The sequence below is a fragment of the Callospermophilus lateralis genome, chromosome 5, assembly GCF_048772815.1.
Source record: "Callospermophilus lateralis isolate mCalLat2 chromosome 5, mCalLat2.hap1, whole genome shotgun sequence".
In the NCBI taxonomy this organism is placed as follows: domain Eukaryota; kingdom Metazoa; phylum Chordata; class Mammalia; order Rodentia; family Sciuridae; genus Callospermophilus; species Callospermophilus lateralis.
Genome location: NC_135309.1, coordinates 43,934,642 through 44,078,820, shown reverse-complemented (window position 1 = coordinate 44,078,820; position 144,179 = coordinate 43,934,642). Strand labels below are relative to the sequence as shown.

Here is a 144,179-nt window from a genome sequence, read left to right as displayed (position 1 = left end):
TAAGGAAACTGAGGAAATAAAATATGATTTGAGGGCTCCTTGGCAGAAACCGAGGCATTTCCTTTACTTTCCCTTCAGAAGGCAGAAACACACACACACACACACACACACACACACACACACAGGACCTATGGCAGAGCCTCCATAGCTGTATACAGACTGGTTATCTCTTCCTCCTGGGCTACCAGCTAGACTACGTTTCCCAGCCTCCCCTGCAGGTAGGTGCAGCCATATGAATGAATTCTCGACAATGGAATGCATAAATGGTGGAAGCAAATTCCAGCTTGATTTCTCTCATGTACAACCCCCGATCCCCTTTTCAAATCTACTGGGAAAGTTCTCCAAGGCCTTATTGGAAAGTGGGGGCTGTAAAATAAAAGGAGCCTGAGTTCCTTTGACATCATGTGGAGGAGAGCCATGTAGGGGAGTCACCTGACCAGGAAAACCTATGATGGAACATTGAACAAGCAAGAAATAAACTTTACTGAAGAAAGTATTTAAGTTCATAGCTTACTTGTTACAACAAGAACCTTTTTGAAAAAGGCAAATCCTATTCCCCAAATCACCCCCCGCCTTCTCAATTTAGAGGCAGCCCCAAAGCATATTCAACAATCTGAGAAGTCATGGTGGCCTCTAGCCTATTACTTATTGACTCTTAAATCAGAAACTGCTCTAACAAGAACAATTCACCAGCTTCCCAGGGCATTAGGGCAGTGGATAAAGGGGAAAAGACTCATTTCTCATTATAATATGTGAGAGTCAGCAGCCTCCCTTCTTTTTAAAAATTATTCTGTCTCCTTCCTTGTTAACAAAAAGCTCAGGACAGCAGTATTCTGAACCCATTTAGTACAGAGGCTATCAGTTCTATACCACCAGAGGGCAATAAGAGAATCATCACAAAAGGAAGAAATGGAGTGAACATTTGTGGAAAGGAACCGGAGACAGCCACCAGAATTGTGGAAAAGGACTGTGGTAATGGGAGTGGGTCAGTGAGGGGAGCTCCTTTGACATCTGCCTCTCAGCTCCAGCTCCCTCACAGGCTAACTCTGCCTGTATTTTTTCTGCATATATGAAAACTCTGGCTGAAAGATCCAACTGCACAAGGCAAAGAAAAACTGTACCGGAAATACCTCCCACCAAGATGTCTAAATATGTAGCTCTGTTAGCAAACACCATGAGAAAAAAATAGAAACAAAAGGAGAGGTGGCAGGGCAGAACCCACCTTATTCTCTGTTGGGCCTGGGGCCTCTAAGAACACAGTTTCTCCAGCATTATCTTGTGGTTTCCTACTAAAACCAAGGTTGTGTGTTCTGTTTCCTGGAATGGAGAGATAGCTTTATTTTTTTTTTCCCCACACCAAGTCCCTAGCTGAAAATAACTAGAAAGGAAGGACAAAAATGTACCATTTAACCTTATGACAGCATCAAAGAGCAAGGAGTGGTAAAAGAAAGCTCTAGGAGAGAAGGGGAATCCAGAAATCTGAGTCCAGTAGCTGGCAGTCTTTTTGCCTTGAGATATTTATCAATTCAATTTTTTAATTGAAACATTGATCAAAAGCAGCAGCTGAGAGGTTGAGCAGAAGTTTTGACAATCTTTCACACGGTTAATCTTCAATATTCCCCAATCAGGATAGGATTTAATAAGCAAAGTAGGTTTTCCATTGAGATCCTTAGTATCTAGAGCTCAAATATTAGAAAATTTTAACCCAGGTACCTTAGAAGACTTTTAAGGGAAAAGTTGGTGTCATGGGACCAGGAAATATAATTTCAGCGAAGCTGGGGTGAAAGACAAAAGAGAGCAGAGCAGAGAGGGGAGGCTGCACACAAGGAATATATCAGTGAGCTTTTAACCAAGCACAGCTGATTGACCAGTTTCATGTGTCTCTACTAGCTACTGTGTCTCTGAACAGTCCTTCCAAGTTGTGTAAGTTGGGAATTCACCTGCCAGGAATTCCCATCTCTTGACTCCTGTGATTAAAGTTCATTCCAAAAAGTAAGCTCCCACATGTCTAGATTGTCCCCAAATCCTTCCAGTAGTTCCAAGGCAGACACATCTCACACCCTTTACATCACCCAGACATAGAAGTGGTAGAAGAAACCAGACATTTATGCGTCAGAATAATGCTGAGTTGAATGCCTTGAGCAGCATTCTTATGGATGAAGGGGACCAATAGCCCTAGAGAAGGTGGACTTATAGGATCAGAGAAAGAACACAAGAGATATCTCATACAATAAGTGGACCAAAAACAGACCAACACTAGGAAAGACTAGCTCCCAATATTGAACATTTCAGCCTCTGATGAGATTATGAAGAGCTGTGCCTGGAAGGGCAAAGACTAAGGTGAAGTCTGGTAAGGGACTTCCTTTAGGCACAAAATTGAAGGAGGTGCCAAAAAAAAAAAAAAAACCAGTAGTAATTAAGATAAATGATATAAAAGTGAAACATTTTTAAAAATTCAAATTAATGAAAATTACCCATGAGAGACCTATCAAAATTTGGGGAAAATGGTGGTTTTGATTGGAAACTATAAGACTGCCCAGAGACACGGTGCTTGACTCAGTAAAGTTGTTCCTCACAGAAAAATGGGGTAACAGTTCTGTTGCTCTTACACCTGGGTAATGGGGTTGACCATGTAAGTATGGAATGGGTGAGAAATGGCAGAAGCCAGGTAATTCAATGTTGGAAGGAGAGTTACAGAGAAGCAAGGTTGAAGGCTGGAGTGAACCATGTGGTTTTAGATTAGTGTTAAGATATTAGTATGAATTCATGCTTAGCTTACTCTAGATACAGATGGAAAGATTCAGAAATAATTATAGAGCTGAATATTTGGGTCATTATATACAATTTCTAGTTCTGTGTATTGAGAGACTATCAGCAATTATGGTCCAGTATTTTGGTCCACTTTCAATGTAAACTCCCAGTGCCCAGATCTTGGTGTCTACTAAAAGTAATCAAGGATCCTGGGAGAACTGGCTGGTTCTGGAGCTGGGGCAGGGGCAACACAAGATGAGCCTGCAGTTTGGATCAGTATTGGTTCTTCACTTGTCACAGCATGCCACACTGATGGGAACTGTTAACAACACAGGAAATTGAGTACAAGATATAAATTGGGAACTCTCTTTGCAACTTCTCTGCAAATACAAAAATATTCTAACAATGTTTTTTATTTTAAAAACTATAAGCAAGTAGGCCAATTCAAATGAATTTTTACCATTGAAAACAAAAGTAATTAATGTCCTCAAAAATTATGAACATGTATTTAATACTATTTATAGTTAAATGATATGCAAAATAATAAATATAAACACAATAATGTTGTATTACACATAATTAAAATATACAACAATAATAGCATTAAGAAAGGGGGTAAAGGAATTAAGATTTTTAAAAAAATCCTTGCATCATCTGAAAAATTGCAAAAATGTTCACTTACATCAGATTTTTTCTTGAATCAGGAATGTATGTTCTGATCTCTAGGTTCATCACCAACAGAATGGTAATGGATTGTGGAATTAACAACATATAGAGAAGAAAAATCGAATAGTAAAAGTATCACAAAAGAGAGTAAGAAAGGAAACGTAGCATAAAAGAGACAAGGAAGATAGGGAAAAAAAAACAATAAGTCATAATGCTTAAACCTAAATATCAATTATAACATTAAATCTAAATGGCAAAAAAAAAAAAATGAACTTGGGTGTAGCTCAGTGGCCATTTGCCAAGCATGCTAGAGATCCTGGATTTAATCCCCCAGTATTAAAAAATAAATAAATAAATAACAAATGCATCAATTAAAATCTAAGTTAGACTAGATTTAGAAATAACAATAGCAACAACCAAATACAACCTTAAATACATTAAATATAAGGATACATAGTAAATAATGGGATGGGAAAACATTCAATTCAAACATTAATTAAAGCAAAGCTGGCATTTCTAAGGGGACTTCAAAGTATTACTAAAGATAAAGACCAATAATATATGTTAAAAAGATCAATCAACCACAAACACATAAAATTCCAAATTCATGTGCACTTTATAACAGAAGCTCTAAGCATTAAAAGCAAAATTTGACAGAACTAAAAAGGAAAGAGATGAGTCCACATCTATCATAGGAAGTTCTAATACCCTTCTCTCATTAACTGAAACACAAGCAGAGAAAAAAAACAATAAGGGTTTAGAAGATTTGAAGAATACGATAAAAAAGTTGATCTAATTAACATACATGGAGTTCCACCTCCCAAAAGTGACAGAATGGGTATACATTCTTTTCAAGTGTACATGAACATTTGCCAAAATTGAACATATGTTGATGCAAAAAGGGAATTTTAACAAGTTTCAAAGAACTGAAATCATAAGGAAGATAATCTCAATCCATAATGGGATTAAACCAGAAATTCAAAAATAGTAAGATTACTGGAAAAATCTCAAATATTTGGAAATTAAGCAATATACTTTTAGGTAAATTATGGGTCAAATAAGAGATCATAATAGAAAGGAAAACTAACTAAATGATATAAAAAAATATACTAAGTCCTGTGGGATGCAGTAAACCTGAACTTGGAGAGAAATGGATACCCTGGAGCTCTTACAGGGAGGAAAAGGAAAGAGCTTATAGAAGTCAGAATTGTAGCATGAAATTCAACTCAGAGAATTCCACTTCTAGGTAGAAGAAGTTGTTTGTGGCAAGGCAATGCTCTTGCTAAAATAATTCAGAAACATCAGACAACTTACCAAAAGCGTCTATTCAAAAGTATCAAAGAACTGCAGAGGCATCAGAAGTTACAGGAAGTAAGATTCCATTGAGAGGGCAACCTTTCAGGGACAAGCTGAATACCTGCATCCATTCTCAGGGTAGTCATAAATACTGGACGTAGGCCACAGTTTAAAAGTCTGGGCTAGGTCCTTGCAGACATGGCTTCCAGGAGCAGAGAACCCTGTGGACTGTTAGCAAATCACATGAAGTGACATAATTGGAGATTTGAGGGGCCTCAAACACATGGATGGTTTGATTCCTAAGACCTGAGATGAACTCTCAAACTGTAGAGTTAAGCAAGCTACTTACTCTAAACCCTTGGAAAAGCTGAGCATAACTTTCTGCAGTCCTAACATGTTCACAGACAGAAACCTACTTGGGAAGTGAGAAATGAGGAGTTAAAAGTTAAACCCCCCTGGGAGTGACAGGAATTGACACTGACAATCTCCCACCCCTTTCCTGGGAAGACTAGCAATCTGCACATACCTAGAAGCCAGAAGCCAGACGTGGCCTTGGCAGAAGGCTGCTGCTATGGGACTGAGAAAGCAGCCTATGGGTATTTGGAGAACCTCAAATACATCTATGTTCTCCCTTTCACAACTATTGCAAAACACTGAAAGCACACAGGGTGAGAGGCTAAAAATTTAAGCAAAACACCTCTCAAAAAAGCAAACACAAAAGTTCCAATAGTCACTGGGTAATGAAAAGAAAAAAAGACATACTAATGTCTTAATTGACAATTCTGAAGGGCCACAACCTAGGAACAGGGGTAACCCAGAGGTAAAGTGTACTGAACTTAATGTGTGCTGTCGCTATACCTGAGTGGTACAGGGGGTGGACTATAGCAAGTGCTATCAGTGCCCTGCTCAGACTCCTTTGGGCTACATCATTATAGTGCACAGTGACCTGATATTCAGCAGTTGGATGACTTTGCTTACCCTGCCCATGTATACAATAGGCCAAAAGGGACAAAGAATTCTGGTCTCCTGGAAATGGTGCTCAATCAATGATTGATGTGAGTTAGTGAATAAATACTTTGCTCCCTCATTCCTCAGTTGAGCCACCTCATAGAATGTTTTCTACAATGGTTCCCAGACAGAGTACTCACAGTGGTAACTTGTTTGACAGGGTACACTTTATGACAGTCTTTGCTTCTCTCTCTCAGTTCCCCACTCCATTACGGATGTCTTCTGAGATCACATTATAAGTAAATGAAATGCTCTGAAATCCTATTTCAGGGTACACTTCTGGAGGGACCCTCAGTAAGAAAACAGAAGATAGGATCAGTAAACTGTAAGACAGGTTAATAGAAAGTATCCAAGCTGAATCACAGAAAGATAAAGAGTGGTGGGGGGTGGGGGTGGGTGCAACAAGGATCAAGTACAAGAACACAGAAGAGTTCAAAGAGGGCGATGCACATGTACAGAGGGGAGAGGCAGACAGAGGGGGAAGAATTTTGAAAGAAATAATGACTAAGAATTTTACAAGCATTGCAAAAGCATCAAACCACAGACTCAAGAAACTCAGGCAAGATAAATACAAAATGACAAAAGCAAAAACAACAAAAGCCATCTAGGCACATTCTCATAAAACCATAGAAAGCAAAAGACAAAGAGAAATCATCAAAGATGTAGAAAATATACACATTCCCCTACACCAGTAAGAATGAGAGAGGAATTATTAACAGAAATAAAAACCAATGGAATTTCATCTTTGATGTGCTAAAAGAAAGTAATTGCCAACCAAGAATACTATTCTGCATGAAAATATTCTTCAAAAATAAATATGAAGGGTCTTGGTTTCTAGTCAAACTAACCCCCTTGCAGATAACAATCTCTTAAGCCCAAACTTTAAAAAGAATTATCTGAAGGCACTGGAAAATGAATAAACCAAGCAGAAACTAGAGGGGAGTCTACCCTTGAAAGATGAGCTATAGTGAGGTTACTCAACCTATAGATGGTTGCACATAGCAAAAAGCCATAGCTCTACTGCCTTGCATTGTTAGAGAACTGGAGTAGCCAATTGTATTAGTCCATTTATCCATTGCTATAACAAAATACCTAAGATTGGATAATGCATAAAGAAAAGAGTGCTATTAAGCTCACAGTTTTGGAGGTTCAAGAACATGGTGCTAGCATTGGCTCCATTTGGATAAGGACCTCAGTGCCAATAGTTTCACAAAGGCAGGGGTGAATGCAGAGGGAAAGGTATTACAGAAAGCAGACAATCTTTAAATAACTATTATAGACAAATTTAATAATGTGAAGAAGATGATCGACATATGAATGGAGAATCTCACTGGAGAAAAAATATTTAAAAAGGCCAAATAAATATTTTAGGTCAATAACTTACACACACAAAAATCATTGGATAATGTGTAGATAGCAGAAATGATGATCAGCAAAATTCAAGATACAGTAACAGAATTTGTCCAATCTAACAGAGAGAAATAAAATTAAGAAAATGAACAAAAGTTCAGAGATATGATTGTAGAATATCAAGTACTCTTGTGGTTTAATGTACATATGAGATGAAACTGGAGTCCCCTCAAAAGACATTTTTAATTGCTTACATTAAAAGGGGGAAAATAATTAGGCAAGGAGGTGCGTGTCTGTAATGCCAGCTACTTTGGAGGCAGAGGCATGAAGGCCAGCCTGGGAATTTAGAAAGTCCCTGTATCAAAGCAAAAGAATAAAAAAGTTCCAGGGTTTAGCTTAGTTGTAGAGCACTTGCCTAGCATGTGCCTGGCCCTGGGTGCAATACTCAGTACCACACACAGAAAAAAGGAAAGAAGGGAGGAATGGAGGGAGGGAGGGAGAACTTATAGTAAATGACTTGGAAGAAAGAAAACACTCAAAATAGAAAGAAGGAGGTAATAACATTTAGAATAAGAGATCATTAGAACAAGTGGAGAAAATTAACAAAGCCAAAAGTTGAATCTTTGAAAAGTTTTATAACATGTATAAAAATTTTTAATGAGATAGATGAAGAAATAAAGAGATGAGAAAGCAGAATGACCAATACCAAGAAGAAGAGAGGAAATATTACTACAGTTCCTATAGACATTCAAAGGGAAATAAAGGGAATGCTATGATTAACTTTATGCAAATAAATTTGATAACTTAGATGAAATGAACACATTTAAAAGGAAAAAAATACCTTATATCCAAACATCTGTAGAGAGATAGGAAGTGCCTGGTGGTTCCCCAGGCTGGAGGGAGAGGGGAGTCGGAAGCTATTGTTTAACAGGCATAGAATTTCCATCTGGAGATGAGTAGTGGGGGTGGCTACAACAGTGTATATGTACTTGTTGCCCCTAAAATGTACACTAAAACTATTAAAATGATAATGTTTTCTACAGATGAAAAAAATGGTTAAAAAAATCGACACAGGCAAAGTTAAAAAATCTTATTACTCTGTATCTGTCAAAAAGATTGAACAGGTTATCAAAGCCCTGTACACACACACAAACTTACCTATAGATTGAGATGATTTCATTGGTGAATTCTATCAAAATTTAAGGAGAATGAAATGCAAATCCTATGTAAACTCTTTCAGAAAGTGGAGAAAGAAGGAGCACTTCCTCACTCATCTCTGAGGCAAAAATAATCTTTGATAACAAGACCAGACCAAAATATTATTAAAAAATAAAATACAACTGTAAACCAATGTCTCTCTAACAATTGATGTTTCAAAAAACCCTTTGCAGAGGCATTTGCCAGTAAATAGATGGAACTGGAGAATATCATGCTAAGTGAAATAAGCCAGACTCAGAAAGTCAGAGGACAAATGTTTTCTCTCATATGCAAAAGCTGGAGCAAAGTAAGGGAAAATAGAGATGGAGTTGGATGTCATACTGATAGAGGGAAGATCAGTGGAGCAGAAGGAGATTGTGGGGTAGAGAAGGGGGATCGGAAAGGGGAGGAAATGTAGAATGAATTTGACAAAATTACACTATGTGTGTATATAAATATACCACAGTGAAGTACACCTTTATGTATACTTCTAAAGGACCAGTAGACTAGAGGAAGGAGGGAAGAGGGAGGGAAAGAGGAGGCACTAAGGACTGAAATGGAGCAAATTAAATTCCATGCATGTGTCAAAATGAACCCAACTACCTTGTGTAACTATAATGCACTAATAAAAGCATTTACAAAGTCCTTAGCATAATATTGATAAATCAAGCCTGGTAATGTACATATAAAGGATAATACACCATAACAAAGTAGGACTTCTAGGAATACAAGGGTGATTTCACATTCAACAGCACCTAATGAATTCCACCAGACTAACAGAATAAATGAGTAAAATCATTTGATGATATCAATAAATACAGAAAAAGCTTTTGACTAACTGAGACCTGCTGTTATATAAAAATTCTCAGAAAATGTGGAATACAAAGAGCTTTAAAAAAAAAAGCCTAAGCTAGCATCACATTAGATTTTTCCCTCTATAATCAGGAAAAGGTAATGACTCTTCTCACCAGTTTTATTCAATGTTATCTTAGAGGACCTAGATGGTAATTAGGTAAGCAAAAGAAAGTATATTCCCAGTAGAAAGAAAGAAAACTGTCCCTATTCTCAGATGACACTATTTTTTTACTTTTAAGAATTAAGAAATGTTGGGCTGGGATTGTGGCTCAGCCATAGAGTACTCGCCTAGCACGTGTGAGGCCCTGGGTTCTATCCTTAGCACCACATAAAAATAAATAAACAAAATAAAGGTATGTGTCCACCTACAACTAAAAAATAAATATTTAAAAAATAATTAAGAAATGTTAACTACAAAACTACTAAATGTGTTTAACAAGGTTTGGTATTAAAAAATTAGTACCTGGGCTGTAGTTGTAGTTCAAGGATAGAGTGCTTGCCTAGCATGTGTGAGGCACTGGGTTCAGTGTTCAGCACTGCACATAAATAAATAAAATAAAGGTCCATTGACAACTAAAAAATATTTTAAAAAGTTAACATCCAAAATTCAATTGTATTTTATGTAGTAGCGAAAAATGTTGCAAAATTAAAACTGATTATATTAAAATGATATAAAAGAAACCTAAAATATATACAAATATATTTAATAAAAGATGTACAAAACCTTTTCTGAAAACCATGAAACACTTCATTGAGAAATAAAGACCTAGATAATATGTTATGATGTGTTAATGGATTGATCAATTCAATCTTATTGATTTTCCTCAAATAGATCTTCAGTGCAATCCCAATAGCAGGCTGTTTTAAAAATAGAAAGAATAGCTTATCCTAAAATGTACATATAATGCAAAGAATCTAGAATAGCCAAAACAGTCTTGGAAAAAAAAATTTTTTTAAAGCTTAAGGGCTTGTATTACTTGACTTTAAGACTTAGTAAAAAGTTATAACTGAAATGGAGAAAATTAAATTCCATGGGCACAAAGTTTAATGTTGGTAAAAAGAGAGACAAATAGAGCAGAAAGCCCCAGGATAGAATTACATTTAAATGGTTGGTTCATTTTCCATAAAAGTACCAAATCAAGCCAAAGGGGAAAGAGAAGTCTTTTCATCCAATTGTGCTAGAACAACAGAATATCCATATAGGAGGACATGAAGACTGATTCTCCTGCTTCACTTTGCACAAAAGATTTGATTTGTGATGGATCATAGATACAAATGTAAAAGTTATAAGTGTAAATATATTGAAAAAACATAGAAAAATATTATTATGACCTGGCACTAGGCAAAGATTTCTTAAACAAGAAGGATATAACAAGAAATCAAATCATTGATAAAATAAAATTTATCAAAATTAAAAATTTATGGTCATCAAAAGACACTTAAAGAAGCAGGCAAACCACAGACTGGAAGAAATATTTGCAAGATACAAAACTAAGAAAGAACTAGTACACAGAATGCATAAAAAAATCCTACAACTATATAATAATTTGTCAGTTTTTTGTTTTATTTCAATTTAAACAGTAGAAATAGATTGTTAGTCCACAGATTTATTAAAGTACAAATTACAGTCAATAAGTTCCCTCTCATATCTCTTGATTGATTGATGATAGAGACAGAGACAGAGATAGAGAGATATCCAAAGAATACACCCAACTCCAAAAGACAAACCTTAAATATATCTAAAATGAACAAATAAAAAAATAAAACGTGAATTTTGGGAAACAAGAACCCAAAAACTTTTAACACAAAGGACTGACAAAATAAACAAAGCCTAAAAGAGAGCTGAAGTAAAAATACAAATATTGGACCAAGTAGATTTTGAGAGACATTGTCAAAAATAAAAAAGGAAAATTTTATAACTATATAGATCAATTCACCAGGATAATGTCACAGTCTTAATATTTATATGGTTAATAATGTATATATACACATATATCTCCAACATTTATAAAGCCAAAATTTACATAACTAAAAGAGAACTAGACAAATTTATAGTCATAGTGGATTATAAATAGTCAACATTCTTTTTTTTCCTCAAAACATATTCATTTTATTTTATTTTATTTAAGGAGAGAGAGAGAGAGAATTTTTAATATTTATTTTTTAGTTTTTGGCGGACACAATATCTTTGTTTGTATGTGGTGCTGAGGATCGATCCCAGGCCGCATGCATGCCAGGCGAGCGCACTACCGCTTGAGCCACATCCCCAGCCCTATTTTTTGTATTTTTGACATTTATTTATTCATTCATTTATTTGAGACTGGGGAATGGATCCAGAGGCCCTTTACTACTGAGCTACATTCCCAGTCTTTTTTATTCTTATTTTTTTCAACATTCTTAATACCTGATAGAATAATTAGATTAAGAAATCAGTAAGGCACTGAAAATCTGAAAAATACAATTGATAAACTCATCCTAATTGACATATATAATATACTGTGCCCAAGGATGATAGAATTCATATTATTTTCAAGTGCCAAACAAATTTTAAGCAAAATAGGCCATAAGTTGAATCATAAAGAATTTTAACAAATTTAAAGTGTTTGCAATCATTTACACTATATTCTCTGAGTACAACAGAATTAGTTAGAAATAAACAACAAAACTCCCAAGTACCTAACAATCAAACACATACTTCAAAAATTATGAGTTACAAATGAAACTACAACTGAAATGACAAAACATTATGAACTGAACAATAAGAAAAATGTCATGTGCCAAAATTTATACAACTAAGCCAGAGGAAAATTTATATTTCTAAATGCTTATTAGAAAACAGGAAAAGTTTCAAATTGGTCATCGAAAAGCTTCCATTTTAATAAATTCTAAAAAGAACAGTAAGTTAAATCTGATGAAAGTTGAAAAAAGGAAAGAATAAAGACAAGAACTGATCAAATAGATAACAAAATAAAAAAGGGAAAATTATAAAAGCCCAAAATAGGGTCCATGAAAAACTGATAAACCCTAGATATACCAATTGGGAAGAGAAAACCCCCAAAATATCAATATCATGAATGAGAAAGGATATGTCACATGAATGCTGTGTCAAAGGACAAAGATATTTTGAACAACTTTGTATTGACAAATTTAACAATTTAGAAAAAATGGATAAATTATTGAAAAACATATGATTTATCCAACACTGACAGAAGACCAGAGATAATCAAGTCTGTCAAAGAATTTACTGTATCACTAAGAATCTTCCTGCAAAGAAAATGCAAAACCTACTGTCATCACAAGAAATACATTTAAAAAACATGGGAAAAAAATTAGCCATCTAATCTCTGACAGTGCACAGAACAGAGGAAAGACTTTCCAACTCTTCTTATGAGGTCAACATATAATCTTCATTGAATATCACACAGAAACATTACAACAAAAACACAGACCAGTCTTTTTCATGAATACACAAACAAAATACAATAAATTAAATCTACCAGATCATAATAAGGTGGAATTTATTGCTTTTGGGTAACTCAATTTGTTTATAGTAGTAGGGATTGTATCCAGAGACACTTTACCACCAAGCTACATCCCCAGCCCTTTTTATTTTTTATTTTGAGACAGGGTCTTACTAAGTTGCTTAGGGCCTCATACAATTGCTGAGGCTGGCTTTGAACTTGTGATCCTTCTGCCTCAGCCTCCCAAGTTGCTGGAATTACAGCCACAGCATCTGGGACCTGACTTTACAATAGTGGTTTAACATTAAGAAATTAATCAATGAAATTTGCTACATTAAAGAAAAAAGAGAAAATATGTGACCATCTCAATTCAATACATGCAGAAAAACCAATAAACTATTCAACAGATAGTCTTCTGACTTTACTTTAATTATATATGTCATTTATTTATTTTTGTGGTGCTGGGGATCCAACACAGGGCTGTGTTTATTCTAGGCAAATGCTCTGCCATTGAGCCACACCCCAGCCCACATCACCTACTCTTGATTAAAAGGAAAAAAACCCTGCATATTAAGAATAGAATAGATCTTCTTTAATAAGGAGTATTTGTAAAACACAGTGAACATCATAGTTAATAGTGAAATATTGAAAGTTTTCTTAAATAAGATTAAGAGCAAGATAAAGATGTCCACTATCATCATTTAACACAGTTTGGAAGATTTTAGCCAGAACAAGTAAGTCAATTAAAATTAAATATTTCTAAGCAAAATTAAAATGCACATAGAGAAATGGGATGGGGGAAAGCTATAAAATGTCACGAGACATCCATGGGCGTTTTGTATGAGCTATGCATGTCTCGTAACCATATGAGGGGACATCTCTGGCATCGAATGCTGGTTGGGCTGCGCAATGCAAGTGCGCCTCTCTCTCTCTGTCTGTGATCCCACACAGCACCTGAGATAGGTTTGACTTGCTAAGGTGTCAATCGATCTGCTACCACAAGACATCACTAAGCAAGACTCCACCTTTGAAACCTTATCCCCTGCCTTATTTGGTGAAGAACGTTCTATTGAAACTCCTTTATTGGTCTCCCTATAAAAATAAAGAGATTCTGGATGCACGCTCTCTTGCCTTCCAGTGTGGAAGCTGACCCTTAAGGTCATAGAGCCATTGTATCCTCCGATATAAAAATTACTTCTGTGTCCTGTGCTTCCTCACCATTTTCTTAGTTTAATGTTGCAGCCTCTTTTGAACGGAGTTCATCTCAACGGCATGGGTTGCAGGCAAAAATAGAAATTTCATAGATCATAAAGCTCAAGTGTCCTAAAGATGTCCATCTATTTGGGAGATGAATAGATCTAATTCTAGCCAAGAGTAGCCAAGGCAATCATGAAGAAGAAAATCAAAATGGAAAAACTTTCACTACCAAATATCAGGACCCATTATAAAGAACATTACTAAGAACATGTATTACTGGCAAAAGAATAGAGAAATAAAACTATGGAATACAGAGATACTATGGAAAGAATTGTGTTTCTCCAAAATTCATATGTTGAAACTCTAAACTTTAGTGTGGTAGAACTTGAAGATGGAGCCTTTAGGAGGTAATAAGGTTTAGATGAGGTTATGAAGGGATAGCCCTCACCAGAGATCAGTGCTCTTATAAGAAGTGATGGCACAGAGCTTGTTCTCTCTCTCCATGTGAGGCTACAGTGGGAAAGTGGCTGTCTATAAACTATAAAGAGTCCTGCCCAGAGATCTGATTGGCTAATACCTTGACCTTGAGCTTCTGAGGGTCCAGGAGTGTGAAAAAAAAAAAATCCCTGTTGTAGTATTTTGTTATGACAGGCCAAGCAAACCAGGACAAGTAGAGTCTAGAAACAAACCCACAGATATGCAGGCACTTGACTGGGGCTAAGGTAACAGTGCAATAGGAAAAGAATAGCTTTTTAATTAACTGGTGCCAGAACAGTTAAGAAAAATTATTTCTTATCTTTATGTTATATCATATTTTTGTATTTCAGATGTGTAACAAATTTAAATGTGAAAAATAAATTTCTTTTATTACTTTGTTCAAAATTGGTTTCCTTTTTTAATTGAGGTCTAACTTACATACAAAACTGCACAAATCTTAGAAGATTGATGACATTTTCTACATATCCAGAAGGGTCCTTCATGATCCCTTCCAGTTACCCCAAAGTAATCAATATTCTGACTGTCAAACCAGGTAAGTTTGTCTGTTTTTTTCATTGCAGTCTAGAGACTCTCTGACCCCTTGACCCTGAAAGACCATGAGAGATTCACTTCAGCTCTTTGAAGGTACTGAACTTAATTTGTTATTCTCCCACTTCATTCAGCTGCAAAATCTGGCAAACATCTTAAAACTTTTTGAGACTGGATGTTTTTTTGAGACAGAATGTCCTCTTTTAACAGTCCTGAGTATTTTGTTTTTCCTTTTAAAAACCCTCTGCCTAACACACAACCTCAGAACTTAGCAAGCATTCCATGGGAAATCCAGACACAAAAGTCTCCAATCTATCCAACGAATCTATCCAACGAGTCCTGTGCAGCCACCAGAACCCTTGCTGGATTCTTATTCCCCAGTAGAGTCCCTCTGCATGTGTTAGGTTCAAAGTTCAATCTGAGTTCCAATCAACAAAAGCCTCTAGGAAAGAAAACTGCTAGTAATCATCAGCTAACACTCTCTACAACTGAAGTTTATATAGTACTTGTTGCTTAGAGAACTCTTTGATGTTGTTAGGTTGAGTATTGGGTTGCATCTCATTAGCTTGGGAGGCTGAGGCAGGAGGATTTAAAATTCAAAGCCAGCTTCAGCAACTTAGCAAGACCCTAAGCTACTCAGTGAGACCCTATCTCTAAATTAAATACAAGAAAATGGCTGTGGATGTGGCTCAGTGGTTAAGCACCCCTGGTTCAATCCCCAGTACAAAAAAAAAAAAAAAAAGAGTAAAAATAGTATTGGGTTGCTATGACCTTCTTACCCTATCCAAAGATTGATGACTGATCAAGCTTTTAGGAGAAAGCAAAGAACCTTAGGGCAGGCAAAATTTTTAAAAATAGGACAAAGAACACGCTAATCATAGAGGAATTAGATGAATAAATTGGATACATAAAATTAGGAATTTCCATTTACCAACAGATACAATCAACCAATAAAAGAAATAAAAATAAATTTTAATAAATTAAGTAAATGGGTGACAAACTGTGTTAATCAGTTTTCTGTTACTATAACAAATACCTGCCACAATCAACATACAAAGACAGAAGGTTTATTTTGGCTCACTGTTTTATAGACATCAGTCTATGGTGATTTGGCCCCATTGCTTTTGGGCCTGTGGTGAGGCAGTACATCATGGTGGGAAGCACAAAGCAGAGAAAAGCTATTTACTTCATGGATGGGATGAGAAAGAGTAAGATTATCCCCTTCAAAGGCATACCCCCAATACCCAGGAGACCTCCTACTAGGCCCCACCTCTCAAAGTCTCTACCACCTCCCAATAGCACCACCTGGGAACTAAGCCTTCAGTGTGAGTGCCTTTGGGGGACAGTCCAGTTTCAAACTAGAGTACACACCTTGCTCATAGACTGAAACACTCAACATTGTAAAGATGTCCATTTCCCCCAAGCTGATTTATATGTTTAAAGCAAAAATTCCAGAAAAGATTTCTGCACATTTAGCACAAGTTTATTCTGACATTTATATGGAAAGTCATAGGACTAAAAATAGCTAACACAATCTTTACAAGAACCAAGCAGGAGAAACTACTCTGCTGATATTAAGGCTTAATATATAGCTCCAGCAATCAAGACGCTGATATTGGCAGAAAGATAGACACATGAATCAATAAAATGGGGTATAAAATGCATAAGTAGATTCACATCAATATGCCTGATTTCTAACAAATGTGCCAAACCAATACAATGGAAGAAGGAGAGCCTTTTCAACAAATGGCACTCAGGCCACTGGATATACATTGGGAGAGAGAGAAAAGAAAAAGAAGAAGAAAAATTTTGAGCTAAACCTCACATTTCATTAAAAAAAAATAGCTTAATGGATCACAGACTTATAGGTATAACATTAAAATTAAAAACTTGTTTAAAAGTTTTTAATCTTTAGGATATAAGACTAGGAAAAGAGCTCTTACTGTACTCAAAAGCACAATCCATAAAAGGAAAAATTGATAAATCACACTTCTTCCATATGAATGAGATAAAAAGAGAAGCTACATACTCAGAGAAAATATTGGCAAACCACAAATCTGACAAAAAAAAAAACCAACAACCTGGTATTTAGAATATGGAAAAAGTCCTCAGAATTCATCAATAAAAAACAATTTGATTAGAAAATAGACAAAACACATGAACAGATATTTCACTGGAGAGGATACACAGATGGCAATATGCACATGACAGCTATTTAACATTATTGGCCATTAGGACAATGGTAATGAAAACCACAGTGACATATTGCTACACCTGTCAAAATGACTAAAATGAAAAATAGGGACAACACCAAGTAGTGATGAGGATGCAGAGAAACGATTGCTGTTGCATTGCTGGTTGGAACATAAAAAAGTATGGCCACTCCAGAAAACAGTTTAGCAGTTTCTTATAAAACGAAATATGTTGCTACCATACCACCCAGCACTTGCAGTCTTGGTCACTAATCCCAGAGAATAAAAACATGTGCACACAAAAACTTGGAGGAGAATGTTCATAGCAGCTTCATAATACATAAAAACTAGAATAACCTCAGATATCCTTTACCAGGTGAATAGTTGTGCAACACATACTCCATACATACCTTGAAGTACTACTCCACAATTAAAAGGAACAAACGATCGATGTTGACATTGATTGGATGAGTCTTTACGTAATTATGCCAAGTGAAAAAAGCCAGTCCCAAGACGTTACATTCTGTATGTTTCTGTTTATGAGACACTTTAAATGTCAAAATTTTAGAAACAGAGGATAGATTAGGGATTTTCAGGGATTATTGTTGAAAGGTGGGAGGAAAGTGGCTGTAGTTGCAAAGGGACATGAGACGTTCTTGCATTGATGGACCTGTTAGGTACCTCGACTATAGTGGTAGAAACAGGAACCCACACAGGAGACATCATTGATATAAATTAACATACAAATGAACAGAATTAAATAGGGAAATCAGAATAACTGTTTTATACTGATATTGTACTATATTAATGGTCCCTATATAACATCAATGATACTATATTGACACATAAATATATAGGAATATATATATGGGAATCTAACCCAGGGGTGATCTTCTACTGAGCCTTCTACATTCCCAGGCCTTTTTATATTTTTTTATTTTAGAGACAGGGTCTCGCCAAGTTACTGAGGGTCTCATTAAATTGCTGAGGCTGGCCTCAAACTTGTGATCCTCTAGTCTCAGTCTCCTGACTAGCTGGGATTACAGATGTGTGCTATCACAGCTGGCTTGACATTGATTATTATGTTATTATGCCATAGTTTTACAAAATGTTACCATTATAGGGAAATGGGGAAAGTTACAAGGGATATTTCTTCACTCATTCTTATGATTGCATGTAATCTATGATCATCTAAATAAAAATTTCAAATAAAAAATCAGACACATACACACACAAAGAAACAGAAGAGGCAAAGGCCAGTCAAAGGGTGGGAGAAGATACCAGCAATATCTACAAAGAGACTGTATCTAGAATACATTACTTTTTCAAAACAACAAGCAGAAGAAAAACCACCCAACCAAAAATACAGCAACAGTCTTGAAAAGGAATTCATAAAAGAGAATGTTCAAATGACCAAAAAATATGTGAAAAAGTACTCAACCTCAATTTTATTGCTTCAAGAAGATAGAAATTAAAGCCACAATATGACAGTCTATATGCACCCCACCACAATGGTTAAAATGGAAAAGAGACAATATCAAATTTTGTGGATGATGCAAAGTGTACTGCCAGTGGGATCAGGAAATGGCAAGACCACTTTGCAACATTGGCAGAAACTCCTAAAGCTAAACATGTACGTGTTCTATGTATGCTGTGTGCTGTCCAGTTAGGTTCTGCAGCACACTGTGCAACCTCAGAGGTATATAACAATAAATTTTTTTTCCTGCAAATGTATGGGTCATCTGGCCTTTCTTCTGGTCTTGACTGGGTATACACGCCCTCTTCCTGCCTTAGTCAACTAAGACTCAGCCAAGCAATGTTACTTATCTTGTTTGGATACTCAGATTTCTAGGGCCTCTGCTGAGATTGCACCTCGTGGAATCCCATCCTCCAACAGGCCAGCCTAGGTTTTGTGTCAGGCTAGTGAGGCATGTTTTTATGGTAATAACAAAGAAATTGGAGCAAGAGAGAGAGAACAGAAATGCAAATTCTCTTGAGGCCTGTACTCAGAACTGGCACGCCACACCTTCTATCATATTCCAGCAGCCAAAGCAGATCACAACTCCCAGATCCCAGCCCAAATTTCAGGAGATGGGAATAGACTCTCCCTCTTGATGAAATGAACTGCTAAATTATGTTGCAAGGACATTGGATAAAGTGTTGAAGAACTAAAGCCATTTTTGTGATCAACCAATAATATACTGTGACCCAGAAATTTCATTCCAACCAACATGTATATCCATACATTCTCAAAAGACATGTGCAAGAATGTCCATAGCAGTGATCTTTATAACAACCTCAAATTGGAAACTATCCAATGCCCACTAACAGAAAAAATACTAGGTTAATAAATTATGATTATATAGATATTTACATATAACAAAAGAATACAATGGAATAAAGTTTTGAATAAACTAGCATCATATCATATGTCATACCACGAATGAATCTCAGATATCAGGTAAGCCAAAGAGGCCAGACACAAAGGAGCATATATTGTATGGTTCCGTTTAAGAAAAGTTCAAAACAGTTGAAATGAATCTATGGCGTTGGAAGTCAGAATAATGTCTACTCTTAGGGACTAGAAACTGAAATGAGGCACAGAGGGGAGATTAAGGGATGCTGATAATGTTCTGTCTCTTGATCTAAGTGCAGTTTACACAGGTATATTCAACTTATGAACAATTCACATAGCTACTCAATTATGTCTTGTGCACTATTGGGCAAATGTGTGATACTTCAATAAAAAGTTGAAAGTTAGATTCCTCCCAGAAGAAGAAAGTGAATCATAAAGAAATTAACAGAAATTAGTGAATTAAGAAACAATAATGAAAGATGATCAACAAAGTTGGTTCTTGCTGGTAACACAAATGGTCAAGAAAAAATAGAAAATACATAAACTAAAATATCAGAAATAAGCTAGGTGTGTGGTGCATACCTGCAATCCCAGCAACTCTGGAGGCCGAATCAGTGGAGTCACAAGTTCATGTCCGGCCTCAGCAACTTAATGAAACTCTGTTTCAAAATAAAAAAGGCTGGGGATGTAGCTCAGTGGTAGAGCACCCCTGAGTTCAATCCCCAGAACTGGAAAAAAAATCAGGAATATAAGAATGAGGCATATTGAAAAAAATTCTATGGACATTGAAGATGAAAATCATGTAGTATTAGTAATTAAATGTCAACAACTTTGAAAAATCAGTTGAAATAATGAATTCCTAGGAAAACACTAAGCAAACTTTACACATGAGAAGAAACATGAATAGCATTTTCCTAAGAAATAGAATCAGAAATTAAAAATATTCCCACCAAGCAAAACTCTAGATGGTTCTTCTAGCAATTTCTATCAAGTTTACAAGAAATTAATAACAATCCAACACAAATTCTTTTGGGAAATTTAAAATGTGGGGGGCGAGTAAAAGTAATCCAAATTAAAATCACAGCAAGTTATTTCAATCAACAAATTGATTCTAAAGTTAATAAAGAGTAGCAAAAGTCCCAGAATGGCCAATACAATATGGAAGGAGAAAGGAGAACCAGGTTGAAGTGCTGGTACAATCCAGCTTCAAATCTTATTAGAAAGCTTTGTAATACAGTTGGTATTAGTGAAAGAATAGACAAGCAGATGAATGGAAGGGAATAGAGATGTCAGAAACAGGTCCACATAAATATAGTCAAATGCTCTTAGACAAAGGGACTAAAGCAATAAATGGAGAAAAGAAGGTATTCATCAAATGGACCTGGAACAACTGGATGTTCAACCCCAAATAATAATACTCTAGACACAGACCTTGTACCCCTTGTACCCTTCATAACAATTAAACCAAAATGAGACACAGACCTAAACATAAAACAAAACTAGAAAACTCCTAAAAGATAACAAGTAGAAAATCTAGATGACCTTGGGTTTAGTGATGACTTTTTAGAAACAGTACTAGAGTCACTATCCATGGGAGAAATAATTTATAAGCCAAACTTCATATTATGCTAAGTGAAATAAGCCAGACCCAGACAGTCAAGGGTTGCATGCTTTCTCTGATATGCGGAAGCTAGTCTAAAATAAGGAAGAAAAAAAAAAAAAGAAAAAGAACTCAAGGGAGGGGAGTTTCCATCAAGACAGAAGAAAGATCAGAGTAGAGGAAGGGGATTGATAGGGAGAGATGAGGAACAGGATAAGTGAAGTGAATCTGACCTGAATTTCCTATGTACAATGAACTTCACCATTATATATATCCACAAGACACTACTAAAAAATGCTGTGGGTAAATAGCAGAAAGGTCAGAAGAGTAAAGGGAAGGGAACAGGGGGAGGGAGCAAGAGAGGGAAGGGGAAGTACTGGGGACTGAATTGGAGCACATTATATTTCATGCTTTTATGTCAAAATGAATCGTAATGTTATGTATAACTAAAAAGAACAAATAAAAAACAAAAATAAAATCACTTTATATTTTCCTAAGAAAAAACAATTTTTAATTAAAGATTTCTTTTCTGCAAAAGACATTATCAAGAGAATAAAATAAGCCATAGACCAGGAGAAAATATTTGCAAAAGAGGTTTCTAATAAAGGATTACAATCCAAAATAAACAAAAATTCCACAACTCAGCAATAAGAAACAAACAATTGGACTTAAAACATATACACCCACAAATATATATTTATATTATATATGTAATACATATGTTTTTTAAAATATTTATTTTTTAGTTGTAGGTGGACACAATACCTTTATTGTATTTTATGCGGTGCTGATGATCGAACCCAGTGCCACATGCATGCTAAGTGAGCGCTCTACCACTGAGCCACAACCCTAGCCCCCATATATGTTTTATACTCTCTCTCTCTCTCTCTCTCTCTCTCTCTCTCTCTCTCTCTGTCACACACACACACACACACACACACACACACACACACACCTTAACAGACACCCTACTTAATAAGATATTCAGCTCACAAATAAGCATATGAAAAGATGTTTCATTGTCATTTATGCAAACGCAAACTAAAACCAAAAGACACTACTACAAACCTATTAAAATAACCAAAATCCAAAACACTGACATTTGCCAGTGTCAAGAATGTGCATCAACAGGAAGTCTCATTCATTGCTAGTAAGAATGCAAAACAGTACAGCTGCTTTAGAAGAAAATTTGACAGTTTATTACAAATTAGACTTACCCTTACCATATAATCCAGCAATTCTGCTCCTTGGTATTTCCCCCAAAGAACTGAAAACTTACATCCACACAAAAACTTGTAAACAGATGTTTGCTTGTTTGTTTATTTGCAGTACTGGGGATTGAACCCAAGGACACTCTACCACTGAGCTACATCCCCAGCCCTTTTCATATTTTATTTTTTAATTAAAAATTTTTGTAGTTATAGACGGACAGAGTGCCTTTATTTTATTTGTTTTTATATGATGCTAAGGATCCAACCCAGTGCCTCACATATGCTAGGCAAGCGCTCTGCCACTGAACTACAGTCCCAGCCCTTTTCATATTTTGAGATAGGATCAGACTAAGTTGCCCAGGCTAGTCTTGAAACTGCAATCTCTTGCCTCAGCTTCCTTAATTGCTGTGATTACAAGAGCCCTGATTTCTTTTAGTGGGTGATAGTATTTAAAACCAAGATCAGGAGCTAGTTATATTTATTGCTACAAGTGTATTTCTCTTTTTTTGGCCCTTTCAGCAAACAGAGTTAAGAAACTGTACATGTGTATACAATCATGTGTGTACATTTATATGTGTGTATGTGTATGCTTGCATGTATATATAACCACATATCCACATACACACGTAGATGTTTATATATATATACCTATTGTAGAAATCATGAGTCTACACCATTACCTTTAAAATTCATATCTAGATGGTACTTGCTGGCCTTCCTCCATTCTATATTTTCAGGTCCCTTCTTCCACAGTAATAAAACTGGTTCCCAATAATGGCAATGCCCTTACTCATTTGCTGAAATCTGTAATACATCTAAAATTATTCAAAATTGATTAATCCATACTGCTACAAAAAAACCCAAATCAATAAAAATCATTTAAGATTTGTTGGTAATTCTTCTCTGACCTTCATTCCTGTTACAGGTTGAAAGTACCAAATGCTGGATTGATAAATTGCTTGGATTTTTCTTCTCTCCTCTTCAATGGAATTATGATATTTATTTGAAAGACAACTAGGTTCATTGGTTTTTAGTTCACTTTTCAATTTGGGAACTTTCTCCCCACCCTGTTATAGATGCAGTTTTAGTTACTGAATATGGGAAACATGAATGTACCTCCCAATATAAAAAGTATGCAAAAACTATACTCAGGGGTATGTCACTTTCACTTGTGTTTTTCTGATTCTCATTCCTTTCCAGGAACTATTATCTTCAATGTTTTATGGTTTGTTCCTCTTGTATTTTAAGCAGGTGTGTATATGTTTTCTTACCTTTCTTTCTTACACAAAACGTGACATACCATATAAGTTCATTTGTTCTTTGTTCTTTTCACTTATCAATATCTCTGATGTGGGATTCACTCCACATCAGTTCTTAGCAATCTCTATCATCCCCACAGCACATAGTATTCCTTTTGTCTATGCATCATAGTTTATCCAACCAATTTCCTATTTTGTGTATTTAAATAGTTGCCAATATTTTGAAAATATTGAAAAAATTCAATATTTTACAATTATGAATAATGAGACATTGAATAATCTCATGCATATGTATCTTCAGGATAAATTCTAGAAGCTTATTTACTTGATTTAGGGTAAATGCAAAGAAAGTTTTATTAAATGTTGTCAAGTTTCTCTCCACAGAGTTAAAGAAGTTCATATTCTTACCAATAATGTATGAAAGACAAAGAGTGCCTGTTTCTTACACATTTGCCAATAGGTGTAGTTTCAAGCTTTTGAACTTTCACCATTCTGGTAACTGAGAAATGGTTTCTAGGTGTGGTTTATTTGCATTTCTCCTATGAGTGAAGTTCAACAGCTTTTCATATTTTAAGTTCCATATTATGTCTCTTCCTGTTAATTGTTCTTGTGTTTTGTGAATCTTTCAATAACATTTTAAAATCTTTTCCTCTCAGTTTTCAAAAACCTTTTTTTCACCAAATGTTACAGACTTCTTTGAACTGAATTCTGTCTCCCCAATATTAATTGTTGAAACTCTAACTCCCAATGTGATTATATTTGGAAATGGGGCCTTTATGAGGAAATTAAGTTTAAATGAAATAATGAGGGTGGGGCCCTAATAGGTAGGATTAGTGTCCTTGCAAGAATAGACAGCAGAGGGCACTCTTGCTCCCCTCACTTGCACACCAGTGGAGGACAAAGCAGCAGTTTACAAACCCAGAAGAGAGTCCAGGCCAGGAACTGAATCCTGTGGGACCTGATCTTGGGCTGTCCAGCTTCCAAACTGTGAGAAAATTAATTTCTATTGTTTCTATGCACAGGTTATGATATTTTGTTATGATAGCCAAGGCAGAATAAGACAGGGACAAAATTTTTATCTGAGGTATATTTTGCCCGTATTTTTTCCAGTTTATCATTTTGATTTTTGATTTTCCTTTTCCATGTAAAAATTTTGTTTTTGTTTTTAATGTAGTCAGTGGAGGAGTATTATAATAATCTTTTCAGATAATTGGAAATATCGTTCTGATTCCATACCAAAGCCTGCAAGTGCCCAGTTCTTAAAGGTTAGCAGTTTTGTAGAATCTAAAAACAGGTCATTAAATTTTCATACTCTGTAACATTAAATCCATTGGTATAGCCGGGAGTGGTTGGCACACATCTGTAATCCTAATTACTTTAGAGGCAGGAGAATCATAAATTCAAGGCCAGCCTGGCCAACTTCGTGACACCTTGATTGAAAATAAAATAAAATAAAAGGGGTGGGGATATGGCTCAGTGGCAGAATACTTGCCTAGTGTTGCTCAAGACTGTGGGTTCAGTCCACAGTACCAAAAAGAAGGGGAAAAAAATCCATTGGTCTATCTTGCACTTTGAGTGATCTTTTACCTTTGCCTGATTTTGTGAAAACACATTCATCATATGGAAGTTATGTAGAACGTCCAAATGTTGACAGACTTAAATAACGCCAAAAATCATCTTAGTTAATATCATCACCTGTCTCATCAGAAATATTTTTAGGTATTGGGAACTGGTTAAGTTCATGATGGAAGACACAAGCTTTAACATTTTAAAATGTTGTTTCATTAAGAACACTCTTAATTCTTAAGTGAAGCTGAGTGTATGTATATGGGGGGGAGGGATGGAAAAATCTTGACTGCTAATACACAGTTTGGGGATACTTCCTTGATTCTGCTAAGGTGCCAGCAGTTTACCTCTAGTGCTTTTGTATCATCAGTACAAACACCAACACAGTGAAAAAGGCAAATACTGCTTTCATATTATTATGAAAGTGGTTTCATAATAATAAGAAAGTGCTCTGTGGACCAGTGAGTAGCACTGCTTTAAGGGTAGCCAGAGTCCTTTAACCCGAGCTCTAACCTCAGGGGGAAAAACATTTCAGTCTATCGAGGTCTTTACACATGAATAGAGGTGACAGAGCCCCTCCCCTCCTTCCCACCTGCACTCTGCAGGCCCCTTTGTTATTTCTCCTCAAGGCTAAGTAGTCACTTGCACTTCTTTTAAAACAGGGCATTCAACTGCTTAACAAACATAGGAGAGGGTGGAGACTGCAGAAAATCAGTGACAGTGTCAGATGTTGCCGCCAGTTGCAGATCAAAGAAAAAGAAACTATCTCTGAAGTCATCTGGGAAGGAATAGAGGGATTTGCTGCCAGAGAAGCCAAACATATCTGTTCTGTGGAATGGAGCAGTTTGTTAAGGGGACAGAGCCTGGTGAGAGAGAAATCCTAGAGGTTTCCCCGCAGCTTTTCTCCAGTGACCCTTCATTCTCCCTACACACAGGCAGGCACACATGCTCGCACCCGCATGTGTTCTCCTCTTGGTTTGATAAGCACTCGTCGAAAGTTTAGCAACTCACTGGGATTCCCTGCCTTCCACACATAAGGTCAAGAGAAACCAAGGAAATGGGTGACATCTCCATGGTTTAACTCGCAAATCATGGAAGGTCTGAATACTCAGGGTTGGGCAGGAGATGGCGGGGAAACCAGGAAAGTTTAGCCCTGCCCATGCGCCCAAATCATCCTGACATCATGGAGGGCCATTTGATCACCAGTGTCAGAGCCTTTTAATGGCAATCTCTGATCCAGTAATCCTCCTAAGAACTTATCCTTAAGAGCCAGCCAGATGTGCACAGAATGTGTCCCTGAGGATGTTCATCAAGTCTTTATAATAGATTCGGAAACAGTCTGGGAGGAGGAGAGAAGGTAGGCAGAAGGAAGAGGCAATAAGAAGTTGTTTAAATAAATGGTGATCCAGCTCTGGGGATGTTGCTTGCAAACCAGGAGTGGTTTCCAAAACATGGTCTGTAGACCCCCAGACGTCACTGAAACCCTTTCCTGGGGTTTGTGAAGTCAAATTATTCTCGTAAGACCACCAAGACATTATTTGACTTTTCACCATTGGTCTTTATTTGCATGAATGATGCAAAAGCAACAGAGTAAAATGCTGGTGACTTGGCACAAGTCAGCATTATCATCAGACTGTATTAATAAATAGTACTTTATTTTCAAGCACTCAGGGGAAAAAAACAGTTTCAAAATGTTCTTGATGAAGCAATAAAAAGTATTAATTTAAAAAAATCTTTGACGCTTCAGGACCCATTTAAAAATATTTTATGTGACCAAGTGGGAAACACTTCTGCAATCCAACTAGGACAGGTGACCTGAGGAAAAGCACTGCTATCACTGAGTTGTGAGCTGCCTTTCACAGAACACATTTTCTTTTCTTACTCTTCTTTTTTCTATCCAAGGGATTGAATCCAAGGGCACTTTACCACTGAGCTACATCCCCAATCCTTTTTATTTTAAATTTGAGACAAAGTCTAGCTAAATTGATGAGGCTGGCCTCAAACTTTTGATCCTCCTGCCTCAACCTCCAGAGTTGTTGGGATTACAGGTAAAACAGAACACCATTACTACCTGATACAAAGACTGACAGTAGGGCAAAACACTGCTTTTGTGAGCCCATAAGTACTTTTGCCTTCATGGACTCCATCCTCTATAAGAAGATGGAATATTATATTTTATGACTGTATTGGTTTAAAGACAAATATATTAATTATATATAAAATATTTTCTTCAGTTAAAAAGAAGTAACCGTCATTTTCTTCTAATTTTAAAAGAAATCAAGGCTTTTCCATGGTCTCATAAAATCCTGTGGACCTCTGCATTATTCCTAAGGGAAAAGTTGGGCCTGGTTGACAAACTATGGTTGTTCAGACTTGAGGTGTGTCTGAACTTCAGGGCTTCATTCTCCACAAGGCACATTTTTAATATGTGATATTAATATTAATGTATTTGTATTTATGCTAATGCAGGTTTAAAAAAAAATAAAGGAGACTGTGGAGGCAAAATTGCTTGCAGCCCACGAAAGTCTTCATGAAGTCCTGGGTACCTGTAAACATTTTCTTGAAAATGAATGAGTCTCTCACTTGAAGAAAAATCTCTGTGACATTGTTGCCAAAAACAAATTTAAGCTTTTGAGCAAAAATTGTAATTTTGGGAAGCTTGTGTCTGCCACCGAATTTGAAAACTTCCCAAGACTTAAAAACCTTCAGATGAGAGCAGCAACAATATTAATGAATGTGGCTTTCCAATCTTGTCCAATGAACCGTGTTCATGTTTGGAAGGCTCACAAAACTCAATAAACCTATATTTTCCAAATGACCTATGCATGACATTTCTAAATCATGCATAGTTAAATGGTCCATTCATGACATAAGAAAGATCAATGGATTCGAATGTAATCGAGTTTAAGAAATTCACTGATTGGTTTCACTCTCTAAATTGTGATTAACCTTTGAGAAACTATTCTTGAATTTTGGTGTAGCACCTTGCAGAACTGAGGGTGACTGCCTAAGGAGTCTTGGCTCTGTCCTTTCCCTGGCACCATTTTCTTGGGGGAATCCTCACATATCCTTGATGCTTGTTTTCAAGCATCATCATTTCTCCAGCTTCATCTGTTCTTTTCTCTTCCCTCCTTCCATTCCAACCTCACACCCTCTGTGCCTTAATGATTTTGGACATGCTCCTGCCTCGGGTCTTTGCGCTTGCTGTTCTAGTGCTTGGAACCCTTCTTTCTGAGATAACCACATGGCTTGCACCACGAAAGGATTGCGATTCTTTCAGGTTTTTTGCTGGAATGTTATCTTCTCAGGAAAGTTGTCTCTTAAACTTAAAATCTGGGTCCTATTCCACACTCCCTATCACCCTTCCCTGCCTTGTTTTTCTCCACAGTATTGACGCCATATGACACGTCATCTCCTTTTCTATTGCCTTTCTTCTTCCGCTAGACTGCAACTTCAGGAGGGCAGGGATTTTTGCCTGTTCAGCCCACTCTTTCATTTCCAGCATCCAAACTCGTGCATGGCACAAAGTATGCCCTGAGTATTTAATTGAATGCATGAATGGTATATATCGCACACTGGTTTGCAAACTAGTAAAGCTTCAGAATGAGAGCAAGAGTTTACAACCGCTGCTATTCCAGTGAATCCTGAGGGCTGGGTCGAGCCTTCAATTACCTCCATAATCCCCAGAAACAGCACATCAAACTTCACAGCAACTCTTTAGATTGCTATTCTTATTTATATTTAGTTCGAAGCAGGGTAGAGAGGTGGCTTCCCTCTCCATATTTTGGAGGGAGATAAATCTAAGGAAGGCCCCTATTGAAGCACCAGGCATGGGACACTAATGCATTGAGGGGCAAAATCTAATTTAGGTATAGGTGGAAGCTCTCTGCGCGATCCCTCCTCTTTCTGCTAGTCTACAGTTTTTTTAAAAAATGCGTGTGATAAAGATTCACTGTTCATATTAATGAATCCCAACTTGGAACCAATAGCCAAAGTTGGCTGAGTTGAAGTAGCTAACCCCTTCCACCCGAGTAAGTGAGCTTGACTTTGAAGAATCCTAGAGGAGCTGGGAGGCAGGTGTAGTAGTTATTTTGGGGTAGACCGACTAGGGTTTGAGGATGGCTTATATCTTAAGGCAGTGGAGGTTTGAGATCCGGGAAATTTGAATTGATTGGGGAAGAAAAAGTGATCGCTGATAACAACTGCGCCCCTCCGCCCCTGTCCCGGGTTGATGGGAAGGTTACTAGGTAGAGGCGGCGAAAGACTCGGGATGGGGGCCAGGCACATAATAGGCGCTTACTCCAGATGCAGAGGTTGAAATATGCTCCGGAGAAGCGCCTCTCTGGGGGCCTGACCCTTTCCAAGTCCTTACAAGGGCTTAGCTCCTCGAGCTCACCGTCCGAACCTTGCGTCCCTCGTGTGGAGAGGACGCCTGGGGGCAGAGTCAGCCGCCGCGACCTGGGTGCAGCAGGGGACAGACCCGCTGACGTCCAGGGAGCCGAGCGCTGGACTGGGGTCAAGGCCGGGGCGCCGGGTGGCGCGGGGAGGGGTGGCCGGACGCGCGGGGACGGGATGGGATGTGACGAGAGGCGCGCTGTGCATTGTGGGAATCCCGGGGCCGCGGCGACTGGTTCCAGTTCACTCGGCGGCGGAGCCGGGCGGAGGGGGCGAGCGCGGGGCGCGCGGGCGGGAAGCGAGGAGGCGAGCGAGCGAGCGAGCGAGCGGGCGGGCCAGCGAGGAGTGCGGAGAGAAAAGGCGCGAGCGGCCGAGAGGGCTCAGGCCGGACACCCAGCTGCTGCCGCCGCCGCCGCCGAGCCGCCCCGTAAGTGCCGCGCGGGCCCCTCGCCACGCGCCGGGTCCCCACCGCTCGGGTCGGGAAGCCGCGCACCTTTCAGCCGGGGTGCTTAGGAGCGGCCCGGCCTGGCGCGCAGCGGGGCGGCGCTCGGCTGGGCTTGGCTGCTGGGCTCCGTGCGGCCCACGCCAGGCCTCGCGCCGCCAGTCGCCCGCCCAGGCCCTGCCCGGGCCGCGCGGGAGTCCAGTCCCTTTGGTTTTGTTAAGAAAGGAAACCCGGAAACCAACTTCTCTTCGAAAGGCGTCCTCTCTCTGTTCCTGGGCGCTTTTGTGGGAAGGAAGACAGTTGATGCCCCTCCCTTGGCGACCCTGTCTGGGCTCCGCGCGGGCTGGGCCCGAGGACGCAGGAGGCCTGGTGCCGCTGGCTGGCTGGTCAGCCTGGGCCCGGGCGCCCGGGAGCTGTTGTGTGAGGAGTTGTACTTGGTCTGGCGCCCGCCGGCCCGCGAGTTGCCCGCCCAGGCACAATAAGTCGGGATCGAGCCCCAGGGGGCCTGGTGTAGCGGGCTGGCTCTGTATCTTTCTGCTTGGAGGCTGCAGCGGGGGTTGGGGGATACTCGCGGGAATGAAGCCAAGCCTGGGGCAGGGGTAGGGGGCTGTCCAGGGATGCGTTGGAGAGGGGCCACGGGAACCCCCGCTGCTCGGAATGGACCTTTTGTTTGCTTTGTGGTCGGGAGGTTTTTTGTTTTTGTTTTAAAGGTAATTCGGGGAAGGCTGTAGACTGCCCGAGCGGAGAAGACCAGCAGGGAAGAGACTCTGGGGGTGGGGTGGAGAGTGAGTGCGCAAGATGCTGCTGGCTTGCTGCTGGCTGTATCACCTGACAACAGGTGTGAGAGATGGTGCGCCCCACCCCCGCTCCTGCAGGGACCACGGATCACTCAAATTGCTGGTCAGGAGATGACTTGAAATGCTCTTTTAGACAAGATGTTAGGGAAGATGATGCCGAATTTGAAACCGAACGACTTCTGTACAAACATCTGAGACAGACCTTGAATTCAACAATTACGATTACCACGGAGTCCTTGTAAGATTTTAATGATCCAATAAACAGCACAGAAGACTAGACAATTAGAAGTGCCCTCTTGCTGACTTCCCTCTTTCCTAACACCTTTGTGGTTTGAGGTTTTTTCCATTGTGGGGAAGTGTTTTGTTCTGGGGCTCCTGGCTCCAGAGAGTAGGAGTTTTAAACAATTTTAGGTTTGAGTGGAAGACTCAAGTGGTAAATTAGGTAGAACCCACCTGTCACCTATCGTAGACCATATTTAGGGTCCTGGTCTGCTGCCAGATTCATTATCACTTGAAATGGAAGTCTCATGCTCCCAACTGGAATTTATAAGCCTTGTATACAGTTGACCAAAGTTGGGCAGCAGCATCTCAGTTTTGTACAAGACACTCTGATAGGGGGATGACTATGTTTTAAACCTTTTTTTCCCCTTAAAAATAGCAAGAAAATTCTTAAGACTTAAAATTATTGACCCTTTTAATTTTACAAGGGGAAATTAGAGCCCTCCTGGTCTCTGTCCCTTTGGGTCACTTTGTTGTTCTTGTTAGTGCTCATCCCTAAATGAGGCATAAGGGGGATGTAAGTGGAAATCATTTGAGGCAGGGCTTAATTTAGGATGAGGCAAGGATAGCTCACATTTTCTTGAATTTTGAGAATTGTCTAGGACACTTCATATGTGACATTCTAATACACAACTTGGTCACTGACTTGAGTTTTAACAAATGGACCAGGCATAGGGAGTGGTGTAGCTCAGTCTGCCATTTCTTCTGGTCCTGGAGACAGTATGACTTCCATCCCCATCAGTAGGCTTTGGAGTACATGTGTTTTGGGACCTGCCTCTAATAGTTTCAGAACTAATCATGCGCCAATTCACAGATTTATTAAAATAAATAAAAGCACGAAGTGAAAACCCCTCAATGAAAAACCCAGCAAGAGTCTATATGGTGTTCATGAGAATTGCAACAACTCCAAGGGTTTGAAACAGGCTTTTCAGAGCCCCATTCCTGGAACATGGACTGGGAAGGGGTAGGAGGACACAGGGCCCATACCTGACTTAGAGTCCTCCTCCCATTCTATAGGTTTAGAAGGATGCTGGGTCCTGCTTTGGTCCCAAAGAGTTCTATGACTTGTTTGAATGGGTCAGGACTGCCTGACAGGTATCTTGCAGTCTTTCAACAAACCCTTTTCCTGAGAATCAGTATTGATTCAGGGAATGGGGGCACAGCCATAAACAAGAAATGCCCAGGTAGGCCCTACCCTTGAGAACTGACGTTAGGAAAAGACAGGCAAGTGGCTCTTAGGAGGTCAGTGTGAGAGGCCAGTGTAGCCCTCCGGAGGAACAGTTACCTAGCTAGGAACGAGCCTTTATCTGGCATGGAAAAGTCAAGTAGGAATTGACTGGGTAAAGAAGGGTAGATAGGATCAGGTGGTTGAGGTTTAGGGAACCACATGAACAGATCTCAGAAGAAAATAAGAGAAGGGTGTAGGTAACTGCCAGAGGCTTAGTACAACTGAAGCCTTGAGTCAGGTGAGTGTAGTCATACAGGATCCTGATCAGAACAAGACTTTATTCCAAGTATCAGTAAGGAGCCACTGAAGGGTTCTGAGCAGGAGAGGGATGTGATCAGGTGTTCTTTTATTCTTGCTGGGGATACTTCCTCTGTTCAGCAAATGCTGAGTGGCTTGCAGATGCTAAGTTTGACCAAGGTCCCACCCTCTGAAGCTCACATTTTAACTTTTTTCTTGATGGCCTTCCCCTGGAATGGTTGTCATCTTAGAGTTTGGCACAACCTTCAAAAGGGGAAGAGGCAAGTTGCATTATGAAGCAGGCAGAGTATGACTTGCCATTGAGTAGTGCCAGTCTCTTTGGTGCAGCTCAGAAAGTCACCATAGAGTAGGCTTGCAGAGATGAAATTTTAGTCCCCAACTGCTTCCTGCAAATTGCTTCCTGTTTGTGGTGAATGACACTTATGTTTGGGTTTTGCTTTTTCCCGCCACTGAAACTTGACACACATGCTAGAACAAAATGCATGATTTAGGATTTATTTTCTATCTCAGTGTTCTGTCTCTTCTGTTTGCAATTCCTCCCATTCACTGAGAGTAGACTGTAGGTTCTTTAATTGTCTGGCTCATTTTATGAGTTAGTGTTTAATGAATGAAGAGAGATGTTTTTTTTTTTTTTTTTCCTGATTGGCTGGTATTACAAGAAAGATCTCTGTTGCAAGCCAATCAGAGTGCAGCTTGTGAACCCAGGGCTGTGAGTGATGGTTGTATAGTATGTACACATGCCTCTGGGGACATAGCAGCAGTGCCACTGTTAATCATTTGATGTAGTGGGAGCAAACAAAATAGAATACTGTAAACAGGATTGGTGTCCTCCCCTTCAGAATCAAGTGTCAGAGATGTTCTTTCATGATTGGAGTTGATGGGAAATTGACAAGTGCACGTGGATACTGGAGCATTTATCCAGCTGCAGGGAATGGATGGGATAGTTCCTCCTTGAAAACAGTGATATCAGTATGAATGACTCAGAATCTCCATACTGGGGGCTAGAGCTAGGACTCTCTGCTGCAGCTACCCAGGAGTTGCAATCAATATTTCACTAACGATCAATATACATGTGTTCATTGCTTAAATAATAAGAAACTTCAATAATAAGAAACTTCACAATTGTTCATTCCAGTAGTTTCCTGAGTGCCCTGATTATTTAAGGGCTTTCTCTGCTGCACTTTTAGCAGGAGTCAGTGTCTTACAGGTGTGAGGAAGGTAAGTATTTTTCTCTAGTTTTTGTGACTGAGCCTGTCTAGTGGCAAGAGGAGTGGTTGCTAAAGCCTTAGAATTATCAGAATTGTAAGCCTCTGTCTGACTTATGTCCCAGCTGTCAAGGCATTGGAGTGTTCCCTTCTTGGAAATCCTTGAGGTGGTTCCACAAACTCCCTGACTTTTAAGAGTGGGCTCCCACAGTGATTTGACCAAGTGTGTGGTCCCAGAGAAGGTTCCCAACTGCTGTCCCACTGGCCACAACTCTGAGTCCTTGGCCTTTGGAAATGCTGCCCTCTTTGTCAAGGGAACCTCATCTACTCTGGGTTGATTAATCAACTATTGTCCCGCCTGCATTGGAATGCTTACCAGGTAGCAGGCAGGGTGGCAGGTGCGGGACAATAGTTGTGAGCAGACTGCATTGGTTCATGTCACCAAGACTTCAATGATGATACAGTATACCTGTGCTAAGGATGGGGCCGTTGGCTTGAGGATTTATATATAAATTGGATGCAGAGTAGCAATCAGGTTGGAAGGAAGGACTAGAAAGTACCTTTACAGAATACTTTACATAAAATGGAGAAGAAAGAATATGCTAAAGACAAGGGGTAAGCAGAGATTATAAGGCCATTTTAAGCTGGGCTTGGGAGCATCAGCAGATATGTCCACTGGGAAAACTGGGAGTGTTTAACCTAGGGAGCTCTGGTTGCTAAGCTACTCCAGAGCAAGCTGAATAGACTGAAGGATAGAGGTGAGAGTGAAGGTGATTTGTATGGAGTAAATAGTAGAAGCATATAGTAGGACTTACATGACACCTTCATTCTTCTCTCATGCCCCTCCCAGTAGTAGAGGGCTTCTTGTTCTAAAGTCCATCCTGTCCATGGAATCCTTAATTTGCCCTGTTCTATGAGGGCAGACCACATTTTTCCCAGGCATATCTCAGTTGTTGAGGAGCTAGTGACCAGACTAGCTTCTTATTCAAGTCTGCCTCATCTCTCCATATAGCCCCTTTAACAGTTTATTTTCAGGTAAGCATTGAGTTTATACAAACAAGGTTTACTTTTATTGTGATTAATTCATAGTTGGAGAAATTTCAATGTATAGTAGTTTGTTTTTTGTTAGTATGACAAAATGTCTGAAGCAGGCCAATTTATAAAGAAACAAAGTTATTTTGGCTTATGCTTTTGGAGGTGTTAGGTTAAGGGCCCACATTTAGTGATGGCCTTCTTGCTGGCAGAGTCCTGGGGTAGTGTAGAGCATCACATAGCATGAGACAGGGAGTGCACCTATGTATATGTGTCTCTTCTAATCTCTTTCCTTCTAATAAAGTCAACAGGATTCAACCATGGGGATTCTATCCTAATGATCTTACTTAATACTAGTAATTTCCCTAAGGCTCCACCTTGAAACACTATAGTTGGATTAGCTTATCATCCTGTCACTCCTCAGAAGTGTGTGTGTGGGGGGTTAAATATCAACACATGAAGCCTTGGGGGGGACTCAAACCATGTCTAAACCATAGCACTGAGATCCCTTCAGAATCAGTCTCAAGATCTTCATGTCCAAGGCTGATAACAGCAAAAGGTCAGTCAAGCTAATGTATAGCAATGACTGGCTGCAGGCTATCCCTTGTCTTGAAAACATTCATGGCCCTCAACAGGTTGACTGAGTAAAGTGACATTTTTGTCAGTTTGACTAAATAGTATAATTGTATTGTGAGCAATTTCGGTGCTCTGCCGAGAGGCTGAGTGCTTAGCAAGCCACTTTGTCTATCATGTGGGACTGTCTGTTCTTCAGATCAGACGGTTGCAGACATGGGTCAAATAGGGATCGGCAAGCTTTGACTGATCACTTAGACCCTAGCTTCAGAGTCAGATTTCAAAATGGTTTATCATGTGACACAGAGATGAACCATCATCCCTGACCCCCTTTTTTTTTTCCTGAGCAAATAGTTAGAATCTATTTCCCAATCTCTCTTGGAATTAGATGCAGCCACTGGGTGTGGTGGCACATACCTATAATTCCAGCAACTCAGAGGCTAAGACAGGAGGATCCCAAGTTAAAGGCCAGTTTCAGCAACTTAGGGAGACCCTATCTCAAAAGTAAAAAGGGCTTGGGGTGTAGCTCAGTGGTAGTGCACCCCTAGGTTCAATCTCCGCCGTGAAACCAAGTTCTAGTTGATGAATGATTGTCAGTAGTGGTATGCTCCACTTTCCAACGTGGTCCTTAAAAACCTCCGTGTATTATCCTCCATGGAATTTTCCTTGGATTAGGCATTGAGATGTCAGAGTCAGAAGATGGAAGGGGTTTGGACTCACAAATCATTATGTGCAGGAGATGATGCACTAAGCAATCAAGGAAATCATTTTTTGAATTGTACTAGTTAGCATTCTGCTGCTATAATGAAAAATGTGAGCTAGTAACTTTACAAAGAAAAGAAGTTTGTTTAGCTTGGAGTTATAATTAAATAAACTTCTTTGTAAAGGTCATAGTCCTGGCATCATCATGGCAGATGGCATCACAGTGGTGGGAACACATGCAAGAGGGGGAAATCATGGTGATTAAGAAGCCAGAGAGTGGTTCAGGGAAGGTGCCAGCAGTAACCTCCCACCAGGCCCCACCTCTTAAAGGTCCTACCACCTTATAACATCATCACACTAGAGACCCAGCTTTTCATCACATTAATCTTTAGGAACAAACCACATCCCAAGTGTACCAGGATTTTTCATGAGTAAGTAATAAATTGTAGGGACTTATTTGTTAAAGCAACCCTGCAATACATTCACCACTACAAATGTCCAACACCAGTTCTTTGAGAGCGGCCTTTTTTCTTCTGATACACACTGTGTTGTTTTGTTAACTACTGAGTACCTGCTCAGTGAGGTAGTATTAGACCCCTTTCAAGCATGTTCTGACTAATTCTCCCACTAAGGCTTTGAGGTCTTCACTATCATCATTTCTACTGGATAGATGAAAAAATTGATATAGAGGGGTTAAATTCCATTTTCAAGGCCCCATGGCCATTAAGTGGCAGAGCCATGACTAGAATTGGGTCAGTCTGGCTTTCACCTTCTAGTTATCAATCATGCTCAAGAGTCATTTCTCTCATAGCTATTCTGTCCTCACATTGGTATTGTGCCAGAGCAGTTCCTACCTCCAGAGACCTCTGAAGAGCAGAGTGGATCTGGCCCACTCATAGTTTGATCTGGAGACTGCACAGCTGTGGGGTGATTTTTACAGAGGGTGTTTTACAAACCACTGCATGCTGCTGCGTGTCATGAGGCTGCAGAGCTTAGTCAGAATTCTTTCTTAGCTTGGAGAACTATAGTTAGAAGTGCAGAAAGAACACGGGAAAGGGGAAGAACAGAATCTCTGTAAGAACCTCATGGGCCCGGATAAAGTTTTGAGGTTGCTAATTGGATGGAAGCCTGACTCAAGATGAGATGTGAAGGTGTTCTGCTAGCAGCATGGCACTGGAAAAACCATGATGACCTAAGAGAGTTCAGTAGAGTTAGGGAGGCAGGCACACATGTCAGGATATATGCTATGGGAACATAAATCAGGCAGTGACCATATCTAAGAAACCCCCATGGCAGATAGGGAATATGAGCAGTTTGACAAGAGGACAAAGGGTGTTCCAGGCAGGAGGAGCATGTTCAGAGGCATCCTTTATGTAGCATGACAATCTCAGGAAATCAAGGGTAGCATGGGGTAGGTGAACATGTGCAGGAGTGCCAGGAAGCAGTGCTGTAGCAGTAGTTGAAGGGTGTTATTTATGGCAGGCTTGGAACTTAGGGTGATAGAGAGCCATCAGAGTGGGCAGAGGTGCCTCTGTTGTCTGTGGTAAAAGTCTGGTGAGAGGAGAATAATGAATGGTAAGGAAGCTGAAGGAGGGCAGGGAGGGGAATGAGAAGTGAGGAGGCTGAGGTTCTGCACATGGCTTGGACAGAGCTTGGCGTTGCACTTGGTGGTGGCCATTGGCACTTGGGTACAATGGGGCACGCAGGAAAGGATGACTTATGCTTGAGTGGCATGGTATATGATAATGCCACTGATGAGGCCAAAAGACACAGAGGAATTCAAGGGGTCTAGGGGACTGATAAATTGACCCTTGATATAGGCAGTCACAATACAATTCTGGTGCCCAGCAGCCAGGTGTGCACTGGCCTGGAGACTAGGAATCACTAGCATGTTGGCATAGAGCCCTTTGGCTACAGTAAGAGGAGGGAAACACAAAGAGCATCACTCTTAAGAAGTAAGTGTGAGCAGTACCTGCCAGATGTGGGGCTAATGGCTTCTCTCTGGAGAACACTGTCAACTTCCTGCAGAGGCAGCCCTAGACACACCCTACAGGTCTGCTAGAGCATAGATGAGTCTGCTCCAGTCAGAAAGGGACTAAGCTGCCAGTAATCATCCCTGACCACAGGCCTCCTCTACTGAAGGAGTGGAGGCCTCCAGATTAGCTTTTAGTCCAAAGATGTTGGGTTTTTGGTCTGTGAAGCACATTTGTAGTAAAGCCAGATAGTGCCAGGAAACCAGTGACAACTCTTCCTAAAACACAGGCACATGCATACTATTCCTGCTTAAGAGGGAGCACAGGACCTGTTTGCAAGAGATGTCTTACAACAGTGCATTACCACAAGAAATGGGATCAGTTAATTGTTTCAGAAAAACTTTGATCCTCTGGGTCTCTATCTAGTATTATGAGTCCTTAAGATTTGTGGTGCCCTGACAAGGCACAGTACAAGTCTCTCTCATCATAGGGGCCTAAGTCACCTAACCCCTGCAGAGGGGCCTGGTGATACAGCAGCCCAGAGGGTCCAGGAGTTCTTCTGTCAGCCAGATGACTTGAGATGCTCTCAGGGTCATAGAGATGTTACGTGTGAACCTGGTGGTCCCCAGTGTAAGGAGGAATATGAGACTAACAAGGACTTCTAGTCCCGTGGCATCTAGACTGTTGGAACTGGAGGGGTTCACATACCATAGAGCCTGACCTGTTTCTCAGTACTGGAGAGACCTGTCCATTTGGTTCAGTGGGTTGAACATGATGTTCCATAGGACAGGCATCAAGGAGATTCCAGAACAAGTTGAGATTCCTCACATCCCCTTTCCCAGCACCCTGAATTGGCCCTTTGAACTACTTATGATAATCATATAAATGACTAGGGTTTCTTATTGTCTCTTTCCCCACCAGCTCAGGAGGGCAGGGATCACCTCTGCCTGGCATAGTTCCTGAAGTGCATACGAGTGAACAGAAGGCTTTGAGTTAGCATGTGCTACCCCAGAGATATAGTTAAGGAAGCCCTCCACCAGCTTGCAGCCTGATGGGAGATAGGGGCATGTACACTGTTGCTGTGGCCTGAAGCCCGTGGAACCTTGAGGGTAGAGTAGCCAAACCCTAGCACTCACCCAAGAACTCAGAAGTGATAGATGGAGGGCCAAGAGCAAATACAAAGGATAAAGGCAATCATGGTAAAACAGTTTCTACAAATGCAGGGGAGATGAAGAAGAAGGCGGGTGTCTGGGAGAATCCCCCTGTGGCTCACTGTGTCCAAGGTTGGAATACAAGTGGTGCAAGGTGAAGCTTGACAGATGTGTCAGGCCTGCATGGTGGACAGAGGTCTTGATTTTATCTTGGGACTTGTGGCATCCCTGGCACACTTTGGAACTGGGACCAGGACATATTCTTATGTGTGTGCGGACTGCCTTGGCCATGGAGTAGAAGGTAGATTGGAATGAGTGGGGTAGCTTTTTGAAGGAGATGCTGCTACCACTTGATTAACATAGTGATAAGCTGGATGCAGTCATGTTGGAGGGTTGAGGAGGGCATCTTGTAGACTATGGAGGGCGGGCATTGGGTTGAGATAGCCCCCTTTCCTCAGTGTACCCAAAGTGCTCCAAGGGCCTTTTATCCCAGCCTGGCTGTATACAATACTAAATTCTATACACTGCTCTTGCCTGTCTTGGATCAGGATAGTAATATAAAGATACTGCTTTCATCACAAAACCCAGATTTCTGGCTTTACATCTTCATTCTAGTTGCAAGTAACACTCTTCTTTTTACTACAAATTTATTAGCCCCATCTCAAGTGTAATGACAATGCAACTTTTAAACAAGTATGTAGAACATAAACAAGAAATCCCATTTTCTTTTACATCATGAGGCATAAAGCAAGGCACTCAAGAGCAGTCACTGTTAGGATAACTGTTAAATGGAGGTGACCAATAAAATTGATATGCTAAGCTGAGCCTTTCTCTTCTTGGAGATCAAACTACTCCAGCAGAGTGTGTAAATTGGGCTTAGAGAGTTTAGCAGCTGCAGGTGGTGTATGGCCAGGCCTGTGCCTGTCAGAGAACCAGAGTGTACCTGGAAGAAAGGGGCTGTGATGTGATCCTGATTGGGTGTGCTCTTGCCTTCACAGTGTGCTTGCTGATCCGCTTCCAGGGCCACTGCCATGTCGAGCCGTGGTGGGAAGAAGAAGTCCACCAAGACCTCCAGGTCCGCCAAGGCAGGCGTCATCTTTCCTGTGGGGCGGATGCTGCGGTACATCAAGAAAGGCCACCCCAAGTACAGGATTGGAGTGGGGGCACCCGTGTACATGGCTGCCGTCTTGGAATACCTGACAGGTGAGTGTGCCAAGTCAACCATGGATACCTGGGCTCAGATAAGGCAGTTCTTATTAAGTCTGCCAAGGACTGATAGGACTTTTTTCTGTTTCTTTTATTTTGAAGCTTTTCAAACCTACAGAAAAGTTACAAAAATAGTATGACAACCATCATCATCTAGATTTTTCAGTTGTTAATAATTTTTCCCATTTGCTTTATGTCTCCTCAAGTATGTGTGTGTGCACGCATATGCTCACAGATGCCTCTGTTACTTATTTTTGGCTGTTACATAGTCCAATTTGAAAATACTTGGTTGCCACAATAACACCCTTTATGATTTTGTTTGTTTCCCTTTCCTGATCCAGCATCCATTTCAGGATTATCCATTGCATCTGGCATTCAGGTTTGGCCAGCCTATACTAATCTTGACCAATTCTCCAGGTTTTTCCATTCTTAAAATGGAAGATTTAAAATCTTGACATTTTTGGAGAGTCCAGGCCAGTTGTTTTGCAGAATGTCCTTCCATCTGGGCTGGTCTCATGATTAGAGCAGGTGTCACTCTCGAAGGAGATGAGTCCTTTCCTGTGTATCACACCTGATATGGGTTTGTGCTATCAGTGGTGATGTTCAGCTTGCTCATACAGCTAAATTGCACTTCTGCACATCTCATATCACAGTTTTCACCTAGTGGCTTTAGCATTCCTTGATGATCTTCCCTGAATCTGTTATTACTGCAGTAGTATGAAACAGTGACTTTTACATTTCTTTCATTTCCATACTTCATTAGCGTAGCATTCTTCTGTAAATAAGAGTTTTCCCTATGCCCTTCTCTTCTTTTTATTTTTTGTGCTACCAGTGTTAAATGTATAACCCACTAAATTAAATGATGATCTAACACTGGTAGCACAAAAAATAAAAAGAAGAGAAGGGCATAACGCTCTAATTATCTCAAATTTGATCAACCTGATTCTATTGTCCTTTTGCTGTATCTCCATTGGTTTCTGTACATTTTCTTGCTGTCCAACACAATAAGACGTTCAATCTCACCCTGGATTTCCTTGCCCCAGTTCTGAAATCAGCCATCTCTCCAAGGGATCCTTGGTCTTTTTTCAGATATAATCTTATTTGTGTTTTCATAAAAATTGAGGGGTGCTACCCTAGTTTTAGGAAGGTGAAAATCAGGCCTCTAAAGCATGAAAGGACTTGCCTACAATACAACATTTAAGAAGCTGAGAAGGGCCCCAGATCCTGCTGCCCTTCTGTAATGTTTTTACCACTTATTTCTCAATACATGAGCAGGTAGGTTGCACCATGCCAAGAAGCAGCAGGCTTGATTCTTTGCAGAGTCTTCTGAAAGAGGAGATTCAGCAAGACAGTTGGCTCTCCCAAAGTGGCACAGCCAGGCAGCAAATGAGCTGGATGGCTTTCTGCTTTCCCAGGTTTCAGTATGGCAAGGCCAAGGGTTTCCCTGAAGCAAACTTAGCCATGAGGAAGGTAAAGTTCTTGTGTTCACCTAGGCATGAAAAGTAATGGTTGTGCTCTGTTTACAAGGTGTTTGCACATATTCTGGGACTTTTGCCTTTCTACTTGGCAGAGACTTATAGGTGGGGAACCTGATAGCGTGAGCTAGGCATGATTCTTTTCATTACATGGATGAGGAAACAGAGGCCGAGAATTTAGGTGACACACCCAGGAAAGTTTTGTATAGCATTGACAATCAGCCAGAGTCCCGAGGAGGGGTCATTCTAGTTCTTACATAGCAGTTTATATGCTATATGATAAAGGTTGAGTCACTTAACCTCTCTGGGCCCTATTTTCCTTACAACTCAGATGGAGACAACTGTCCCTACCCCCACCACTTCCAGGCTGCTGTGAGAGCCAAAGGAACTTTGTTTGAGCACAATGGAAAAGCTTCTATGCTATACAAACCTAGATCCTGGCTTTTGGCTTCTGAATGTCATAATGACCTTGCCTCTTGGATATTCTCAGACACTATCTTCAGGTTAAGTACAATATCAGTTTCATTTCTTCCTCTAGCATTCTCTGTTTTCTTGGCAGAGTGTGATGGGGAAGTACTATCATTCCATCATATCTCTGACTACTTGTGTTCCTCAGAATATCTGTATGGTTCCCTTGGCTGTGCCTAGCTGGTTCTGAATCTGACCCTGCTGCTCATGAAGTCAAGGTCAGAGGATCTTTTCTCCTGGGAGGCTGGAGACCTTGTCTTTTGTCCTGCTTTTGTACCTGGCCCAGCTATCATGGTGTGTGATAATGATCATAAAGGATAGTGGGAATAGTCAGGGCAGCCCATCACTGTGGCTGGGAAAGTAACTCAAAGTTGTTCCTTCTCTACCATCAGCCTCATCAACTCATGCATATTGAAGAGTGATATACATATTTTACATTGTATAAAGTCCTAGCAGGGCTATAGTTGGCTGAATCTGAGCCATTTCTTCTGCCTGCACACAACATTGATTCATTGGCATGACCACTGCCCAGTGCCTGCTCCCCACATGGAGTCTGGCCCTAGTGACTTCAGAAGAATGTTCTGAGTGGTTAGTGCTGTGCTATTACTCCAGTGTCCATTGTGTTCTCTGTGCTGATGGTATAAGAGCTGACCTCTGGGGCTGTATCTGGTGCACACACACCCAGAACAGTGCTGCACACCATGCGAACTGCTCTTGGATGGTGACAACCCTCAGTCCATTGGATTGGGATGTGGGAACAAAGGGGCATTTGGGAGTTCTTGGCATCTGCCTACTCTGAACTTTGGTTTGGGTGCCTGAGTGAGAAGGAGAGGTAGACCTAGGTCTCTTTCTACACTGCTCTTTGCTCTTATTGCACTGAAGACCTTTTATCACTCATGTCCACACTTAATGAGCACCTGCTGTCTGCCAGGCTCTGTGCAAAGTCCTGCATGAGAGCATAGTAATGATCAGGGCAGAATGGGCTCTGTTTCTTCCAGTCTAGTCTGGGAGAAACCAGCCAATTCAGACAATTACATTGACACAAGCGATATGAGGGAGGGGGTAAACATAAACAGGCCAAAGGAGGACCCAGCGATCCAGGGACCTGGAGAGAAGCTGGCCAGGGAAAGCTTCTCTGAGGGGGAGAGATCAGCTGAGTCCTGGGGAGGGATGGTCCAACCAGCCCTACAAGGGCTTGAAGAGGAGCTCTGCCATTCATTTGACACACTCCTTTGTGTCAACCCCTTCCCAGAGTGTGAGGAAGCTACAGAAAGGGAGAGGCTGGAGGACTGTCCCTTCAGCAGCTTGGGGTCTAGTCAAGGATGTGGCCCAAACTTCATGGTCTAACACAAGGCAAACAGCTGGGGGAAGTCCCACCATTTAGCAGGTTCTCACCAAAGGCTGTGATATGTCTGACATAGACAAGCACCTGACCCATCCCTACCCCCAGCAAACTTCCTTTCCAGAGTCAGATCCAAGTAAGAAAAAGGCTATAATGAGACAGAATCACTTATGCTTTGAGGCAGGAAAAGGGACTGAGTGGGGTTTTGCAAATCCTGGAGGACCCTTGTTACCAGCAATGCCCTGCTTATTGTCACCTGAAGACCCTATGAAAGTATTGTTTTCTCGTCCATATGGCCAAGCCTCTTATAGGTGGTGCAAATAATTGCAGGCATGGTGATGGGAGTGGGCCACACGGATGCCCATTTGAAGTAGCTTGGCTGGCCTCCTGACTTCATAAGTCTCCAGTGCAGAGACCGGGAGGGGTCTGGGTGCTCAGGGGTTGCTAGTAGGACTGCAGAGTTGCAGGGCCCACCTTCTGAAGCACTGAGCTGACATTTCCTTGGTGACTAGCTCGGGATACTTGGGACTCTGCCAAATTCTAGAGCTGGGAAGTTAAGAAGGTAGATCTTGGTGTCAGACTTGCCATTTCTTACTTGTGGCCTTGGGCAAGCCACTTACAGCTGTGTGCTTTGGTTTGATCATCAGTAAAATGAGGATTCCTATCATTGCCTCTGAGAGTTGTTATGAGGCTGAAGAAGGAGCTGCATGTGTGGTTCTTTTTATTGCCCGTACCTGCGTGTGCTGACACGTTGACCATTAGCATTATGGTTAAAGTGCAGGAGAGGAGGGGATCCCCAGTAATCCTGTCTGACTACTAGGGTGCCCCCTTTAAGGGATGGTGACAGGAACTGTCACTGCCCATCAAGGCCTGTTGTCCTTTCAGCTGCTCCAAACTTACCAGGCCTTCCCAGACACTGAAAGATATCTTGGCAGCTTCAGGCCTGTTCCCTGAGTTATTTCAAGTAGCCACGGGACCCTTCCTTCTAAATCCTGTTATTACCCAACACCTCAAGATGCCCTATTTTGCCAGACTCTTCTGTCTGATGCAACAGGCTCCTTCTGTCCAGAGTTCCTGGCTCATTCGTGGAAACCACTAAGGATTTTCCAGGTTATCCAGGAACTAAGCATGGTCCTGTTACACAACAGCTGAGGCCAAGCCAGCCAAGGAATAGGTGACTTGGTGGCACCCCTGCAGGCCACCAAGAGAACCCTGTTATAAGGACCCCTGTGAAGAGCACATTCTTCATGGAAATATTCTTCCTTATCCTTCTCAAGGATGGAGGGATATGAAGCCTTGCATCTTGAAGCTGGCATCTGTTTCTTCTCTTGGTTGCAGAGTCCATTAATCTGCCATACTTAAAGGAAGGCAGCATTTGGAACAAACTTGAGTCTAACAACCAGACAACTCCTTCCCCAGATCTCTGTGCATCTAGCTTCAAGCTCTGCCTGACCCTTCCCAGAGCTCTTCCTGAAGATTGTGATATTGTCTCTTGGGCTCCTCAGTGTCCTGGGACTGTCTGTCCTTGCTCTGTTTTGCCCCTTGACCTAGATGACCATAGAATCACCACCTTTTGGGTGCTATGAGACCTGGCAATGCATCTGAAACATTTAACCAGCATTCATAGTGAACACTCAATAAAGGACAGATAAAAACAAGTGTGATTATGCAGGAAACTGGGGCAGTCAGAGACAGCCTCTGCCCAGCCACCATCTTTGCACGCATTCTACCACTGATCTACAGCCTTTTAAATTTTATTTTGAGATAGTATCATACTAAATTGCCCAGGCTTTTCTTGAACTTGAAATTCTGCCTCAATCTCCCAAGTAGCTGGGGATTATAGGTGTGTGCCATTCGCCACAGCTCTGTGGAACTTTTAGGTTAATGGTGTTTTAAGGGAACCTGACTCTACTTAAGTCCAAGAACACCTTGCAGCCTCTCCTCTGAACCTAGCACAGTGCTGGGGTGTAGGAAATATGTCAAAAAAACATGTGATATGACTTTTCCCCTCCCCCTGAATTTTCGTTGATGATGGGGTGTTTAATGAATATAAGTGGCATTTTACCAAAAACCATGGTCCTATGACTGAAATCGGGGCATGACCTAGACTCATTCTCCCTCTTTGGAGATGGATAAATGAAAAACTTTGTTGAGTTCCTTCATAAAGGAACTTGTTTTAATTTGGGACCACTGAGTAAAACAACCTTCTATACTGTAAGACTTTTCAGAGTCTCTTACATCCAGGTGTCATTGTGAATCTCCAGGAAAGGAAATGTGAGATGTAGTTGTTCCCAAGTTTTTACCACTAAAGTCTTTCAAGAAATAACAATAAAAATACTTTGCATAATAGAGCATACACTGCTTGCTGGCTAAGCCCATGAGATGGCACTATTAAGAGTGAAGAATCGGGGCTGGGGATGTGGCTCAAGCGGTAGCGCGCTCGCCTGCCATGCATGCGGCCCGGGTTCGATCCTCAGCACCACATACAAACAAGGATGTGTCCGCCGAATACTAAAAAAAAAAATATTAAAATTCTCTCTCTCTCTCTCTCTCTCTCTCTCTCTCTCTCTTTCTCTCTCTCTCTCTCTCTCTCTCTCTCTCTCTCTCTTTAAAAAAAAAATTATAAAAAAAAAGAGTGAAGAATCAAAATAGAAAGTCATCTTAAAGAAGGAGCTTAGGTCTGGTTTGTTGTGCCATTGAGGTACCAGGCTGGACTAATAGATAGCACGATCTAGGCCTTCCGTCTCTATACTGAGCCCAGCACATAGCTAGTGCTGGAACATGTAAGTGAGGAAGTCACTTTGGGAAGCCATACACTTATTATTCTGAGTTGAATCACTCATGTGCTGGCTTGGGGACCTGTGCTAGACTCTGAGATTCAAGACAAGAGTCCCTACTCTCAGGGAGCTTGCCCTGGAAGGAAAAACTTTTCAACCAGACCCCAAGAAAATGGGCCTGGTTCCTTTATAATGACACTCTTTTTCTTGTTTGTCCAGAAACCCTACTACATAGACTGATCACACATCTTATTCTACCAACTTACCTCCTAGTGATTTAAGTTTGTTTGTAAAAGTCAAATCCACCTGCAGAGGACTTCTGACATTTAGCAGGATGGAAAGCACTACTTCTAGCTCCCAAGACTAGTATCACTGGAATATGCATAGACCCTTCCTAGGTGACCACTGCTTAGATCAGAGCTAAGCTCTGGTCTGTTTAAAATCTAGTATATTTTTGTTTCTTGTAGCTAGAATATATGTTCTTTTCTGTCTTGCTTGGATTTCGTCTATAAAATGATGATGACATCTAAATTTACATATTCCTAATCCTCTGTGTTTTAAACCTTGGTCTTTTCTCTTGTATCTCTTCTCAATGACCAGAATCTCTACACTCCTCTGACAAGTACCCAGCATCCTCTAATAGTGGATGCTACAAATGTGAAGCTACCTTAGATTCATGGCTAACTATTGTGAAGTTTCAGGGCCAGCTCCTGACCTGGAGAAGAAGCAGGGTCACTGGGGTGATGTTATGGCCACTTTATAGACTGAATGAGGTTTAGTCCTCAGGCCTGGTTGCATCCTGCAATAGAATCCCAGGGAAAAAGGGTAGTTATTAGAAATATACCTGGCCATCTAGTTTTAGCTAACAAAATGGTCATCCTCATTCCATGTTGCAACTTGTTTGATTTCTGATCTCTAACTCGGATCAGATTTGCCTGTCTTGGGTATTAGTCCTGGGAACCACACCTCTTTCCCACTCCTATCTCCCAGAAGTGAAGCAGAGAGAACCCTTTCCTGTCAATTGCACATTCTGTTACACAGGTACTCATTTCAGCCGGGTCATCACACTTGGTATTTCTGATGTGGGAAAGAATAAACCTTATAAGCTTAGAAGATTGGGGTAGGCAGGGCCTTTAGTTGACTGAAAATCAGTCTCAAGCCTTTTACTGCTTTGTATCTGGGATACCCAAGTGTGTCCTGGACTTACCCAAGTAAACATAGAGGAGGAGGAAGAGGACAGTCAGGTTCAGATCTTAGTGCTCTATGGCCCCACATCCCTTGCTTATTTGCATGACTGTACCTACCATAGTCTGACACTTCAGGTAAAGACCCAGCTAGTGCTTGATGGAACCTTCTGGGATATTGATGCTGCTCTAGGGCTCATGCTACTGTGTTAATTGTGTTCTACAGAGCCTTTTATGAGCCTCATTTTCTTTAATTAAAAATATACACATACACAGAAAATGAAGAAGAACTTTAAGTAGCCAGGAGGTTGCAACTAGAATAAAGCTGGAGACCCTGAAATTCAAACTTCAGGGTGCGGGATACCTTGTGTGTGCAGACTGCATTTGAATGCATGGTCCCTTTTCTGGTTATGTGAGTAATTTGTGTTTGAAATTTAAGAAGCTAAAACTCACTCAATCCCACTACCCAGAGATAGCAGCTGGCACTGCATGCCTTTTATGTGTGTATGTATAAAAGAGATAGATGTTAGTCTAATTATTTGTTTTTATTAACATATATTATTGATGATTTTATTTGATAACAAATCACAGAGACTCATATATAATATGAGTCTCATCACAGAGACTCATATATAATCTTATAAAGCCACTTGTGAAATGATTAAGGAGGTGCTTCCACATCAACCCTCCTTCAGTCTTCTGAGGGAAAGATGACTCCAGGGTAGACATTCAGGGAGAACTTGAAGAAGACTCAGTTCCTCACTATGTGCCTTTGGTGCTTGTCACCATGTGTGCACATCATTATGTGCCTTAAGATGTGGTATCCTGTGGCCAGCACATTAACAGACCCAAGTGGGTCAGGCCTAGAGCCTGGGAGTCGCCAAGTCAGGGATGTCCCCCAGTTCTTCACTGCCTTACCCAAGATGTGGATGTACAGTGTGGCTTGAGGATGTGCTTCTTCCAGGGCACATGAATCTGCTGTAGAGCTCAAAAACTGAGTTTTCATGTAGTCCTTCATTTGGTCCTTCTAAAAAGTCCATGAAATTGTCCAGGAGAATACAAATGTGACCTGGGCCTACTCCATGAAATAATGGTCTCATTTTTCTCTTCTCTCCTAGGTCTAGGTGTTGGACTACAACACTTGGATTGGAGAGAGGAAAGTGCTTCTTTTTGCAGATATTTCTTCCAGTCTGTGGCTTGTCTTCTCATTCCCTTTACAGTGTTTTCACAGGGTAGAAAATTTTAATTTCAATGAAGTCCAGCCTGAAAAGTATTTCTTTCAGGAATGAGCCTTTGGTAATGATCATCACCAAACCCAACCAAGGTCATCTAAATTTTTCTCCTATATCATTTTCCAGGAGATTTACAGTCTCACACACTATATTTAGGTTTATAATTCATTTGTTAATTAATTTTCACAAGGATGTAAGGCGAAATTTATATAGATTATTTTTTTCCTTTTTTTTAAACATGTGGATGTTCAGATGTCTAGCACCATTCTTGAAAAAAAAATCTCATTGCTTTTTTCTTTTTTTTTTTTTTGGTACTGGGGATTAAATCTAGGGGCACTCAAAAACTGAGCCACATCCCCAGCCCATTTTTATTGTTTTATTTTGAGATAGGGTCTTGCTAAGTTGCTCAGGGCCTTGCTAAGTTGCTGAGGCTGACTTTGAACTTGTGATCCTCTTGCCTTAGCCTCCTGAGCTATTGGGATTACAGATGTTGCCAATGTATCCTGCCCCTCATTCGTATTAACTAGAAATCTTTAATGATCAAGGAGTCTCACTGTTCTCTCATGATATCCCTTTGAAGGGCAATATGCAGTTTTCATTTGTGCCATCAGGATCGACAGAGAGGTAGACAAGTTCCATGTTAAGTGTACTGTATTTGCTTGAGCCAACAGACAAGCTCACAACACCACTAAATCTGGTTCTGGTTTTAGACAATGAAAAGGTGCGACCAAAACTAAATGTTAGTTTTTTCATCTGGGATCACTGTACTTTTGATTGAGGTGTATCTCTTAGAATTTCATTTAGTAAGCATCTTTGTGGTAAATATTCTCAAGTTGTTTTTGAACATGTCTTTATCTCATCTATGAAATTTTCAGCTATTATTTATTTAACAAAATCTATTCTAATTTCTTTTTGGAACACAAATTAAGCATATATTAGTTTTTTTATCTTCCATATCTATTAATCTCATCCATATTGTTTATTCATGTCTTTCTGGATTACTTTCTGGATAATTATTTCTGATCTGTCTTCTAGAATTATCTTCCAGTTTGTTTTTTTTCTCTTCAAATATGTCTAATTTACTGTTTAATTTGGTCACTAAATTTTAATTTTCAGTTATTATACTTTAATTTCTATAATTTTATTGGATCTCTTCTGGATTTGCTTGTCTTTTTATAATTTTTTCACTTTGAGTTATCTTTTTTTAAAATAAAATTTTAAAATAAATTTCACAGTTATTTTACATGCTGTTAAGAATATAAGTCTTTATGAGTCTATTTCTGCTGTATTTTGAGTCATTCTTAGGAAAGCCTGACCCTCCTCAAGGTTATAAAAGAATGTCTTTATGCTTTTGCCTAGTATTTTAAAAGGTTTCATTTGTCATATTTTTCCTTTGAACCTTTTGGAAGTTATTCTTAAATATGGTGTGAGATACAGATCAAGTTATTTTTGTCCCATATGCTTACCTAGTTATCCCAGCCCAATTAATTGAATATCCCATCTTTTCCCTGGTGATCTGAGATGCTACCTTTATCAGACACAGAATTACTAGATATAATTAGGGCTATTTCAGGACATCTTTTTCTGCCTTGTTGATCTTTCTGTCTTATTATAAAATACTTTGTTTCTCATATATACTAGGTCTTTCATGGTTTTTCTCATACATACTAGGTCTTTTGTTGATTTTATTCTCTTTAATAAGTAATAGTACCCATGGCAAAATTTACATGATAATAAAGGGTCTGCAATAGATTTGCATCTCCCTCCTAGTTCCTTCATGTGCCCATTTCTCTTCCCAGGATTTTCTTGTATATGGTATACATCTTTTGAAGAATATTCTTTTTTTCCTTTTTTATTTCAAAATAAATCTTGAAAATGAAATGCCAAAAAATAGGAAGGTAATGGATGCGTGTAGTATGCAGAGGTTGATGACTTATTTACTTTTGGACCAATGTAAATGTTGGGAGGATCTGAGAGTCTTTGATCTCACCCTAACCCCCCTCAACCTGCTCAGTTCCCCAGTCAAATTCAAGTCTCCACTTGGGTTTGGGAGACTGCACCTGCCTGCTTTCTGGGCCTGTCCAGGGCTTTCCTCTGGATGGTAGCTTTTTAGTTCATGCCATCTGTAGTGGATCCTGCTATTCTAATACATGAAAGCAGGCCAGTGCCTTGGAGAACACCCCTGCACCTCCATCCCTCATCACTACCTGACCATTGTAATGCTCAGCTCCATCTTCAGCAGTCTATCTGGAGTGACCTACTTAGGAAAGACATACCATTCCCTGAGCAAGGGCAGGGTGCCAAGCTGGGTGCTAGGGGTTGAAAGGAACATTGTTGACTTCCATGGATGTGTATTGAGTGCCTATATGTGCCAGTCGTGTCAGAGGCCATGTCAGTGACTTGAGGGTGGAGACTGTGCTCCTTGCACCCCACCCTTGCCTTTGCTCAGCTCCCAGCACAAGGCGTGGCATTTCACAGCTGCAGGAAAAATAGTTATTTTATTGAAGGATGAGAAAACCAGTTAGCAGGAGGAGGAAATAATTAATAATGTAAGATGCAGGAAGCTGATGAGAGCTTAACTACTCCCTTGGATGTTTAAATGAAGAATAAGGTGAGCACAGTAGACCACATCTGTCTAAGGAGGGTCATGGGGCAGCGTAGCTATTGTTGGCAAATAGAAGGGCTTTAGAAGCATTGCAGGGACTGCTCTGTCTCTCTGTACCCTAAAGTCACCACATATGTCTCAGTTCTACTTTGAAAAGCAGAAGTGGCCAGAAGCTGAAAAGCAGCCCACCTGGTTAAAGATTGCAGTGTTCTGGCAAGGGTGCTACCCATACCCCAGGGTGCTTCTGTACATGGCTTCAAAAAGAATTACTTACTGTGAGAAGGAAGTGGGTCAGAATTCTGCATCTATCTTCTCACCTAATGTCTCCCTGCTAAAATATTAGCAACTGATGGAACACATTTACAGTCCTCTTGTTTTCTTTCCATGACTAGAGGGCTGTATGTCTAGTCAACCCAGAATAAAATAGCATGAAAGCAAAAAGCCACTCCTCAGAGCTATAAATAAGTTGTAACAAGAAGGTAAACCCAAAGGGTATTAATCACAGTCTGCCTCCTTCGGTCTGTCAGTCTCTTCCTGTCACCCCTTCCAGTTCTGTTTGCCAGAAGATGACATAAATTCTCCTTGGATTTGTCTGGCTGCCTGGTTCAGTCTACTGTTCTGACCCCTGCCCCACTCCTTTCTTCCTTCTTGTCCCACCCCAGCCCCTTTTCAGGCAAGTGTATCTTTTGTTTTATGGCTGGTAAGCATGGGTTCCCTGGTATCCAGAGCTGCTTCCTTTATAGGTGGTACCTCACACTGAGGTATCCTCTGTGTTAGCATTGTGTTGTGACCAAAATACCCAACAAGAACAACTTATAGGACAAAAAGTTAGTTTTAACTCATGGTTTTAGAGATTCAGTCCATGGTTAGCTCTGGGCTGGAGGTGAGACCATCATGGTGGAAGGGCATGATGAGGGAAAGCTGCTCAGCTCATGGCAGAGGCATTAGGGACAAAATATAATTCCCAGAGCCATGCCCCTAGTGACCTGCCTCCTCCTGCCATGCCCCACCTGTCTAATTACTACCCGTTAATCCATTTGATGGATTAATCCATTGATTAAGTTACAGCTCTCATAATCCGATCATTTCACCTCTGAACATTGCTATATTGTCTCACACATGAGCTTTTGGGGGATACCTCATATCCAAACCACAACATCCTCTCATGGGTGTGCATGATACCATTCCCATTTATTTACAGAGGATCTCTCCGGGTCTTTAAAAATGTTGGTTCTCTTCATTTCAGGCCCACAGAGGTGGGGAAATGGTTTGGAAGCCAGGGCTCTGGAAATGGCTATTATTGACTTTTCTTGCTATCAATATCCTGACTAATGCTCCTTATAGGAATTGATAGCTGAGGCAGTCTTTGGTTAACATTTATCTATTGCCTCTTTCAATCTTGATATTGACTGCTAAGAGTCAATATCTGCTGCTCATTCAAAAAACGAAGGCATTTACCTGGAGCAGCATCATTTTTCTAGTCCTCTTACCCCATCCCTCAGCAGTATCTATTCCAGAGGCAGAGACGGTGGCTTGTAATTGTTTTGGGGGTGAAGAGAAAGTGCTTTTGAGTTCTAGGTGATGACAGCAGTTTAAGTTCTAACATCTGCCATATGCCGAGCACATAACCACGTGCCAGACACTGCTTTATGTTGAGCAGCTCACTGAATCCTCAAGCCACCATTTTGCTTACGAGGAAACAGGCTCAGAGAGTTTAAGGAACTTCTCTAAACTCACTCACCACAATGCCCCATCTCCAGAAGAACAGTTTCTACAGGCTGTCTGTGTGTTAACTGCCAAGGGACTAAGAACCACTTAGTCCACTATGCAGTTCATCTTAAAGCAGCCAGTGGATACCTCATGAGGTCCCCCAGGCGTGGCTCCTGTCCTCTATGAAGCTGCAGTCTAAGGGAATAGACTTGGAGGCAGTCATAGGCAGCTTCCAGAGCATATGGTATGTGCCTTCAAAGGCTGGAAACATTCCTGTGGCCTGATGTGGGCAGGGAGGACAGGGTCTTGTGAGATGGGGCAGGGATAAGGAAAATGAGAACATGCAGGAGGAAATGGGTATGAGCAAGGGTGGGGGTTCCTTGGAGTTTTGTGTGCTGGGCTACAAAGAAGGGACAGTGTGGAAAGCGACAGAGGTGCTGGCAGTAAGTAACAGCTACAGAACAAGTAAAGTACCAAGGGAAAGCACTAGCCTGACCAGGGCAACACAAGGAGCCCCAGTAGGCCTCAAGAGAGGATTCTGCCCAAGCAGGTATGCAGAGATTGTACTGCTCTGGTGCTGGGGAGGGACTGGAGGGCAAGAAGCTTTTTGGTCAGTGTCCCTTCACTAGAGAAGGGGATGTGTGGAGTCCTGGTGACAGAGCTTAGGCAAGTGCATAAACAGTGCTGGCCCTTAGCCTCTGGAATCTACAGGTAGGTGGGACAGAGACTGATCTTATAAAGATGTACCCCAGAACTGTAATTGCTCTTGGAGTTCTTATTTCTAGGACTCACTCATTGCTCTAGAAACCACTATGAAAAGCAACCTGAAAAATTTTCCTGCACTCAGAACCCTTTTTGTGAGAAGCCAGATAAGGAGTCTGGACCTGAATGTCCAAGGCCTGTGACATTCTAGTAGCAAAGGCCAGTTGGGGCAGCACAGAGTAGAGATGCCTGCTACTTCTCATTTACTCTGTTTTTCATTTTTAATTTGGAAATGAAAATGCAGATTATAAATCCTAATAGTTCAAAAATGTATAGAGCACAGTTCTCCCTCTGGCCTAGTCCCTGCTTCCATTCCCTGTTGCCATGATGCCTGGGTGAGAGCATAGACCCCTACCTCAAATGACAGTCTATGGAATGTACCCTCCCGGTCCACTCCTTGTTTTCCCCTCTTAAAAGTCCATCTGGGAAATAGTACCATGACAAGGTTCTTAAATGAATTTCCTCTTTACATTATACTCTTCAAATCATTTCATTTCAGCAGCCATCTCTGATTGTTCACCCCATCCTGAGATGAATTAAGAACAAATGTCTGTGGTTTTTCATATTAAAACAAACATACACATTAACCATTTCCTTGTATGTTAATTTAGAGTCCTTGAAAGCAAGTGTTTGGTGGTGCAGAAGGCCCTACCCAGCTGCCAGCCAGGCCAGGGGTTAGAACAGGTTTGGGGGCCTTTCTCAGGCAGCTCCCTCCACCCGCTTCCAGCCTCAGGCCTGAACTTCTGCTGCCTCAGCAGAAGACTCTGGTCCTTTTTCTCCTATTGGGGTCAGACAAAAGACCCAGACCCTATCCCAAGGCAGAGACTGCCTGTGGGGCCGCTCTGGGTGCTGTGTTCCATCAAGGCAGGTCTGGCAGCACTGAGGTTAATCAAGTTCAAGTGCATTTTTCAAACATATGTAAACTGTTAAGTGTAACAGCAAAGAATAAACTATCGGGGGAGGAAACACCAGGTTTTTTGTTGCTTTTCTCCTCTTTTGCCTCTTACACACATCCCTCCATCCAGTTATTTAGGTAGAGGAAATAGGGCTAAGGGGGAAGTATTGTTTTCTTTCCCTAGTAATCAAGTCTGCTGCACTTTTTATTTTGTAATAGTGTAGTTGTAGCCTCAGTAAAAGTAGCTTGTATTTATCAAATTTTCAATTCAATGGTAACTCATTAAACCTCACAAGCCTGAGAGGTAACCTCAAGCCCTGCTTTATAGAATGGGAAACAGAGCCTTGTCTCACAGCAAAGTGCAGGAGCTGGGTCATCAACCCACTGCTGACAGCTAACCACAGCTCTAAGCAGGGTGCATGCTTGCTGCCTCCACTGAAGACAGGCAAGCCTGCAAGAGAGCAGGAAGCATTCGTGATGGGGAGCTCTTCAGGCATTGGGCTGGGTTGATGGGTTAGAGCAAGGTAATATTTGCCAGCAATCACAATATGCCCATCTTGTTAATGTGTATGATATAAAACGACTTTTTTCTTTATTATTAAACATGGAAGTCAGCATCCTCTAGAACTTACTTTAGAAATTCCCAAGTTAAGCTGTGTTTCTGGCTTATTGGAAAACTGTGGGAAGGTGGGAGACTGGACCAGATGCTACCTCTGAGATCCTTGACTCTTAGACTTGACAGCAAGGAACAAGCTTGTCAGACTCCAAACCATCTCTGGTGAAGTAGAAGAGTGGTTCATGAACAAAATACTTTGTATTTGATAAAGGAAATATTTTCTTTCATCACTGCCATAAGCTTTACTTTCTCTGTAGAATGCTTAGTTCTTTTGAGGCCCCTGGGATAGGCAGATTGGGGAACTTCACTGTGGCCTAGAGTTTGGTTGATAGTTTTGCAGTGTCAGTCCTTGTCACCCTGTGGAAAGGTGGGGGTGATTCTGGGATGCAGCTGCAAACACTTGGGGTCAACTGGGGAATTAAGGAGGCTGTGGTGTGGTCAGGATTCAGGAAGCTCTTAACAGACGCCCTCCCATTGGGGTTGATTGGGTTAAGGTCTTCAGAAATGGTGTAAAATAGCTCTGAACCCAGTGAACTGCTGATGGAAGGATGGGAGATTTGAAAGAAATACAATAAACAGATTTCTTATCGTGTTTCTGGCTTTGTAGCAAATATCTCTTTTCACCTTGGGATTACCTGAACATTGGCTTTCTTTGATTTCTGGTTGTTCTTTTCAATCTTTCCTTTGTTGGATGAGATGCTTCAAACAGGTCTGTAAAATCCCAGAATCTTTCCTATTGCAAGGTTTGTGTTTGGAATTTGGTGCAGCTTCTGCTCATCACCTGTTAGCTGTTAGGAGTCTAATGCTATAAACTATGACTTCATCTCCCTAAAGGAAGATAGGAGAAATGCTTCCATACAACAGATATGGTTTAGTTAAAGCCTAGGGGTGCGGGGGTGTTGTGTGGGAGAGAAAGACCCTAAGCTTTAAGTCTTGGGGTGAACTTGGAAAGTAGACGTGTCAAAAGTATTCATGTTAGGCAACTGGTATATAGTTGAAAGGGCTGCCAAATCCTGCCATTATCCAGGACAATGGGAATCTTGTCAAGTTGCCTTAAACTGATCATGTTCAATGAGTCTGGGGAGCTTTGGGCCTGGGGGTGCCTCTACAGTGCTTGCTGCTCTCAGGAGAGACAACGTTGCCCTGCTGGTCCCCACCACCACAGATGGTGAGCCAGCTGCTTACTCATTGTTAGACACCGGGTCTGGCCAGGAGTGGGAGCCAGTACACCCTGGGGTGTCCTGCAAATCAGATCCTACAACAAACAAAAAACACCTTAAAAGAATAACTAATGAGTTGGCCAGTATTGCTCATCATTCCACTTGTACCTTTTGTGGCATTTATAATTGGGAACCTTCCCACACTCAGAATCCTCTCCAGAGCTGACCCAAGAATACTGGGCCCCAGAGCAGTCCACTTCTGATCACTGGCAACAAAATTAAACTGTTGCTGGCCTCACAGACTTGGCTCCAGGGGGTGGAAAGCCTGGTAAAGGCTTCTGCTTCTCGTTCTAATTGCTCTTTTCCAGTTCCCTGGAGGTTTCTGACAGATTCCATTTGTTTTGGTTACAGCCTCCAGGGCTGTGGCTCCTGAAAATCCCACCTAGGGAGGGTCCAAGGGTTGAGTTCTGGAAACTGTGGAGAAAAGGATTTTTACTTGTGGATCTGGTATTTTCCTGGTTCTCTTTCTCAGAATCATTTTTTCTCTTAGATTAGCCATAGACAAAAAAAATTAGAGACTCACAAAACCTTCCAAAATGTGAAATGAACTAAATGCACAAACCCCTACTATGTAGGAAGGTGAGGGTTCCATTGAGGTTGGGGCAAAGAGAGCAGGTTCTGGTCTAGCCTAGAGGATGGCCCACTTGCTAGTTGGGCTATGAGCCCATCCCAAGAGAATGGGGTACAGTGTCAGGAATCACCATGTAGCTTTGGGACCTTCATGACTTAGCTTTCCATGTCACATACAAAGCAGAGAATCACTAACTGGAAGGAAGACTTCATCAGGATCTCTCCTTTGGTGGCATGTGCCCTGCCCCAATTCCTTGGCAGTATATCACCCTTTCTGCCCCTCCATCCCATGAACATGTGCATACCCTGGATAGCAGATGGAAGCTATTTCATCTTGTTGAGTTGCTGGCACTTTGTACCTCTCCTTCTCCTCTGCAGCAGGCAGCCCTCTCTTAGCCAGGAAAGACCTTTATGATTGCCATTTCTAAAACTGGGCTGAGGATGAAAGAGTGGGTATTACTGATACTCAGCAAGGGGTGAGTTTGTGCTGCGGGTTCCCACTTTTGTTAGCAATCAGGATGTGTCTTCCATCTTTCTTGGCTGTTGTAAAAATGCCCAGGCCCTTTGCCTGCTGTAGTGCAGGGATAGGGTGGAGTGTGGAACACGCTTCTCGTAAAAGGTGTGTCTTCATCTTGTATGTCCCTTGATGCTGGTGTTACTGTGGTTACTATCCATCTGGAAAAAATGCAAGAGTAAACAGAAGATTAAGTGCCTGCTCAGCTAGCTGGGTTGTGACTCTGTGCCCCTCTCTGTTACTCTTACTGGACAGAGCTCCTGTCTCTGCTTGCAGAGCTGAGGGCTCACTCTTTGGCAGTAGGGGGCTGGGGGCTGAACAACCATCTTGGGGTTTTGCAGGAAGGAAGAAGTCTTGGACTTCCACGCTCCTTGTAAAGGAGGTGGTGGAATGTGACCCTTGCCCTGAACTTTCCAAGAAGCTGAGATGCTCCCTGTCCCTCACTCCATATGCCCCTTCATTGCTCATTGCGACTCTCAGATGGACTTAGTTTGGTATTCATACTCCAAACTAAAGTAGCAACATGTGAGTACAGTTCTGGACATTTCCTCAGTGGAGAATCTGAGAATATTGAACTTGTAGCCACAAAGTAAGACCCTAGGATAAAAGGCCTGGGGAGGCTGGGGAGTATGTCCTCTGGCTCCTGGGGAGTTCATCTGTGACTCCTTGGTCCTGGGGTTCCTTCTGGGTCACTCCATTGCTTGCTTTCTTTGTTTCACACACTGCCTACCCCACCCAAGTCCAGGGATCCCACACATACTTAGGCTCTTCCCCAGCCCTACACCATTTAGGTCTTTTGATCCATCATTTTCCTTGCACAAGAGAGTGAGGGCAGCTGTGCAGAAAATGAAAAGACCACATCCCTCCCCTCCCCAACCACCAACGACCACTTGAGTCCCATCTTGCAGAGGGTCTTCCGCTAACATGCTGGGCAGGAAGTGAAAAAGGCTACTTCCACTTTCTTGAGAAGCTGCTTTCAAATTATTTTCTTGCCACAGAGTTGGTCTTAGTAAAACAGGTCACTCTGGTGGTCATATTCACTCTTTCTTTCTTTTTAATGAGGGACAGGTAAGACTTTTTTTTACACATGATGGTCAGCAAATTAAACTCGTGCATATTCTGGCTGTGGAATCTGATGGCCTTGTGTTTCCCTGTGGCCTCAAAAAGTGGAGGTATGCTGGGGGAGGGGAGGATGCTGTAGACACCAGGAAGCCAACAAAGTGGTTACAGCTCTATGGTGTCAGATGCCCCTCCAAGGCCTTGCTGCATTGTATTCCAGCACAGGGATCACTGTGGCTGGCTGTCCTTCCTGCTCTCTTACTCCTGGAGGCTGTGCTCTTGTGGTGTTCAGACATCAGCTTTGGCTTCCTTTTGGGCTTTTTGCCCTTGATGGAGATGGACCTGTCTGCTAGGCATCAGGACACATTACCATGATCGATTGTCAGAAAGCTTCATTTAAACTGGCAAACTCAACTGTACTAAGGCTGTAGGGGAACAGCCCTGTGAGACTGACAGGTAAAGGTGGCTCCCCACCCCACCAATTATTGCATTTAAGTACTGGCCAGCTTCCCTGCCTGGCACTCATGACTCTTACAACATGATTGAAGCCCAGGGAAGGGAGGGACCCTGTGGTACTTCTGTAGCAAGGTATATGCATCTCTGCAAGTGATCTCCCTGTTGACCTGGGAACAATGAAAACACAGGGGCCTTGGTACCTCTGTGTCCCTCTCTTTAAGCACAAGGCTGTGTGTCTCAGTGTGGTATTTTTTAAACAAATGAATTCCTGGATTTAGCAGGGAAATGTGCTGTTCCAAGTGTGACTGTTTTTTTCCCCCGGCCTGTAGGAAAGTGTTCATGAGTAGCCAGGTAGCTTTTCGGCTTTACACACAACTCGCAGTGTTTCATGTGGGGTTCAGCTGCCGTTAGTACCTCTTAAAAATGTATATACCATGTAATACTGTAAATTTCAAACACACGATTTTTGTGCACCTAGCATTTTGTCCCTAATTATATCATAATGATTCCAAGTACTGACTTTGCTGGAGAGATCCAGTGTTTACAACACAACTAGAACATTAGAAATTCTTACCTACAGGCAAGAGGTCAGGCTCGAGGTTGGCCCAGAGAGTACTCTGGCAGGACATCAGAGACAAGGCCTTGGCAGGGGCAGAATCACAGAAGTAGGCACTGTAAGATACATTCTGGAACAGTCTGCATACCTCATTAAGAAAATAAGGAGGTGAGGATGAGATTGACAGATTACCAAGAGAACCATATTGTAAAGGAGAAAAAGCATTTTGTCAGAGTGCACATCCTACTTCCACCATTCTTAGTGCCAGGGAAGACATGTCCCATCCTGTCAGACTCCTCCAAGGGCACCAGCTGTGGGTCAGGCTCAGTCTTCTAATTTTATCTTTTCCCTCATGCTTTTTATCCTGAAAATTTCAAATATACAGAAATGCTGAAAGAGTATTCTTTTTATTTTTATTTATATTATTTTAAATTGACAAATAATCATATATATTTATAAAGTTAAATATACTGTTTTGATACACATACATTGTGGAATGAGTAAATTAAGCTAATTAACATATCTATCACCTCATGTACCAATTTCTTGGTGTTAAGAACATTCACAATCTATTCTTTTAGCAACTCTGAAATATACATTATTATTAAGTCTTGTCACCATTCTGTGCTAAAACTTAATAATTTCTAATGAAACTTCGTACCCTTTTACCAATATTTCCCCTTTCGACTTTCTTCCTCCTCCAGCCTCTGATGACCATTTTCTACACTAAGTTCAGCTTTTTTAGATTACATATATTAGAGAGATCATGAAGTATGTATCTTTCTGTACCTGGCTCGTTTCACTTAAACATTTCTCTTAGTGTCCAGTTAAGTCCAGCGTCATCATAGCTGGACATTTGTTGTTTTAAATGACAGGATTTCCTTGAAAGAGGAGTGCTCTTACCAGATACTTTGATTTGAAAACTGTTAACATTTTGCCACATTTGCTTTACTCTATAGACAGACATCAAGGTGCAGCAGGCCTAAATGCTTCAGCATGAATTTCCTAAGAACAAGGATATTCTCCACAGAATGGCAATACCAATCTTGCCCTTAGGAAAATCAGTTCCCAGGTATCTGATATCCAGTCCATATTCAAACCTCAAGGGTGTCCAGAATGACTTTTGGAGGATCCCATCAAGGAGCGACACATTATATTTGGTTGTTATATCTCTTTAGCCTTTTCAAAATCTACAACATCCCACCATTTTTGTTTCATATTGCTATGACATTGACTTTGTAAAGTTCAATCATATCCTACTTTTGAATCAAGTGTACATGTGTTCAGTTTTTAAAAATTTTTAGAAATTAATTTGTTTTAATTAGGTATATATGATAGCAGAATACATTTTGATTCATTGTACACAGTTGTAGCAGAACTTTTAATTTCTATGGTTCCACACAATGTAGTGTCAGTCTTACATGTACCTAGGGTAATGATGTCCATCTCATTCCACCATCTTTCCTGCCCCCATGCCCCCTCTCACAATCTCCTTTTCCTTTGTCCCATCAAAGCTCCTCCATTTTTCCCATGTTTCCCCCCATTATGGATCAGCATCCACTTAGAGAACATTTGGCCTTTGGTTTTTTGGGGATTGGCTTACTTTGCTTAGCATGATATTCTCCAACTCCATCCATTTACCTGCAAATGCCATAATTTTATTCTCTTTTAATGCAGAGTCATATTCCATTGTGTATATATACACATAGTTTCTTTATCCATTCATCTATTGAAGGGCATCTATGTTGCTTTCACAGTTTAGCTATTGTGAATTGAGCTGCTATAAACACATGGATGTGGCTACATTACTATAGTATGCTAATTTTAAGTCCTTTGGGTACAGACCAAGGAGTGGAATAGCTGGGTCAAGTGGTGGTTTCATTTCAAGTTTTCTAAGGAATCTCCATACTGCTTTCTAGAGTGGTTGTACCAATTTGCAGTCCAACCAGCAATGTGTGAGTGTGCCTTTCCCCCCATCCTCGCTAACATTTATTGTTGTCTGTATTCTTAATAACTGCCATTCTTACTGGTGTGAGGTGAAATCTTACAACAATTTCAATTTGCAATTCTCTAATTACTAGAAATGGTGAACATTTTTTTTTATACATTTGTGGATCAAATGTATATCTTTTGAGAAGTATCTGTTCAGCTCCTTAGCCCATTTATCAATTAGGTTATTTATTTATTTATTTTTTGGTGTTAAGTTTTTTGAGTTCTTTATATATCCTAGAGTTTAGTGCTCTGTCTGATGTGTGTGTGTGGCAAAAATTTTCTCCCCAAATGTAGGCTCTCTTCACCTCATTGATTTTTTTCTTTTGCTGAGTCCATCCCATTTATTAATTCTTGATTTTATTTCTTGTGCTTTAGGAGTCTCGTTAAGGAAGTCAGGGCCTAATCTGATCTAGTGAAGATTTGGGCCTACCTTTTCCTCTATTAGGTGCAGGGTCTTTGGTCTAATTCCTAGGTCGTTGATCCACTTTTGAGTTGAGTTTTGTGCATGGTGAGAGATCGGAGTTTATTTTCATTTGGCCCATATGGATTTTCAGTTCTCTCAGCACCTTTTGTTGAAGAGGCTATCTTTTTTCCAATGTATGTTTTTGTTGCCTTTGTCTAGTATGAGATAACTATATTTATGTGGGTTTGTCTATGTGACCTTGAACTATACTACAAAGCTATAGTAACCAAAACATCATTGGCACTAAAATAGACATGTAGACCAATGACACAGAATAGAAGACATGGGCATTCAATTTTTATTCAAGCAACAGAGATTTCACAAGTCCACACAGTATCAAGACTCCCCTTCCTCCTTGGTCCCTGTGTTACTAGAGACATGGGAGCTGTGAACTCTTAGGGGCTACTGTGCTGCCTCAATGAGGTTGGCTTTGCCTGTGACCTAAGTGCCCACTGCTTGCAGCCTTTTCTAGGAAATGGGAGCTAGAGCTAGATTCATATCCCAGCCCTACCACTCGCTCAGTGATCTGCAGCTGGTCTTTTCTTTCCTCTCAGCCTCAGTTCCTTCATCCCAAAACAAACAGAGTGGTTCCACAGGGCCTCCTAAGTCTCAGCTTGCCACTAAACATTTCCTAGACTGTACCAAAAGTATTGCCAGGAAGATCTACCTGCAGTTTCTCACCTCAGGGCAACTATTTGCCCCTGTTTCCATGCTGTGGAGGGGGATGAGGACACACACAGACCTCTGATGCTCTAATATGATCACATACTCTTTTCTGCTCCTCAGCGGAGATCTTGGAACTGGCTGGCAATGCAGCAAGAGACAACAAGAAGGGACGGGTCACACCCCGGCACATCTTGCTGGCTGTGGCCAACGACGAAGAGCTAAATCAGGTATGAGGCTCCCCCTTCCACCCCAGACACTAAGCATATAGCCCAGGAGAGAGCAGTCCATCAGAGAGGCTGTAGTGGTTGGCTGGCTAACAAAGCTGCAGATGGCATTTTAGACTGTGAGCAACTTGCCTGCTGCCTCTGGTAGTTTTTCCTCAAGGCCGTACTGGAAGTGTGGGTAAAATAAGGTGTTTGGCTCTCCCTGGAGAAAGAATATGATCTGAAGTCCATTTGATTAAGAGACTCTGAGGACTTGATCCCTGTATAGTAGGCCTGAGTTCTGTCAGCATCCTCATAGGGGCCATGGAGGCAAGAGCTGTACCAGCTAAAAGCAAGAGGACACATGGGCAGGGCTAACTTCTTGAAGGTCAGAATCATGGCGGTCTGGCTCACCACCTGCTACTTTGGTTTTCCTGCAAGCTGCTAAAAGGAGTCACCATAGCCAGTGGCGGGGTGTTACCGAACATCCACCCTGAGTTGCTAGCAAAGAAGCGAGGATCCAAAGGAAAGTTGGAAGCCATCATCACCCCACCCCCAGCCAAAAAGGCCAAGTCTCCATCCCAGAAGAAGCCTGTGTCTAAGAAGGCAGGAGGCAAGAAAGGGGCCCGGAAATCCAAGGTACGTGATCTGACAGGTCATGTAGGATGGAGTAGGATGATGCACAGGTAAATGGGGCCCTAAGGAGGTCAACCCCTCAGGGGCTACTAAGGGAGGAACATGTAGGAGCTGTTTAGACAGGCCTAGCCAGCTCAGGTAGCCAGTCAGGAGGGTCTCCCAGAGCCTGGACACAGTTGCCCTGTGGGCAAGCTGGATGGGATGGGATTTCAGGGAGTAGTGGGGGCAGTGACAACCCTAGGCTGGAAGTGCTCTATGCCTAGTGAAATGCACATGCACATGGAAAGGGGCTTCCCTGTGCTAGGACATGGCCTGTTGCCAGTCCTGCTCAGGGACCAGACTGCCCTTGTGCCCTGATGCTCATTTGCAAGACTTTCATTCTTTTGCCATAGCTATATGTCTGTCTTTGGGCATGCTCTGGCAGGGGTGGTCCGAAGTTTTCCTTTCAGGATGGGTGCTTCTGTCAAGGAGGAAAAAAGATGCATTAGCCAGACACTTTCTGCCTGACCTAACTTGGGTGTGAGGTACTCATCTTTTTGTGTTGAGGGAAACCCTGTCACTAGTGTGACCAGTGCCATTTTGGATGGGCAAGGACCCTACATCCTAAACAGGACCCTCACATCATGGGGTGCAGTGCTCTGCTCTCCTGTCTGAATGTCAGCTAGAACATGCATTCTTAAATGTTGTCACAACCTCTGGGGCCAACAAACAAGGGATGGTGCAACTCGGAGCTGACCTCCCTTGAGGTGCCTCTGAGGAATTTTCCTTCTGGCCTTCAGATGGACCAGAAGGAAGTTACCTCTGGCAAAAGGTGGCCCCTCTATCTTGTCAGACCCCAGTAAGAAGTCCTGGAAGGGACTTGTGGTATCCAAAGATATGGTATTGGGCAGTTATTCCTCCACAAGCCCAGACCCTCTCCCCAGGGTGGAATAGTGAGGATACCTTCCAAAGATAGGCTTCAGTGGTCACCTAGTAAGCCTGCCAGCTCCTAGCCTGCAGCTTGTCCTCTTCTTGGAGCCCAGCTTTCATCCCAAAGGGGAACACCTCTAATCTTCTCCTATCTGTTTACACTATTTTGAGGCTTCCATTAGGCTGTATTCCTTGTACGCCCTCCAGGTGCAAAAAACACTCCTGAAAATGAAATCTACCTCTTGGCAAATCACCATTCATGCCAGGCCCAGAGTCTCTCCCTGTTCTTGTAGAGAGAAACTTAATATTGAAAACAGCCCATGCATTCCACCTGGTTCACAAGTCCTGGAGGAGGCTGGGGCGGCCAGGCAGGGACTTAACAGAATGTTCTATTTCATTCCTGCTAACTATAAAATTAGCAGATCGAACTGTTCCTTTCCCCGCTTACAACATTTGTAGTTGAGAGGGTGGCAGGTCAGGGAAGGTGGGGCACAGTGCTGTGCAACCCTTCTTAAATGTTCAGAAAGAAACAGAGGTGTCAAATCCATCATCTTTTGAAAGCAGGACCCAGGTGCCTGGATGCCCACAGCACAGGGCCCTGGCACTGGGTCTTAGAGTAGAACAGGAAAAGCCATGTCTTGGGCCTGGTGCTTACTGTAGCTGTGTCTTGAGCCAGTGCTCTTCTTTGAATGTAACACGCTGCTGTGAGAGTTGAGCATGTCTGTGTGAGAGTTGAGCATGTCTGTGTGAGAGTTGAGCATGTCTGTGTGAGAGTTGAGCATGTCTGTGGGACACCAGCATCTGCCAGCAAACTAGGGCTGAACCTTGTTCCCTTGTGACTCTAGCCTTCTAGTAGATTTGGCCCCGTAACTTTCTGAACTTTCCAATTTACCAGGAATTCTTTCTCTTTCTTTTTGGATTTGAAATATAAGGGTGTGTGTGTGAGTGTGTGTGTGTGTGTGTGTGTGTGTCCTTAGCTGCTAGTAGCTATATTTGGAGTCAGCGTTTCTAATAACCATATGCCAATAATCACTCAAACACTCAACTTTTCCCTTGATTACAAAAGCAGGAAGTCTGTGATGGTGGTCTGTTTTTCTTCCACACAATAAAACACATTGTCTGCTTACTGTACCAGTATTTGGCTAACATTAAACCCTGGGGGAAGCTGAAATTGGAACCGTGAACAGCTAATTTTCAAAACATTTGTTTAATGTAAATTGTGGTATCAGCTCCCAGAAACAGCAGAGAACCCTGCATTTCCAGGTTTAAGTGGATCATTCTGAAAATAACCTTCCCAGGGAAACACAGAGAAAGCCTTAGTAACATGCTAAAGCACTTGTAGTGAAAGGAGTCGGTATTTTTCAAGTGTCAACACTCAAATTCAAATCATAATTTTCCCTCCAATTCTATGTAATTTGAAGGTTTTGAAAATCTTCAATTGTGGCAGCTGAGTCAGCTATAGTGGAACAGAGAAGGGAACAAACCCCATGGGAACTGTGAGTCCAAAACCCTGGCTGTGTCCCAGGGTCCCCCTCCTTGGGTGGCCTCAGGAAAGTGTGTTCCCCTCTTTGTGCCTCAGTTACATCTACCCTATAAAATGATAGGCTCTATTCTGTCCTTACAGTTCAGTGGCTCTATGCATATTACCCAGTGTGTTTTTGCATAGGTAATATATATGCGTGTTTGGATAGTACACGAGTTTGCGGTAAAAAAATTGCACTGCCATCATAGTCTCTGAAGTGAGCTTTTATTTATTCATTCAGGAAGGATAAATAAATATATGCATGTGAAAGAATATAGATTTGCAAATCCCTTCACATCCTACCTGTTCTTAATGGTTAAGAATTGACACGATGGAGTCAGCCACCTGGCTTTATATTTGAGTTCTGCTGAGTGATCTTGGCAAGTTACTAAACTTCCCTGTCATTCAATTTCATCATCTAGAGCTATAACACAGGGTGATTGTGAGGCTTAACCCATTAAGTCCTAAGTTTTTAATTCTGTGAATATTTCAAATATGTATTAAAATAGGTTGGACATCATCAGCTGAAGCTTATTATAGAATTTATTATTGATAATAATAGTAATAAAGTCATTGATAATAGTAATGAATATTTCACCTGTTAATTTTCTTTAAAGAATAGAATTCTAAAAACAAATTTATCATAAATTTACCACAAATGGTAATGCTCAATTTAAGTTTTTATAGGTGTCCCATATATGGGACATGATGGATTAAGAGAGAATTCACAACCAGGCATGGTGGCACATGCCTGTAAATCCCAGTGACTTGGGAGGCTAAAGCAGTAGGATCACAAGTTCAAGGCTAGCCTTAGCAAATTAGCAAGGCCATAAGCAACTTAGTGAGACTCTTGTCTCAAAATAAAACATAAAAAGGGATAGGGATATGGCTAAGTGGTACTGGATTCAATGTCCAGTACAAAAAAAAAAAGAATTAAAAAAGAGAATTCACATAAAATACCAACAGCTGTGTCTAGCACACTGGTGGCTGCTGCCGCCCTTACCTTGGCAGTTCCTCCACATCTCTGCACATAGAGCCTTTCATAGGATACCCGTAGTTATTTCCATAATATGTGAAACCCATGTAACCAGTCCTCCAAGAATGGACTTTGAGATGGTTTTTAGTATTCATTCTGACAGTGCCACAGTGACCATCACCAGAGGTGGGGCTCTGTGTTCATGTGCAAGTATATCTATGAGATGAAGTGAACTTGTTAACACAGCGTGTTGAGTATTTTTTTTAACCTTGATGGCTGTTATGCACTGCAGAGCATTTTAACTCCATTAAGAATTTTAAAAGCTGCCTTATTCTTTGACATTTGATATCAAGTTGCTTAAAGGAGAAAGAATTCTCGTTTGATTAGTATATTTTGCATCTATGCAATGCTAGTTACTACCTCAATAGAGGAAGGGCAGCAGTGAACACAATGTTCTTGCCCTCCCCAGTGCTCAGTGAGGGGAGCAGGTATAGTATAGAAGGTAGGAGAGAGTAAGTGCTGTGACAGAGAGACACAATGACATAGACAGTGTTATATTACATAAGTGGTAGCGGGAGGCTAATCTTCTAAAGTGACACTTGAGCTGAGACCTGACAGTAAAGTATTGGATTATTCAGGTGCCTCAGAGTAGAGGACTCCTGTGCACCCGGCATCCCATGAAGTGGGAGGGAACCTTGAAAGAAAAAGACAGGATTTCTCTACCAAGCAGACAGGCTGCAGAAGGAATGGTTTGTTTGTTCTCTGTACCACTTACTGCTTGCTATCTTGGCCACTTGTTCAATCAGCAGTTCTCCAGCCTTAGTTCACTTGGAAAACCTGATTATTCTATGAATAGGTAAGCTATAATTTTGAGCACAATTGAAAAGAATTTTTACAGATAACCAAATACTCAAATACACTCATACATTCTTCCTTACACACACACACACACACACACACACACACACATACACATACAAACACACACAGTACACTAATTAGTGTAACAATTTCGTGAAATTAGAAGAATTTAAAACATGATGGAATGATGTTAAACACCCTTTTATAAACAGCACTAAATATATAGTTACTACTCTAAGATTAGATTAATAAAGAGGTATATAAAATAATTATTAAAGATACCTAAAATAATTCAGAAACAATCATCTAAAAGTACAAACTATAATAGGAAAACAGGGGTTAACTCAGAATTGAGAAAATGTTTCTGAGTCTCTTAGTAAGAATCTCTCAGACTCAGTGTCCTTGAATTAGAATACTCAGTACTCTTAAGATGTCAGTTCTCCCCCAAATTATCTATGGATTCAACATAATCCCATTGAAAATCCAAGCATGATTTTTTTTTGAGAAATTAAGAAGTTGATTCTAAAATTTATATGGGAATACAAAAGACCTAGAATATCCAAACCAACTTATAAAAGGAAAAAAGTTGGAGATTTAATAATACCTGGATTCAGGATTTATTAAAAACTATAGTGATCAAAATAATGTGATATTAGCATGATGGTATTAACATCTCTGATGAAGAATCTCAGACTTAGGGAAGGTGGACAATTTCACAAGGTCATACAACTACCAGAGTCTGGATTCAAACGTAGAACTTGAGTTTGTCCCATGCCCGTGGGCCACTTCCTTAGCAGAAGACCCCATTCTGGTAATGGGGACTAGAAAGCTTTCCACAACAGGGCAAATGGGGGCAACAATTTTAATCATTGCTGAAAACCACCAGGATCATGGCATTACCCTTAGAACCTGGCTTGTATCCAGGTAGGGGAAGCTTAAATGCCTCAGTTTCCACTGAGCCAGCTCCAACTGCCGTGGCCTAAAGTCCTATCTATTATGGCTTTCTCACCTCTTAAAATTCCCATATCCTGTGGGGTATGATAGCGTACCCCTGTGATCCTAGGCTAAGGCAGAGGATTGCAAGTTCGAGGCTAGCCTTAGCAACTTAATAAGACCTTGTCTTAAAAAAAAAAAAAAAAAAAAAGGTTGGGGATGTGGCTCTTTGGTTAAATGCCCCTGAGTTCAATCCCTGGTACAAAAAAAAAAAAAAAAAGATCCCTGTAGCCTTGGGTAGAAGCACTAATCCTTATACCATCTGTTTATCCTCCAGTGGGAACATCTTTGTTCTATTCCTGTATATTTACTGAGCACCTTCTGAATGCATAGTGTTGTGCTGGGTAGAAGAGAGCAGTGGTTTTCAAGCCTTACTTACCTTCTAAAAGAATTTGTGATATCTTTTTTTTAATTTTATTTTTGTAGTTGTAGATGGACAGAATGCCTTTATCTTATTTGTTTATTTTTATGTGGTGCTAAGGATCGAACCCAGTGCCTCACACATGCTAGGCAAGCACTCTGCCACTGAGCCCCAGCCCCAGCCCAAGAATTTGAAATATCTTTGTATCATACAAATTTATAATTTGACAGCTTTACTTTTCATAACGAATTTAAACAGCTGTAAAGGATATCATTTTTGGTTTTTTTTAAATATTAATGTTTAAAAATTGTTTCATCTCTTTTTTAAATATCCAGTGGAGCTGGGCAGGATAGCACAAGCTTGTAATTCTAGCAACATGGAAGGCTGAGGCAGGGGGATCACAAGTTGAGGTCAGCCTCAGCAATTTAGTGAGACACTGTCTCAGAAAAAGGAGGAGGCTTGCTGGGCATGTAGCTTACCACTGGGTTCAATCCCAGTACTTAAAAAAAATTTAAAAATAAAAAAATGTGTATATATGCATGTGTGTATACACACACACACACACACACACACACACAGTGGAATCCAGATATTCTGATTTGAAACACCATCTGTTTTAAAAGTATGCAAAGAAGCTCTTTTATAATAGTTAGAAATTTTATATTATTTCCTTTTAAACTTATTTCCCTTTCACTTAACCCTCAAAATTTCATTTTAATTTAACATGCTTTGTACTTATAATATTCTGTTAATTTCTGCAACAAAATGATTTTTTCAATTTATTTTGAAAAATATTTTGGCCTTTTATAAAAGCACTAAATGGTACGAATTCTACAAGATTAGATAGCTGATGCCTTTATTAATAATGCACATTTGATCAAACCAACAGTGCATTACTAATGTCAATAACTATTAGGGGAAAAAATAAAATTTTATTGGAAAAGCATTATGGGATATGTGGATATAGATTTTTCTCCCCTTTTGCTAGAATGAGACAAAGTATGGGCATCCTATTTTTGTATATTTATAGATGTAAGTGCATGGAAAATCTTGTTCACTAAGATAAGTCAATGGGAACAGAGTTTTGTGATAGTACAGAGGACCAAGTGATGTTGCTGTTTCTGATATATGCCAACAGCCACATAGTAATCTCTTATCCATTGGTTTTAATAAACATTTTATCTTAGAATAGTTTTAGATTTACAAAAGGGTTACAAAGATAGTACAGAGTCCTTGCATGTCCCTCACTGTTAACAGCAGTTTTCCTATTGTAAATATCTTATACTACCGTGGTACACGTGGTCTTGACAAAGCAGCTGACTTTGGCACAGTACTATTAACTAAGCTGCATCAGTCTGTTTTTCCATGGTCTCTCAGCTGTTAACTCAATTAGGTATTTCTTCTGTTTTGTTGAAAATGTGGAATTAAAAACACCTAACTTTGAAAGGGTTTGTTAGCCAGCCAGTTCCCATATTTCTGGATAAAATATTTTTTCTTCTTTATATCAAAGCCTTGGAACTTCAGATTGAGTAACATTTATTTTATGGAATATAAGTCAATAACCTAATTGCCAAAGTAGTCCTTATTGTCAAAGGCACCAGCAAAATTAGGTGTTATTTTTCAATGTAAGTGAAACTTAATATGCACATTAATGAATTTGAATCCTGAACATGCAAATGGCTAGGCCACAGTGCCTCCCTTAGGTTATTGCCCAGGCTCATCCTATTTCTTAGCCTTGCTTTTCTTCCTTTGTTTCCACTGGGCCATACCTTGGGAGAAAAGTACGTTTTAATAGTGATTAGGGGAAGGTTAAAGGGAAAGTGTCTAAACAGAACTTGCCATTATTCCCACTATCCTTATGCTACAATATATCTGAATGCTAAAATTCCCAAATGAACCAAATATCCATTTCTATCACAGGTTCATTCTTAACAGAAATATGAAAAAGCATGTGTCTTGACCTCCAGAATAGTGTGTTCTGTTGGTGGTTACTCTGGGAAGTGGGAAGAGGGTGGTTATGAAGGAACCCAGTGTGTCACCTCAGCCCCAGGTGTAGAACCTTCGTAGGGCAGATTATGTGTAAGAGAAAACACCTTAGGAAGATGATCCTCTGGAGATTGGTTTATTTAAAATTATGGCCAGCATATGCCCCTTGGAAGGCCCTCCAGAACTCCAGTGCATACATACTTCACTCTGAATGGTGCTGGGGAAGAGGCTCAGAGCATGCCAAGGCCCATGGCACTGTGGGCAGGATACCAACAGCCCCGTGTGCATCCTTCTTTACAGCTGGGCTTTATGAAGGAAAGTAGAAGAGTCCTACCTTCTTGGGTGGGAAGGTTCAAGCCTGTGGTCCTTGGGATGCTTGTTAAGGACTTTTGAGGACTAGAGACCTAAAATAGTTTATTTTCTTCTTAAACTTGAATGGTGCAGATATCTAGAAAGGAAAGAAACTTGAGGAGATGTTGACTTGGTCTTAATTTTTGACAATGGTTCTCTTTCTAAACTATCACAATAGAGTGAAGTTTTGCCTTTAAGTTGCTTCTTAATGGAACTCTGGGCCCTCAAAATAAGTGTGCAGTCCTCCTGTGGGAAATGCTGAGAGTTGATTGTGGTTTAGTTTCCTGTCTTCTCCAAAATGTTATGGGCAAGGCCTCTTAGCTGCATTCCCATTAAAAAAAAGCCCATACTTAGGCTGGGATTGTAGCTCAATGGCAGAGCACTTACCCAGCATGCAAGAGAGGGAAAAAAAAGAACCTGAAGAAAAATTCAGACTTGTTGGTCCTGCTCCTTTGGCTCTCATTCTGACTCTTCGTTTGTGCAAGAAGAAGCAGGGAGAAGTCAGCAAGGCAGCCAGTGCTGACAGCACGACAGAGGGCACACCGGCCGACGGCTTCACCGTCCTCTCTACCAAGAGCCTCTTCCTTGGCCAGAAGGTAGGTAGCTGGGCTTCAGCCTGCTCCAGGGCCCCGGGGCAAGGCTGGGGGGTCCCCAGGGATGCTCCAGGACCCACGGGTGGACAGAGCTGCAGGGGACTTTGGGAGTGGCTCAGGGAGGGCTGAGGACTGAGAGAGGACCACAAAGCTGCGGTGGGGGACTCTGGCGGGTAGGGATGGGGAGAATGTGGTAAAGATGGTGGGAGTCTGCCAGTTGGTATCAGACCCTTGGGCTTAGCCTGGGGAAGGAGCTGCTTTTGTGGGATAACCTGGTCACCAGACAGCATGGGTGGTGCAAAGGGAAGGATCTGGCAGGCAGCCTCCTCATTCTCATGGATGCTGAAGGTAGATCTGATCCTGGGAGGGGACTTTTTTCAGAGGTACTAATTGGGCACTCGGGGCTTCTTCACTGAACCACCAGACGATTCTTCAAGCCAATTGTTTGTCTGTTTTAACCGTGGGCAATATATTTTCAGCTGCCCCAGTGATGCAACTTTGCAAGGACGCCATGGTTTTGTAAAAGATAATTCACTTTTATTGAAAATAAAAATGATGCAAAGGCTTTTAAGACCTGAAAACGAGAGTACGTTAATATTTCTCTATTAGCACCAAAAAAGAGGGTGGGGAGAAAGAGAATTAAGCTTTGCTTAATTTTTTTTTCATTCTTCATTCAAAAATTAAAGGACTGAATTTGACCTTCCATGTAAATTTGTTTGGTTCTAAGGTGGTAACAACATGGTTCAGAAGCTGCATCATTTTTAGATCCTCACTGTCGATTTTCTTTAGCATCCCAGTGACACGGTTCTCTTGCTCACATCATTGCAAGTTCTCCCCCCAGCCCTTCCCTCTTCCTGTCACTAATTGCACTCAGTCTCTCATGATGCAATTCCTGTGGTGGACTCTGTGTTCCAGAATCTAACCATTGCTGTTTACATTTTATAACCATTATCTGTATTTCATATGCATTTTTCAAAAGAAAAAAAAAAGCAGTTTTAGTTGTCATCTTAAGGTCTGAGGCTTTAAAAGTTTTTGTTTAAAATACATGTACTTTTCACTTAAAAATTTTCAACTCAGCAGTGCAGGCAACCACCTGGGTTTATTTTCACACCCTTTAACATGTCCTTTGGGGAATGTATTGAAAGTTAATGTGACCTGTCATCCAAATTGCTTCAGTTGAAAATAACATGTGAAAACCTCCTGCTATTCAGAATTAGCTCCTGTGTGTTCTAGATCCCAAACATAGATGATTAGCCAGGGCTCCCAAACCTGCTAAGCATGTACCACATTATTGCCCCACCCTGTCCTTGGACTCCAGGTCCCTGGCCTCTTTCTTCTGTGTTCTTGCTTCTTCCTGCTGGCCAACCTCAGATCAGCGCTCAACCCCCCCTTGCTGGATGAGCTCACATAGTTCCAGAATAGTAGCACAGAACAATACAAATGCCCACGTACAAACAGAGATGCCCTTCTTGTTGTGTTGCTCTTCAGAAATGAATGGGATCAGATCTGTGTCCGCTGCCTGGAGCCCTGCCTGGTAAAGGCTGTAGACACCTTGCTGGCTTCCATCATAGAGTTGGGCACAAGTCTGCTCCCAGCAGCTCTCCTCCCTTTTGGGTACTCTTCCTAACAGGCCACAGGGCAAGCACCACAGCAATAAAAAAAGTGCAGATCTGGCTGATACTGACTCTTAGGGCTAGGAAGAAGGACCAAAAAAACCATAGAAAAGTCTCAATACTCTATAATTTAGACATTTTGCCTAATGAGGAGAATGAAAGCACTGGGCTGGATAGTGAAACTAAAGGGCCTGTTAGATGTCTTGGCTTTTGGTGAGGTTTGGTTGAGCTGGAGCCTGCTGTAAAATGGTCACCAGTAAGAGAAGGGGCTGATGCTGACAGCCTTCTGTCGCATCTCACATGCTTTGTTCTCTTAGCTACCATGAAACTATCCTTCTTGTTAAATGTGCTTACAACATAATGAGCTAAAATTCATGCACCCAGGAAGAGGTGCCCTGAATATCCAGCAGGGCAGGCACCTGTTAGCAGGGCAAGCTTCATCTTCCCCAGTGTTGCTTCTCAGAATAAAACAGTCAGCCTGGGCACCAGTGTTAGAAACTAATATGCCATTGTCCTTTCTGGAACCTTATATTCTTTCATCATGAAATGGAGTGAGCATTTATATTTCAGAACATTATCTTTTTTTTTCTTTCTTTTTTTGGCAGGGGTGGGTACTAGGAATTGAACCCCTATGCCCATGCTAGGCATACATCCCCAGCCCTCAGAGCATTATTCTGAAGCAGTACTCTCAGGCCCTTTATTGGCTATTACTGTCAGGTGAAAATCATTGCATGTGGTATAAAAGGGGCAAGAGTCATAAAACTGACTCATATAAATTTTTACACAAAGCACATTGCAAATGTTATTATTACAGACATGAGTTTTGATTTGGATTTTAGTAATGTTTCAAAAGGGTACTGTAGAATGATGACTGTATGGTACCCTGTGTTCTATGAATCTTATTTTTCCATCTGTGACAATGAAATCAGTGCTTGAATATTGCAAGCAAACTGAGGTGGAGAAAGGTGATATTGTGCTTGCTCCAGCCCTGTAAGGCAGAGTTGCTAAGCTACTCACAGGAGGAAATGGCCCAGGGCTTAGGAGCAGGGACCTAATTGTTGTTGTTAATGATGTATTTCACATACTGAAGACTCTGGAGTGATTGCCCTCATTAATCTATAATTTTACCCAATGTTCACATACGTTGTTGAATTGTTTTAAAAAAGAACAGTGCTATGAATCTGAATCCACTAAGTGTTTTTGCTTCGTGGTTCAACTGAGATTTGCAGCCTTTTTTCAGAGGTTTTAAAACCTGATGGTTTTATTGCTGAAAAACACTTCCAATGTGTCTATCTATAAATCTGTGTCAGTGGTAGTAAATGATTTAGGTTTCTTGGTAGAGTCAGTATTATTTGAAGCAGTTGGGAAGGCAGTCTAAGGAGGGTGTGTGAGTCTCCCTACCTCTCAAATGATCAGGATCATGGCTTCAGCACTGTAAGCCATTAAAGGCCAGTGACATGGGGGCCCAGGGACTTCTTCCCCCTTATCATGCCCACTTCTTCTGGTGTTGAAAAGCTGTATGGAAAGAGGGAGCTCTGAGGCAGCAGTGAGTGAGAAGGTGCCCTTCACCCTTTTCCACCACTCTGGCAGATGACCAACTTGTGAGGCCGACTAGGGAACCATAGAGTGGCTCAGGGGCAGGCCTCCTAGAACCTGCTCAAGTTTTATGGTTCCTCACACATTCCCCATTTCCGCCCCCGCCCAACCATGTGGACCCCAGGGAAAGCACAGTTCTCTTGAGAAATCTAGAAGTAATTCCATGGAAGATACCTACTTCCTATTCCCTTTAGTGGAAGTGGACATTGGGGACAGAAAAAAATTGCATTTTGGGGGGGGGGGCGCTAGCACGGACACATGAGAGCAGCCAGGCTTCCTTCCTTGCCCATTATGAGGGACACCAAAATTTGACAGTTGTAGCTAGATCCAGCACGCTATTCAGCTTATCATTAACAATCACTTTTATTTCCTAAAATTGAATTTGTGACCAGATTATATTTTTTTTAAAAAAAGATTTTACTATTTCCTGTAACCAAATAGGTCAGGTCAATGAAGGCTGCGTGTCCTTCTATAGCTGCAGCCCACCTGCTTCTTTCCTATCATTAGTGATAGACTGCCTCCTGGCCTGCCCTATGTAGTAGGTGCCAGCCTCCCATCCAGGTGAACCAGGTTGGCTGGGAGCCACCAAGAGCCCCATTTCATCTCAGAATTATATCTGAGGATGTTTCATGTTCAGTGTTAATATGACTATAGCCACTGTAGGAAAAACTTGGGTACAGCAGGCATCACAGACTGGCTACAGCAGAACCACTGAGGTTAGGATGATCAGACCTCCACCATGGGAGGGATCTTGAAGCTAGTTGGGCTCAGTTCCTTTCTCCCAACTCTACAGCCAAGGGGATGCCCTTCTGTTCTGTAGTTGGCAATTTCCTGTGGTTGTTCTCTCCAGTGGCCAACAATCTTCACAGCTGTTTTAAATTCCCCATGCTGTGGTTTAAAACTTAGTTTCTCATTTTTTCCAACCATAGGACAAAGTAACCACCTTATTAAAATTCTGAAATTGTTCATGATCCTCCTCCTTCTTGGCAAATGAAACTGTTCTTGGGAATTCCCACAGTTGCCCAGAAGTTTGATTTGTGACCCACAAGTACCCATCCTCTGCATGTACTTCATATGTCTACATGCTTTGACTGACAGGAGGCCTCCCATGGCTGGGGTGTCTTGGCCCCACTACGCGTATTTATGTGTAACCAGCTGGACTGTGGAGTCTTTTTCAGACTTGTGCATACATGGTCCATTTGCCCCCAGGCTTGGGGTTTTCCTCCTGTCTAGGGAAACTACTGTCTTTTTTTTATGATCATCTCACTATTGGCCTCTTTCCACTGTCCAGCCTGCCCAAGCTGATTACCCATTTGTCTTTCCAAAGTGTCTGAACCAATTTGTCTTCTTTCCTTCCCATCCCAAGCACACAATTTCAAGTCCAGAAGATTTTTTAAAATTTCATATTCACATATATTTTACACCAGTAGAACTATTTTGTGGCTCAGCCCCATAACCTGAAAACTTCTGCTGAGCCCTGACACAAAGTAGAGCACAGTTAGACAATCTCAACTCTAGCCTCATCCTCAGATGTGGGTGAGAGAGCAAAATAGCACTTGGTTGGCTGGGAGTTCCCAGTGCTGAGCAGTAGTGGACCTGAGCTACTGTGGTCCATGCTTCTAGGAGCAGGCTGCTCTGGTCAGAAGAGAACGTCAGTCCAGAGAAAGCTGGGAGTTCTCCAAGGAACTGAGTTAGGCTTTCAGCTGTTCCCTCACTTCAGCAAAGTCAGTCTGCACAGTTTCCCCAGAAACTCCTTTACCCTGGACAGAGACTGATTTTCCCTAGGACAATCAGAGGAAGGCTCCTGAGGTTCCTTGCTGGCTAGATGAATCAGAGACCATAAAAGTAGCTGCTTTTCCAATGAGGCATAGCTGAATATAAATCCAGAAGCATCTATACAAATTGAAAATGATCATGTGAATTTTAAGGATGTGTGGTTTTTTTTTGTTTTTTTTTTTTACAAAAAGAAATCTTTCAGGTATATACTTAAAAATCTAACCATCTGTGCCATGCCAAGTGTTTCTTTCCTTTTTTCTTCTTTGCTTCCCTCGCTCACCATCCTGTATCTTCACACAGTGTAAGATGTTTTAATTTTTAATATTTTTGGTAGGGCAGAGATTAGTTTGAGTCTTTATAAACTACATTTGCTAGGACTTAAATTCAATACTAAATAACATAGTAAAGCCTACCACCTTATTCTAAATCCTGAGGGCTCACTTGCCTTACCTTGATGCTCCAACCCTGCCACTCATACCCCTTCTCCTTGAGGGCAATGGTCAGGCCTGGCCCTATGCTAATTATCTCTTTTCTGTGCCTCTGTCTGGCACTATAGCCTTGAGCTGCTGAGATCCCCGTTAGGCCTCCTCCAGATTCAGGGATATAAGTGTCCCCTAAATCAGCCTGTGGTACTGAGCACAGGAGCAACAGCCCAGAAAGTCCAATGGAGAAAATTAGTCTCTCTTCTAAGTTTTTAATTTAAAATGAGGGCCACCACCCTGTGACAGGGCATACATGGGGTCCTTTCTTAACTGTGTAACTAAATTTATTTGTACAGCTGCTTTCTCCTAAAGAATAACTTTTAGTAAGTAGTTCCCTTTTTTGAGAATCTGGCTCCTTCTAAGAATCAAACATGTGGTTTTATATTTCTCATGCTTATAGCATGTCAAGTTTTTGTTGTTGTTGTTGTTTTCTTTTTAACAAAATGCTTGACCCTGGAAATTCAGCAGCTCAGAGCTCAGTTACCAAGAGCCTCTTTGCCCAGAGTCTGTACAGCCTCTTATCCGAGTGAGCACCAGGACCAGAGCTCCTGCTCCACTGGGCCCCACAGGCCACAGTCCCTCTCCCAGCCTGGTTCACGGTAGGTTTGAGTACCAGCTCCTCTGTGGGCTGCTTAGGTGTTGCACTTTTTTGTAGCTGTTAGGACTTTACATCATTGAAGAAACTTTATTAAAGGACAGAGGGCAGGCACATGCAAACTTACTACAGATACTTGCATCTGAAGAAAAGGAAGGGAGGAGTAGGGCCAGGACAGCCAAATCCACAACTCACTTCTCTCTTATTCAGTGGCTCAGGGTTGCCTTGGCAACAGAACAGTAGTGTAGAAGACAGTCAGGGGGTCTTCAGAAAGAGCCAGATGGCTGGTCAGCCTCAAGGAAACTGCTCATAAGCCATAAACTAGGGACTCTGACCTGACCAACAAAGTGAAAACTATTAGGACATTGTGCTGCTGGAGCACTGCTGTTTTCTTCCTGGGTTCCACCAGAACTTCAGCATTATATGACTAATAAAATTAAGTCATTAAACAACAGACTTCTTGTTCCTTGCCACCCCTGAACAGGGGAGGGGAACCCACCAGCCAGCAGTCACAGTGATGGGACAGCCTTAAAGACCCTTAGCCACTTGGAAGACAATGGCAAAGCTACTAGGGGCGTAACCAAGCCAGTTACTACTCCCTTTCACACTGCCCTAGTGCCCAGGGGCGAGGACAGTCACAGGTGCCACCTGGCACTAAGCACTCTGATTCTGGGTCCTGACAGCTGCTGTACTTTGGTCCCCAGGTCACAAATTCCTCTAAAGAGAGCCAATCCCCCCAATACCTTGTGCTTCCCTTCTGACCTAGGCGTCACCCCACAGCTGTGAGCACTCTGCCTAGCTTGCTTCCTTTCAGCACCCCAAGCGACATTGGAGTCTTCTGATTGAAATGGATCATGTTAGCCAGCGCCTCCCTATTTCCCTCCATGCCCAGTGCACTGTGAGTGTCCACTGCTATCACCTGTGTCCAGGGCTCACTTCTCTGCGACTTGCAGGCTCTCCTGTTATTTTCCACCTCATGCTTTTCTTTTCAGCTGAACCTTATTCACAGTGAAATCAGTAATTTAGCCGGCTTTGAGGTGGAGGCCATAATCAATCCTACCAATGCTGACATTGACCTTAAAGATGACCTAGGTAATTGGGGATGGGGTTCGGCACCACCAGCTGTCAGATGAAAAGTTATGGAACCCAGAATTTAGACTTTCATCCACCCAGACTCCAGAATGGTCAAGGCAAATTTTCAAATCCTTGATTGACCTTCGAGTACAGACCTTAAATATTACTTCAAGCTGTTCCAAATGGAAATGGTCTGATGTATTTCCTAGAGTGTGATTGGCCACATTCCCCTCAATTGCAATGTTTATCATCTAAATTCTCTTCCATAATGATCAAACTGACTGCTGGTTACTTGGGGGGGATTTTTAAACACGTGGTTTTTTTTTTTGTTTGTTTGTTTGTTTGTTTTCTTTTTTCCTTTTCTTTTTTAAACTGAACAGTCTCAGGTAACTACAAAATGATAGTTTCTCCATTTAAGCTTGATGAGGAATGATACTCAAAGCTTGAAAAGGAAGACACGCTACATTAGTGTGCCACTGAGCTGTCTTTCATTTACAAGAAGATTGGCTTGTCCCAAATTTACCACCTACTGACACTTCTCCCACTTTTTCTATAGTGAAAATACTGAATGGCTAAATGCCCCTTAATGAATTATTTGGCCAAGACAATGATATGAAATAGAAGGGCAGCATCTCTTTGAATGTGTTCCTGTGAAGGAAACTGCCTTAGGGCCATGGTATCTCCTGCTCAGGAGGGCAGAGAGTTTAGGGCAAGCACAGAGGTACTCCTCAGGTGTCCTGTGTCTGTTTCATCTTTTCATATAAGGAATTGTCAACTAGGGCACTAAAGCCGCTTGTCCCCTTAGGGGTAGAGAGCCTCAACAGGCTATGCAGATACCCACAGGGACATTGTTATTCTAACACTGACTACAGTGTATTTTGTGTTCCTTTAGCTCCCAGCTGTGGCCACTTTTGTAAGATGGCAGATGCCTTGCTAGGAGAGTTGCTTATTACACAGCCTGGGCCCACTCCACACAAACCAAACTGAAGTCATGGGCTTCAGTGGGCTGAAGATGTGGGGACTGAGACTTAAAATGTCCTTCTTGAACTGTTTTTCCAACTGCCTCACACAATACTTTAAAAAAGCCACAAGCTAAAAAATAAAAAATGCAAAGATAATATTCAAAGTACATTTCACATTTAAATATATAAAAATAAGATTTACTAGAATAAGAGACAGACCTGTAAAAGTATTTCTACCCATTGAGGGAATGAAGGCAATCCTGAACACACATCTATACTGTTTTCAGGTTTTTGAGAGCTTCCCCTTGAAGGCAGACAAAATGGTGAATGCCACAAGAATGAACATCAAAGCCTGCAAGTTGACTACTGCAGACTAAATGGAGAAACTTGTTGTTTTGGTTGGCCTGATGGTCCACATTTTTTTTTTAAAGCAGATGCCATGTTTTAGTAGCCTTCTCAGTGGGGTGCCAGTGTTACAGGTTTTTGCGAAGTAAAATGGGGCATTTGTTGTTTTAATTTCTTTTAACCTTTGGAAATGATCTCATGTGTGTTTCTCTTTTTTTGGACTTGTCATTCAAATGTTTAATTTAAACATGTCACATTTGATATTCCTCCTCCTCCTCCTGTCCTTACCCCCATCCACATGTGCGCACACTGCGTGGACTGATTGCCCCCTGGGCTCATATGTTGGAATCGACCAGGTAGGACAGCCCTGCCATTGGGGCATTAGTAAATGTGCCTGTGCGTGGGTCTCGGTCCAACACAGTTGATCTACATTTGTTTACCTGTTATAGTTGCAAGTTGTACAGGCTGACATTGCCTCGATCGACAGTGATGCTGTCGTTCACCCGACAAACACTGACTTCTACATCGGTGGTGAAGTAGGTAATGCCTAGCCGGGTGCTGCCGAGTGTGTGTGTGCATGGTCAGTCGGCCGCCGCAGACAGCTTGATCCTTTGACAGCTATGCAGGGCTGCATTCATTTCACACTTCCAGCTGTCCTGACCTTCCCAAGGCCTCCCGTCCCTGGGTTGTGAACCAGAGAAATACAGCTAGCTGTCAGCCAGGGTGCATCATGCAGCTCACCAGTGGGTACTTCTGGTTTGTAAACTGGCTCAGCAACATCATTTCTTCCCTTACTTCCTGAGGCACAGCTTTGTTGGAGACTGGGTTCATAGAGATCTTAGGGAGGATATGCTTCTAAGACCACTTCTGTGCCTTGTAAAGAGTGGACAAGGGGTATGAAAACCCCCTCACTTATGATGAGAAGTCCCTAGACAGCTACTCTAGATCCAGAAGGCACCTTCCTCTCCTCTGGCAGCTGGCAACCCAATGTAGGTTTCCTCCCTGCATGCTCACTAGCTAAGTGTGGCCAAGGCAGAGAGCACTGAGGAGGCACATCCTGTGGCAGTAGATTCACAGTGTGGGCATCAAGGCCCCTCTCCAATAATGCTGAAGGGCTTATGTAATGAGGCATCCGATGGTAATCCCAAAATTAATTTCTAGCTAGGAGTAACTTGAATCCTAGCCTTAACATCTTCTGGTTATTATGGGGCCCAGGAAAGCCACTTAACTCCTGGATACCTCAGTTTCCATAACTGTTAATAAGAATTACATGAACTGTAGGCAGAGTGCCTTGTCTGGTGTCTGTCTTGTGACTGGTGCTTGCTGTATGGTCTCCCTCTGATTGCAGATGTGATTTATATATACATTTGCTGGGCCTGAGAACAGCATTCTCAGTATTCAAATACAGCTTCCAAAGAGAACAGTGACATTCCTGACAAATGCCAAGTACAGTCATTATGACAGATGAGGAACTTAGGACTTTGCTGAGTCCTGGACACTAGATATACAATAGCACAGCACCCTGTGGCTGCCCAGTTCTATTCAGTGTCACTAGCAGAGGAGCCATTCAGTCTTACCCGGACCACAGGATTTAGGCTTTTTGCTGTCCTGAGCATTTTGGACTTCAGACATGGATGGAAAGACAAACTGGATGAGAAAGTCGGGATTTGCCACCTGTGCCAAGGCCAAAGTGAAGGCAGACTGTAGGCAATTAAAATAAACTCTATTTTCATAAGATTTTAGAGGAGTTTAATAGCTCTTAAGACAGGGAGCTTAAGAGAAAGATGCTTCTTAACCAAATGAAAACTTGATCAGAGGGAAGTACTTATATGGAGAAAAATAAATAAATGAACAGCAAAGAGCTAGTCCTTTTTTTAGCTGGGGGGAACGAAGGCCAGGGTTCATCCTGCCATCCAGAGCAATTGATAATGGAAATTAGGAAGCTCCCTGGGCAAGAGGATCTCACCCAGGCCCAAGGAGAGGAGAAAATTGGTCAACCTGCTGTGGCCCACCAAAGGCTATGTTCAGGAGGATTATCCAGGCCTGGGGGAGAGCTGGAGGCTTTGAGACAGGGTGGCACCCAGCTAGGACACAGGCCCCTAAAAAAGCCCAGTCCTTTCTGAGCTGTCAGTGGGGCTGGATTAACAATGTTGCTAATGCTTTATTTACCTCTGTCATGCTTGCCCAGCCACCAGTATTGTAGGGTCAGGAAGTAACCTGGGCCCAAGGTCAAGCCCCATATCCCTCACTGACACTGTCCCAGCTAGGACAAACCTCAGAAGGAATAAACCCTGCCAGGGCTGGAACCCAGTCTTCCAAAGCCCACCTCTGTGCTTGCTGTGCCTGGCAACCCAGTCCAAACTAGAACTGACCCCAGATGTCTTGTATAATCCCAAAACAACCATCAACCAGATTCATACATGGCCTCAATTGGTTCCAGCTCCCACCTTGATGTGTGAGAGGGGAAAAGAGGAAGCTAGGGAAGCTACCACTCCACTTCTCATTTTCGGTGTGAATTCCTGAGTCCCGAGACTGCTGGAAGAAGGAATTCGAGTGCAGGAATGCTTAGCCCCAGTGATTAACTTTTACCCATCAAAAGTTCTTTCTAACAGTGAAATAGACCACAGGCTTAGCCTGACATTTGCCCAAGCCTAAATTTTCGCTTAGGCTGTTTTGAACACTGATACTTATGCCTGCTTTCTAAGCATGAAATAATGTTCTTGTTCTCATGGGAGTAACACATGTTTATGCTTGGGGGCAAATAAGCCATTTGCTTTATGATTAACCCTGAAGTTAAGCCTAAAAAGCAAGAGTCTTACATTAAGAGTGTTGACAATATGGTTGAAAATGGGCCTGTTTCTTGTTAAAAAGTACACGTGTGTCTACATGAACATGTGCATACATATGTGTGTGTAGGAGTCAAGTCCTGACTGGGTTGATTGCCTGCAATCTAGGGTTCAGTTTTTTTAAGTTTGGGAAATGCATTAAGTGTATTTTAACTTGCAATTTCACTTCTAATTAAAGCAATATTTAATTATAAGTAAAAATTTTAAAGTAAACACTCTTCCTAAGATAAAACACCTTTAATTAAAAATCAGCCCATTTTCTTAGGAAATATTTTGTACTTTAGAAAGTCTTCATGAATACAGTGCTGATCTTGTTTTTATTTTCCAAATTTCCCAGTTCTTACAAAAGGGTAGATATGAATAGAGGATGAGAACCTTAAATAATCCAGCCTGTGGCATATTTGTCACCCCATCTCCCCAAGCTTGAGAATGGGCTAAAGGGGAAAACTAGTCTTGGGATCCAGCTGATTTGCACTCCTGTATTGGGGTCTCACAAGTAACCTGGGCCCAAGGTCAAGTCCCACATCCCTCACTGACCCTGTCCCAGCTAGGACAAACCTCAGAAGGAATAAAGCCTGGCCGGGCTAGAACCCAGTCTTCCAAAGTATCTGCTTCCTGATGGGTGGAGTTTGGGCCAGGAGGCCCAGAACCTGCTCCCTCAGGCACATGGCTCATTCAGCTGCCACCCCTGACATTTAACTTTATTACAGCAGGTGACAGTCTTTGGATGTGACATTGTGACACCTGCCATGTAAAGCTTCTGCTGCTTTTCAGGACAAAGGGATAAGAGCAGTCTGAGTTAATGATAAGTGACACCGGATCCAAAGTTTATTCCTTTGGAAACCTAGCCCTCAGATCGCCAAGAGTCTCCCACAGGCAGGGGGCTGCTAGTCATGATCATTCTCGCACCCCTGACTTCCTGCAGCAGGGCGGCAACAGGTTCAGTTCCCGCCATCATCCCTGGTTCTGTCTTATTTGTGACAGTGCCCAAGCTGTTTGCTTTTCTTTCCAGACATTTCCTGGGGTTGATTCACCTCTGCAGAACAAGCCTGTGAATGAGGCAGGTTTTGCTAAGATAGATAGACATAATCCATCATTACCCAGTGAATCCAAAGAGAGCTTGGGCTGGTGCATTCTGATATACTTTGACCCTCCTTACCAGAATCACACCAGATACACCTTGAATTTTCCAAGATATATGGTGAATCTTAAGGGGAGTATATTATCCTCATGTGAGGAAAAGTACTTTAAAATGTGCAAAACTAAGGAAACAGAGCTTAAGGAAGAATCAGACCCCTTTCTGGCCAAACTTTAAAGGGTGATATTGTCACTAATTTTGCTGCTTTTTAGCCCACATGAGATGTTAACCCAAAGTTCTTATAGGTGTTGGTGACTTGGTTTGAGAACTTGACTTTCATAGATGTAAATTATCACTTAGCAAGCACCCCGATTCTTAAAAGCACCATATTTTGTTGTTTCAAATTTGATCTTGAGCAGGTAGCCTTCTATTCAAACTTTTATACAACCCAGTTCATCTTTAAGCTCTGTTTCTGATGTTACCCTCCTTTCCCTAAAATGATTCTGAATCGTTAGTGTAATTAAGAAAATACTGTCTGAGGCCTTTTTTTTTTTTTATTCACATATTACACCAAAGCTGCAAAATAGAAACTAAGCATGCAATGTTAGTCCAAAGGGGGCCAAATATGAACACTTTTTTCTGGGCCTCCTGCCAAGAGGAGAGGTGCCTGCTCCATAGGGGCATGGTCTCCTCCTTCACAGACCTCCTTATTTGGGGCTTCTCCCCAGAGACATAGAAGAAAACCTAGGTCAGGCAGCTGCCTTGGAAGTCAGTGCCAACTGGGCTCTGTGCCCATGTAAAGCATGCAGAACAGGCATCTTCACACCTCTGGCAGCATCACTGAGGCAGATCCAAATAAGGGGCAGGAGAGATGTGAGTAGAGGCCGCAGTGCCAGGGTGGTAACTGGCCCATGATAAATCCCTTCTAAATTTCACTTTCCTGACTGAGCCAACGCGTAGTTCCTGTTTTGCAGCCTTATGGAAATTTAGCTGGTCAGATCATTTAAAGTACGTAATCACCTGACATGCTAAGTGTCTATGTGTGCTGCAGGCACAGGATGGCACTCTGATCCCACCCTGTCCTTGTCTAGGAAACACGCTGGAGAAGAAGGGTGGCAAGGAGTTTGTGGAAGCTGTTCTGGAACTTCGGAAAAAGAACGGGCCCTTGGAAGTAGCTGGAGGTGAGGTGGGGAAGCTGTTGTGCTCATTTGGGTGTGTCACATGCTATGTTGGGGAGATGACTTAGAGTTCAGAGGTGAGTGGCAGTGCAAATATATCTCCCGGGGCGAGGGCCCTATAAGGTTTACCACTTAGAGATTTATCACATGCAAATTGTCAGGGGAGCTTAAGGTTTGTGAAACTCACCTTTGCAATTAAAAAAAAAAAAGTTAATAGCTCTTATAAGCATGGCATTAAATTTTAAGGAATTATAGAAACTGAGTTTGGCAAATCTACAAACTGGGAATTCCAGACAGTGATAATGAACCATCTGCAACAATTGCTGATAGCAGATGCAAATTAATAATTTTCACCCAACCACCTGTGTTTTTAGTGGGAAACATAGAAACACATATTTCTAATTTGCCATTCCTGATGAGAGAGGGAATAAAATGACTTCAAGCCTGACATGGGCAGAAACATTGCTTAAATCTAGAGGCAGAGTGCTTCCCACAGCTGCATGCCTGAATTTTAGAATTTTAGGTCATCAGTCGGGCATGCAGGACAGTGGCCTCCTGAGTCCATGCACTTTGGACTCCAATTTTCTTTTCTTATTCCATGGTCCCCTGGACCCATTCTATCAGTAAATCCTGCTTCTATTTTTAAAGTGAATCTTAACTCAATATGGACATCAGTAATTACTACATGATGTCTACACAGGCTCTCTGTCAGCTGGCCAACCAGGCCTTGGCCCCCTCTCCCCAGTGACTGCACATGACCCCCATCCTGGGCTAGTCTCGAGGCCTGATCTGAGTGAAGGAGCAGCATTCCCTTTGCTGACCTGAGTCTCATCTTTGCTCTGCCATTTCTGATCTGCATATAAGGGGCATGACAGGCAGAGCAGTAACTTTAAGTTACTGTTGCACCAAAGTTCCATGTTGCACAAGGAAGTGCACACACAGCATTAGCTACCCAGCCACAAGCTGCTGGTCTTTCCCCTTCCCAGGCTCTGCCAGTATCAGCCCATAGACTTTCCCCCACAGTGCTCCTGTTTGAGCCCCACTTGTGGCCCTCCACATTTGCCCCCACACACAGAGAGCCACAGCTGAGGCAAACACATTAGATTTAGCATGGTTCAAGATAATTTTACTTAATAATAATACATTTTGTTCTTGTATATAAGAGCCGTTTTAGAAAATATTATAAAAAATTATAAAGAAGAAAACAAAATATACTCCTGCTCCACTGCCTGGAGATAATCTGTTAGCATGTTTCTTTCCAGCCATCCATGCATAATTTAGCAGTGACTTCAAATATGGACAAACCAGTGAGTTAAGCCTCCTAATCAAAAGTTTCTGTAGGTCAGCAATGCTGCCCCGTTTGTGAACCCAGTCAGCAAGCTGAACCAAGACTTACACCCAGACCCCACTTTTGTTAGTTCAGAGCTATTTCTACAGCACAGTGCAATGCTATCCACAGATCACTTCTCCTGTGTCTCCTAGTGCTACAGTCTTAACCCATACCCCCTGGACAATGCTGACAGGTATTCCTCAAAGTGGGTTTTGGACATATCAAACATATATACATATCAAACCAAGAGGTTTGGGTATTTATTGTAGCAGTGGGTTGGAGACATTAGCACACAGAACCTGTCAGACATGCTGGCCCTGGAGCCACCTTCTTTATGGAGCATGTTATGGATGGCAGAAAGGAACAGGCTCATCGCTGCTCCTGTATATGGCAGACGTGAGTCCCTAGATCTAACAAGGAAAGGTGGATCTCTGAGGAGATGAGTACTTGGAGATGGGCTCCTCCTCCAGGCACAGAAAAAGTTGCGTCTTAGCGCCCTTATTATGGTCTGCCACAAGTAGGCAGGATCAGTCATGCATGAAGGATGGCCAGAGAGGGGATCATGTTGCTTAACTAAATTCTCTCCTAGCAGGCTTGTCTTGAATGGTGTCTGGAAGACGTAGCGATAAATCATAGTCATTGCAAAATTCTGACACATTGGGTCGCATTAGATGGATAGGGCCCAGACATCCTGCATGCTTCTGAGGCAGTGCTCACTACAGTCTGGGCTAAAACTTTGGAGGGCACACATCCAGTGCCAGCTTTCTAGGGGTGGGTCTTGCTTGACCATCCCCACATGAGGAGACCAAGGGATAAGCAGTTTCTAGCTTGTGCTGATGCTAGAATTGCCACCCCACAGACAGCTGCCTTCCTCTGTGGACACAGGCCAGCAGAGGCCCGGGGAATGCATGCTTTAAGCGAAAGAGCGGGCCTGTGTTTGGCATCTTGTGATGTGCACTCTGTCTTGTCCCCTCCAGCTGCTGTCAGTGCAGGCCATGGCCTGCCTGCCAAGTTTGTGATCCACTGTAATAGTCCAGTCTGGGGTGCAGACAAGTGTGAAGAACTTCTGGAAAAAACCGTGAAAAACTGCTTGGCCCTAGCCGATGATAAGAAGCTGAAATCTATTGCATTTCCATCTATTGGCAGCGGCAGGTATGGGCACTCTTGTCATCATGTCAGTCGTGGGTGTATTTCTCTGTGACCCCTAATTGTGACCCTGTCATTGTGGACAAGGCCTCCTGAGGCTGCTTCAGACCTTGCCTTGGTCAAGGAGACCAGAGCACGAGCAAGGGAAGAATGCCAATGTTAATCAATAGCAAGGGCAACTGAGCAGTCAATGAGAGACAGGCCCCAGGACACTATGAAACTTGAATTATGATAGCAAATGTCATCACAGAGATGATTAAGGTGGAGAGGATGGGAGGTGTGAACATAGGAGTACTAAGATTGTGATCTTCTTATAATAAGCAGGTTAAAAGCAATAATTCTGCCCCTAAGCCACCACAGCCTTGGCTTTGGCCAAGGCTGTGGTGGCTTAGGGGCAGAATTATTGCTTTTAATGCCTTATTATAAGAAGATCACAATCTTAGTACTCTCTGTTCCACCTCCCAGCCTTCAAGTTATCCCCAGGTAGACTCACCAAGGCCTATAGGAGCACCATGATTGCCCCTGAGACAACCCAGAGGGCCACCACTGGAGGAGTTTAGTCTTTAGCAGCTAAGATGCAGATAGGCCTCAGCTGCACCCCCACAGCCTCCCTGGCCACACACCCCCAAACCAACAAGTAGCCTCTCAGTTTTCTGACAGGGCAGTGCTGCACTGTGACTTGGGGGCCAGGCCTGGAATTGGCCACTCACCAGCTGATTCACAGCATATAAATGAACCCCAACTCTGAAAACAGGTGTAATTAGTAATCACCCCCTTCCCCAACCCCACTCCATGTAACGTCTCAGGGTGTTTGGAAAGCTGAAGGAGTTTTTAGAGGGAGAGTGCTTCAAGAAACCTGCTGTGACCCAGGGTCCGTGGTCAGTCAGGAGAATGCCGCCTCTGAGACTGGGGCCCATGGCCCCTCACAGCTCCAGCATTTTCCCTGCCAGGGTTCTGAGACACTGGATCTGGAAGGCTCAGGATCTGAATTGGGCCCTGAAACCCAAGGAAAGTTCTTAAAGAGGCTGCAGCTGTTAGACTCTGGGTCCAGCAGTGGCCAGGCCTAGACTTCACGTCAGCAGTGGTATAGTTCAAGTGGACAACCTACCTGCCGCTGTGCCCAGGGCATCCCACCCAGGCTCCCAAGCCTTCTTGGGTTTCTGCCTTTCTATCCCTCCCAGAACCCAAGGAAGACAGAGCCACGGGGCAGCAGCACTGACGTCCCTGAACCTCGGGCTGCACTGTCCTTCCAGGCAGGCCCAGACCCAGGGCCTTTGTGTCGAAAGTACCCTTTTCTCCGCACACTCAAGGGCAAAGTGGAGTTTTCTTCTTTCCATTTGGAAAGGCCCCTTAATTTTGCCAGCACTGAGGTCCAGTGCTTCAAGTGACAGAGACACCACTCACTGAATGGACTTTCTGTCACATTACTTAGACATTATACCTCAGACAGGCACTGCCACCGCCACCCCAGGACTTTCTGTGGCCCAGGTGGTCACAGCAGATGTCAAGACCTACCAGATGACACCACCAGGGAGAGGACACTAGGTTATGCCTGACCCTGTTCCTCGGGAGCCTTGCACTGCCTGATCCAGCAAGGGCAACACAGCAGGATGTGGCCCCCAGCCACCCTCAGGCTCACCTCTCCTGCTCTGGCACCGCAGCTCTGGGCACCGTGGGCCTTGCGCACCAGGGCTTCTTTGAGTTAGGTCCCTATGACCTTCGCTGTGCTCGAGTGCATGTCTCCTCAGGCCTCTTGGCTGAAGGAGGCTGGAGACAACAGCTCCATGATGTGTGGGTGGGGCGCCAGGAGGGTTCCTGAGCAGAAGACAAGCAAACGCACCTGTGCCCATGCATGCACACACGCACACTCCACACTCAACTACACCTCCAGAAGTGCACGGTGGAGAGCTGCAGACTCCACTCGCTTTCCTACTGTTTGGACGGCCATCTTTATTTTCAGTGACTGTACTTCATTCTAGTCCCTTTTTTTTTTTTTACCAAAAGCATACATGAAACATCTTTTAAAAAGTCAATACCATTTAAATACACATTGAAATCAAAGGCTAGCAGAGTTAAAATATCTAAAAGCCCTTTCGATTGGCTCTAAGAGCACCTGAAAAAGTCAAGCATCCTTCATAATTTGGTCAGCAAGCACTCAGCAGCTCAACTTTCCCTTGAGTGATGGAGCTGTATTATAGGTGCTAAGGCCAGTCCCAAAGTGGATTCAAAACCATTTTTCTTTTAAATGTTTCTGGGTCAGAGCTTGAGTAACCATACTCCTTGCTTCTCCCACCTTCTCATTCCCCCATTTCTTACAGAAGGCCTTTTTTTTTTTTTTGACTGGCGGGGTAGGGGTTGCCAGCATGGTACTGTGTAACCTTTGGTAAATGAATCAACCTCTCTGTTTCTGGCCTTCCTTAACCTCAAGTCAGGCCATAGGGATTACCTTTCCTCACAGATGGTTCTGTGGCTCAGTTAATTAGTGCTTCGGATGCACTTTGATCTACCCTGATGAAAGGTGCTTCCGAAGAGCAAGGCAATAGGAGCCTTTATTGGCAGTAATAATTTCACGCTCTTTCATATGGCTATTGGGAAATTTTTAATTGAAGCATAAAAGTAATTCCCATAAAAGAGCATCTGTTATTACAAACTTATTTACATTTTTCATGGAGTAAAAAGTTTTTAAAAATAATCAATCTAAAGCTTTTAAGAGGGCGGAATGCCAAAGGCAGCACACGTGTGGGGCTCCCTGAGCCACATCTGTCAGGCAGACCTTGCTGCAGCCTGGGAGACAGCTGCCCTCCTTTTCATGAGGAAAGAATGGGATTACACCAGAGCCGGCAGTAAATCAGGGGAGTTCCAAGGGAAATAAGACGGCTCGTCTGTGGCATCCAGTGTCTCTGGAACAAAAGTCACATTGGAACTAAAACAATAGAAATACCAACATGGTCAAGAGCCAGGGTCACTTTCTCTCATGGAGGCCATCAGCCTACAGCTCCTCAGCCTCAATGGAGGCAAATGTGCAACCCTAGCCTAAGCCATTTTAATCACAATACCAGTGGACAGCCCTGCATCTCAGCTGTTTGACCTTAGGAGGTAACCCTTGCTGAGCACACGTAGGGAAGGGCCAGTCTGGAGGCTCTGATTAAACTTTCCTTAGATTTATAGCTTAAAAGGAAAGCTCCCTTTGTGTTTTTCAACCTACAATTTATGAGGATCCACAGAGCCCCTGGCACTGTGGTAAAGCCTTTAACTATACTGTCACACAGCAGCCCCAAGAGGTGACATGTCACTATGTCCATTTAAAGGCAAATACCTGAAGCTTAGCTAAATAACTCCCCTGAGGTCACCCAGCTTGAGGACCATGCAGAGCCAGGTTCTGTGGGAGGCCACTGGCTCCAAGGCCTACGCCCTAGGCAACCCTGGGTGCCCTGCCTGTAGGCTCTGCCTGATTCCACCTCCACATGACCTGGCCTTCAGCCTCCTTGCCCCTCATCTTTGACTTTAACGAGAAAGGACAGAAACCAATGCCAAGCCTCTGAGCTGGCAGAAATTCCCCATCAGCTGATTTGTGAGCCCAGGTGAGAAATGGTAGAGGCCATCCTTGGGCTGCCTGAATACAGAGGACCCATCAGCCCTTCTGGACACCACTGCTGTCAGTTGATGACTCACCTGGTCTTCACCTCAGGATGGGGGAAATTCATACAGTCAGGCCATCACTGAGTTCAGAGCTGGGAGGACAGTAAAGACCAGAAGCAGCAGCAGCACAGGATAGAACCTGTTCTAGCAGCAGTGATCCACACGTGGGGTGACAGCGAGGCTTCCAAGACCTCCAGCCCTTCCCGTCTCCCAGATAGCCAAGATGATCAGACTGGGTTGGCCCAGCAGGAAGACAGTCTGCCTCTGCCCTACCCAGCATCAAGGACCAACTCCCATCTGTCCCTCCAGGACATCTGCTTGGAGCCTTCATCCCTGGATGGAGCTGCTCTTTGTGAATCCCAGGTGTCCCTAACTGATCTGCTCCTCACATTTTTTCCCTGGAGGTGAGATCTCAACAGGGTGCTAGTGATGCTCCACACTGGGAGACAGCTTAACAGAGCAAGAGGAGCTTGAATCCTCCTGGGGTGCAGCCCTTGTGAACCCAGGGTCCCTGCATGTCCAAGTAGGACAGGGGTCCTGTGTGTGCACCAACCACTGCTGAGCAGGCTGAGCCAGGACTACACCAGACCCCGACAGCCTGGGCTCCCCTGGCACCAGCCTAGGGAAACAGGGGCTAGGACTCTGAGCAAGGGCTGTTCCAGAAACAACTGGAATGATGCCAGGGGACACTCAGACATGGCTCTAGGATCTGGGGGAGGGGTAGTCAAGGCCCAGCCCTGCGTGCTGGAAGTGCATGCCATGAGCACAGGGCAGGGCTATAGAGAGGGGCATACATATGGGTGGGACTGGTGGTGGCCCCAGCATGCTCCTCCCCATGGTGTATAACCAGTTGAGGAAACTGATGCTTAGAGAAGATCACTCCCAGCCTGAGGGCAGCTGGGTCAAACCCAGTCTGACTCTGGAGCAGAAGCCCTTCATGTTCACCTGCTCTGTGGCATCCCATCTCTTCTGAAGGGCAAACAGTCCACAGGGCAGGTGACTGTCACAGAGGCAGTCAGCCTGAGCCGAGGAGGCAGACCTGGCCAAGCAGGAATGGCCCTGTTTAGAAGGATATGTGACCTGCAAGGGAACCCAGCTAGCCAAGGAGCCAAAGATGAGAAAAGCCAGGAGGCAGGCTGCTCCCAGAAGGGGCTCAGTGGGGCGGCACTGCACCAGGAAGCCTGTGATGTACTGTGCTGTGACAGGCCACCAACCAGGCCCACAGCCCTCCAAGAAGACAGGGCATTGCAGGTTGAAGGGCTTCTCTCTGGGGGCCTGAGGTCAACGTTGTTAGCACAGGGTGATTACAATGGCAAAAAGATACCCTGTCACAAGGCCTGGGGTGGAGGGCAGTTTTCCACTGGGTGACCTTTAGAGAGGATCCCCAGAGACCACTAGCTTCTAAATGAGGACTGTACCTCCCTGGTAAGTGAACATATCAGCTTCTTCCATACTCCATGTTCTCTGTTTCATGGGACAGAGACCAGGCCCCAGCACACACGGGCACTCAGATCCATGATGGCACCAGGAACTCCTGAGCTCTTAGCTGCTTTGCTTCTCTGGCCTGGGAGGGTGGGGCTGTCAGGGCATCTGTGCATCTGAGCCATGCCCCAGCTGCCATAGAGGCTCTGTATGAGAAATTGCTAGGCCAACATGAGTGACTGGAACACTTTTTTTGAGGGTGCAGGGCTGGGTATATAAAGCACTGAGAGCATCTGACAACTTCCAATTTGTTATAAATGCTTCTAATTGTAGAAATAGGAAACATTTGGGGTTCCTGCCTGAAAACTTCAGGAAGGCCATCCTCTTTGCCATTCCTTCCTGGCAGCCTGCATGGTTCAGAGCAGCCACAGTCTCATGGAGGGGCTCCTGCTTTAGGTTATGGTTTCGTCAGCAAGAGTTTTCCTACAAACAAATCCTGATTCATGTTCACCCAAAATTAACCTTTAAGGACAAGGCCTGGCACATCCTGACAGAGCAGCTTGCTCTCCATTAGCAGAAAGGTACTGTGAGGGCCCTGCAGGTCCAAACCTCTATTCCATACCTTTTTCCCCAGTTGTGCATCCTTAACCTTTGGGCCATCTTTGTAAGCTCAGATTAAAAATCCATGCTGGCCATGTGTAGAACAGGGGTTCTCAAAGTGTGGTCCCCAGATGTACAAGATCAGAAACTCAGCAAGCTGTTCCAGCAGGCTCTTCATGATTCTGGTGCCGGCTATAGTTTGAGAACTTTGATGTAGAAGAATAGGAAAGAACATCCCTCACTAAAAGTCACAAACCCATTTTCAGGGGTCTAACACAGAGGATTGCAGAGCCATAGAGGCTCTGTATGAGAAATTGCTAGGCCAACACGAGTGACTGGAACACTTTTTGTGCTCCATGGAGAACCGTGGGCCTCCCGGTCACAGGGGCCCAGGGCCACATTTTCTGTGTGTGCCTATATCAATCACATCTTACCCAGCTTGGGAGAGCTAAGGCTATAGCTGCAGTGGCCCAGGCAGACCAGTTGCTGGGAGGCCTTAGGGCTGCAGCCTTGTCCCAGGGCCACACAAGCCAGGCTGAGCAGACAGAAGGAGACGGGCCATAATTGTTGGGCCATACCACAGACTGCCACTCCAGATAGTTATATATGCCTTCCCTCAGCCCAGTTCACCTGTGGAGGTATGAGGGGAGATAGGCAGGAAGGCACTGTTGTTGGGAGAGTGCAGAGCTTGCAGAGTACATGCAGAGAACAGCTCCTCACAGTGCTGTCAGACCCACACATCCAAGCTCAGCCCACTTCAAAAGCCCATATTCTTCCCTTGGCCCCAGTATAGTCTGCAGCAGGACACAGGAGCCCAGCCACAGCTGGAAGCAGCCTGCACAGCTGGGAAGATGCTCCTCGAATGAAAGGTCACATTCACCTCCCCCAGCAATTCCCAGACAGTCTAGCCTTTGTGTCTTGTTCCAAATAACCTAGACCATGTGCTCCTTGCTGCCTGTGAAAATGGTCAAGGTAGCTGTGCCTGGCTGAGCTTTCAGATCTGAGAGTGGGCATGGGTGACAGACAAGTGACCTGCCCACTCTCATCAAGGCCCTTTTCCCTCACTTCCCTAGCATGTGTAAACCCTGGGTTCAATCCCTGGTACCCCCAAAAGTAAAAGAAAACCCTCTCCCTATATGTCCCTGCCACCATTCAAGCTGTGGATGAAGCCATGTTTTATTAAAAGCAAGTCACAGAACAGTTTTGTGAGCATGCAAGGCTCTGAGCACTGACAGTAGGATGTTTATGGCTCTCCAAGGGATCACTAGATGGTTCAAAACTCACTGGCATGCAGCAAGTGAGGCTAAAAGTGCTGTAACAAATTCTTGTCTCGTGTTTGAAAACTTGCCTACCTGCTAGCAGGCACCCTACCTGAAGGAGGCGACCAGCAGAGACAGGCTGGCCCATCGTTTCAGATGCTTGTGTGTCCATGGGCTCAGTTGTCAATCTTCCAGTAAGCAAAGAAATCCCCCTAAAGCTGGCCCCAGACTCTCGCCCTCAGTATCCTTAACCATAAAACGTAGTCAGCAGAGGATTTGAATCCAGGGCCTGCCTTCAAGTCCTGGTTATTTCCACCAGACCAGGCCAGCTATCTGGTAACTGTCACCTTCCTCGGGGTGCCCTGGATCATGTGTACACAGTGTTAACTAGGAACAGCCTTAGACACACACAGAACAGTGAGTATCAATCTTCCCCATCCTGAGTTCATCTTAAATTCTGAGCCCCTGCCTCCCCACGTGACATTTACTTTAAATGGAAATGCATGGAGACTCTGGGATGAGAAGCTCATTCAGCCTAGAGCTCTTCTGTGCTCTTAGCTCCTGATGCCTGGCCTCTGGGGTGACACTGGCTGATGTGTTTTGGAGGCTGGATTCTGGGACAGTGCCTCTTGCAGCCTTGAATCTAAAGGCTGGTGTAAAGAGATCATCCTGCATGTGTGGATGAGGTCAGCACCTTTCCAGAGAACCTCCAGCCTTCTTCAGGGATGGCACCCACTGTAGCTGTGTGGCTTAGGGACAGCACTAGAGGCAGGGATGATGGGAAAAAGAAGCAGGGTTTGTGCCACCACTGGAAAGCTTAATGCACATCACAAAACACTGTCCTGCCACTTGCTAGTTGTCTTTCAGAAGACCTGGGTGCCTGCTTCTTGGGAGGCACACAATGCACTCTCCTGTGCCACACAGCGCTCTGCCTGCCGCCTGCCCCCAGTCTTTAGGGTACTGGGGTTTCTCATGCCCATGTACAAGCAGCCACAGGGCTCAGTGAACACTGGCACAACATGGGGCAAGATGCTCAGATGGTCTTGAGGACCTTCTGCAGGAGAAGACCCAAGGGAGGACCACTGTGGCCACCTGGTTGCTGATTGCCTGCTTTCTATCCTGTAGGAACGGGTTCCCGAAGCAGACGGCAGCCCAGCTGATTCTGAAGGCCATCTCCAATTACTTTGTGTCCACCATGTCCTCCTCCATCAAAACGGTATACTTCGTGCTTTTTGACAGTGAGAGTATAGGCATCTACGTGCAGGAAATGGCCAAGCTGGACGCCAACTAGGCTGAAGAACTCCAGGACCAGCCCACAGCGTGTCCCCTGCCTCCAATTTGAAAGAAAATAAAGAAAAAAATTCCCCTTCACGCTTACTAGGAGGCAGGAACCCTTTCATTTTCAGTTTTGCTCATCTAGGGAAAATAAGGTTTTGGTTTCCAGTTTAATTGTTTTTGACCTTCTAAAATGTTTTACGTTAGCACTGATAGTTGGCATTACTGTTGTTAAGCACTGTGTTGCAGACCGTGTCTGACTTAGTGTAACCTAGGAGATTTTATAGTTTTATTTTAATGAAATTCTGATTGACGCAGAGCAGTGGGGAGAACAGTCCCTTTTACATGTCGCAGAAGCCAGGAAGCCCCATTTGTAACCGTGTGTCGTGGTGCTCTATTGTACACCCAGTGGCGTTCTTTTTACTATATTGTTCTTTTTTTTTCCTCAGAAGAAAAAAATCATGAATTTGCAACAGACCTAATTTTTGTTTACTTTTTGTCTTAATGATGGATTTGAAAATGAAAGATTTAAAAGGCAGAACAGAATCTTTGTCCTTAATTATATTTGCAATTTGGAATTTGTGTGAATTGATTTAGTAAAATGTTAAACTGTTGTTGCGACTGGCATGTTTCAAGTTATTATACCTGTGAGCTGTAAGGGTGGCAGGCAGGGACCATCTGCTGGCCCCTGGTAAGTTGCAGAGGATTCTTGTAAAGTCTCTTCTTGGGAATGTACCTATAGCCACGTTAGGGGCAAATGGCAGGCTAGAGCTCAGGGTACCATTTGCCACTTATAATGACATGGTAAGGCAGGTCCTGTTATTTGATATATTTTATAGCTGAGAACACTGAGACCTACCTAGTAACTTGCCTGTGACCACACTGTTAATAAGTGACAAGCAGATTCAAGCGCAGATACCAACCTTTGAGATAGGGCCCCTAATGGCACACTCTAATCAGTGCCAGGAGTCCATTTGGCCTTGGTGCTGTTTCTGACTCAGAGATGGAAACATCTCCGTCCACCATCAAATGATCTAGATGGAGCTGAGGTTTACATAGCTTCTCAGTGAATTGGATTTCCTTAACTTTAGAGAAACATCATAGGAGTAAATGCTGTATTTTTTCAAAGATCTTCCACTAGATGTCGCTCAAAGGTTTAGGAAGTACCTAGAGAAAAGGGCCTCAGGTTTCTGCTCTGATTGCACAAAAGAATAAATTGCATTTGTCAGGCTTTGCATGAATTATTTACCATAATCACCTAAATGTTTCTAAACTTTGAATAATCCAAAGTACATTGTGCCCCTGAGATGTGGGTACATAGAAGAAATTCTTTTTAATGAAACTCAGGGAAAGAAAGCCAACAAACCACCTGGGATTCCCATCATCTTTAAACCACCCAGTTAACTTTTAAAACTGGAACTAAAAACTGTTCTCTGATGTCAGCCTCATGTTTAAGGCAAGAAAAAGAAAGGTATCACTACTTTTAAAAAATTGATGGAACTACAAGGAATTGAATTTTATTTATTTTTTGGTTCTGGGGCTCTAACCCAGGGGTGCTTTACCACTGAGCTATATCCCCACCCCCACTCCCTTTTTAATTTTGAGACAGGCTCTCACTAAGTTGCTGAAGGTCTACACTAAATTGCTAAGGCTGTCCTTGAACTTGCAGACTTCCTATCTCAGCCTCCCAGGTGGCTGGGATTAGAGGCATGCACCACTGCATCTAGCTAGGAATTTCTTGAAATGCACATATGCCTCTATTCACAAGACAAGTTTGCAATTAGTATAATTTGCCAAAAATGAAATTATTTGAGGGGAGAAACCCTGCGGGATCTCGAGCCTGGTGTTGTTCCCCAGCCCAGCTCTACCCTTGGCTAAGAGCATCAGCTGCAAGGCAGACTTTCGGAGAGTGCTGTGGGCTGAGCACCCACCTCTACCCTGCAGCCCTGAGCCCAGGGTGGCCTCAGGCAGACCACATCCACTCCCACTTGCTTCTGAGCTTGTCAAAACTCAGCAGCTGGGTTTTGCCCTGAATAATCCAGATTTTCCCTTTAAATGTCATCTGAAAACCAACAAGGCTCCAACTGGGACTCAGCTGACAATGGTAACTAGTGTAGGTGTCCTCTCCATACAGTATTCATTACTTCTCATAACAACCCTATGAGGACGGCATAACAGATAGGTAAAGCATATATTCCCTAGGTCACACAGTGTTAAATGGTGGAGCTGGAATTTGAACCCAGCTCTGATTATACAACCAGACCTCTCGCCACCCTCCCTGGAGCTAGATTCTCCTTTGGTATCTGCCCCAATATTTTGTTCTCCCTTAGGCAGGGCTTCTTGCCTACTCATTGATAAAGCTTATGTGGCCAGCCTTGGGGGCATAAACAACCTGTAGAAGGAAAGATGAATAGGGATGTGTATTTCAAGCAATCCAGAGGTCTAGTGGATGATGAGTGCTTACTGTGAATGAGGCCTCTGCCGGGGCCTCTTCCAAAGGCAGGTCAGAGAGTGCCTCTGTCCAGCAACAGGCTCAGATCAGGGAGTTCTGTTTGCTGGTTCGGAGAGTTCTGCAGTGGTTCTTGGAGCAGATAGACTAGGGCTTTACTTTGTATAAAAAGTTGGAATCTCCTAGATCAAAAGAGAAAGTAGTGGGTGACAAGTGGCAAGCCGGCACATAGTTACTCCTTCATGTCCCCTCTGCCGAGAACCCCAGGTCTGCATCCCTTTCCCACCATGTCAGCCAAATCAGTCTGGTTCCGCTCTGCAGCCCTGTCCCCAGCCCCAGCCCCATCATGTGCAGCTGTCCACGATGGCTTTGTTTGATAGAATCCCTCCCTCCCATTTGGGGTCAGGTGGCTGCTGTATTTGGTCACAGCTACAGCAAAGCCCTGTCAGACAAACTGGTATATGTTAAAGCAAAAATTTTTAAAAGACGACAAAAAAAAGCAAGCAGTGGGCAATCATTTCCACAGTCCTGCCCTTCCTAAGCCCCAGGATTCAAGTCTGTCCACAGTTAGTCTTCCTTGGGTGGTGGAGGACCTCACGAGGCCAGGCCAGCCTGGGTGCAGGGGAGTGTCTCGTTTCCTAATTTGTCAGTCAGGCCGCATCGTCGGTGGCCCTGAGTGGTCCCGGGGGATGGCCTGGCCCATTTATTCATTAGCAACGGTGATGTTTAATTTTTGCTGCCGGCGCCACCAGCCAATGTTATCTTGGGAGCTGGCCTTGGTGCCGCCTAAGAGTGATCAGCCTCAAGGCACTGGGGTGGGGAGGGGTCCTGGGGCCCACTCCCCACTGAGAAGAAAGGGAAACGTTCAATGGCAAGGGGTGAGGCCACCTTTTCTTTGGCTTTTCTTCTATTTGTAACCTGGCCTGTTGTGTTTGCTTGTGGGGGCCCCCCGATATCAAAATAATATCACATGACCCTGGTGACAGGCGAGGCAATCACACTGCTCATTAATCCAGCCCCTCACCACCCTCCATGCTCCTGGCAAAGGTGTGTAAATAGACTGGCCTTTCCCTGACCCCTGGAAACCAATCCAGTCTGGGCTGCTTTGTCAAGCTTGGGGGAACGAGAAACAGCGACAACACCATCTCTGTAAGAGGCACTTTTCTGTTCCTTCCTCTCTTTTCACCCCACATGCAAGGGTGCATGCACACACACACCCACACACACTCACACACACATATACATAAGGAGACTCCAGAGGCCTCTGTGCTGGCAGAGAGCAGAATTGAAGGACATGCAAACAGCCTTTTAACTTGAACAGAAAGCAGCTGGGATTCTGTCTCCCACAAAACATAGCTGAAATTTTTCTTTGAGAGGTCTCCTAAGTTGGGCCTATTTTGCTCTGTGAAATGACTAGAACTTTCTATAGATCTGCACACAGTCCCCCTCGGAGTACTTAGAGCAGGGCACCCAGGACTCCCTCCAGAGTCTGGGGGATCCAGCACACAGCAGTCACGCACGCCAACAGCTGGCACACACACTCTGGTGTCAGCAGGGGATGTGCCCCATGCACTCCCAGCAGATTCCCTGCCCAGAAGCCCTCTGATGGCCCTGTTGAGCAGGGAATCTGGGAAAAATGCCCCAATGACACAGGTTACTGGTCAGCACCTTGGCTTCAGGTTTATGACTACTCTTTGAGGAAGGTGAAAAGCTTAGAGACCCAGAATGACACCCTGCACATCCCGTGTCCAAAGCTCAGAAACAACAGTGATGATCGCGGTTCAGAAGAAAGCATCCCGAGAACACAGGGAAACGAGGTCAAAGGCACCTTACTGGGGGAATGCCTTCTGACTTTGAGTCCTTAGGCAGGTGACTTGGATTCTTGATGTCACACTGTTCCCACATCCCCACACACAACCTACCCATCCGTGACCCTGACCTGTGGGGACTGAGCCCTGTTCCCTTTAACACGGGCTGATGGCATGTCCCCTGCCGACCACCACAGTTCACTCAGGTCAGGCCCCAGACCCGGCCCTCTTTGCACATCTGCCTATGCAGTCCCTGCCTGAGCTGCCTGGGAAACCTGATATTTCTGTACCTTGAAATGACAAGGCTTCCTAAGCTTAAGAGAATAAATTAGAGTTGAGTTCAAGTAGGCTCAGCTGCAGCGGATGGGCAAATTGATTTGCTTCCCATCTGGGAGATTAAATTCCACTGCCCCAAAATGGCAGCAGGGTAATGAGCTGTCAGTCAAACAGGGCAAGCCAGGGCTGGCGCATAATTGAAATCTAGCAGCTCCTCGTTAGGTCCCACGGAGGTCCTGGCTACGGAGTCCCACCTTGAGAAGGCTACAGCACACCAAGAGAGCATATCTGGCCCATTGGAGCTTCCTCTAAAGGGAAATGCCACCTTGGGCAGGCATGCGGCTAACTGTAAGACTTGAGCTGAGTTCAAAGTGCTTGTGATGTCTTTGTCCACAGTCACTGACAGCTCTCCAGGATTTAATTATGGGCGAATCCAAACAACTGGGAGGATGTTGACAACTTCCATTGGGATTATGCTTAAAGGACATTGCTTCCTAGAGGGCCCTTCTCTGAACTCTCCTGTGCATTCTTATGTATGCTCCCAGTCACCCCAGGGCTCCTCAAAACCACCACCACACCCGACTCAGGCCTCTCCTGCCTATAGAGCCATGCTGCTGGGCTCATTCTCTTCCTAGATAGTGGGGCCAGTGGCTCCAAGTTACAGATAAGGAAATGGAGGCCCTGCAAGCCATGGGGCTGCTGCCTTCTAACTCCTCCAGAGGCCCTCCCCAGTCCCACCCACACTCCCTTGGCACTCCTTCCACCTCTCCTCCCTAGGGAGAGGCCACTCTGGTCCTGCAGTCAGCCCTTGATCCTCACCAGCATGTGCTTCTGTCTGCTTCTTTGTAGCCCTTTCACCCCTGCAGGTCTCAGCTCAGCCCTCCCTCCCACTTCCTCCAGGAAGCTTTCCGGTCTGGTCCAGGTGCCCTCTCTTGGCACACCCTGCACGCCCACCGTCCACACTACCTGCCTCGCTGTCTAGTGTTTGCGTGCCAGTCTCCCCAGCAGATGCCGAGTGGCATCTGTGCACACATTCCCCAAAGCCCCTGATCACCTCTTAGGGATTGGAAAAGAGATGCTCCCCTCCATGAAGGTGGGGACCAGGGCCTGTCGCACCCTTGGTGCCACCCCAGAAGGCCTGGGGAAGGAATGGGGGCTCTTTTTTGATGGCTGCATGAATCACTGCCAGAAAGGACTCAAAGGCCAGTCAGCTGACATTGGACTTGACTCAGAGAAGGCAGAGGGCAGGTTAGGGGACTGTGGTCTTCCTTCTTGTCCTCCCCCAAGGACATTTATGGCACTCCAACGCCGTAGAAATCAGCCTGGGGGTGGGGACAACCAGGAGTAACCCATCATGCTAGACCTCTTCTTTGTTGTGGGCACAGGGTGGCTTCAGAGTCTGATATTGGCGCTAGGCCCCGACTTGGTCCTCTTCTGCCATACTGCCAGCAGGGCCCTGGATCTCATGGCATCTGATGCTTCTGCTTTGCCTTGCTCTGGAGTTGCAAGGGGAGTGGATGTGGGGCTTTTCTGGTTGGATGCTAAATCCATGCTGTGAATAAATAGGGGAAATAATGGAAAATGTCTGCAGAAGGAACTGGAGAGTTATGGTACCAGAAAGCCCTTGCCCATGTGCCAGTGACTTGAGAGTACATAACAGCCTCTTCTGGTGACACCACACACACATTTGTGTCAGGAAGCTGCTTCTCACAGCCACCCCTGAAACAGGAGGACTAGGTCCCAACACCAGCTCCATCCAAGACCTGACTCCTGGGACTGTGAGGCTCCTCCACCAGAAAAGAGAGTCCTGGGGTCACCATCATAGGATATCCATAGGACAGCCCTGGTGGATCTCCACATCCCTCCACAGGAGGTGTCTCCCACTCTCTGCTGCCCAAATCGTTATGACACCCAGTAAAATCACAATGGCAGGAGGGCCATCGAGAGCCCACCATAAGGCTCAGAGGAATCTGCCACCTCCATGCTTGGGTGGGAAAATAACAGCACAAGAGATGTGTCCATTGCACAGAAGTCACAGTGGTTGGTGTGAATACTGTGAGGACTGAGGGGCCTGCATGTGGTATTTCAGCAAATCCTCCTAACTACCTTATAAAGAGAACCTTAGATCCCTGCTTTTTAAGTAAGAGTTTTGATCAGGGAGGTGAAGTGACTTGCCCAGGCCACACAGCAAGAACATGGCCAAACCACATTCAAAGCAAGATAATGACTGGCTCTGAAATCAGTTCTTGTTCGTTCTGATACACTGCCTCCCACTGGCCTCAATAACTGTGGGTTCCCATTTTACAGATCAGGAAAAGTGAGAAGATTGAACCAGCACCTTTCCCACCGCAGTCACCGAGAGCCAAGGAGTGGCCTGCCTGCCGGGGGACCCTGTGCTCCCTCCTGGACAGCGCTCAGACTGACCGGGGAACTGGTCCTGAGCGCTCCTCCTCCTCACACTGGGGTCCCGGCAGGGCCTTCCAGTAATTAGCGGGCTCCTGTTAAGACCCCGTCGCGCCGTCCTCGGGCCAGGCCTTGTTTTTGTTCCCATGCGGAGGCCCTCGCAGGAAGGCCAGGCGCACGTGCGCAGCCCCATAAATCCAGCCGGCGTCGCTCATTACAACGTTCCGCTTCAGGACCCGCCGGCCCCAGCCCGCGCGGGCCTCGCCAGCCGCCGGCCTCCCTGCAGCCGGGCTGGGCGCTCGAGCCGCCTGCCGCTCAGACATGAGCTCATCCAGCGCGCGGCGTGTGAGGAAGTGGCCGGGCGGCGCTCTCGGCAGCGAGGGGACAATGTGCCTATTAAGGGCTGTCAAGCCCCCGCCCCACGGGGCAGGACCACCCCACTCTGGGCCCTGCCCAGCCTCCCAGGGCCGCAGTTCTTGAAGCCAGCTCCTGGGGATGAGCCTCGGGTGTGGCCAGCGCTCCCAGCAAGTGGCCACAGGAAGTGGACGCAGGGCAGGGAGGGGTGAGGAGGGAGAAGTAGGCCCAGGGACAGAAAGCCTGCGGGTCTCCTGGGGGACTGGCCCGCTCCCTGTGGGATCTCTGGTTAAAGCCTCCGTTCCCAGGGCTGTGAAATGCAAAGCTACCTGCTGCCCTGGCCACCCCCAGTCAGAGCACTGCATCAAATGACAGGGTGGAGGACAGAGGTGTCATTACTGGGGAGCCCTATAGAGGTGAGCACATGGAGAGGCTCTCCAGGTAAGGAAAGCACTGCTCTGCGGCCCAAGACCCTGAGCCTCTGGCTGTCCTTCAGTAGGAAGCCTGGCTGGGCCTTTATTTGTGGTCTGAGAAACAGGGAGGAGCTTGGAGAGGTGGGCCACCACTGTGTGATGGTGTGGTGAGTCACTTGACCTCCTCAGGGCACCTTGTCCTCTTCTGCAGAGTTGACAGCACAGTGCCACCCATATACACCTAATTAATGGGAATGACTTCTATGGCTTCCATTCCCATGTAGGTTGGAAGCCATCTACCTGCCATGGCTAAAATCCAAATGCTGTTTATGGCCTGTGCTGACAGCACCCAGCTCAACTCTCCCGCCCCATGGTTATCAGTGCCATCGGCCTCTAGGACCCACCTTTACTCTGGGCAGCCAAGGGTGCTAGAGGCAGCTGAAGCCGCTCTCCACATGGTGCTGCGGCTCAGAAAGGAACCAGGCAATGTCCAGTTTGCAAGGAACATTCTAGAACATTTCAATACAATAGACGCTAGCCTATTTAGGTGACTAAGTTTAAACTAATTAAAATTAAATGAAGTATTCTGTTCTTCCTTCACACTAGTCACATTTCTAGTACAAGGTGGCCACATGTGGCTAGTGGCTGCCATGGTGGACAGTGCTGATGACAGAGCTCCAGGATGGAAGAAAGCTGTATTACGCAGTTCTGTCCTAGAACACCACAGAGGTTTTCAGAGCGACCACCTGAGCATCTATGCCATTTGCCTGAGTCAGTACAATTCCATGAGCAAATGGTTCCATGCTATTAATAGTGATAATGACCGATAATTATGACAATGAAATAGTAATACCCACGTACCAAACATCTCTATGTTCCAGGCATGGAGCTGGGTGCCTGACATTGATTATGACTTAACTCCCCACATATTGTGACTTGGCTCCATCTTCTAGACTTAGAGAGGCGAGGACAGGTGGCATGGAATAGCTCTGACTGCAAAGCTGGCCTGCTCTGAGGGCAGAAGCGTCTAACCTCCTGTGCTGACTAGATCTGCATGCAAAGGGATGACTGTCCTCTCCAAAAGGTGTCTCTGTTCCCCTGCCTGCCTGCCATTCAGCTTGAGCACTCCTTCTCTCAAAACAGTTCAGATTTATTGGAACCTGGTTGAGGGTCCCCAAGCCCTTGATGTGGTCTTTCCTTAGAGTGGCCTGGGAGAGTTCACTCCAGGCCAGTGGGGCTGCTGTGTTTCCATGAAGCACTCCCAGATCTGAGAGGGACCTCCTCACTGCCTTGCTCCACCCCACCCCAGGGGCCATGGGGTTGGGGAGATGGGCTAAGGTCCCAGCTGTGCTGCAAACCCCTTCAGGGCTGTGGCGTCCTGCAAGCGTCAGATCAGCAGAGCTAGAAGGGACAGATGTCAGGTGGACACCCAATTTATGACAGAAGCAACCTGTATTTTCCTGCTCAAAGCCACAGCCAGAGCATATACCAAGGCACAGAGAAAAGGGCAGGGTGACTGTGGCCAGACTCTCAGAGTGAACCCCAGCACCTCTATTAAGTTAGCAATTCGCTGTTTGTTGGGCAAATAAGTGTTAGGCACTAGACTCAACACCAGGTCACTTGGTAACCCTGCCATAGCCTGCCACAGACCAGATCCACTGGACAGGACACACCATCCCACCAGCCCCAAACCCCTCTCTCATTGCATCCCTGTGGAGTCCTCATGAGGTTGGCTGGCAGAGCAGGGAGCAGCCTCCACGCTGACAGATGAGGGAATGGAGGTGTAAGGAGCACAGGCATATTCCTAAAGATCCCATGGCCCCCACTCCACTTGCTCAGGACCCTCATCACCTGGCTGCTCCATGTCCTTGAAGGGAATGTTTTTCAGGGACAAGGTATCTTAATGCTTCTCAGCCTTTGGCTAAGATCAAGTGCAGGGACAAGGCATCTGGTGGGCTCTATGGCTCCAAAGACCAAACAGGACACCAGAGATCCAACTTGAGACGGCCTCATCCCTGTCTCAGGCCTCGCACCCTCTCCCTCACCCCTGCAAGCTGCCCCAGAACCCACGTCACCAGGCAGGATTACTGTTGCACTCACTTGTCAATGAGGATGTTTCCTGTCCCGCAGAAACCTGTTCGTTCAGAAATGCAGAAAGACAGACCTTCAGCAGGGCCAGGGAAGTCTTCCTGGGCCAGGGAAGCCTCTCCCCCCACATGCCAGAAGACCACCAGGGACTCACCAGAAACAGCTTGCCAGCCTCAGGGCCGACCCGCAGCTGGACTCTTCTGCCCACTGGTGTGAGCCTGCTGCAGTGGAGGCGGCCAGGTCACGGTGCCAGGGCTCCAAGCTGAAGCAAGATGTTGAATCGACGCACAGCTCCGTGCTGAAGGTGGAGAGGAGCACTGTGCCCTCCCCGAGGCCTGATCCTACATTTGTCTCACTCAAGCCCTAGGACTCCGGTTTAAGAGCCTTTTTATAGACTCCTATAAAGGAGAAAGTGAACTTTTAACGTGTTTGCACTCCACTAAGTCAATACGCATAAAAGGGACAACAGCTGAGCTTCCTCTGCCCATGTGCCGTCCAGCAGGACTGGAGGACAGTCAGTGCCATCTGGCCCTAGAGAGCATCCCATGGCTGCTCCTCCCTACCCATGGGCTGGAGCATCACCCCCCATTTTGCAGGCTCTCTGTCCACCAGGACTCTAGGCGGGCACTAATGAAGCCGGAAGCCCCCACCCACCCCAGCTGGGCTCAGGGTGGCTCCTGCCCTCACTCAGCCGAGACGGCCCCCCAGATGCACGACTTTCATGGGAAGATGGAGAGGAGGGGAAACGCGGAAGCTGTAAAGTTTTACTAGAAATTCTCCACCATCCTCCTTTGGCCTCAACACTCACGCTGCCCTCCAATTTAAAGAGAGCTTCCTTTTTGCTTTGAACTTTCCCCTTAAATCTAAGCAACCCCTTGCCCGCCTCCAGGATCCAGGATCCGGACTCCAACTCAGGGATGTCTGCCTGGCTGCCCAGAAGGAGCGGAAGGGCAGCTCAGGGAATTTCACAGGGCCAGTCTCCTGCCCGGTCTTGCCCTGGAATCATCCCCAAGAATGCCACCTGCCTGCCTGCCACCCCATTAAGGTCAAGGGAATCAGGGTTTTATGCCTGAGACCCAACACATTCCTTGGGGCTGGGTTTGCACACACTGACGCCTAGCTCTCTGCTCATTCAGTTATACTGAGCAAGGCACAGGTAAGGGACAGGCCTTCGGGCCCTGTGGTGGGCATCATCTCAGGTGGTTAAAAACACAGACCTTTTTCTGGTTCTTGGTTTGGGTCCCAGCTCCGCCACTTACTAACTGATCTTAGGTGAGTCACTTAGGTTCTCTGAGTCTGTAACTTACCTACAAAATAAGAACAATAGTCACCCCACACTCAGACACATACAACTATGGTGAACTTGTTGTGAAGATTACATACACAGCATATGTGCCCATCATTTAATAAGTCCTCAATAAATGGTAGCTTGGCGCTCTAACAGCTCTGTAAGGAATTGCTATGGCTTGGGTCTTGAGAGTCCCCCGAGGGCCCATGTGTTAAGGGCTTGGTCCCCAGCTTGGTGCTGTTTGGAGATGGTGGAAACTTTAAAAGTTAGGGTCTGGTGAATCATTGTGGGGTGTGCCCTTAAAGGGGATTGTGAGACTCTAGTCTCTTCTCTCTCTTGCTTCCTGGCCACAAAGTAAGTGGTTTTGTTCCACCATGATGTGCAGCCTTGCCACAGGCCCAAGAGCAGTGAGCCCAACCATCTGTGGACTGAAACTTGCAAAATTCTGAGCCAAAATAACCTTTTTGTCTTTATAAATTGGTTAACTCAAGTATTTGTTACAGTAACAGAAAGCTGACGAGCACAGGAAGATACCATTATCTCCTTTTTGAGAACGAGGGAACTGAAGCTCAGGAGGTGAATTGGCTTACCCAAGGTGACATGGGGAGAAAGAGACAAACTCCAAAGCCCACAGCTTTAAGGACTAAGGTGCAAAACACTCCAGGCTTAAAGGCAAACCAGGTTTCTACATAAGTGATAAAAGTTTAGGGAGAAAAGTTATGTTTTAGTTAGAGGAGAAAAAGGTTGCTTGGTTCACAATTTCAGAGGTCTCAGTTCATAGATGGCCAACTCCATAGCTCTGGACCCCAGTGAGGCAGAACATCATGGCAGAGGGTATGGAGGAGAAAAGCTATTCAGGATATTGCCATCAGGTAGCAAGGAGAGTGTCCTGCTCACCCAGGACTAAATATATACCCCAAATGCATGACCTATTCCCTCCAGCCACACCATGCCTGTCTAAATTCCTGCCCAGTTAATCTCTATCGGTGAATTAATGCACGGATTAGGCTCTCAAAACCCGACCACTTCACCTCTGAACTTTCTTGCATTGTCTCATACATGAGCTTTTGGGGGACACTTCACATCCAAACCATAACAAGGAATGGCTTTAATTTTGGCATCACAGTTTCGAATCACTTCTTATATTGAGTTGGCGACGGTGGAGAGGCAGGGATGGTATTGTTTTTAGTGCTTAGGAGGGTCTGCCTAGTGATTGGACCATTTTTACAGCTGCTGCAGATTAAACCCTCCCTCCATGGCTGGTTAGCCACAGGAGGGTCCCGAGAGGCCAGGGCTCCTGCAGTCCTATGACTGGCTGAGGTGGGGAGGCCTCACAGACAGGAGTCAAGGCCACCCAGCATCTCCCTCGCAAAGCTGCCATCTCTCTGCCCCATTCTGGCCTAGAATTCTCCGGAAAATTGATATCTCTTTGAAAATGCTAAGGATCATCTGCTAACCATCTCTGTGAAATTCTTACATTGTAGGACAAATGGGGGAGGGGGAATCACTTGTGAAATGGTTTCTTCTTGTTTTGAATGGATCGAGAATTCCTCAGAATGAAAGTTATATAAAAATAAGCCGGGATGGTATGCCAGCCGGGAATCCACCAGCTGTGCCAGTCGAGGATGAACCTCGCAGGTCATCTGGAGGCAGCAGGTAGGAAAATGAGGCATAAGGGCAGAGGGACCCACTCAGCAGCCAGTCACCAGGCTTTTTGTCACTGCTAGGGAGGCAGGTGTGATTGTCTCAATCTGTCTGCTTTACTGTGTTGCCTAACCCTCCTTTAGAATGCCTTGAAATGTCCAAATCCCACAAGCAATTGTCTACTGAACTCCCCTTTGGACAAAGAGTTGGTTTGTTTTTCTAAGTTGTTAAAAGGTCTGGGAATGTGAGCATCAATCTGGTTCTGGGAGCAAAGGCTGGCCCGCGTGGGGAAGATCTGTCCCCACCGTCCCACCCCTTGTGTGTCCCCAGAGTCTGACAGTTCCTGACAAGGCCAGAAATTTTTTAAGAAATTTAGTGGGATAGAGTAAAATCATTGTCACAATTGGAATTGCTAAGAAATGAAGTCTCACTGTCCTATGTCAGTGAGACAAAGGTTGCCCCTCACCCTGATCCGACATCCCTCTGTTCGCCCCTATTCTGCTATCAGGTGCATCTCTGAAAGGAAAACATAGGAGGGTGGAGGACAGCCGTGGCCACGGAGCTGTCACTGTGTTTGAGAACAGTGGCCTGGCGTCCTTCCCAGGGTGATGATCAGAATGGAGGGAGGCAAAGCTCTGTTCAGTAGCTCAGGTCTAACTTCAGGTCTGAGTGTGTGTATTAGTTTCCTGTTGCTGCTGTGACAAATTATTGGCTTAAAATAACACACAGTGTCTCATGGTTCTGGCGGTTTGAAGCCCAAAATGGGTCTCACTCTAAAAATCAAAGTGTCTCCTGAACTATGTTCCTTATGTCACTTTGTCTTTTTCAGCTTCTAGAAGTTGTAAGCATTCCTTGGCTCATGGCCCTTCCTCCATCTGCAAAGCCAGCTACACAGCATCTTCCTCTTCCTTCTCCTCCTTCCTTCTTCTCCTTCCTTCTCCTCCCCTTTTCTCTTTCTCCTCTGCTCCTCTCCTCTGCTCCTGGCCTTCTCTGAGTAATAGTCCTGCCTCCCACTTTATAAGAACACTGGGCCTAGCTGGCTAGTCCAAAATAATCCCTTCATTTCAAAATCCTTAATTAATCACATCTGCAAAATCTCTTTTGTCATATAAGGAAGCATATGCATAAGTTCCAGAGTTTTAGGATATGGACATCTTTGGGCACTATTCTGCCTATTATAGTGACCTCAAAGACCCTGGGGGCACACGTGCTCCTTACACCACCAGAAAGAGAAATAACCAATTACTAAAAAAGGGTTATTGAGCTCTATGTGCTCTGTTCACCAAGGGCAGGAAGTCCAGAAGATGACTGGACTTTCCTCACAAGGCACCCATTCCCCCAGTGTCACTCACCCTCTGATGCAGCCCAGGATGAATGAGGCTGTGGGGGCACCTGCTGGCCCAAGAAGCACAGAGCCCCTGTCCTGTGCCTGGGCAGACTCGGGACCAGGGTGGCCCCTCCCCATTGAAGGGATCAGGACCCAGGCCTTCCTCAGCTCCCCAATCAAACCTGTCACAGCACCCACCTGAAGAACACAACCGTGGCCTCCTGTCTTGTTCTCAATACTACAAACTCATGCTGGGGTGAAGACAGGAGATGAAGCGTCACAGGTGACACAGGGAATAGACTCTGGGCTCTCACCTGCAGCAGAGAGGACAGGCTCCTACATGGATGTTGGACACTGCAGCGCCCCATGGGAGACACAAGGGCACACGACGGACAGCTGGTTAGCAACAGGTCTCTGGAGCCCATGAGTCTGGGTGTGACTCCTACTTCTCTTGCTGTTGGGCACCCAGACTTGAATTCTCTGAGTTTCAGTTTCACCATGTGGGAAATAGGTTTGTTCATGGTCCCCACCTAAAGGGCTGCATGGGGCTCAGTGGGCAGAGGAGTTGGTAAAGCCGAGCAGTGGACATGCTGTCAGCCCTCCATGAGGTGCGTGGTGGCCCTTCTTGGCTCTGGCACTTAGCCCAAGGCCTGCTCCATGGTGCCTGCTCATCTTACGTTACCTGTTATATTTGAATTGTTTTTGTTTTCACTTTGAGGTCTCTTGTCTCAGAAGAGCATCTCCCTGAGAGGCTCTCCTTCTAGGGTGGGGTGTGCAAGGGATGTGCAGGCACCTGAAAGTGTTCCTCATGGAGAGACAAGTGGGGCCTCCCTCTACCCCTCACCTCTAGGTCCCTGGAGCTGCTCTGCTGCCTGCAATAAAGGGACAGGGAAAACACGCTTGGACAGGCTGCCTAGGGACTGTAAGGAGCAGGTATTCCCTGTCACCATCTGTCCCAGATAGTCTCCCTACTGTTCTCCAACTTCTCTTTGAGTTCCCAGTCAAGGGTGACCATTCCTGGCAGCAGGTCGATCAGCCAATCAAGGAGGCAAAAGCTGCCTGGCTTGGGCCAGTGTGGCCCTTCCAAGCCCCCTTGCGGAGACACCCCCTTTCCCTCCCCAAGTGTGCACCAGGAGCACCCACACTTCTGCTTGACTGAGCCCGTGGGCCTAGCCCAGTTGCAGGTACATTGCAGCCCAGAAGATGAAGACCTGTCCATTGCCAAATGTCAGGCTTGCACATTGCTTCTAATTCTTCCTGGGACCCTAGAATGCCTACCCCCTCTCCACATGCCCATTCCCAATCACACAGACTCCACCACAGCTTTCATTTAGGAAAGACCTTGCAAACTCCAGTCAAGTTCTGGTGCTGGTACAAAACCCCAGCCACTGGCCTCCCAGGAGCACCTGGACGTGGGATGCCCAACCTCAGCTGAGTAGGGAGCAAGGCTCTTAAGGGAGCCCTGGGAGGAGCCCTTCCCTCCTCCCCTTTCAGGCCCCTGCTCCCAGAGCTGAAGGGTATCACCTGGGCAATGTGGTAATGCATGTTATGCACTGAGTCTGAATTATCGGGATCTTTTCCTAGGCTTCCCTCTCTACTTCAGACCAGAACCAACAGAGCCAGCCTCATGGTGTCCAGGGGCCAGCAACAATAAGCAGCACTTATTTACTGCCTACCATGTGCTGGGCGCCATGCTAGAAGGCCTCCAACAACTCCGAGGTAGCAACAATTATTATCCTCATCCTCCCAGGTAGGAAGGCTGAGGCTTTGAGAAATCAAGGAACTTGCTCAAGGTCGCATAGGCAAGGGACAGAGCCAGGGTTGAAACCCAAGTCTGTCTGACTCTGACTCTCTTCATCACTAGGCTCCCTTCCTGCCCTGGCATTTCCCCTCTTGAGTCAGAATTCCACCTGTGGCCCCAGCTCCAAAGCTGCTGCGCTCAGAGAGTGATTCTAAAGCTAAGCCAGCTCATCACCTGCCACACAGCAGCAGAGCCCCCCTGGGACTGTCCCACTGCCCTGGCAGAGCACCCTGCCCCTCCAGTGGAAATCTGAGGGCCAGGGCCGCATAAGGCCGCCTTCTATTCCCTGAGGACATGTCAGCTGTCATGCCATGGTCTAAGCAGTGTCCTTTCTCCCTCTGCCACTAACATCTGCTAGTGCCTGCCTCGCCAGTGACGGGCACGTCATCATTAACAAAGGTGACCCATAGAGGAACAGACTCCATGGGGGCAGGGTTAGTGCCAGGGGAGAGATGAAATGAAACTTTTTCAATGAAAGAGGGGTAGGAAAATGTCACTGGTAAGCTGCTGTGATTCTTAAGAATGAATCCTGATTCAAAACCAAACCCCCAACTAAACCTGAAGAACTGGGGGTCGCTGGGCCTTGTTGGCAAGAGTTTTGGGAGCAACTCAGCAAGATGGCAGTTAGAACGTCTGCAGAGGTTCTGAGAACAGCCTCACAGTCGAGCCCTGCCACACACAGCTGTCTTGCAACAGGCTCCAACCACCTGCAGCTGCAGATTCCAACCCTAAAGACAGTAAAGCCCTAACCTTGCACACGGCCCTCTGCCCACATGTACAAACCCTGGCGCCCCCACCATAAAAGATCGACTTAATGTATCATTTGAAGGTCTATAACCATCACGAAAAGGAAAGAGGGCAAAATTCCTTCAAAATCTGCCCTGCATGGATGCCACCACCAGCCTGCACACACCCATGCTCAGAAATGAAGCAGGTCAGAGCTGTGTGTTCATGGGTCACTGGTCCACGCTGCCTCCCACTCAGCCTCCCCAGCTACCGACATCCATCAGTAGGGATGGACTTCAGAGCCAGGCAGCCGGGGCTTCTCAACTGAGGTGCACCTTTGGCTACGTTACTTGCCACTCCTGAGACTCAGTTTTCTCCTTTGTAAACATGTCAAAAGTTGTTGTGAGGATTAAATAAGATTATGTGAAATATATATATATATGCCTTTATGTATACACAAAGAGTCGAGGGGACACCAGCGCAGCATCTTTCACACTGTAGGTTCTCAAATATGTGTTCTCAAATGTAGATTCTCTCCTTGTGTCTGCACATCCTGCCGTCTCTGGGACAAGCTTCTCTTCTTTCTCCAGATGAGCTCACTTTGGGCTGAGACCCTGAGGTTTGCTGAGACCCCTGCTGAGTGCCAGGGATGAATGAGATTTGGGGACTAGGGAGAAGTGATGTGCTCCTGGTAGCACCAGAGGCCACCCTCCCACCGACATCCAGAAACATTGTATAAGACACGATCAGCCCACCCGTGAAGTTAAGGGTCAGCTAAAATGAGAAACAAAACCGGAACAGGTGTGGGAAACCAAGGGCCAAAAGCTCTAGCTGAGGCTGAGCCGTGGGACCACCATGGCCTGCCAAGTCCATCACCTGCCAAGGCCAACTCCACGTGCCAAAAGCCACACCCACAATTCTTTGGAGATAGCCATCTCTTTCTCTCTTTTCTGACTTAATTATAGGCATGTTGAGTTCATTAAGCTTCCATGGGAGTCATTTTGTCCTGTTAAAACGATCTACCAGTTATGACCTTCATCTAATCAGAGGTTTTGAGGTTTGGGGAGATGATGGCGTGTTGGCCTCATTTGTTGTTTGATTTTTGTTTTTTAAAACAGTGTCTCAATGGCTATGCATTAATCTGGTTTTTTGAGTGGAAGTTTAAGTCCAAATGTGTGTGACAAAAACCACTGTGGTCCTCAGGAAGACGTCCTGATTTCAAACCAAACCAAACCTGAGAAGCCAAGGAGCCACACCCTTAATGTGGCCAGGAAACATTCCATCTGGCAGCTCTGAAAGCCCAAGGACCTCAGAACTCTGAGTTCTGTTTGCAAATGGGCCAGTTCTTTCCTGAGCTTCCTTGCAGGTCCTTATGGAGTAAGGTTCATGACAACCGGCTCACACAAGGAAGCCCTGGACCTCTGCTTTCTACCTGCATGCAGGAGGCAGACAAAGTTACTCATCACTCAAAGGAGGGAATATCTCCTGATATTTTCTTAGGAAGAAGAAAGGAAGAAGGTGGAAAGGAAGGAACTCACAGGGAGGGAAACCAAGAGCCACGGAGAACAATGGATCTTGGAGCTGCTCCCAAAGAGCGGAGCTGGGACCTAATCAAGGAAGAGTCCCTGACCCTAGGGTAGGCGGTTCTCACAGTGTTTTACCAGAAGGAAGGCCCTGCTGTGGAACTGTGCTTTGTGCCTCCCATTTCAAATAGGAAAGGTAGTACGGTTAATTTGTCTCAGTACTGGATTGTACATTGTGGTTTTGGGAGGTTAGGGTGGGGACAGTCTTGTTTCTTTATAGTAAGATAGTAAGTATATTTTGCTTATATTCATTTCCCTCCCTCAAGGTAGATTGTGTTTACGTTCAACAAAAAAGACTCACCTTTCCCAGCCCCCTCTGTGGTCAGGTAGACTTCCTACTCCATTGACTTTGGGCTTTGCCACGTGACTTCTTTTGGCCAATGGAATGTGAGTGACCACGAAGTGTGCAGAGGCTAACGTACCTAATGATTGTCTCGGCCTCCAGTGCAAGACAGTTCATCCCCGGCTCCTGCTGTCTCAGACCTGAACCACATGGCCTGCCCCCCAATCTGTGAGCAAAAAGTGATTGTTTTTGTCATGAGTACCTCTTTCAAACATTTAGTAGAAGATAGGCTGAGAAAGTTGATTTGGTGATCTCATGAGTTTTTCTGGACATAATAGAATGGGGGAGAGATTTTTAAAGAGATATAGGAGAAGTTTTTCCAGGACGGGTGGAAGATATTAACCCTTGAATTTAGAAACCCCAACAAATCCCAGATAGGATAAATAAAAAGTTCACACCTGGACATGTTGCAGGGAAACGGTCCAACTGAGAAGACAAAAAGAAGATCTTAAAACAGCGAGATGGAGGTCTGCGTGAGCTCCCCGCCTAGGGGCTGCGTATGGGGACAGCTATGACCTTTATTGAATACAGTTGCCAGGCAAGTGGCTTTGTGGGTATTACGCTGCCTAGAGGACATCTTGGGGGGTCTTCCATTATGGCCCCCTAAATGATGGTGAGACTTCAGGCCAAATCACCCACCTCCCAATTCTGCCATCTGTGGCTTTTACCACGGATGACAGAATTATCCCAGGGCCTGCTGCAGTTGGACACACAGAAAACAGGTGCTGCTCAAGGGAGGAGGAAGGGAAGGAGAGTCCCCAAAGGTCCTGACACCTGGGTCCCACAAGCAGCCACCTCCTTGGCTCCTGATGGCTGTGCTTTGGAAGAAACCACCTTCTACCTGACACAAGCTGTCTTCTGGGCCTCTCCTGGCACCGCACACCGTGCTACCATTCCCAAGAGAATGCCCAGCCCAAACCCAGACCAGGCCCTGCCAAGAACGGGCATGACTGACTATCAAAAATCCCCGCCAGCCACTCGTCCTCTTGGAATGACCTTTTCAAAGTGGGCACAGCGTGATCTCTCTCTTCTTCCCTGTCTAGCCAAGGTTGTTCTGAGGAGAGTGGCCAACGTAAATAGCACATGAAAATGAATCCAGAAACCAAATTTCCCGTTCCTGGATGATGAGCATCTATTTGCGGGTGGCAGACCAAACTTCCTGGAACAGTTTCTGGGAGCCCAGGGCCGTTTGTCCTATCTCAGGGCCCCTGAGCCCAGAGGTATCACTGGCAATGTGGTCTCTGTAGACAACCGTTGTCTCAGGGCTCTGTTCCCCCACACACCTTCCTCCCAGGTCCTGGGAGGCAAGGACAGGCACAGCGGCAGGTCTTACAATGACCCAGCCAACATGCAAATGAAGAGTCTCTTGGAGTGTGTGGACTGGCAAGTGAAGAAATAGCATTTGTCTCTGCGCTGAGCAGCTGGGCCTGGAAGTACTGCTGCGGCCATTACTCAGCTCATTAACAGCCATGGGTTTGCTTATTTTCATTTAAAGAATCATCTGTCTGGCATTTCCCTGGGTGGCACCCCTGGAATCCCCTCACAAGTGACTGCCTACAATTTGTCCTGCAGATGGCCTTGGCCAACCCATTAGCACTTGGCAACTTCTGGGCTCCCCTGTGAGCTGGAGGGTGCACATTCTTACACAACCTGTTGACTACAGTACAGAAGAAACCGCTCTAGGAAAAGAAACTGGATGTTCGTGGTCGCCACCTGTAGCGTGGGATCCAGGCTTCTCTGTGCAGAATGTGTTCAAAGCCAAGAAATAGGCCACAAGGTCTCCACAGCCAAGAGTTGTCATGACTTCCATGCACAGAAAGCTCATTCCACCTCCTCAGAGCCAGGGATGCTGCCCTGACAAGCTTCTCCTGTGGCGTCCAAGTTGGTCCACACAGGAGCAGTGGAGTGGACGATGAGACAGGACTGCCCGACGGCATGACAGTGGCAACAGCAAAAAAGGACAGCTACAAACTGGAGAGAGACACACAACCAAACAAGAACACAGACAGAAACTTTAAAAATGTACCCTGCAATCATTAAGGGTAGGGACAACCTTGTGAATATTTGAGTAAGTTCTGAATTATAGCAGAGAATGGAGCCATAGCATGCCTAATATATTATATATATATATATATATATATATATATATATATATATATATATATAACTATATATTATATCTTACATGTCATATGTGTTGTAGTATGTACATACAATACACATATATGTAAAAATATATATACTTTTAAATGTGAAAAAATTTTAATTAATTTTGCCTAAATTATTATTATACTGGTATTGATCAGTTGGAATTCTACCATGAGGAGAAGTGTTTTCTTCTTCTACACCTATTTATTTATACCAATGTGGGCTCAGGAGAGCTGTAAAATGGCTTTTTTTTTTTTTAGGCTGAGTTTTACTAAGTTGCTTAGGGCCTTGCTAAGTTTCTGAGGCTGGCTTCGAATTGGTGATCCTCCTGCCTCAGCCTCTCCAGCCACTGGGATCACAGGTGTGCGCCACTGCACCGGGCTAGTGATTTTGAATCCATTACATTCATTCTATATTTTGATACTCAACTGTCCCACGCTGGGCCAGTGGGAGCCGTTTCCCTGTCTTATTGACATCTCCCAGCCTTCTTTACGCCCTTCCTTACTTTCTGGCATAATGAGATGCTCCTGGCTCATCTTGTACTTTTCTTGCCCCGACCCAGGAATCAGTCATTTCTCCAAGGAATAGGCTAACTTTTGTCTGCTTTGCTCTGTTGAAAAGGCTAGAAAGATGCATAATTAATTGTAAAACCCAGAGTGTGTGTTCTTAGAAATGTAAGCAGTTGTCTTATTTGACATATTTTCCATGTCACTCTTAACTGTCAGAAACTGAAATGTAACTAACAGAGTTTTCAGAATCATCTCTTGTCAGTGATTATCCACCCAGAGACATACGATTCTGTACAAGATGTTATATTTCTTAACATACAGTTTCATGCAGTCTTCAAGCCAGCCCAGTGGATAGACAGAATAAGAATTATCCCATTTGGTAGAGAAAGAAAACTGAGTCCCAGCACTGTCAGGGGGTCCATTCGGCTCTACAGAGAGGGCATGATCGAGCAGCTGCCATTTCTTCTTTTCCAATGACAGTCCCATGGTCCCCACCTTGGTTTTCCTGACATTGTTCACTCACTGATGGCTGAAAAGATTAGGGTTCATCAAATCCAGAGATGCTAATAACACCGTCAACATCCATGAGCACATGCTGATTTCATTATTATTCTGCTCATCTTGCTGGGAGCAGCCATGCATGGCTCGGTGGAGATTCAAGACTCTCCATTACAGAGGGGAAGCCAGACTCAGGCTAAACTGGCATTTGCTCTGAGCCCAGTGGCATTTTTAATGCATTTGAAAATCTAGACATGAGTGGAGGCACCCAAGGCCTAGTATACAGGTTAAGTCACCCCACCGAACCTGCAACAGAGGCCCTGCCAGTGGATTTGCAAGCCCTGCCAACAACTCCCACACTCAGCCTCGCCAGGAAAACCCTTCTGGAACCTTGCCCTCCTCACCCAGCCCTATCAGGCCCACAGAACATAGTGGCCTCACAACCTAAGTCCTGTCACTCTTCCTGTTTCCCAGATGAGAAATCAGAGAGACTCAGAAAGGTTGACTGACTTGCCTAAGCCACACAGCTAGCAGAGTTTGGATAATCCGGGCCTCTAACTCAGATAACTGAGAGTCAAAACTATGTACCTTGCCATAGCTATTCCTCCTCCCTGCTAGTTTCTACTGTGTCCTCCGTGACTTGAATGGCACAACGCACAGGCTGGACACCTGTTTCCTATAGGAGAAAGTGTGCAGAACCACGCACTCTCTCTGCCCTCACATACAAGGTCAAGTTCTGATTCTAGGCCCTCCAGACAAAGCTGACTTGAAGGTAGAAACCATTTGTACAGAAAAACAATAGCTTAGGGACTTGCCCAACTTGTATCAGCAGTAGAAGCAGCAGTTGTTACTGTTTTGGGTTCTGTTAACAGGATTTGGTTTTGCTACTCTGGGGAATGCTAATTCATTAAAGGAGCAATATTTTATGGGGCCAAACCTCTAACTTGGTCAGAGAGCATAGGGGAAAAATGTAGAGAAGGAGAAATGTGAAATCGTATCAGACCCTGTTTCAAACTCAAGATAGATGAGTCAACAAAATGAAGAGCTGTGTCTATCTCTGTGTTCCTAGAGCTCTCGGACATGCGCACATGTACATGGCCAAGGTGTCATCCCAGCCTCCTGTCAATGTCTGTTCAAAGTCCCTCCCTGGACTGTTGCAAAAGCCTGGGGAAGGCAGGCCCTGCATACAGGCCCCTCTCACCCTCACGGACTCCCTGACACAGCAGTATCTGAGGGGAAAGTCATACCTACATGTCTCCAGGACACCAGTGAGGGCCAGGGCTCCAGCTCTTCTCCCAGGAACACTGGATGGAGGGACAGCTCCTGCAGCTCCATCTCCTTGAGACCCCTGCAGGCACCTGGTCTCCAGGGTGGCTCCCCTATTCCTCAGGTTTAGGGGAGTTAAGGAGGTTGAGAGGATACAGACAAGACTCACCAACCCCGTTCTAGAAGGAGGGTTGTTCTCATTCATTCATTCCGGGCCAACTCTGTGGCAGACGGCATTCTAGGAACTGGTCACTAGCTTTGGCACAGCACTTCACAGTTTCCAAAACCATTTCAATCACGTTCTCTCCAGCAACTCTCCCCACACCCCTCCGCCAGACAGGGTGGACACCGTGCCTGTCTTACAGAGAATGCTGATGACCAGGAGCGACTTGCCCAGGTCATAGAGCAAGGGAGTAGCCAAGCCAGGCTAGAACCCAGAACTGAGGCACCTAGGCAGGCCACTCAGCCCATCTTCTTGGCTTTCTGGGTCCTCTTATGACAGGTAAGCTATGCCAAAGAGCAGTATATCAGGAACATTTCACACACTCCACACACACACACACACACACACACACACACACGTACACACAGAGGCCAGAGATGGGAGCTGGCAAATGTCCCCTCAGCACTAGGACAACTCTCCCCACCATGTTCCCAGGGTAGCCCCAATGACAGGCCTCCATTCAAGTCTCATTTTCACCACTTGACATCTGTGGGGCTGCACCTTCCTGTACTTGCCTATCCTCATCTGTAAAATGGGCGCAGCAAGTTTGGCTGCCTCGTGAGAGCCTTCCAGGGACATAACAGGATAACAGGTGCCCCTCTTCCCTGCACCCTGCACAGAATGCACGTTCTGCAGACACTTGAACTCTGTAGTCACTTGAACTCTGATGGTTCCTTGGTCCCCAACCTGGGCAGGCTATGGGGGCTCAGGACCTGGGGGCTCAGGACCCTCTCCCAGATGGACCATGGCCCCCAGATTGACAGGCTGGTTTCTTCCCTGCCCTGGCCCCCTAGGAAGACAGAAGGAAGATGGAAGGGAGGGAATGGAGGGGGGAGGAGGCGTCCGAGGGCTAGGCATTCCCATTTGTCGCCTTTGTCTGCACCCCTGTAACTGAGAGGCCTGTCTAGACTGAGCGGCTACTAGAAGTAATCCCAGGAAAATCTCCCTGAAACCTGATCTCTCCCCTTATCGAGGGGCAGGCAGATTAGCCTGATTGATTGAACAATGGACGCAGCAGCCTCACCAGATCTCCATGTGTCTCCTGTGCAGAGAAGGTCCTGGGCAGGCAGTCACAGCGCCCACCTAGTGGAAGAACTTGTGCTTTGGGGTCAGTGCCTATTGGCCTCCCAGGCTGCCTCAGAAAGAGGGCTGGAAGGAACCACTTCCACCAGGGCATTAATAATACCGTGACAACTACTGTCACCACACAGAGCGGCTTTCCGTGGCCCAGGGTCCCTGCTCAGGCTCCCGTGGACCACATTGTGAGTGCCTATCATGGACATCATCACTGTCCCTATTATATGGACAGGCACTGGGCCTCAGCAACATGCTCAAGGTCACACAAGGTAGTGGAGCCTGGAGCCAGCTCTGGTCTGTTGGACCCTGAGGCCTGCGAGCTCACCCCTGCTCCCTTCTTGCCCTTGGCATTCATACCCTGTGATCAGCCAGTCACCGTCCCTGCTCCACGTTCCAGATGACTTTACAATGTCCACCAGCAAGGCCACCTTCAGTACCACCCAAGATGGGGAAGGCTCCAGGAGCCACCCATATCTGCCCACCAGTGTGACTAAAGGGTAGCATTCTCCATTTTTATTTTAACCACCAAATGTGGGGACTCCCATGTAGACAAGGCAAGGCTGCCCCTCACTGCCTCCATCAAGAGCCCTCCCGACAGAGGGTGAGCCCAAAGAGGGCAGAGCCACTGGTGGGGACCTCCATTCAGGAATAGAAGGGCCATCCTGGCCACAGTCTGTCAGTCCCCATAAGGGCTAGGCATGAGGAGACATAGCAATGCATTCCATATTCCACGGGCTCTGGGAAGACCAGGGGAAGGGTGGTGAGCTCGCCCATGCCACGTGGCTGCAGTCAGGAAGAAGATGCTGGTAGATAGCATCAGGGCAGGACAGTCGGGTTCTGGTCCTTGGAGTGCATTGGTGAGATGATCCAACAACGGTCATGTCCACAGAGTCCCTTCATCATTGCCCACGCCACAGGGCTGGGGGAGTGTCTCTACCCTGGATTCCACCAGCTGCGTGGCACTCTGATGCCACCTGAAAGCAGGTTGCTGCCACAGGGCCTCAAGCCACAGATGAGGAAACTGAGGCTCTGGAAGAGCCCATCAAGGAAATGAGAAAGATATCCACTTAGGACTCAGCCAAAGGGTTCCCATGGAAGCAGTGTCAGCTCATTAACTAGAGTGGGTAACCATGATCCCCCTGTAATACTGCTTTGAGATTTTTTTGCAACCTGAATACCCAACCGGGGTCCTAATTCATTTCAGCAAGTGGCACTCAATCCACTTGTGTCTCTCTGATGTCAAATTGGATAATCTCTGGCCTGCTGGTTTCCTGATGGCCAGGTAACACCTGTGCTGCCCAGCAGCCCTCCCCTGCTCTTACGGGGCCCCAGGTGGGTGTGAAGTCCCTCCGTAGTCTCCCCATATGTCAACCCAGCAGCTCCTGTGTCATTCCAGGACCGACCAGACCCTCAGTCCAGGACCTGGCCCCTGCCATCTCTGAGCTGTGGCTCCTTGGGTTCTTTCCTGCCACCTGCCCCAGCCCACCAGCCTACCCAGCTTAGAAGAGGCCTGCCCACTTGGCTAGAGGGCAAGGCCTTCAAATTAGACCACTGGCCAATTTCTCCCCATGACTTTATTATCAGGCAGGGAACAGTCATTAAGCCAGGCCCTCCCTTAGGGATGGGGATGGTGCCAATTGGGAGAGGGGATCTAGCATAGTCCCCAACACTGCAGGGAATGATACTGTCAGAGAATGGCCATGAGATACCTTGGGCATGAATGAATGAAGGGTCAAAAAGGTTGGTGTTACCATGAAAGTCAGTAGATACCCAGGTCCTGTGTGGGCAGTGAGGATGGAGAGACACACAACCATGCTGTCCGAGACCCAGCCACTAGGCTGGGCATGCTGGGGCCGGAAGGCATTGGCAGGCAAGTTGTGATTTGATTCTCTTTCTCCCCCAAATCAGAGGACTGACTCCGAGGAAAGTTCTCTGAGTTCTGCTTTGAGAGACAGGCAGGAGAGCTGGGGCACAGGTATTCCAGGGGAGGTTGAAAGAGAGGGAGGGACACCCGGGTGGAAAGGCCAGGGCTCAGTGGGACTACCAAGGGAAGGAGATGCCGGATTCAGATTGCCGTCACCACATGAGCTTTGCACCTTGGGAAGGCGAGGAGCTACTGAAGATGCAGAGAAGAGCTGAGTTCTTGGGAGACCATTCTGGTATAGGGCGAGCAGGTGGATAGGGGGGTACAGGGCAGAAAGTAGAGAGCAGCAATGGGGCTGTTGCAATGGTCCAGGTGAAAAAGGGCTCCTGCGCCCACTCTCTTTGCCATTTGTAAGCTGTGTGGCCTTATATGGATTACTTAGCCTTTCTGAGCTTTAGTCTCCTCCTGGATTGAAAAGAGACTCTAATAGCAGGGCTGTCATGAGGATTAAACCTAATAATGCATGAAAAGCATTTGGCACCGTGCCTGGCACACAGTAAATGCTCAATAAATGTTTGCTTAGAAAAACAAAAAGGCAAAGGTTGACTTCTAGAGCCCCTTCCTCCCCCAGTCCCCCCAATCAATAAAAGCAACCCTTTTATCTAAATCCCCGGGACCAAAGGGAAGCCAAACACAGCAGCTGCAGCTCTGCCGCCCAAGACCCGCGCCCCGCCTGCCCAGGCTTCTCGGGTTGGGGGCCCACCGCTGCTGCTGTGGCCAAGGAAAGAATGCTGGCGCAGTGACCTGGCCGTGAACCTTCCCCCAGCCTCCAAGCACACACAAAAGCATTTCTTCTGCCTCAGCCTGCAGGCACCACCCAGCCCAGCACACCCTGTTCCTTTGGGGCACCCATGGAACCAGGCTGATCCGTGCAGAGTCACACACCTGCCTGGGTTTGGCTGTCTGTGTCCTACACTGGGGCACAGGAGAAAGAGGAAGAAAAATGTGTTCTTCATATTCATAACTCTGGTGGTATTTTTGTGCTCAGTGCTGAGTTCCTGCATAAAGCAGGGAAATTCAATCCAGTGTAAAATGTGCTTGGTAGAAGAGCGGGTAACACAAGCTCTTGAAACCCTGAGAACTTTTTGTTGGTCTTTTCACAGGAAAATTGCAGGATCTTTCAGGTGGGCTGAGAAGTTGGGAGGCACAGAGCTGCAAAACTGGGCAGTGGGCTAGGGACAGACAAGATCAGCCCCTCAGGAACTTCAGAGAAAAATCCCTCTGACTGCTTAGTGGATGGAGATGTATTGGCCTGTCCCCTGGTATGGTCCTCAGCTGTTCATATGCCAGGGGAACATGTGGGCAAGATGCCATGTCAGATCTGATAAAAGTGGGACGGTTTTCTTGGTCATCTTTGAAGTATAATTTATTTCCTGTAGTGAGATGGAGCAGAAGCATCTTGATGTGGGGGGTCAGACAGATCACAGGCTTGAATCCTCTTTCACAATTTAAAAGCCACATGGCTTACTCAGTCTGACCCAGAACTACAAGAGAAACATGGAGATGATGGAGTTGCTCAGGAGGACTTGTGAGAGTAAACTGAAATATGATGATGCTCATAAAGTCCTGAGCCCTGTGCCTGGTGCATCACCGGTCCTCCTCAACATCTGTCCCCTTCCTTTAACAAGTGTCCATTTCAGAATACAGCACATCTATCCCACCCTGCCCTCAAATTGGGCCAGTGGATCGATTATCCAGATAAAGCAAAATAATTTTTTTAAAATGGCTATCACTAGATAATTGAAATAACAGGGATTTTTCCCCATAGAAATTATCTAAATAAGCTTCAGGTTTCTTGAGGGTGCAACACACAGGCTGATAAACAAGGGACCTACTGGCCCTGAATGAAAAACTAAGCCCCTGGTCATATTTCCAGAAGATGGAAGGACACATTATCTTTGCAGAAAGGGGAATCAAAATGCAATTCCCTGTCTCCCAATAATTGTTCGGTACAGAGAACCAAGTTGAAGAGAATTCCCCAAAATGTATCTTAAAATGGTGGAAATTAAAAGTTCTCACGAATGTGACATTATCTTTTGACTTTAAAAAATTCTTTTGTAGTTGTAGATGGACAGCGTGCCTTTATTTTATGTATTTATGTATTTATTTATTTATTTATTTTTATGCAGTGCTAAGGATCGAACCCAGTGCCTCACATACACTAGGCAAGCACTCTGCCACTGAGTTACAGTCTCAGTCCCTCAAAAATACTTTTAAGATTGATTTATGTTTTCAGTTTTTAACTCAAAGCATCTAAAATCAGATGGGAGATATAAAATAGGACACTAAATTGTGTTCTGATTCTAATAAACTAGTGAAGATTTCTGTTGATAGAAGGTCTTGATTGGCATCTTTTTTTTCTTTGAAATGTAAAGTAAAATGCATCCATTTTGAGTATATAGGTTGTTGAATTTGGACAAATATATACATGCAGGAAACCCATCGTGGTCAGGAGCTAGAATATTTCTAACTCCCCGTAAAGCTGTCTGGTGCCCCCGTATAGTCAAATCCCCACCCAGAACTGCAGCCTAGCTTGTGCCATGGTTCCATGGGATCACACAGGATGCACTCTTTTTTCATTCAGCATGTTTTTGAGATTCCCCCAAGATGCTGTGTACATCAGTAGTTTGTTGTTTTTTGGTTTGGAGGAGTTTTTTATTGCCAAATATTATTGCATAGTATAAATGTACCACGATTTTTCCATTCACTTACTGAAGAACATTTGGGTTGTTTCTAGTTTGGGACCTTATGAATGAAGCTGCTATTAATATTCATATAAAAGTCTTTTGGAGGACATATGTTTCCATTTCTCTTGAATAAATACCTAGGAATGGAATAAGTGTGTGTTTAACTTTGAAAGAAACTGCCAACTCATTTCCCAGAGGGGCTGCCCAATTGCACACTTGAGCCAACAACAGACGACAGTTCCAGTTACTCTAGATCCATACGACCACTTGGAATTGTCAGTTTTTTATTCTGTTTGATTTTTTTTTTTTACATTTGGAATATATTCTTATTTCACCCATTTATTGAGGTAGAAATTTCATGCAATAACACTTACCTATTTTAAGGACATGATTTGATTAACTTTGGTAATTGTATATAGTTTTGTAGCCATAAACATCATGGAGATATAATGCCCAGCTTGGTGGCACACACCTGTAATCCCAAGGGCTAGGGAGGCTGAAGCAGGAGGATCATGAGTTCAAAGCCAGCTTCAGCATCGGTGAGACACTAAGCAACTCAGTGAGACCCTGTCTTTAAATAAAATACAAAATAGGACTGGGGATGTGGCTCAGTGGTTGAGTTCCCCTGAGTTCAATCCCTGGTAATCCTCCCCCCACCCTGCCAAAAAAAGATATAAATATATATAATTAACATTTATGTCACCTAAAATATTTCCCTTGTGCCCTCCCCGTAGCCTGACCCTTGGCCAGCACTGATGTGCATTTTGCAGCTGTAGTTCTGTCTTTTCTAGAATTTCATGTGAATGAAATCATGCAGCATGTAGTCTCTTTTGGTTAATGTTTTCTGAGATTCACTGTATTATCTACAAATACTTTGATCCTTTTTATTGTCAGTTAGTGTTTTGTATATTTCATAGTATAGATATACTACAATTTGTTTATCTATTCATCAGTTGATGGTCATTGGATTGTTTCCAGATTTGGGCTGTTATGAATAATGCTCCTACAATTGTTTATGCACAAGTTTTTTTATAGCCACATTTTTCATTATTCTTGGGTAAATAACAAAGAGCTTAATGGCTGGATAAATTGGAAGCATGCTTTAACTTTATAAAAACACCACCAACAAAAATAAAATTTAAAAAGCAACACACACTCTTTTGCAAAGTGGTTCTGTGATTTTGTATTTTGACACGATGTACATGCACGCTGGTGTGGAGTGGGCATAACAGCTGCCCCATGACTTTCTGAATCTTGGCATTTTCAATTATAAAACTTTTAGCTATATATGTTACCTCATTGTACTTCCTTGCTATCTAAAGATGTTAAACACAGAGTGGCTTGCTTACCATTCATTCTTATAAGTTCTTATATTACATGTCTATCCACGTGTCTTGCCTACTTCAATACTGGAATCCCCCCTTTTTGTGTCTTACAGAGTTGTATGAGTTCTTTTCATATTTGGGCTAAAAATTCATCAGATATATGTCACATGATTTTTGTTTTCTAATCTTCCATTTTTATTTCCCTTTTATTAGTTGTATCTTCTGATGAGCAAGACATTTGTTTCAATTTTTATTAAACCCACTTCATATATTTTTTTAAATTTTTTTAGAGAGAGAGTGAGAGAGAGAGAGAGAGAGAATCTTTTTTTTTTTTTTTTTTTTTTTTGGTAGATGGACACAACACAATGCCTTTTATTTTTTTATGTGGTGCCCAGAATCAAACCCGGATCGCACCCGTGCTAGGTGAGCGCTCTACCACTGAGCCACAATCCCACCCCTCACTTCATATATTCTTAAGATTAGTGATTTAAGTCCAAAGAAATCTTTGTCTATCCTGATGTTGCAAAGATTGTTTTCCTACATATTCTTCTAGAATATTTCAATTTTACTCCATGATCCTTTTTTTGTTTTTTTTAAGACTTAGGATTTATTTATTTATTTATTTATTTATTTATTTATTTGGAGTCTGATTGATGTTTTTTTTTTTTTCCATGATCCTTTTTCAAAAAATTGTTTTAGTTGTATGTGGACATATACTTATTTTTTTATGTAATGCTGACGCTCAAACCCAGTGTCTCAAATGTGCTAGGCAAGCACTCTACCACTGAGCTACAACTCCAGCCCCCATGATCCTTTTTTAATTTTTATGGATGGTTTAAAGTAATAGGTCCAGGTGCTGTTCTTCTTCCACATAGACAGTCAGTTGCTCCAATAACAATTGTTGGAGAAAATATTCATTCTCTTCTAATCTTTGTTGATAATCCATCAACAGGACTCTGTCCTGTTCTTTTAATTTATGTGTCTGTTAGTACATCAACATCACATGAGAGATTGCTGCACATTACGGTAAGTTTTGAAATCAGAAAGTTCTCCAACTTTGCTCTTCTATTTTAAGATGGCTTTGGATTTGTGGTTTTCAGTGTTTAGATCTTACACATATTCTGTTAAACTTATCCCTTATGAAGTTTGTCATTTTTTATGCTATTAAAAGTAGAATGGTCTATTTAATTTTATTTTCTAAATCTTTGCTACTAGAAGTATAGACAAGAATTGATTTTTGTACATTAACCACATATTCTCTGAATATGCAAAACTCACTTATTAATTCTATTTGCTTTTCCATAGATTCCTTAGGGTATATTTTTTGCATACATGATCATAGTCCATGAAAGAAGACAGTTTTAATTCTTCCATTCCGATCTGTGAACACCTCACTTTTTATTTGATCTACTATACTGGCTGGGATCTCTACTTCAATAAAGAATAGAAGTGATGACAACCTTATCTTACTCTAATGTTAGGGAAAGTGTTTAATATTTCACCATTAGGTATGAAGTAAACCATAAGTTCTGTAGATTCCTTTTATCAGGTTGAGGAAGTCCCTCTGTTCCTAATCTGCTGATGATGGGTGTCAAATTTTGGCAAATGTTTTTCTGTCTTTGAAATAATCATATTTTTCTCTTATTATTCTGCTAACTTGAATTACATTGATTTTCAAATATTAAACCAATTTTGCATTCCTTGAATCAACACAATCAGGATATATTTTCTTTTTTATCTATTACTAGATTTGATTTGGTAAAGTTATATTAAAGATTTTTGTGTCTATGTTTATAAGATATATATATATATATATATATATATATATATATATATATATATATATAGTTTTCTTATATCTTTGACAGGTTTTTGGCATCAAGATAATAATGTCTTCATAAATAACTTGAGAAGTATTGTTTCTATATTTTCTGAATGAGTTAAAGAGTCCTATTACTTATTCATTAAATGCTTGACAGAATTTACCAGCAAAAGCCCCTCTGGGCCTGGATTTTTCTTTGTGTAGAGGTTTGGGATAATATATTCAGTTGCAGAGGGTGTTCAACTTACAATGGTTTGAATTACCAATTTTCAATTTCACAATTATGTTAGTTAATTTCTTATTAGTATAACAAATGCCTAAGATAAATCAACTTAAAAAGTTTTAGTTTGTGTTGGCAAGGCTGTAGTGGAAAAGGTACACTCATACATTGCTGGTGGGACTGCAAATTGGTGCGACCACTCTGGATAGCAGTATGGAGATTCCTCAGAAAATTTGGAATGGAACCACAATTTAACTCAGCTATCCTCCTCCTCAGTTTATACCCAAAGGACTTAACACCAGCATACTACAGTGACGCAGCCACATCAATGTTTATAGCAGCTCAATTCACAATAGCTAAGCTATGGAACCAACCTGGGTGCCCTTCAACAGATGAGTAGATAAAGAAAATGTGGTACATACACACAATGGAAAATTATTTAGTTATACAGAAGAATGAAATTATGGCATTTGCTGGTAAATGGATGGAACTGGAGACTATCATGCTAAGAAAAATAAGCCAATCCCAAAAAACCAAAGTCCAAATCTTCTCTCTGATATGCAAATGCTAACACACAATAAGGGGTCAAGGGAAGAATAGAAGTTCATTGGATTAGACAAAGGGGAATGAAGGGAAGGAAGGGATGGGAATGGAAAAGACAGTGGAATGAATTGGACATAATTTCCTGTGTTCATATATGAATACACAACCAGTGTAACTCCACATCATGCACAACCACAAGAATGGGAAGTTATACTCCATGTATGGATGATATGTCAAAATATATTCTACTGTCACATATATCTAAAAGGAACAAATAAAAACCATAATAAATAGCTTCATAATAATAATAAAGATTTATTTTGGCTCACGGTTTCAGAGGTTTCAGTCTATGGTTGCTCAGTTCCACTACCTCTGGGCTTATGAGAGGGAGTTTGTAGTGAAGGAAACTGCTCACCTGATGGCAGTCAAGAAGCAAAGAGAGAAAGACAGAGGAAGGCACCACTATCCCCAAACTCCCTTTAAGGACACACCTCCAATGACCTAACACCCTCCAACTAGGTCCACCACTTAAAGGTTCCACCACCCACTAGTGCCACAGGCTGGGGACGGAAACTTCAACACATGGACTTTTGTGGGACATACAGCAACAATAGTACAAAAGCAATAGGCCCTCAATAGAAATGGTACTTACAATTTTGGTGTTTTACAGTCTAAAAATAATCAGTACCATGTTCTCATGATTCTGAGAAGTGGCAGAGAGCTGCAGCTCCCAGGCAGTCACCTAATAATGAGGATAAACAATCCATACTCTGCATTGTACTGTGTTACTGGCATTTTTCAGATACAGGTATTCAATAAGTTACATGAGATATCCAACATTTTATTATAAAATAGGCTTTGGTTAGGTGATTTTGCCCACCTGTAGACTAATGTGTTTCAAGCACATTTAAGGTAAATTAGTGTAAGCTATGACAATAGGTAGATTAGATGCATTAAATAAATCTCAAGCTTATAATATTTTTCTCATACAATGGATTTATCAGGACATAATCCTATTGTAATTCAAAGAGCATCTATATTTTGATAGGTATGAGACTATTCACGTCTGGCAACTAGATCTTAGATGTAATACTGAAAACATAATCCATGAAAGGAAAAATTCAATAAATTGAACTTCATAAAAAAAACCTATGCAAAAAAATGATACTGCTAACAGAATGGAAAAAACAAGCCACAGACTTGGAGAAAGTATAATATTCACCTCTAAACCATAGGGGATATGTTCTAAGACCCTCAATGGATGCTGAAACCATGGGTAACACCAAAACCATGTAACTATGTTTTTTTCCTATACATACCTATCTATGATAAAGTTTAATCAATTAACCACCCAAGAGATTAACAACAATAATAGTTTAGAATAATAAAATATATTGTTATTAAATTAAGTGAATATGATCTCCCTCTCAAAATATCTTATACTATAGATCTTAGCATACTCACCATATATTTTTTTCTTTCTTTTTTTTAGAACGTTCACCTTTTCATCTAAAGGAAGTATTTTATATTTTCTCTTTGACATATCTAAATTACCAGCAACTACTCTTGCACTTTGGGGCCACCATAAAGTAAAATAAGGGTTATTATGCATTGTATACTACAACAGTAGATCTGATAATCAATATGGCTTCTAAGTAACAAACAGGTGAGTAGTATATACATCATGGATACATTGGACAAGAGATGATTCACAACCTGGAAGAGACAGAATGAAATGGCACAAGATTTCATTAAACTCTTCAGAATAATATGCAATTCAAAATTATGATTTTTTTCTCTGGAACTCTCTAATGTTTTTGGATCACAGTGGACCAAGGGCAACTGAAACTGTAAAAAGTAAAACCATAGATAAAAGGACAAATATATGATGAAGGATTCATACCAAAAACATACAAAGAACACTTGAAATTCAACAAGAAAACAACCCAATTTTACAAACAAGTAAGAGATCTGGATAAACACCTCACCAAAGAAGATATAAAGGGGGAAAATAAGCATTTGAAAAAGTTCTCAATATCATATGTCATTACAAATATAGTTTAACACACATTTCAATACATTCATATGTACAAGCATAATACAAATACAAGAGACAAAACTTTTAAAAATGCATCTTACTAATGTTACACACTGGAGTATTATCTTTTTGGTAATATTCATAAAAACAGAAAAGCATGTGGTGTTATTTGTTCTAGAAATGTCTTCTGTTTTATATTTGGTTGCCCAAGATAGTAAACTTGGGTTATTTTGATAATTCACCTCAGTGGAACATCCCATTCCCTGACATGAAATTGCTGTTGTTTATCATCATGGTGATAATCCTAATGATATTAATAAAAATAAATGCCTAATATTTGCATAATTATCATTATTTTTATATAAATCATTTGATTTGGGGTGGGTACTGGGGATTGAACCCAGAGGCAATTTACCACTGAGCCACATTTTTATTGGTGCATTATAGTTGTACATAATGGTGGGATTGGTTGTTGTGTATCCATATGTGCACACAACAAGACAATATAATTTGGCCAATATCATGCCCCCTTATTTCCTTGTTCCCTTTTCTCCTCCTTGTACTAGTCCCTTTCCTCTATTGACTCGACTGATCTCCCTTTGATTTTCATGAGACCCCATTCACCTTTCTTTTCCTTTTTCCTTTCTAACTTCTATATATGAGAAAAAAATGTGACCTTTGACCTTCTGAGTCCGGTTTATCTTACCTAACTTAAAGGTTTCAAGTTCCATTCATTTTCCTGCACATGACATAATTTCAGTCTTATTTATGACTGAATGAAACTCCACTATGTAGACACACAACATTTTTTTCCAACCATTCATTTGTTGATGGACACGCAGGCTGGTGTCTACATTTTCTTCTAGGAGTTGCATAGTTTCTGGTCTAATTCCTAAGTCTGATCCATTTTGAGTTGATTTTTATGCAGGGTGAGAGATACGGGTCTAGCTTCATTTCTCTACATTTAGTCTCATTCCCAGCATCATTAGTCAAAAAGTCTGTTTTTATTCCAGAGTTCATTTTTGGCATGTTAGTCAAGAATCAGATGACTGTATTTGTGAGAGTTTTTCTCTGGGTCTTCTATTCTGGACCATTGGATTATGTATCTATTTTTGTGCTAGTATATGCAGTTTTTGTTACTATATCTCTATAGCATGATTTGTAGTCAGGTATTATGAGGCCTCTAAAGTTGCTTTTTGGCTTAGAATTGCTTTGGCAATTCTGGGTCTTTTATTCTTCCAAATGAATTTTAGGACTGAAAAACCTACTTTAAATATACAGACTCATAAGATAAAGGTAAAAAGAATGATAAAAATAAATTATGCAAACACCAATTAAAAGAAATCTACACAGTCTGGAGAGTCCTCAGAAAACTGGAAATGGAACCACCATTTGATCCAGTTATCCCACTCCTCTGTTTATATGCAAAGAACTTAAAATCAGCATAATACAGTGATTCAGCCACATCAATGTTTATAGCAGCACAATTCATAATAGCTAAACAATGGAACTAACCTAGATGCCCTTCAACAGATGAATGAATAAAGAAGATGTGGTTTATATACACTATGGGATATTACTCAGCCATAAAGATGAATGAAATTACGGCATCTCCTGGTAAATATATGGAGCTAGAAAATATTAGGTTAAGCCATATAAGCCAATCCCAAAGAACTAAAAGCCAAATGTTTTCTCTAATATGCGGATACTAATTCACAATAAGGGGGCTGGGATAGGGAAGAATAGAGGTGCTTTGGATTAGACAGAGGGGAGTGAAGGGAGAAGAAGGAGTACATGGATAAGAAGGACAGTAGAATGAATTGGACATTATTATCTTTTGTGCATATGACTACATGACTGGTGTAACTCTACATCATGTGCAACCAGAAGAATGAGAAGTTACACTCTTTTTGTGCATGATGTATAAAAATGCATTTTACTGTCATGTATAACTAATTAGAACAAATTAAAAATATATAAAAAAGAGAATTGTACTAATGATGTTCAATAACAATAGAGGATGTGACATGTATAGGAAAATTCTCTGTACAAATTTTACAACTTTCTTGGAAGTCTAAGTTATCTCAGGTTTTATAACTTCCTTGAAAAGAGATTTGACAATTAAGACATGTACTATAATCACATATATAGAAATAAAATGCAATTTAAAAATGGCAAGGAAGGCTGGGGGTATGACTCAGTGGTAGAGAGCACATAGAACTGAATTTGTGTAATAAAATTGTGCTTACAGAAATTTATAGCTTTAAATGTTTATGTTAGAGAAAAAAAATTATATAAAATATTGAGGGCTTTTCCTTAGGAAGCGAGAAAAATAAGTGCAAAGTAAATCCAAATAATTGAAAGGAAGAAATTAATAAAGACAGGGCATGAAATAGAAAATGAATCAATAAGAGGAAAGCGAGTGAAATTAAAAGTGAATAATCATAAAATATCAATTTAGACTTGTTTGATCGTCTATTTCTTCAAAATAAAAAAGATACCCTAAAAGAAAAAAAAAAAAAAAGAAACGAAGAAGTTCCTTAAAGACACTAGTTACCAGAAGAGATTAAAAGAGAAATAGAAAATCCAAAACACCTTATCTTTTCTAATTTTGTTTCAAGTTGACATACAATAAAATTGGCTTTTTTGGTGTATAGTTCCTTTTATCCTTTAAGAACATTTAAATCATAATTTAATATATTCCCAGCATTTTAGGTCAAATGGCTTTACTGATGAATTCCAATGAATACTAAAGTAAAACAATAAAATCCATCCTACTCTAGCATCTCATAAAACCAGGGAGGAGGAAATAATTTTTAGTTAATTTTTTAAAGTCATTTCCCTGGTACAAAAAAAAAAAAGAAGAAGAAGAAGAAGAATACAATATAAGAAACCTAGAAATTTAAAAAACATTGCTGAAAGTAATTAAAACTAAATAGAAAGACATTACATGTTCATGAATGGGAAGACTTAATATTGCTAAGGTGGCAATACTCCCTAAAGGGATATACAGATTCAATGCAGTCCCTGTCAAAATTCCAGCTTTCTTTTTGCAGACATTGATAACTAATCCTAAAATTCATCTGAACATGAGAAACTCAGAATAGTCAAATGGTCTTGAAAAAGAATAATAAAGCTGCAATGCATATATAATTTCAAGACTTTAAATATAAGGTGTCCCCCAAAACTCATGTGTCAGACAGTGCAAGAAAGTTTAGAGGTGAAACAATTGGATTATGAGACCTTTAATCTAATTAGTGCATTAATCCCCTGATAGGGATTAATGGGTGGGAACTGTAAGTAGTAGGATGTGGCTGGAGGAGGTGGTCCCTGGGGGGGGGCGTGTCTTGGGGTATATATTCTGTCCTTGCTGAACCAAGCACTCTCTCTACTTCCTGGAGCCACGTTTCTGCCATGATGTTCTGCTTCACTTAGAGCCCTGAAGAATGAGCCAGCTGTCTATAGACTGAGACCTCTGAAACACTGAGTCCCAAATAAACTTTTCCCCCTCTAAAATTTTTCTTGTCAGCGCATTTGGTCAAAGCAGTGAAAAAGCTAACTAAAACATGCAATTGATCAATTGTTGAGTTAACCCTAAAATGAATATTTTCTACAATAATCAAGAAACCGTGATACAGACAAGGACAGACATATAGACCAAATGAATAGAATTGGTAGTCTATAAAACAAACAACAAAACCCCATTTATGACTGCCATGATTAGGACACTATTTTGTGGACCAAACTTTTAACACATTTAGCTTCATGTGTTAAAAGTTTTGGTCCACAAAATAGTAATGTGGGAGGTGATGGACCTGTAAGGTGGAGCCTAGAGGGAGATCCTTAGGTTAATTGGAGGAGTGCCCTCAGAAGGGATTGTGGAACCTCAGTTTCCCTCTGGCTTCCTATTTCAATACGTGATCTATTCCTCAAACGTGTTTCCACCATGATGTGATGCAGGCAAGAGGGCTCCTATTGAGGCTAAGTCAAAGCCAGTGTGCCATGCCCTTGAACCTCCAGATCTGTGAGTTAGCCTCTTATATTTATGAAATTAGCTTTCTTCCAGTATTTCATTATAGTAATGAAAAGGGGACTGAATAATATCCAGTTGATAACAATGGTGTCAAGATAATTGAATGGAAGAGAGCATGCTATTTTCAGCAAATGGTACTGGGTTCCTTATTCACAACAGATAACAAAAATTAATTCAAAATAGATCAAAGACCTACATGCAAGAGTAAAAACTGGAAAGCCCTTAGAAGAAACTTTAGGCATAGATCTCCATGATCTTTGATTAGGTGATGATTACTTGGATATAAATCCAGCATATGCCAAAGAAAAAATAAACACATTATCAAATTTTTAATATGTATGCTTCAAAAGACATCATGGAGAAAGTAAAAAAAATAACAAACACACAGATTAGGAGGAAATTTTTGCAAGTCATATATCTTATAAAGGACCTAATCTAGAATATACAAAATAACAGTTACAACTCAATAATAAATAATAAATAACCCATTTAAAAAAATGAGCAAAGGATCTAAATAGAAAGTTCTCCAGAGAACTTTTAATATTTCATATTCAAACGGTCAACATGTACATGAAAAGATGTTCAACATAAGTAGCTGTCAGAGAAATGTGACTCAAAGCCACAAAAGACTACCTCTTAATATCTATTAGGATAACTATAATAAAAGAGACAAATAATAACAAGTATTGGAGATGATGTAAAGAAATTGCAAACCTAGCATATCTGTGGTAGAATGAAAATGGTGCAGGTATTATGAAAACAATTTACCAGTCCCTCCAAGATTTAAACATAGACTTATCATATGACCTAATAGTTCTACTCATAGTATTGTCCCCAGGAGAAGTGAAAATATATGTCCACATAAAAATTTGTTTATAGGAGTATTATTCATAAAAACCCAAATAAGGAAACAATCCAAAGATCCACAGTCAATTAACAGATAGGCAAAATGTGCTATATTCATACCATGGGATATTATTGAGCTATAAAAATAAATTAAATATTATTACATATTTAATATTTTCATTCCATGCTTTCATCATGGGCGAATCTTAAGAGTGGTATGTTAAATGAAAGAAACCAAATACAAAAGACCACAATATGATTTCACGTATATGAAATGTTCAGAATAAGAAAACTCATACACATAGTGTAGACTAGCAGTTGCCAATGTCTTGAAGAAGGAAAGAATGGGAAATGACTGCAAATGGGTTTGGGGTTTCTTTTTGAAGTGCTGAAAATTTCTGGAATTAGTAATGATGGGTTGATTTTGCATATTATTTCAAGAATGGCAAATTTTATGATATGTGGATTTTATCTCAATAACAAAATGAAAACCACAAACCAATACGTCATAAAACACATGCAAAAATTCTTTTAAAATATTAGCAAGTTTAATCCAACAAAATATAAAAAAAAGATAATATGGCATGTGGGGCTATTTAAAAATCAATGTAATTCACCACATTAATAGAAAAAAAGGATAAAAATATAACACAGACACAAATTGACAAAATTCAATGCCAATCATGATGAAAATTCTCAGCACACTGATCATGAAAAGGAACAACAAATATTTATTACCTCACTTTCCCAGGTCAGGAATCTGGGTATGGCTCAAATGGGTGTCTGATGAGCAAGGTCTCCCTGACCCTGTAGTAGTTCTGTTAGTTGGAGCTGCAGTCAATCTCCTTTGAAAATTCAACTGGCAAAGGATACACATCCAACTCATCCAAATGACTGTTGGCAGGATTTGGTTCCATACAAGTTATTGTACTGAGGACTTCAGTTGTACCCCATCTATTGGCAGAAGACCTTCCTCAGTTCTTTGCTATGTGGACAGCTCACAACCAAGCTTTCCTCAGAGCAAGCTAGCAAGAAAGGTGAAGCCATGGTCTTTAATTAATCTAAACTTTAATATAATGTCCCATCATTTCTGCTGTATTCTGTTCGATGAAGAAAGTCAGCAAATCCAACCAACACTCAAGGAAAGAGCTTACATAAAATGTAAACAACAGGAAGCTAAGACAGCCATCAATGAAAGGACATGCACTCTCACTAAGTCTATTCAACTCTCTACTAAAGGACCTTTTCAGTGTAATAAAACTAGAGAAACAAACAAATAGGACACACAGTAAGAAAAGAAATGAAAGAAAGAACCGCCTCTATCCTGATGATGATTGTAAATTGTGAAGAATATTGCCCCTTCCTCCCAAAATGTCACAGTACTAGAACAAAGAAGGAAATTTTTCAAGGTCACAAATTGAAAATCAAAATGCAAAAATCAGTTGTATTGCTACATGCTAGAATCAAACAAGTAAGAATAATACTTAAAACACAATGATATATATGCTATGTGTATTTTACCACTGGAAAAACAGATATCATTTACAAACACACTGGAAAACACTAAATACTAGGCATAAACTGAATAAAAGATGTGCAAAACTTCTACACTGAAAATTTCAACATATTGATGATAAAAAATTAAAGGAGTATTAAATAAATGGAGAGCTATACCAAGTTAATGGATTGGAAGACCCAATAGAGTTATCATGTCCTTTCTCTTCAAGTTGATCTAGAGATTTAAGACCACCCAATCAAAATACCAGCAAGCCCTTTTGTGCAAATTGCGAAAGAGATTATAAAGCTATGTAGAAATTTAAAGGACCAAAACTAGACAAAACAATCTTAACAGAAAAAAATACACACACACACACACAGACACACACACATATATGCACCATAATACATATATATACATATACATATACACACATATATATGCACATCAAACAGACATACATGGAGCATTCCCTCCAACTCTAGTAGAATACATATTCTTCTCAAGTGTACACAGAACATTTACAGAATATATCACATTCTAGAACGCTAAACAAGTTTAAAAAACTTTAAGATGATTTCAATAGCAGTTGGGTATTTTGGCACGTGCCTGTAGTCCCAGCTTCTCCAGAGGCTGGTGGGGAGGATTGTGAGTTGAAGGCCAGCCTGAGACACACGGTGAGAACACATCTTTAAGCAAGCAAGCAAGAGGGAACGAATGAGAAGAGAAGGGAAAAGAAAGAACAAAATAAAATCCTATCAATTTTTTTTCTGATAACAAACATGTAAAACTAGAAATCAATAACAGGAGGAATCTTGAAAATTTCTAAGAAATTAGACAGCATGCTACAGAACAATCCAAGGCAAAGAAGAAATCAAAAGAAAAATTAAGAAATATTTTTAAATGTATGGCAATGAAAACATGACAAACCAAAACCTATAGGATGCAGGATAAATAGTTCTAAGGGGGAAGTTTATAGCAATAAAAATCTATATTAAAAAAGAAAAAGATCTCAAATAGTCTGACATTATGCCTCAAGGAACTAGAGAGAAAAACAAACTAAACCCAACATTAATAGAAGGAAGGAAGTAATAAATATCAAAACAAACATAAACTAAATAGATAGTAGAAAAACTACAAAAAAAATCAACAAAACTAAGAGTTTTTTTAAAAAAATAAAATAAAATCAACAAACCCTTAGCTAGACTAAGGAGTAAAAAGAGATTCAAGACTCAAATAAATAAAAATGGTGATATTACAATGAACACCCCAGAAATAAAAGGATAACAAGGGACTATTATGAGCAATTAGGTCAACAAATTGTATAACTTAGAAGAAATGGATAAATTCCTAGAGAAATATAAACTATGAAGAGCGAATCATGAAGAAATAGAAAGCCTGAACAGACTGTAAACAACAACAACAAAAGAGACTAATGGGGTAATTAAAAATCTCTCAACAACAACAACAATATAAAAAGCCCGGGATCACAGGACTTCACAGCTGAATTCTGGCAAACGTTCAAAAATTAATTAAGACCAATCTTTCTTAAACTCTTCCAAAACAAAGAATTAGAGGAAATGCTTCTGAATGCATTTTATGAGGCCAGTAATACCTTGATACACAAGCCCAACAAAAACATCCAAGAAAGGAAAACTACGGTCAATATCTTTGCTGAACATAGATGTGAAAATTCTCAATGAACTACTACCAAAGCAATTCAACAACACATCAAAAAGATTGTTCATCATCACCAAGTGGGATTTATCCCTGACCCGTAAGGCTGATTTAACATATGTGAACCAACCAATATGATACATCACATTAATAGAATTAAAGAAAAAACAATCATCACAACTGATGTAGAAAAAGCATTTGACGAAGTTCAACATCGTTTCTTTTTTTTTATTTGTTCTTTTTAGCTATACATGATGGTAGATCAACATCCTTTCTTGATGGAAACAACTTAGGTACAGAACGAAATTTCCTCAACATAATAAAAATCCTTTCTGAAAAGCCCACAGCTAACCTAATCAATGGAGAAAAACTGAAATCTCTTACTCTAAGATCTGGTAAAACACAATGATGACCACTCAAGCCTCTTCTATTCAACACATAACTATACTGAAAGTACTAGCAGTAGCAATCAGACAAGGAAAAGATATAAAAGACATGCAAATTAGAATGGTAGAAGTAAAAACATCCCAATCTGTAGATAGCAAGAGAACTCCAAAAACTCTTCTACCCCCCAAAATATTACAACTACTAAATTAATTGTTTCATGATAAAAGATCAACAGCCAGGCAGATTGGCACATGCCTGTAATCCCAGCAATTCAGGTGGCCAAGACAGGGGGCCACCTTCAGCAACTTAGCAAGACCCCTGTCTCAAAAAAAAAAAAAAAAAGGATTGGGAATGTAGCTCAGTGGTAAAGCACTCGTGAATTCAATCCCCAGTAGAAAAATACAAAAACCAACATGCAAAAATCTTTTGCATTTCTTTATACCAATAACAACCTATCAAAAAAAGTTAAAAATATCATTGATGATAACCTTTGATAAAATATCATTGATGATAAATATCATTGATGATATCATTGATGATAAAGGTTTGGTTGTAAAGTGTCCCCCAGAAGCTACTGTGTTGATGCAAGAGGTAAAATAATTAGATTATGGGAGCTGTAACCTGGTCGGTGGATTATTACGCTTGATAGGTTAATAATTTGAATGAGGACTAGGTGACACTACAGGCAGGTGGGGCATGGCTTGAGGAAGTGATTCACTGGCAGCATGGCCTTGGGGATTGTATCTTGACTCCCTGATTCCACTTTCTCATAAATTTTCTTTCTTTCTTTCATTGACATTCTCTCCATAAAAATAGAAAGAAACAATTCTAAGATTTTCATGGAACCATAAAATACCCTGAATAGTTAAAGCAATTTTGAGAAACAAAAAGAAAATGAGAAGCTTCATACTTCCTGATTTCAAATCAATTACATTACAAAGATTGTAATAAAAACAGGATGACATTGGCATAAAACAGACACATAGACCAATGCAATAGAATAGAGTCCAGAAAAAAAAACCACCCATATATGTTCAACTAATTTTTGACAAAGACACTATTATGGTTTGGCATGAGGTGTCCCCCAAAAGTTCCTGTGTTAATGCAGGAATGTTCAAAGGTGAAATAATTGGACTGTCAGAGTTGTAACCTAAGCAGTCCATACTATTTGAATGGGCTGACTGGTGGTCGCTGTATGCAGGTGGGGTGTGGCAGGAAGAGGTGGGTCAGTGAGGGCGAGCCCTGGAAGGGTTCACTTTCCCTGAAGTCTTCCCCACCTCCTGTTTCTCTCTCACCCGCTTCCCAGATGGCCATCATGAGGGGAGCAGCTTCCCTCCACCATGCCTTCCCCCATAATGTTCTGCCTAACCTTGGCTCAGAGCAATGGAGTCATATATGGACTGAGATCTTGGAAACCATGAGTAAACTTTTCCTCTTCTATGTTGTTCTTGTCAGATATTTTGGTCACAAAGACAAAAAACAATAACAACAAACAAACAAACACAATAACACCTGACTGAAACAAGCACCAAGAAGACACAATAGGGAAACCCTTGTCTTTTTAATAAATGGTGTTGGGAATACTAGATGTCCACATGTGAAAGGATGAAAGTGATTGCTAGGGATGTTGAACAGCTTTTCATATTTTGTTGGCCATTTGTCTTTATTCTTTTAAGAATGTCTGTTTAGTTCTTTTGCTCATTTATTAATTGGATTATTGGTTTTGCTTTGTTTGGTGTGAAGTTTCTTGGGTTCTTTATAGATTCTGGATGTTGATTCTTGGTCAGAGGAGCAGCTGGAAAAGATCTTTCCCATTCTGTGAACTCTCTTCATGTTCTTGATCATTTTCTTTGCTGTGAAGAAGCTTTTTAATTCGATGCTGTCCCCCTTAATCATTCTTGGTTTAATTTCTTGCACTTTAGGTGTCTTGTTAAGGAAGTCAGTGCTGCACCAATAAGTTAGAGCACTGAGCCTGTTTTCTTCTAGTACTTGTAAAGTTGATGATCTAATTCCTGTGTCTTTGATCCACTTTGCATTGACTTTTGTGCAGGGTGATTGATAGGGATGTAGTTTCATTCTTCTACATTTGGTTATTCCGTTTTTCCTGGATCATTTGTTAGAAAAGGTTATCTTTTTGTCCAATGTATGTTTTGGCACCTTTGTCAAGTATCAAATGACTTTATCTAGGTGGATTTGTTTCTGTGTCTTCTATCCTAGTCCATTGGTCTTCAGGTCCGTTTTGATGCCAATACCATGCTGTTTTTGTTACTGAAACTCCACAGTATTTGAGATCTGGTATTGTGATGTCTCCTACCAACAAATATATGGGTAAAAAATGTTCAACATCCCTAGCAATCAGGGAAGTGCAAGTCAAAACTACATCAATATTTCATCTCATTCCAGTTTGAACAGTAATCATCAAGAATACAAATAATGATAATAAACGCTGGCAAGGAGGTGGGGGAAATGGTATACTCATACTTTGTCAGTGGGGACTGAAAATTTGTACAACCACTCTGGAAAGTAGTATGGACATTCCTCAAAAACTAGGAATTGAACCACCATATGACCCAGGTATCCCACTCCTTGTTATTTATCCTAAAGAACGAAAATCAGCATATAATAGTGACACAGGCACATCCATGTTTACTGCAGTGCAATTCACAATAGCCAAGATATGGAACCAGTCCAGGTGGTTCATGGATGGATGAATGAATAGAGAAAGTGTGATGTATATACACAATGGAATTTTACTCATTAAGAAAAATGAAATAATGGCATTTTCTGGTAAATGGATGGAACTTGAGAACATCTGCTAAGTGAAAGAAGCCAGACTCAGAAAGTCAAGGGTTGAACGTTTTCTTTCATATGTAGAAGCCAGACCAAAATAAAGGGGGAAAACGTGTGTGTGTGTGTGTGTGTGTGTGTGAGAGAGAGAGAGAGAGAGAGAGAGAAAGTGCGAGCGAGCGCACAGGGGGAATCCCACAAAAATAGGAAAGAGATCACTGGAGCAGAGGAAGGGGATTGAAGGGGAGGGAGGGGAGGGGAAAAGTTGAGGAACAGTGGAATGAAATTGACCAAATTATGCTATGTACATACATGGATATACCACAGTGAATTTAACCTTCATGTAGATCTCTAAAGCACTAATTTTTTGAAACTATAAATAAATAGAAGACCAGGAAAGCAGAGGAAGGGAATAGGGGGAGACAGGAGGGAAGAGAAAGAGAAAGAGAGAGTAATGGGGGGCTGAAGTGGAGCAAATTATATTCTCTGCTTTTATAATTAAGTCAGAATGAACCCAAATATATACTATAATGCACTGATAAAAACTAAAAGAAGGATAAAATTGGAATCTTATTGTACATCTACACAAAAAATCAATTCAAAATACATAAAATATTTAAATATAAGACCTGAAACCACAAAATTTCTTTTTTTAAAAAAAATTATTTTTTTTAGTTTCAAGCAGACACAATATCTTTATTTTACATTTATGTGGTGCTATGGATCAAACTCAGTGCCTCAAGCATGCTAGGCCACCACTCTACCACTGAGCTACCCCAGCCCCAGCCACAGCATTTCTAGAAGAAAATATAGGGGAAAATCTCCTTGACAGTGACATTGATGATCAAAAACTCAGGCAACAAAAACAAAATTAAATAAATGGCTCTATATCAAATTTAAAAGCATCTTCATAGCAAGGAACCAATCAACAAAATTAAAGGCCTCCATATTAAGAGAAAATGTTTGTAAACCATATATCTGATAAAAGGTTTAATATCCAAAAAGTATAAGAATCTCAAACCATTCAGAAGGAAAACAACCCAATTAAAAATAGGCACTGACCTGAATACATATTTCTCCAAAGGAAATATGACAATGGCCAACAAGTATAAGAAAAAGGCTCAACATCACTAATCATCATGGAAATGCAAATCAAAACCACAATGAGATATCACCTCGCAGCTTGTTGAGAGCCACAGTCGAAGGGGCCCAGCAAACTTTCAGACTGCCAGCTGATGATTGGCTCACAGCGGCCCCAGCAACATCTAGCTGATTGGCTCCTCTGCAGTGATGCTCATTGGACTGTTTCCCTGCCCTTTCAGGCCACGGAGCTGCTCATTGGGGGACTTTTTTGGCTCCGCCCATGCAACCCAGCCAATCGGCCTCAAGAGCAGGAGGATTATGGGAGGTGGAGAGGCTGGTGGGGGGGGGGAGTGGCTTGTGGGAAGCCGATGGTGGTAGATGGGCTCTGAGGGTTTTTCCTGAGGAGCAGTTTTGTTTGGCGTTTGTGGTTCTAAAAATAAAGTTAGTTTCTTTTGACAAGTGGCTCCTGAATCGTGCCCAGACAGACTGCGGCAGCACCTGCTAGGACAGCTACTATTAAAAAAAAATAATAAAACATTAACAAGTGTTGACAAAGGTATGGAGAAAAGGGATCCCTTGTATGCTGTGGGTGAGGATGAAGGTTAGTGCAACCATTATGGAAAACCATATGGAGCTTCCTAAAGAAAATTAATATAGCACTACCATGTGACCCAGCAATCCCTT

At 43.0% G+C, this 144,179-nt stretch overlaps 1 protein-coding gene across 5 annotated transcripts; it reads left to right on the top strand.

Annotated features, from left to right (window-relative positions):
- The first annotated feature begins 29,610 nt into the window (after window positions 1-29,610).
- Window positions 29,611-97,015, top strand: Macroh2a1 (macroH2A.1 histone). Of its 5 annotated transcripts, none has more exons than XM_076856643.1 (9): window positions 29,611-29,813; window positions 40,048-40,229; window positions 62,915-63,021; window positions 63,439-63,636; window positions 72,078-72,188; window positions 79,240-79,339; window positions 85,644-85,733; window positions 88,038-88,212; window positions 96,252-97,015. In XM_076856643.1, the coding sequence occupies exons 2-9, from the start codon at window positions 40,058-40,060 to the stop codon at window positions 96,415-96,417; spliced, it is 1,119 nt and encodes a 372-aa protein (XP_076712758.1). In that variant the 5' UTR covers window positions 29,611-29,813; window positions 40,048-40,057; the 3' UTR covers window positions 96,418-97,015. The 5 variants fall into 5 exon arrangements, with proteins under 5 accessions (XP_076712758.1, XP_076712761.1, XP_076712759.1 ...); XM_076856646.1 differs by lacking the exon at window positions 79,240-79,339 and adding an exon at window positions 81,078-81,168 and having other exon boundaries at window positions 40,025-40,229; window positions 72,081-72,188; XM_076856644.1 differs by having other exon boundaries at window positions 40,025-40,229; window positions 72,081-72,188.
- The last annotated feature ends 47,164 nt before the right edge of the window (window positions 97,016-144,179 follow it).

Bases quoted from the DNA above. Each gene is read 5' to 3' on its own strand.
- Macroh2a1 (XM_076856643.1), top strand. From the start codon at position 40,058: ATGTCGAGCCGTGGTGGGAAGAAGAAGTCCACCAAGACCTCCAGGTCC. The intron at 40,230-62,914 runs GTGAGTGTGCCA...TCTGCTCCTCAG, and splicing joins CGTCTTGGAATACCTGACAG to CGGAGATCTTGGAACTGGCT. The intron at 63,022-63,438 runs GTATGAGGCTCC...TTTTCCTGCAAG, and splicing joins ACGACGAAGAGCTAAATCAG to CTGCTAAAAGGAGTCACCAT.